The 144,179-nt window shown below is 42.8% G+C and overlaps 1 protein-coding gene across 6 annotated transcripts; it reads left to right on the top strand.

Annotated features, from left to right (window-relative positions):
• The first annotated feature begins 23,981 nt into the window (after nt 1–23,981).
• Nucleotides 23,982–138,166, top strand: LOC120913610 (kelch-like protein 13). 6 transcript variants are annotated; one of them, XM_040323685.1, is made up of 8 exons: nt 23,982–24,183; nt 24,280–24,353; nt 87,766–87,907; nt 91,647–91,779; nt 96,709–96,905; nt 104,049–104,844; nt 130,829–130,942; nt 137,079–138,166. In XM_040323685.1, exons 2-8 carry the CDS (start codon nt 24,301–24,303, stop codon nt 137,564–137,566), a joined length of 1,923 nt encoding a protein of 640 aa, XP_040179619.1. In that variant the 5' UTR covers nt 23,982–24,183; nt 24,280–24,300; the 3' UTR covers nt 137,567–138,166. The 6 variants fall into 6 exon arrangements, with proteins under 6 accessions (XP_040179619.1, XP_040179618.1, XP_040179617.1 ...); XM_040323682.1 differs by lacking the exons at nt 23,982–24,183; nt 24,280–24,353 and adding exons at nt 67,230–67,244; nt 67,505–67,880; XM_040323684.1 differs by having other exon boundaries at nt 23,982–24,353.
• Nucleotides 138,167–144,179: the final 6,013 nt, after the last annotated feature.

Genomic DNA, 144,179 nt, shown 5'->3' with positions numbered 1-144,179 from the left:
CATTTTTGGGGTTGTGGCTCACTCTCACTTCATCCTCTGCTCTATCCAGCACCCAAATCACGTCAGTGACCTCATCATCATCATCCCCTCCATCCTCATTATCACTGCAGACAACTTGGCAATACAGTGCAGCTGGGGGAACATGACTGCCAATTTGTTGTTTGCCAATGTTTTCCCCTCTCTGTAGGGCTCATGTTCCCACCTTCCTCAACCTCAGAAACAAGATCTGAATCAAGTAATGGCTGTGCATCGTCAAGGAACAAGTGACTGACGCTGTGTTCAAATAATTCAGCTCCTCCATGCCTGTAGAAGCTTCTGGAAGTTAGTGGGTGGAGGCCTGGAGGTTTTGATCTGCATACTTAAAGAAACTTGGCCAATCTCCTAGCAGAATGTCCTGGCAGGGTGGCTAGGTCAGCCTTCAAATATAGTGGAGCCATGGCAGCAGGGGAGTTGGGTGAAAGATGGAGTGCTGAGGAGGCTGTTGGGTCTCCTAGGCTTTGCCTCCAGTCTGAGCTTGGGCTGGCTTTAAAGAATCCTTTCAGCATCCGATTTGAAGGAATCTTACCTAAGAGCAGCAGGGAGCAAGGACAGAGTGAAAACGTCAGCACCCCCAGGGATTCACAAGGGGAGAGGCTGCCACATGTAGCAATCTTTCAAAGGACTCTGCTGTGCTTAAACCTTTATCCCCTGTCCTGCACTTTTTTCGTCAGCACATGATTTCATATGAAGGCACATGTAGGAGCATTTTTGTTTTAACTGATTGTAGTCACTACACTTTTGAGTTTTTGGCAGCGCCACTCACTCCTTTATACTTATGCACTTACTGTACTTCACCTAGTGGAGCTCTCTGGGAGGCAGCAGCCACATTCATACCTAAGCGCAGAATATTTTATATAATATATATTATACTCTATCTATCTATCTATACACAACAGATTGTGTGTGTGTGTGTGTGTGTATAGATAGATAGATAGATAGATAGATAGATAGATAGATAGATAGATAGATAGATAGATAGATAGATAGATAGATAGATAGATAGATATACACACTATATTGTCAAAAGTATTGGGATTATGAACTTTAATGGCATCCCAGTCTAAGTCCATAGGGTTTAATATTGAGTTGACCCACTCTTTGCAGCTATAATAGCTTCCACTCTTCTGGGAAGGCTGTCCACAAGGTTTAGAAGTGTGTTTATGGGAATGTATGACCACTCTTCCAGAAGCGCATTTGTGAGGTCATGTACTGATATTGGATGAGAAGGCCTGGCTCGCAGTCTCCGCACTAATTAACCCCAAAGGTGTTTTATCCGGTTGAGGTCAGGACTCTGTGCAGGCCAGTCAAGTTCCTCAACCCCAAACTCGCTTATCCATGTCTTTATGGACCTTGCTTTGTGTACTGGTGCACAGTCATGTTGGAGCAGGAAGGGGCCATGCCCAAACTGTTCCCACAAAGTTGGAAACATGAAATTGTCAAAAATGTCTTGATATGTTGAGAGTTCCCTTTACTGGAATTAAGAGGTCAAGCCCAACCCTTGAAAAACAACCCCACACCGTAATCACTCCTCCACCACATGATTTGGACCAGCGGACAAAGCAATGTCCATAAAGATATGGATGAGCGAGTTTAGGGTGGAGGAACTTGACTGGCCTGCACAGAGTCCTGACCTCAACCCAATAGAACACCTTTGGGATGAATTAGAGTGGAGGTTGCGAGCCAGGCCTTCTCATCCAACATCACTACCTGACCTCACAAATGTGCTTCTATAAAAATAGTCACACATTCCCATAGACACACTCCTAAACCTTGTGGAGAGCCTTCCCAGAAGAGTTTAAGCTGTTATAGCTGCAAAGGGTGAGTCAACTCAATATTGAACCTTTTGGACAAGGACTGGGATGCCATTAAAGTTAATTTACATGTAAAGGCAACTTTACTGTGTGTGTGTGTGTGTGTGTGTGTGTGTGTGTGTGTGTGTGTGTATGTATGTACAGTGGGGGTAGAAAGTTTGGGCACCCCAGGTAAAAATTTGTATTAAAGTGCATAACGAAGCCAAGGAAAGATGGAAAAATCTCCAAAAGGCATCAAATTACAGATTAGACATTCTTATAATATGTCAAAAAAAGTTATATTTTATTTTTATCATTTACACTTTCAAAATTACAGAAAACAAAAAAATGGCTCCTGCAAAAGTTTGGGCACGCTGCAGAGTTAATATCTTGTACTACCCCCTTTGGCAAGTATCACAGCTTGTAAACGCTTTTTGTAGCCAGCCATGAGTCTTTCAATTCTTGTTTGAGGTATCTTTGCCCATTCTTCCTTACAAAAGTCTTCCAGTTCTTTGAGGTTTCTGGGCTGTCTGTCACACACTGCTCTTTTAAGGTCTATCCATAGATTTTCAATTATGTTGAGGTCAGGAGATTGTGAAGGCCATGGCAAAACCTTCAGTTTACGCCTCTTGATGTAATCCCTCGTGGATTTTGAGGTGTGTTTAGGATCATTATCCATTTGTAGAAGCCATCCTCTCTTTAACTTCGGCTTTTTCACAGATGGCATTAAGTTACCATCCAAAATTTGCTGAAATTTTATTGAATCCATTTTTCCTTCAACTCGTGAAATGTTCCCTGTGCCACTGGCTGCAATACAACCCCAAAGCATGATTGATCCGCCCCCATGCTTAACAGTTGGACAGAGGTTCTTTTCATTAAATTCTGTGCCCTTTCTTCTCCAAACGTACCTTTGCTCATTCCGGCCAAAAAGTTATATTTTAACCTCATCGGTCCACAGAACTTGTTTCCAAAATGCATTAGGCTTGTCTATATGTTCATTTGCAAAGTTCAAATGCTGATTTTTGTGGTGAGGACGTAGACAAGGTTTTCTTCTTATGACTCTTCCATGAAGACCATATTTGTACAAGTATCTCTTTATAGTGGAATAGTGTACCACAACTCCAGTGTCTGCCAGATCTTTCTGGAAGGATCGTGCAGTCAAACTGGGTTTTGAATTGCTTTTCTCACAATCCTGCGAGCTGTTCTGTCTGATATTTTTCTTGGTCTTCCAGATCTTGCTTTAACTTCCACTGTTCCTGATGACTGCCATTTCTTAATTACATTCCGAACAGAGGATATTGACATCTGAAAACGCTTTGCTATCTTCTTATAGCCTTCTCCAGCTTTGTGAGCGTCAACTATTTTCAGTTTCAGTTTTCTAGACAACTGCTTAGAAGAACCCAAGGTCAGATGAGTCTGGCCATTTAAAACCTTTGAGATTGACATCACCTGGTCTTCCCAGACGATGATTGAGAACAATCCATGACACTGGCAGGTCTCAGCTTTGCAAAGGGGGCAGTGCATGCTACAAATTCTGCAGGGTGCCCAAACTTTTGCAGACGCCATTTTTTTGTTTTCTGTAATTTTGAAAGTGTAAATGATGGAAATAAAATATAACTTTTTTTGACATATTATAAGAATGTTTAATCTGTAATTTGATGCTTTTTGGAGATTTTTCCATCTTTCCTTGGCTTCGTTATGCACTTTAATACAAATTTTTACCTGGGGTGCCCAAACTTTCGATCCCCACTGTATATTTTTATATATATATATATATATATATATATATATATATATATATATATATATATATATATATATATATATATATATATATATATACACAAAAGGTTACCGATTTCCATTGTTTCAGTCAAAATACATCCTCTCTATATGCTATTATTTTTGTCTATCTCCAAAATGGAAATCTTGGTGTAAAACAAGCAGGGTATGAAGGATGACACAATAATATCCATTATGCTGGAGTCTTTTTCCGCACAGAAGCACACTGCTTGCATTCAAGCATGAGATCATAGAGATGATTGTCCAGTAACCTTTACCATGAAAGCCCTTCTGTCTCAAAGTCTTAATTACTGAATGAAATGTTATAAGTCATACTCTAGGCCATTATCATTTTGCAGCTGTTCAGCTTCACTCATCTCGGTAAGACTAACTAGGAGCAGTCATACTTAACTTTCTTGTGGCTATATGATGCCAAAGACAACGTAAGAGAACTGTAATCACATGACATTCGAAGCATTCTATATTTTAATACAACTCTGTCATCATATTTACTACATTATGTTCCAAAAGTATTTGAGGCAAAACTTGTTTTTTTTGCTGGTATCAGCACTAATTGTGTTAATTGTGTTACTTGTGTTACTGTGTTAAAATGCATAAGATGTGTCACAGTTAGAGATGGGGTGAACGACCCCCTGTTCGTTTTGCGCCAGAACTCTCGAACATTGCAATAATTCTAATCCGAATAACAAGGTCTATGGGACCGTAACTGGAAAAAGTGCCCATTTTGAGGTCTTAGATGGAAGTTATTGGGCATACCCTGGGGGACATGTATCAATAAAAAACATGTTTGTAAAAAACATATTTTTTTTTTTCAATGAGCAGTGATTACCTGATGCTTAAAGTGAAATAATAAAGATGAAAAAATCCTTTAAATTGAGTGCTTTGGGGGTCCTCTTTGTCTGCCTCTAAAGGGGTGCATCTGTACCATGTATAGAACCTGCTGCAGCAAAAATTACATTTATAAAGGCCAAAAAATGAAATTTTCTCCCCAAGCTTTCTTTATCTTTATTTCTTTATATAAACAACGGCTTGAGGAGCCAGTCTGTATGATGAGGCCACAATTTAGTGCACATTGAACAAGATTAGAGATTTTTTTTTTTTGCTAAATTATGGTGTCTGTTTTGACTTTGAATAGAAGTAATAGGTGCAGAAAAATTGGGCTTTGGGTATTGGTGGTGCCTTCACACCATAACCCTACAGAGGCACTCTTGATGAAAACAAAAATTGGCCTTGCTGTCAAAAATTTAAATGATGTGCACCTGTCAAATAGGTGCAGAAAAATGTATTGTGTCAATGGGTGTTAATTGTGCCCATGAAACCTATACCAAAAACGGAAAATTGTATACTCGCCTTTCCGTAATTTTCCTTTCCTGACGCATCTTCATGGCAGCACACACTGGGTTGTGACTCCGCCCCCACAACCTGACAGGATTGGTTAGCTATAAATTTGAAGGGGAGACACCCCGCACCATTCTCTGTATATATCATCTGAAAACGGGGTGGGCATCTGTGTGCTGCCATGAAGATGCGTCAGGGAAGGAAAATTACGGAAAGGTGAGTATACAATTTTCCATTTTCCTGACGCATTCATGGCAGCACACACTGAGAAATAACTTGCCAGTCGGGAGGGTGCAAGAAAATAATATTTATTCCTTATAGTGCTGAAGAATTGGCTCTAACAATAGATCTACCGAAGTCGGCTGTAGCCAAGTGAGCAGAGTCCACTCTGTAGTGGGAAATGAAGGTATGTCTGGAAGTCCAGGTTGCTGCTCTGCAGATGGTCTCTGGTGAAATACCACAATATGCTGCCGATGAGGTCGCCACTGCCCTGGTCTTCCGAAGGTGAGTTGTAGCTGAAAGGTAGCTGGAGATGGTGGATTTAACATCCAAGGCATGAGGCTCGCCTCTCTCGTTAGTAAAGGATGGAAGGACGATGTCCTGGTTGTAGTGAAAGGACGAGGCTACCTTCGGTATGAAACGGTCTGAAGGTCTCAGTACCACTCTGTCAGGCAAAAAAACTAAATAGGGTTCCTTAGACATAAGCGCTTGTATTTCTGACACCCTTCTTGCTGATGTAATAGCGATGAGGAAGGTCAGCTTTAGAGTCAGGTTCCACAGCGAAACCGAATCAAATGGAAAAAAAGGTGGATTGGAAAGGGCCTCGAGAACTACTGAGAGATCCCATGCAGGGAAAGTTGGTTTCCTAGGAGGTCTGATCTTCATGCAAGCTTTCATGAATTGGGTGACCAAAGGGTGAAGAGCCCATCTAGTACCTGTCTTGGCAGAAATGGCGGATACCCGGACCTTCAGGGTACTCAAGCTTAGGCCTTTGTCAATGCCCAACTGAAGGAATTATAGAATTTAAGATGGATCTGCAGAGATGGGGTCCCAACCTTTTTGTTGTGTCATCAAGATGAATCTTTCCCAGATTCTTGTGTAGGTGGTATTAGTGGTGTTCTTCCTGGCTTGCATTAGGATCAATATTACATCCTGGGAGCAACCTTGCTCCCTTAGCCTAACCCTCTTAACCTCCATGCTGTCAGGTGCAGCCTGTCTGGAGCTGGATGGAAGAACTGACTTTGATATAGGAGGTTCGCTGATACTGGTACGTGGATTGGAGGTTGGGTATTGAGTTGTAAGAGGGTCGTGAACCATGGCCTTCTTGGCCAGAACAGTATTACCAGTATTACTGTGGCTGAGGATCTCCGGAGCCGGGATAGGAACCTCACGATTAGGGGAGTTGGAGGGAAAATGTACCCCAGTTTGAAATCCCACGGCTGGACTAGGCAGTCTGTTCCCTCGACTGATGGAAAGGGTGTTCTGGACAGGAACCTTTGGCATTTGGTGTTCGCTGGCGTTGCCGCTAAGTCGATCTCTGAAACTCCCGGGTTTTCGTAAGAAGGGAGAATGCATGGTGGTTCAGAGACCACTCGTTGTTTGAAAGTGTCTCTCGGTTCAAGAAGTCGGCCAACATGTTCTGTGCTGCCGGGACATATACCGCCCTCAGATCCGACAGGTGTACTTGGGTCCATTCCATTATGGGGCGAACTTCCTCTAGAAGCGTGCGACTTCTGGTACCTCCCTGTCTCTGGATATAGGATACTGCTACTTTGTTGTCCATATGGATAAGGACACTCTTCCCCTGTAGAAGAGGTCCAAATGCTATGAGGGCTTGAAAGGCTGCCCGGAGCTCCAAAATATTCGATACTATGCCCTGAGCTTGAAAGTGCCACTGTCCTTGAGCTGCTTGGTCCAAGTAATGCGCTCCCCATACCCTCTGGCTGGCATCTGATGTTACTACTTCTGGGTTTGGGGGAGCTATCGGTCTGAATTTTCTGAGGTTGGAAGAGTGTGTCCACCACCATACCGATTGCTTTACCCAATTGGGGATGCGGATGGTTTGGAGCATTGATGCTCCATTCCATTGCCTGAGAAAGGCATTCTGCAGAACTCTTATGTGCCACTGGGACCACTACACCATGGGTATGGTCGATGACATGGACCCCAGGACGCTGAGGCAGGCTCTGGCGGGCAGACGTCTGGATGACAACAGATTCCGTATCTTCAGCACTAAGGGGTTCACTTTCTCTTGAGGAAGTTGCACCCTGTTCAGCTTGGCATTTATATCTGCCCCTAGGAACACCATGACTTGTGTAGGCTGAAGACTACTCTTTTTCCAGTTGATTAAGCAGCCACAATCCTGAAGAGTCAGGATTAAGATCTCCCGCTGATGGAGCAGAGTTTCCCGATCTTCTGCTAAGAGCAGAATGTCGTCCAAGTAATAATGGACCCGCAACCCCTTCTCCCGGAGGAGTGCAATCAGGGGTAGGAGAATTTTGGTGAACATCCTGGGTGCCAAAGAGATGCCGGGTGGTAGGCACCGGAATTGAAAATGACGTTGGTTGATTAAGAAGCAGAGAAACTTCTGGAAGGCGGGATGAATCGGGACTTGAAGGTAAGCGTCCGATAAATCTATCGATAGCATCCAGTCTCCCAGGTTCACCGCCAGCAGAAGGCCTCTATTTTGATCCTTCTGTTAAACCTTTTTAAGTCCAGGACTGGACGTAGGTCCCCCGATTTCTTTTGCACCAAAAATAAAGGGGGAATAAAACCCCCTCCACTTTTGGTGTGATGGTACTTCTATGACTGCTCCTTTTTGTTTTATTTCCGTTACATACTGAAGAAGTAACCCCCTCTTGTCTGGGGAAGATGGTATTTTGGTAGGCTGAAACACGTTCCCCGGCAATGTGCCCATAAATTTCCATTTGTGGCCGAATTTGACAGTGGAGAGTGTCCATGGATCCTTTATGTGGTCTGACCAAATCTTCTGAGCCTGGCGCCCCCCCGTAGCTGGGTGAGCGGTCAAATGTTCAAAAGGGCTTCTGCTGGTCCCCAGCAGTGATGGCTTTGGCCTTCTGTACCTTCATTAAGGAGGGTCTAGTATTTTTCCAGTCCCTCCTGAACTAGCTGGCGGTCCAAAAGGGCCTGGATAAACCACCGGGGATCGAGGTAGCCGGACACTGAGGGATTGATCACCTGTCAGTCGGTACCTGGGCGACAAGTTGAAGGAGATCCAGGCGTAACTCATCTAAGGAGGGATATCTCCAAGAATTCAATTCAGAGAGGGCCTGTGGCAGAGGTATCTGTCTGAGGCTCACAGAGGAGGGTCTGTGGCAGAAACTTTTCCTCAAGTTCAAGTTCACCAAGGAAGGTCTGTGGCAGAGACTTCATCCTACAATTGTCCAAGTGATACTCCGGCTGCCAGGTAAGTGAGAGAGACCTGTCTGGTTACACTAGACCCACTCCGGCAGGAGTGGCGCAGAGAAGTGTTACGCTTGGGAGCAGGACTGTTTCCCTATCATCACGCCTGAATCTGCTATTCTCCCTTCTTCAACTTTTTTTTCCTCACCACAAGTTTACTGTATTTACCCGGCTGGGTAATAAAGAGCACAGCAAAGAGCACCTGTCGTGGACATTCCTTTACTTCTACTATATGCAATACGCATCACTCACCCCTAGGAATTCGGAGGAGCCATGAGGTAATGTGCCGCCCAAACATCCAGCAGCTCCTCCGGGGGTAATGCTACATATATCTATAACACAAATGGTAAACCTGAGTATTTAACCCATCCATGGACCACACATACTTCCCAAAAAAGGGAATGCCTGACTGACTTTAGGCGACCAACTACATCATGGAAGAATGCATACACAACAGTCTACATCGGAGAAGGCCATTCTAAATACATTATTATACTGCTGATGTGATTTATGTAAACATGGCTGACTGAGGCTGATCAGTGATTAACAGCTCACATAGGCCCACAGATGAAGACACACCACACTAGAAATACTGGCCTTCACTAGTATGGCTTCCATAATCAGAAAAAACAAGCATGTCTAAATCCCAGCTTGTCAGACTTTAAATAAGGTCACCTTTTTTCTTTCTTTTTTGGGCACACTTCCAGGCCTACTGTGACAACGATCTCTAACCATATTGTATATTGTCATCCTAAGACAGGAAGTGTGCTTGAATATCTTCATCCTTATCTCCACCACATACGGTAGATGGGATGCTAACTGATAAGAATGCAGCACAGGAAGTCAACCTGTCACTAGATTTCAAGCAGAATTCATGTATTTTTATTTTTTGCATTTATCAGACAAATATAAAAATGGAAATGGTAGATTTTATATTTAACAGACTGAAAAGGAAGGAAAAAAAATAAGTTATTTGTTAGGGTTTGCACTTTAATCTTTATATACTAAATACCGTATTTATCGGCGTATAACGAGCACCCCAATTGTAAGAGGGAGTTTTCTGTAAAAACTTTTTTTTTTAGTGCAAATAGTAAATTCAGTTAAAATTAAACCAGCATAAGAAGTGCGTGCTTTGCACAATAAGAAATCACGTATGACATATGCAATAATAAACTGAAATAGACCAGAGCCCGGCTTTTCAAGTACAAAGTCAACCTTGGTAGTATTTTTGGACTGATCTTCAGTTGCTAGTTGTAAAGTACAAAGATCAACAGCAAATTGTACCTGTACACCAATTACCTCCCATACATAAACCGCCTGCAAAGGGACTTTGTAACTACTTGGTAGTTACAATGGAAGCTTGTCAGATCTGTAATTACCTTGTCAGAGCGCAATCTGCGTCCAAGTAGAGAGGGTTGCCGGCTAGTTGCCCAGGCCTATGGCATACCTCGGAAGGGAAGGAGGGGACGAGCACCCGCCAGAAATCACAGAGCCGTCATCTCCACTCGGCGGCTGTCACGTCATACACGCACAATCCCGCCTCCGCCATCGGCATTAGACCATCTCCTGTGACAGACAGAACACTGGTCCAATGCTGGTGGCGGAGGCGGGACCGTGCATGTGTGACGTGCAGCCGAGTGAGAGCCGAGAGGAGATGACGGCTCGGTGATTTCCGGCAGGTGTTCATCCCCCTCCTTTCCCTCTGAGGTATGCTATCAGTGTATAGCGCGCACCTGTGATTTCCCCCCTATTTTCAGGGGGAAAAAGTGCGCGGTATACGCCGATAAATACGGTACAGTTTATCTAAAAACAGGGGTGTCAAACTAAATTTCATTTCAGGCAATATCAGCATTATGGTTGCCCTCAAAGGGCCGGTTGTGTCTGAAAGATTATATAAATGTATCCAGGGCTTTGTTTCTCAAAGAATAGGTGCAGGAACTCAAGCACTCCCTTGCAGAACCATTTCCAATGATGGTGTGGCCAAATTGCACTAAAAGTGGGAGGATCTTACAGGGGCAATAAATACCAGGAGTGCGTTATATGTGGAGTTTATGTATATTTTGCAGAGTTCAGGTGTCTGCTACATACAGAGTGCAGCATTCAGGGGTGTACTATGTACAGAGTGCAGTTTCAGGGGTATACTATGTACAGAGTGCAGTTTCAGGGGTATACTAAGTACAGAGTGCAGTTTCAGGGGTATACTATGTACAGAGTGCAGTTTCAGGGGTATACTACTATGTACAGAGTGCAGTTTCAGGGGTGCATTACGTACAAAGTGCAGAGGGTGGGTGCGAGGACTACAAAAAATGGCCTAGTGGGCTAGATACATCCTGTGAGCCTTGTGTTTGACACATGTGATCTAAAATTATCTCTATGGATATAAAACATAATACATATAAGCCAACAACAGTATTTTAGACTTACTCCACATGATAATGCATATTAAATAAAAATGTAACTTTAAACATATTTTTGTTTCCACTTCACAAAAATGTAGCAGATGTCCTGCATAGCTATTGCTGTGTATATTGCAAAGCATGTTGGGAATGTGTCAGTACTCAAAATCATATTCCGGTGAAGTGATTTGTATCTGATAATGATGCATAGCACATTAGAATGATCACAACCTACTATGCTATAATTAGCTTATTTATATTGCCATTGGCAAGGGATACATATAATTAAGACCTCATTCTCCTCTACATAATATTCATTTGTCATAATTTGTCTGCATTTGCCATTTTCAAAACCATCTTTTTATAGATTTCACTTACAGTGAATAGAAGCCTATGCATATTTATATTTAAAGTCTACTAGTAATTCAATTGCCAATTAATAAATATGTATGTGCATTTATAACAATGCATAATTTGTATTAATTTAATAACTAACATAGATGTATGTATCAGATCCCTGATGATGTGATTTTTTTTATTTTTGGACGTGTAGTAATACATCAACATTAGTTTCATTCTCTAAAAAAGACTTGGCCTATATTCTGATTGGTTGCTTTTGGATGTAGCTACAATATATATGTAGCGCCCCCTTACTTTCAGTATGGGCACTACGCTAACGTTAGTGGGGAATGGGAGAGTTATTTTGCTCCCATTCACAATTTGCTCAATTCCGGGCTGCTGTCATTCCTGAACTGTCCTGTAGGTCAGTCTGCGCTCCAGGGGTGCTGATTCCACCCCCGGGTGACAGGTGGCGCTAGAGGGGTTCTGGCAGAGCCACTTTTCCCCAGCAGCCAATTTGAGGAGTTTTTCCCTCTCAGGGCATGCTGGGGGAGAGTATATCTGTGGCAGATGCCATTTTGTGTTGTTCTTTGCGGGTTCCAGGTTCCAGGTGTGGCACCCACCTTCAGGGTGTGCGCATCCAACGGACCCCGGCGATGGCCTACCAGGCCGGGGTCGCACACTACGTGGAGTTCCATGTGGCTGAGAGGGGCCCCAGTGACTTACTGGGTCCCCAGCTTTACTGAGGAGATCCCAGGCTGTGTGCCGTTTGATGGGGGTCGGCTTGAGGAGAACCCGGAGGCAGATTGTCCAACAGGGCTTGAACGAACCGGATCGGGGATCTGGTGACTGGGACATTGACAGGTACACTTCAACTGTCACCCGGTGACCCTTACTTAAAGCGGAGTTCCACCTAAAAATGGAACTTACGCTTAATCCACTCCTTCCCCCCCTTACATGCCACATTTGGCATGTAATTTTTTGGGGGGGTAGTGGGGGGGTCAGGAGGAGTGGGACTTCCTGTCCCACATCCTCCTTCCGCCGAGAGGCTGGTAAGGCGATTAGCTTAATCGCCTTATTGCAGCCCCTCCCTGTAGGCGAGCGCCTGTCCAATCGGACGGCGCCGCTCGCGCATGCGCAGTGCCGCTCGCACATGCGCAGTGGGTGCCCGGCCGTGAAGCCGAAAGCTGTCACTGCCGGGTGCCCACACTAGGAATGAAGACGCCGGCTGGCGAGGGGGGGCGAGGAGCGGAGCCCTGGCCGGCGTGTCGCTGGAACCGTGGAGCAGGTAAGTGTCTGTTTTTTAAAAGCCAGCAGCTACACTTTTTGTAGCTGCTGACTTTTAATAAACTTAAAAAAAGGCTGGAACACCCCTTTAATCTACTGGGAGGATTCGCTCAATCCGTTCGGTTCACTTAAAGTACTAGGCCTGTGGCAGAGGCCCTAGAGCCAGGCCTGTGGCAGAGGCCTGTTCCTCCCAGCAATCTAAAGTGACACTTCGGCTGCCAGGCTTGTGGCAGGAGTCTGTCCGGGGGCACTTCACCCACTCTGGCTAGAGTGGCGACGAACTGCAACTACTACTACTGTGCTGTCGAGAGCAGGATTGCTCGGTTCTTATCCAGGCCTGATACTGCAAAGTTCTCTTTTGCTTCATCAACCTTTTTGCTATACCTCATGTTGATGTTGGCCATGTTGGGCCTGGAAATAAAGCATTTGAAAACCTTTATTCATTGACTGGACATTCGCTCACTACTTCGCTTACTACTCTGCTTATCAACTACACCCCTAGACAACACTGAGAGGTAACTTAAAGCGGTGGTTCACCCTGCAGAACAACATTTTAGCATACAATTCGGCATTGTATCGCGAGCTACAGTATGCCGGTCTTCATTTTTTTATCGCCGTACTCACAGTGTAATCGTACATAGTAGATTCTGACTGCCCGCGGGGAATGGGCGTTCCTTTCAAGAGGGAGGGTGATTGATGGCCGGCTCTGGCACGTCACGCTCCCCGAAGACAGCCGGAGTAGGTCTCGGCTCTTCACGGCGCCTGCGCACAGACTATGCGCAGGCGCCGTGAAGAGCCAAGCCTATTTTGGCTATTTCCGGAGAAGCGTGACGCGCCAGAGCCGGCCGTCAATCACCTTCCGTCTGGATTGGAACGCCCATTACCCGTGGGCAGTCGGAATCTTCTATGTACGATTACACTGTGAGTACGGCGATAAAAAAATTAAGACCGGCATACTGTAGCTCACGCTACAATGCCGAATTTTAGGCTAGAAGAAAAAAAAACATTTTTTTTTTTATTTTATAGGGTGAACCCCCGCTTTAATATGCCGATCCCAACAACAACCAGTGGCTCCTGAGGGGGTAGCGCTACATATATATATTTGTTTACAAGGTTTAATATTTATTTTTTAATTTTGATGAAGACTACATATTTTATGTATTTGTTTTTGTTGTTCTCTTTATGATATTATATTCCTTTATCAAGAGCATAACTGCATGGGGCTTGGTGTGCAAAAGGGGACCCCTTCAACCTAGGCAGAGAAGTGCTTTTTATTTTTGAGTCTCCTGTCTGAACTTGTGCCACACGTTGTCCTTACACTTTTGGCCCATTCAGCAGGGATGCCACCCTTTATTCAAGCGAAACACGAACACTTTAGCCACGCACAGTAAAATGTTATTTTAAGAGGGGACGTTGTGGACTTTGGTGTAAAGGGGAACTCTAATGTAAGAGGGTTTCTACTCACCAAACCTCCCACTTACATCAGATTTCCCAGCATTTCCCCTTAAATTAGGGCACCCAAAGCCCCCTTACATCAGAGTCCACGGGACACCCCTTACACTTTACCTTAGTGAACTCACTCACTTGGAGGTGGGAGAGAGAAGGGAGGGAGGGCGGAGACTTCAGTAACAGACATTGGATGGTGAGCTCACTCACCCGACGAAGGAGGCTCAGGCATCAAAGCCTTTCATCTACAATGTATCTGTCGGTTGCTGAGCTTCAAACTTCCAGCCCACACATTCCTTTTCTGAGGCACAGAACGCCAGGGATTGGAGTGTGGGTAGGCAGACAGAGGTGTAGGGGCGTAAGGAGAAGGAGCAGATCAAGTTCTCTATCCTCTCCTGTCTGTGTATGGGGGTGGGGTCCAGGTGCACACCTATGCACTCAGCAGTTGTGGTACTTGGTTACTTAGGGAGCCACAGTCCATTCTGAATATTGTGTCAGGGTTTGAGGTGGCCTGAAACCTGGACACATGATTTAAAATCCGAACTGTCCATGTGAATCCCAGACGGTGGCACTGGCAACCCTACTATTCAGACCTGTTCATTCTTAGGTATTGTGTTAACGTGCACAGTGTTGTGCATTAAAGTGCTTTGCGTTAAGGTAGCCCATCAATTTTTTCAATGCAGCGTACCTGAGTGCATGGTAGTGTGTTATTGTGCATTGTGGTGCACTGCAATGCATAGGAAATGCTCACCTTAGTGCATTAGGTTGGGATTCAAAATTATAGATACGGCAACGCATAATGTTTATTAAAGGGGTTGTAAAGGTTAGTTTTTTATTTTCTAAATAGGTTCCTTTAAGCTAGTGCATTGCACTTACCTTTTCCTTCGATTTCCCTCCTAAATGTTTTTTTTCTTTGTTTTCTTTGTCTGAATTTTTCACTTCCTGTTCCTCCTCAGTAAGCTGTTCAGTAAGCTGTTCTGGCTGACTAACCACCACTCGGATGATGGGGGCAAGTTTACTGAGGAGAAACAGGAAATGAGAAATTCAGACAAAGGAAAAAAAACATTTAGAAGGGAAATCAAAGGAAAAGGTAAGTGAACCAACAATGCACTAGTTTAAAGGACCCAATTTAGAAAATTAAAAACAAACCTTTACAACCCCTTTAACTTGCATTTCAGTAATGCATGTTACCGCAACACGTTGTATGACAAAGCTGTATTTCGATCCTAAATGCCACCACTTCCAGGGGTGTTGGACCAAAGGTGCAAGGGAAACCGCCCGTCACCTCAATCTTTATTCAGCTATGTGATTCTGAAATTTACTGCAATTACTGGAGCTAAAAAGTCACAAGCTATATATACAGTGTCACTAGATCTAAGAAAACATTTTGGTACAAGAAGTAAAGCCATATAGTAAAGAGCTTGTGAATAGGGCTAAATATGTGTTTAGGTAAGTACCTGTGAGAAGATGGGAGAAGATTTAACCACTTAAGGACCTTGCCTGTTTTTCAGATTTGCTATTTTTTTTTTGCTCGAAAATTACTTAAAACCCCCAAACATTATATATATTTTTTTTCTAACACCCTAGAGGATAAAATGGCGGTCATTGCAATACTTTTTGTCACACCGTATTTGCGCAGCGGTCTTACAAGCGCACATTTTTTGGAAAAAATTCTCTTTTTTTATTAAACAGTAAAGTTAGCCCAATTTTTTTTATATTGTGAAAGATAATGTTACGCCTAGTAAAATGATACCCAACATGTCATGCTTCAAAATTGCGCTCTCTCGTGGAATGGCGTCAAACTTTTACCCTTAAAAATCTCCATAGGCGACGTTTAAAAAATTCTATAGGTTGCATCTTTTGAGTTACAGAGGAGGTCTAGGGCTAGAATTATTGCTCTCGCTCTAACGATCGTGGTGATATCTCACTTGTGTGGTTTAAACACCGTTTTCATATGCGGGCGCTACTCATGTATACGTTCGCTTCTGCGTGCGAGCTCATCGGGACGGGGCGCTCTAAAAAAAAAAATTTTTGTTTTCTTCTTTATTTTTATTAATTTTTACAAAAAAAAAAAATGCTCACTTTTATTCCTATTACAAGGAATGTAAACATCCCTTGTAATAGAAAAAAGCATGACAGGTCCTCTTAAATATGAGATCTGGGGTCAAAAAGACCTCAGATCTCATATTTAGACTAAAATGCAAAAAAATAAAAAATAAAAAATTTGTCATTTGAAAAAATGACGAGAAAATGTCCCTTTCAGAAGCATGGGGACGGGTGGGGGCTTTGCTATGGGGACGGGTGGGGGCCATCTTGCCCTTACTCGTATCCCAGCCGAGCAGGGAACAGGACCCAATCGCCTCCGCCGCTGCCGACGGCTCCGGTAAGCGGCGGAGGGTGCGGGAGCCCCTCTCCCGCCGCCGATAAGGATGATCTTGTGGCGAATCCGCCGTGGAGACCACCGTTATCGTTTAGAGGACCACTCACTAAAAAGATGGACATCTCGATTGTGGCAGCAGCTGCTGGCGTTACCGAGATATCCATCTTTAAAAAAATGACGTATATATACAGTGAGGGGTCCTTAAGTGGTTAAAGGACAATTTTGCGAGAAAAAAAAGTTGTCCATAACTGCCAGAGCCGATTTTGCATTTTTTGCACACATGATTAAAACATATTTCTTTTGGGAGGGGGGTTTAATGTGATTGGGTATGACGTTGTACTTAGGTGTAACCTTATATTTTTGCAACAAAAAACAACAACATATTTTTTTCATCACATAGGGGCAAAATGTCCCTTATGTGATGATTTTTAGGTGACAGGTTCTGTTTAATGAGACATCCAGGGTCTTGACCATGCATGTTTCCTCTAGGCTTCACTGAATATATTGCAATGCAGATTGTATTGCAGTGGATCTCTTCCTGGCTATGTTAGCTGGGAACACTGACAGGTTGACCCAGAAGTCCGGGTCACAGCAAAAAGTGGATCTTCTCCCTCCCCTCCACCCACCACCACCTGGGCCTGGTCCCAGATGGGCAAGCAGAGCCCGGAACACATGACGGTGGCGCACGTGGGGTGGTAGGGTTTTGCTCTGCTACTGGGGGTGTGTGGAGGCAATCGGATGGCAGGAGTCTGTTTTACACACAATCCCAGGTTGTGTGTGTGAAACCCTCCACTGTCAGGTCCATAAGATGTATGGACTTGGCAGCAACAGTGTTAATGAAAGCTCCAGATTTAAAAAAAAAAACTAAAAACAATGTCTGAAATGTAGTTAACCCTTTCTTGTCAAGTGTATGCATACGGGTGTTAATCGGTGGGCCGCATATTTGAGCAACTGTGTTTGTGCACACTGCACACTACACAGTGCTCTCCCAGCTCAGAGATCGAGTTATCACAAGCTTGGGGTCTCATACTAACGATTGGGAAGCAGGAGGACGAGTTCCCAATCACCTGACTGCTGTGATAGTCTGTGATTGGTTATTCCACTGTGTGAAAAATATACATTGTAGCTTTTTCTACTTGCTAGAGGAAAACATTTTAAAAGATATTTTTTATCCCATATTCATACTTACCTAGGTGGACCGATGCTGCATTTGTCTCCCACCGCTTCTTCACCGAGAAGCGGCGGGACAGAGCATTATTCCCAGGGATTGATGGGACTATTCCAACAAAATGGCTGGGGGTAAGTAAATGTCTTGGGGTCAATAAGTGGGTTATTAGACGTCAGACAACATCTAGTGACAAAACGCGTAAGGCGGAGCTACGCAAATTACGCCATTACGATTCATCGGTCCCGAGAGCAGTGGGTGGAACGCAAGTTGAAGCTTACGCCGTGATACCCATGCTCCGGACCTCAGAGACTGTTTTTCTGTCATTTTTTTGCATCAACTGTAGCAGTTATTAGTACCGTTGGGTTGCTTTTTATTATTTGTTGTTCGTAATATTTTTAAATAAACCCACTGTTTTATTGATTACACTATGGGAGTTTCTTTGTCCCTGACCATGTGAGGAACTTTTATTTGCCATCCGCCATTGGCTCTCTCTGCTGGGTAACCGCATGAGCTTACGAGTGAACGCTCCCCTCTGGACAGAAGGATCCCCTGCGTGGAGGTACCGGAATTAGATCTGATGTGCCTGATATCCCTGTAGGGGTTATAGGATCTGGTAAACAGGGATACTAGAGCGGATCACTGAAGTCACCATTTATTTTGGGTCAGGATTAACTAACCCTCTTGTATTGAATCATTGTGTAACTGTACTGTCTCCCTGTATTTTGTAAAACACTGAACAAACTGCTTGTACCATATGAACCCTTTATAATCATAATAACATTACTTAATGTAAAATTGGTACTTTTACCTAGACTATTTCCAGGGCTTAGAATACATAGCCTACTAGGAAATATGAGTCTACCAAATTATAATAACAAGTGTAGAGTGGATATGTATGAAATTACTAAAATCAGCATTATTCTTTTGATGTACATGATGCTTAGCCTGAACGAAATATTCACTTTCTCAGCATAATAGCCAAAAGTGATTTAAAGTCATTCTGAAGGCTAAAAGATATTTACCTTAGTGTATTCTCTGCATTAAGATAAAAAAAACTTCTATGATCAAGATCCCCCCCATCCCCTCTAAATACTTACCTGAGCCCAATCTCGATCCAGCACTGTGCCCAAAAGTAGTGTCTCTCTCCGCTCTCTCCTCACAGGACACAGAGGCAGCAGCAAGAGCCATTGTGTCACGTACCTTACCAGAGGCCGAAGTGCTGAGAGGGCTTCCCTTGCGACTAAGTGCAGAACGCCCCCTGGAGGTGACACAGGGGGAGCTATGCCCAGAGATGCAGGAGTTGCCAGCTGCGACTTGCTGAGTAGATGTTGAAGATCAGCTGTAGACCAGGATACACCGTCAGGCAGGGGTACCACAGAAGTAGTAGATGAGGTGGACTGGCAGGAAACCCAGGGGCGGAGTCAGGAGCCGAGCCGGTAGTCGTACACAGGAAGCAGGAAGTGACTGGAACAGGTCAGAAGGCAAGCCAAGGTCATACACTGGAAGCAGGAGACAGGAACAAGCCAAGGATAAGCCGAGAGACAAGCCAGGGGTCATACACGGAGAAGTCTGGTCAGGCAAGCCGGGTCGTCAACAGGAATACAAGGAGAACAGGAACAAGGATTCAGGATCACACCAAGGGCTGAAGATCATGCAGCAGTTGGTGACTGCTGCAGCAAGCTTTAAATAGGGCACTGACGCCAGGAGTCCCGCCCGCATTGCGTGCGCAGTAAAGAACAATGTATCTATGGTGTTGTTGCCCGTATGTGCGCGCATGCGCCTTGTGCTCGTAAGCGCGGGCATTGTGCTCGTATGCGCGCGCATGCGCACTGTGCTCGTAGGTCCGTGCAAGACAGGTCTGCCAGTTCTTCCACGGTTGGTTGTCTGACACATTGGCTCCTTCTGCTGTCAATTAAATTTTGTGATGAGGGACTGTGTCTTTGTTAGGAACTGGATTTCACTGGTGGCACTGTGGTTCCCAAACCTAGAGGGTGTAGCCCTTGTGTCCACCAGTCGATGTCTCCAAGCAGCCAGCAGATCCCAGTATTTAGTCTCTATCTCGTTCTGGCTGATGTAAGGGTATTTAGCTCCCCCTTTCCACAGTGTCTGAGTGTTAGCCCTGTATGCCCAAATGGTCAGACCCACCCTGCACCAGTGCCACCCAAACACACTGTAGCACAGGGCTCAAAATTTCAAGCCCTGAACTACTAGCCAGGCCTCAAGAGTTACTCGCCACCAGTTGCCCCACCTAATTCATACACTGCTCCACGCCTAATTGCGCCCCTAAACAAGCCCTCGTAGATTATCTCATGGAATGACACTGTTAAATGTTTTATGCAGAATCAAGTTACACAATTAAATATTACCAAAAACAACTTGAGACAGGGCACTGGGGACAGACCAGAGGGACAGGGCACTGGGGGCAGACCAGAGGGACAGGGCACTAGAACTGGATCCCTTCCCCATTCTCTTGCTGTCTCCTCTGCAACTCCCATCCATCCATCCTCTCTCTCCTATTCATCTCATCATCAGGAGCCTGTGTGTGCGGCTCCACGCTTGCATGTCCCCACTTCCCCCTTTTATTCAGGCTGGCAGTGAGGAGAGGAGCTGCAGCACAGCGGGAGGGAGTACAATCCAGCGCCGAGATCCACACAACTGCACAGCCGTTGACACCATAGTACAGCGCACACTGACAGCGCACAGCACACATTGAGACCAGTCTGCTCACAGTGCTCAGGCTGAACTGCTGGACACCTACATAGAGCACAAGGAGAAGAAAACTGCACAAACTGGAAGGCTGCCGCTCTCATGTCATGGCAACTTTCAGTGAGCGCTGCACTGCCTACCTGGGACACCCAGAGTGGTAATTTTCGCAATCCTCCACCTGACTCATTACTTCCTGCTCTCTGCTCTCCAGCTACATTGGTCGGGGGGAGGGGGGCAGGCTCAGAGAGGTCATACTGTTGGGTCCCATGGCTTAATGAGAATTGTAAGGAGAGCACCTGTGTACTGCTCTGCCTGTGCGCGGCTCACCAGACTACTTTTCCCGAGCATGCACCTTTCCTCTTCGACCGCCAATCTCATCGGGGCTCTAAGTGTAGGCACAGATTGAAGGGACATTTGTCATGCAGCCCTGTCATCACTCGCCCCCAGCTTAAATCCACTCGCCAAATGCTAGTAGGCGAGTGGAAATTTTGAGGGCTGCTATAGCAGGCCCTCGGATGGTCTCGGCTGGCTCCGGACCAGAACTGTGCTTGTGGAGTTCCGAGTCGAGTGTCACAGCCATATTATTTACTGGCAACCTTTTCCTGTCACTGGCATTTACTGGCCGGAGAAAAGTGTGCATTTTTTACTTGCTACTGGTAAAAAAACATAGGGTTGGCAACACTGCCCCACCATCTTAAACTCTTTTGGAGAGCCAGTAAGTACACCCATAGTGATAGGAGAACACCCATAGTGATAGGAGTGGTACCAAAGAACTCATTGCTTACTAAAAATGTGCATTGCAATAACCATAGTAGTAGCTGTTGATACCAAGAGGAAGGTTCTACAGTATTTTAAGGATATCATTGCTATCATTATCTGTTATTATCTGTAGTACTCCTATTTAAAGTAATGTTTATTAAATATTTTCATATAATAAATGTCTGGGGAAAATAAACAATCTGAAACTTCATTCAAGGGGACAATGAGCTCAATAATTTGGAGATCCCTGAGTTAGGGCCCATTTATGCTGTTGCAGTAAAGTGATTATTGTGACAGGAGTCACTTTTGGCAGGGGGCTCATGGAACCCAGAATCCCTTGGAGAGGTTGCGAAACCCTTGTTTCAGCTCTCCATGCACCTCCTGTGTCTATTATGGGCACAGGGTGACGGAGAAAATGATGGAACATTGTAAAAGTTTTGTAGACTGTTGTCATGCCATCTGCAATCCCTGATTAATCAAAGCATTTCTTAGATATGGATTTCATGGTCTTCAATGTAGGAGCCGGTCCGTCTGCTACTAGGGGCTCCTGTTATTGTGTGAAGGTGTTCTGTGTTATACTTATGATAATGTGTATTGTGTCTTCTGAGCTAGAAGACGGAAAGTCTAACCTGAGTCCCCTAGGCTGGTTAAATGACTAGTTAAAGTGGAGTTCCACCCATAAATATAACATTACATCAGTAGTTTTAAAAAAATGTCATTAGTCCTTTAAGAAAAAAACATTTTTTTTTAGATGCCTTCAAAGTGTTGTTGCTAGGCAGAATAGTTAATCTTCTCTCTTCCTGCACCTAGGTGCTTAAGCTTCCTAACCTACACTGCACAGACTCCTGGGAATGTAGTGGGTGTAACTTTCCAGGAGTCTGTGCACTCCCCAGTCTCGAAGAATCATGTGACTTGGACAGTACAGGTGCTGAAACCTGATCTGAAACCTATTACACTGCTTGTGCAGCACTGAGCATGAGCGAGATCTGCAAGGCTAAAATCCAGGAAGTCATACAGTCTGGCTTCATGATGCCCACACTTAAGATGGCCCCAGTCAATTTCTATTTTATAAAGTGTCTAAATGCTGTAAAAACCTAACAAAACGGACCTTAGTTTACAGACTAACTTTACTAGAATACATTAAGCTTGTGTATTACAGGGGTATTTATATTTAAAAAGTGAAATTGTGGCCGGAACTCCGCTTTAATTAGATCATGTTAATTTATGTTTCTGATTACAGTTTGTATTGCTAGAGTAGTATGATCAGGAGGGGGAACCTCCTTCTCAAGTGTATAAAAGCCTGTATTCTTTTGCGTTTATATAATAAAATAACACATTTCAAGGAGTGAAAACTGCATTTATTTTTTCGAGGTACTCCCCTGCTACATTTATACACTTATCCCAGAATTTAACCAATGGCTGGAAAGCTTCATCATAGAAAGATTTGTCATTATGCCTGAACCATCCTAGGACAGCCTGCTTCATTTCATCATCAGCGTTCCTACAGAAATTAATCTCTTGTGCACTTTCACGACAGGTTATGCATTGATTATACAGGATCAGGCGTTCCACGCACTGAGGGGTAGATCCACGTACCTGGGCGCATCTTCCTGCCGGGCGTAGAGTATTTAAGATACACTACGCCGCCGCAACTTATTTTTTTTTCGAATCCACAAAGAATTTGCGCTGTAAGTTACGGTGGCGTAGTGTATCTCTGGCGGCGTAAGGGCGCGGAATTCAAATGGATGTAATGGGGGCGTGTTTTATGTTAATACGTCGTGACCCGACGTAAACAACGTTTTTTTTAACTGCGCATGCGCCGTCCGTGGGGGTATCCCAGTGCGCATGCTCGAAATTAACCCGGAACAAGCCAATGCTTACGACGGTAACGTCATTCTACGCAAATCCCTATTCGCGAACGACTTACGCAAACGACGTAAACAAATCAAAATTGTACGCGGGAACGACGGCCATACTTAACATTGAGTACGCCACCATATAGCAGCTTTAACTATACGCCGGAAAAAGCCGAACGAAAACGACGTAAAAAAATGTGCCTGGCCGGACGGACGTTCGTGGATCGCCGTAAATAGCTAATTTGCATACTCAACGCGGATTTCTACGGAAACGCCACCTAGCGGCCGCCAAAAAATTGCATCTCTGATCCGACGGGGTACTAAGACGTACGCCTGTCGGATCGATCCCAGATGCTGTCATATCTTGTTTTGTGGATACAAAACAAAGAAACGACGCAGGAAATTTAAAATTACGCCAGCGTATCAATAGAACGTGCCCTATAAGTTGTGGTCAATGAAATGACATGGGTCAGGTGCAGGGGCGGACTGACCATTGAGGCACTCGGGCACTGCCCGAGGGCCCCATGCCACTAGGGGGCCCCACCAGGGTTGCCAGGCTCAGTAAAACCAGGGACAGTATGTAAAAATCTGTGTTTTTTTTTACATCTGTCCCTGATATGTCCGAAACCGACATGCTTTTGATGTGAAAATCCCGAGATTTTAGCTGCCCCGCCTCTGTACTGCCTCCTGGCGTGGTGGCCATCTGTAAGCCCGGGGGCCCCATAATCTTCTATTGCCCGGGGGCCCCATAATCTTCTATTGCCCGGGGGCCCCATAATCTTCTATTGCCCGGGGGCCCCAATCTTCTATTGCCCGGGGGCCCCGTGAGTTGTCAGTCCGCCCCTGATCGGGTGAGTGTTCTGCTGACATCTGATGACAATGGCAGAGTGATCAGTGTGCTCTACATATGTGAATTGCACTATGATTGAATTAGCAGTAGGTGGCTATACTATACACTGCATCCAGCCTGTTCTACATTACAGGACACGGGGATTCAATCATTCCTATTCTCTCGCCACTGGCTATACCCAATGAGCTAATTTTAGCTCACTTCATACTTCCTATGCAGCATCAGCAGCTTCCAAGCCTCGCTGAACACCAACCATCCAATCAGCGAGACGGCATGCCACGAGACCACGCCTACAACCCCGCACTCCTCCAATGAGCTTCTGGATAATTGGCCCTGATCAGATAGAAACCCAGCAATAAGCCCCGCCCCTTTCTCGCTGTCCCCGGACACTCAACCTGTTCGTTATTGTTGTGATTGCTGAGCGGGGTGTGTGGTGACGTCACCGAGCTAGGCCTAAGCGCTTACGGCAGGAGCGCGCGCTCGAAAGCGGGAGCGCGCCCCGTCGTCCCGCCCCGGCCGGACAGTTTGTTGTGTGGCGGAGGAAGAAGTTTTGTGAGGCGGTGTCTCGGTCGGCGTGACCGTGAGGCAGCGGCGAGGTGTCCGGTAGGAAGTTTGTGCTCGGGGTGGGGTACGGAGGAGGCGCCCGGGGTGACCGGTCTGGGCCGGAACTGGCTGCTCACTCTTCGTTTCTGTTGACAGACGTTGTGCTGGCGGCCAGACATGGACTACCCTGTGCCCAGGGGGGAGCTGCTGTGTATCGGGCTACACGACAGGTACGTGAGGGGGAAGGGGATACAGGATGCACCAGGGGGAGATCCCCCCCCACATGACATGACATGACTGATCCTAACACTGCTCCTTCCACCAGACACCATCAGTGCTGACACTTCTAGTCCTACAGCTACTACAGACAGTCCTTGTCAGTGCTGACACTTCTAGTCCTACAACTACTACAGACAGTCCTTGTCAGTGCTGACACTTCTAGTTCTACTACAGACAGTCCTTGTCAGTGCTGACACTTCTAGTCCTACAACTACAACAGACAGTCCTTGTCAGTGCTGACACTTCTAGTCCTACAACTACTACAGACAGTCCTTGTCAGTGCTGACACTTCTAGTCCTACAACTACTACACAGGTCCTTGTCAGTGCTGACACTTCTAGTCCTACAACTACAACAGACAGTCCTTGTCAGTGCTGATACTTCTAGTCCTACTACTACTACAGACAGTCCTTGTCAGTGCTGATACTTCTAGTCCTACAACTACTACAGACAGTCCTTGTCAGTGCTGACACTTCTAGTCCTACAACTACTACAGACAGTCCTTGTCAGTGCTGACACTTCTAGTCCTACTACAGACAGTCCTTGTCAGTGCTGACACTTCTAGTCCTACTACAGACAGTCCTTGTCAGTGCTGACACTTCTAGTCCTACAACTACTACAGACAGTCCTTGTCAGTGCTGACACTTCTAGTCCTACAACTACTACAGACAGTCCTTGTCAGTGCTGACACTTCTAGTCCTACAACTACTACAGACAGTCCTTGTCAGTGCTGACACTTCTAGTCCTACTACAGACAGTCCTTGTCAGTGCTGACACTTCTGTTTACAAAAGTTTATTGAAAATTTTCAATGAAGAAAATAATAGTAGTAATACATGGACAATCATACAGGTTGACAAAGATAGATGTCAGTACAAAGTTATTGAATGGTGGGTAAGAACATATGTGGGGTACATTGCATATCATAACATCAAAAAGAGATATTGGTAGAATCAGTTGTCTAGTAGGATTTGACAGACAGTCCTTGTCAGTGATGACACTTCTAGTCCTACAACTACTACAGACAGTCCTTGTCAGTGCTGACACTTCCAGTCCTACAACTACTACAGACAGTCCTTGTCAGTGCTGACACTTCTAGTCCTACAACTACTACAGACAGTCCTTGTCAGTGCTGACACTTCTAGTTCTACAACTACTACAGACAGTTCCTTGTCAGTGCTGACACTTCTAGTCCTACAACTACTACAGACAGTCCTTGTCAGTGCTGACACTTCCAGTCCTACAACTACTACAGACAGTCCTTGTCAGTGCTGACACTTCTAGTCCTACAACAGACAGTCCTTGTCAGTGCTGACACTTCTAGTCCTACAACAGACAGTCCTTGTCAGTGCTGACACTTCTAGTCCTACAACTACTACAGACAGTCCTTGTCAGTGCTGATGCCATTTGCCCAATGGACCATTAAGAGTTGGGCCAATTCCTTCAGTGCTGGTACTTGTAGTCCCATGATAGAGACCATCCTTGTAAGTCTTGGTATTTCTAGTCCCATGGTTGGTAAAGCTAGGCTTCTTTGGTCCTGACACTTGTAGTCCTAAAACTTCCACAACCAGGTTCCGTGTAGTCCCATGAGCAATAGAGCAAGTCCTCTTCAGTGCTGACACTTGTAGTCCCAGGAGCAATAGTGCCTGTCCTCTTCAGTGCTGACACTTGTAGTCCCATGAGCAATAGAGCAAGTCCTCTTCAGTGCTGACACTTGTAGTCCCATGAGCAATAGAGCCAGTCCTCTTCAGTGCTGACACTTGTAGTCCCATGAGCAATAGAGCCAGTCCTCTTCAGTGCTGACACTTGTAGTCCCATGAGCAATAGAGCCAGTCCTCTTCAGTGCTGACACTTGTAGTCCCGTGAGCAATAGAGCCAGTCCTCTTCAGTGCTGACACTTGTAGTCCCGTGAGCAATAGAGCCAGTCCTCTTCAGTGCTGACACTTGTAGTCCCACGAGCAATAGAGCCAGTCCTCTTCAGTGCTGACAATTGTAGTCCCATGAGCAATAGAGCCAGTCCTCTTCAGTGCTGACACTTGTAGTCCCATGAGCAATAGAGCCAGTCCTCTTCAGTGCTGACACTTGTAGTTAGCGGTGCAGTGAATCCTATTTTCGGCGGATATATCGGTGCATCCCCACGTGTAGTCCCAGGATTAATGGATCATGCGTTCTTCAGTGCCATTTGTTCATTGAACTGATGAGAATTGTGCCTCTTCTTTCACTTCTGGTACTTGTAGTCCAGTGATTTAATAGACCGTCTTCAGTGCCAACACTGGTAGTTTTATGATTGGCAGAGAGTCCTTAGTCTGTGCTGGCATCTTTTGTCCAATGAACTGGCGAGAGTTGGGCCTCTTCATTCACAGCTGACACTTGTAGTCCCACAACTAGTCCTCTTTAGTGCTGATGACGCGTTTAGTCTTCTGATTACTAGAGTCAGGCCTGTTCAATTATTGCTACACTTTTTGTTCTAAAAACTACTACAGCCAGTTGTGTATAGTGCTGAGACTTGTTGTCCATTCACTGTTCTAGTCGGTCATCTTCATTGCTGATATTTTTAGACCTACAATTGCCAAAGTCGGTCCTCTTCCTTCATTGCTGACACTTGGGGTGAGATTTAGTAGAACTGGAGCTCTTCTGGGTCTGGTGCAGCTGTGCATGGTAGCCAATCGGCTGCTAACCACAGCTTGTTCAATTAGTGTTCCTAAACCCACAACCGTAAAATAAGACTATATACAGTAAAGCATGCTTCTTATACTCACTGTGGAGCCTAAAGGGTTTAACCCTAGGCATTGCATAAAAAGGCTGTTTGATTCTGTCTTCTTTGATCCTCCCCTTCTTCCACTGTCACCAGTCCATCTGCTGATGTTACAGAGCTGTGGAGTTACTCTGCACATGCTGTTTGGTGTGTTTTGCTAGTGTTTTTTTTTTTATTTTTTTATTTTTTGGAGGGTGCATGTGATTAGCACAGGGCAAATCAGCACTGTCCAAACAGAGGGTCGGGGGCACGCAGCCTCATAGGACAGTCAGAGGAGAATGAAAACCTCTCCTCCTACAAGCTTTAACCAGTGCTTGGCCTGACGATGATAGAAGTCACAAGACTGCTAAATACTGCTGATGAGAAAAGGTATTTAGCAGTTTTTTTTTTCTAAAATAATTGCTTTTCTGTGCACTGAGGGAGATCAGATCTAGTGAATGCAGGGTCCTGGGTTTACTACCTTTGGCAATATAAACTGAAGCTGATTTTGTAATCTTCAGCTTTAGTAAATAACCCTCTTGATGTCCCACAGCTACAGTGGAGTATTCTATTTAGGGCTTGTTTAGTCTTGTGGTTGGGGGGGGGGGGGGAGTTCCACCCTAAAATTTAATTTTAAGGACTCCTCACCCCCTTGCATGCCACATTTTGGTGTGTAATTTTTGTTGGGAAGCGGATTGGTTACATAGGTTTGACAGGTACACAGCTCCCACTTCCGCTCCTGCCACCTAGGTGACTCGAGTGGAAGTTCTTTCCCCCTCCCTCCCTGCAATCTTCTGGGAGACGTCCCAGAAGATTGCCTGGCCATTGAGGAGGTGCAGTGCGCACCCGGCTGTGAAGCCGCAAGCTGTCAGAGCCGGGTGCCCACGCTTGTGATGCTGGGGAGAGACGAGGGAGAGAACCGAGGGTTCGGGGCAGCTGGATCCTGGGACAGGTGGGTGTCTGTTTTATTAAAAGTCAGCAGCTACACTTTTTGTAGCTGCTGACTTTTAATAAACACAAAAACTACTGGAACTCTGCTTTAGGCCGCAATGCAGCGGATGGGGGTATTCGCATATCCATCATGTTGAGCTCAGCGGGCAGCAAGCCTTCTGAACATGACCTATTGAAGAGAATGAGTTGGTGCTACAACCATATGCAGTGCACATGATAGTGGCATGTTTGTGCAGCAATTATGGGGTTAAAACATGCATTTGGGGGGCGGGGGTCACTTTGCCTCCTCACCACCTGTCGGATGGCTCTAACAAGTAGTGGAAACACTGATTGTATTTCAGAGGAGCAACGGTTCAGACGCAATTTGGTTGATCTAGATGTACTTGTGTCTTTTTTCAACCTAACTATATACCGTAACTAGGTCTAGACCTATCCTTAAAGTGTTTGTAAATGCAAAAATGTTAAATATTGCAGCATACCAGTACTTGGATGAGGTGGCTGCATTGGCTTTCGTTTCTCCTTATTGTTCACTTGGTGATCGTGTGAATAACACACTTCTCCTCCCTGTATGAATATGTTAACTTCTCCAGTGTATCTATTGAGGGAACCATGGTTGCCACACACACATCTTTATTTGTTTATCTTTTACATGGGGTGGAGGTTTGTAGTTTACAGAAAGAAGATAACATTGTTTGCGATTTAAAGTGGAGTTCGAGCCGGTTCACACAGGGGTGACCTGGGATCCATCTTGAAGTTGCCCCAAGTCGTGTAGTTGAGGAAATCAATGGAAGTGAATGGAGCCGTCTTAATACACACTACTGAAGTCGCTCCGACTTCAGAAAAGGTTCCTGTACGACTTCAATCCGACTTGTAGGCAACTTGTACCCATAGATTTCAATGGAAGTTGCCTCAGAAGTCGGATCACTGTCTTAACTGAAGCAACTTTACAGGAAGATAACGTACATTTCTCAGGCAAACCCCCCTCCCTGCCACAGAGCTGATTGTTGTTTGTTTGGCCACTGGAAAGCCTCCTGTCCTGGAGGCGACTTGAAGTTGCCTTGTAAGTTGCCTGATGATTCATACTCGAATCGTGTCCAAGTTGCCTCCCAAAGTCGTGCTGGAAGTCGTGTTGCCCCTGTGTGAACCGGCTCGATCCACCCAAAAAAGCAACTATTGCTTTTCGGATAACTAAGGGCCCATTCACACCTGAGCGTTTTGTAGCCTGAAGCTGTAAAATGCTAGAGGGGAAAAATCCATTCTCAATGGAGATGGTTTCTATCTCCACTCCAAAACGCCTGAAGCTGAACGCCTGAAGCTCAAACAAGTTCTGGACCCTTTTCCCTGTTCGTCTTTCAGGACAGGTACTGTAGAGAGAGACACAGGCTCCTCCCCTCACAGGAAACACCGCCTTCCAATTAAGAATTTAAGCCTCATCCTCCCTCAGCTCCTCAGTTTATGGTGTTTCCTCCGGAGGGGAGACACCGCTGGGGGCCAAGGGCCAGACAGCTGGGGAAGCTGAGGCCAGTTTTCCTGAGAGGGGGGACCTGTTCTCCCTGGGCTCAGGGCTATTTTTTAAACGCATGGCGTCCTGGTTGACTGGGGAAGTCACTTACCCAGGACATCGCCGTGTAGCGTCCCGCGGACATTCCTGGGGTGGATGCAGCCGCGGAGGCCTATTCACTCAACGCACAGGGGTGGCGCTGCAGGCGGGGTGCACGCTCCCTGTGAGATTTCACAGTCGGCCAGGAGCTGGGCCGGACCGGATGACGAGTGACGTCAGTTCCGGGGGGGGCGGGCACTTCCGCCGGATACGCGTCACTGGTCCCGGACGCTGCAGTGTGAAAAGGCCTGACGCTGGGCTGGTGCGGCCTCTTTCTTCTCAGCCGTAGGGTCGGCGTTTTGGCAGGCAGTCGCGACCACATTCCTCAGCGAGATGTCGGAAGCAGAGGCTTCCCGTGCACCTCCGGATGACGACAGCACCAGCCACTCTAAGGTAAGGAGAACCCTGGGGTGGTGTTCCCTTATCATGTTGTACAGCTTCACTGGTGATTTTTTTGTTTTCTTCTCCTGGTGGTCGGGGAGTTTGTTAGTGTAGTGTGTCTGGAACCCTGGTGGTGGTTGGTCCTAGAACACTCCTGGTGGTTACCTGTGTTATGCGCTGGTCTCTCTTTTAATCTAGCCTCCACTTTCTTCTGTGTTTTTCAGAAATCCACAGAAAAATCAGCCCACAGCAGGAAGAAATGCCCTTCCTGCAGATCTTCACTTAGTGAGAGTTGGAACAAAGCACTTTGCAGGAGATGTATTGAGGGGCTGGTTAAAGAAAGGGAGGCAGAGCAGGCATCTGAATTAGCAGCTTCTATGAAAGAGCTTTCTGGCACCTTTCAATCGTTTAAAGATATTTTTGCTAATTTTCAATTGCCCCAAAGCAGCCCTTCTGTAGCGCAACAGGTAATTCCACCGAATCCTGAGGTTCTTCCCTCTGGGAGTAGAGAGAAACCTGCGGATATCAGAGAGGATGCTGAGGAGGAGCAAGACAGTGCCGCTTCTAGCTCCCAAGAGGAGTCAGATAGTGAGAAGACAGAGGCAGGGTCCTCAAAGGTCTCTCGCTACAAGCTTTCCCTTGAAGAGGTGGAAGAGTTATTGGAAACTATCCACGCTACTTTAGGGATAATTGAGGAGAAAAAGACACTGTCACTCCATGACCAGATGTACAGTGGTTTGGGAGAACAAAAGAAAAGGGTTTTTCCAGTCCATGAAGTACTGGTCAATGCCATCAAAAAAGAATGGCAGGACCCAGAGAGGAAACCTTTCTTCTCAAACTCTTTGAAGAGGAGGTTTCCTTTTTCTGAAGAGGAGGCTTCAGTATGGAACAAATCCCCCAAACTAGATGCCGCCTTTTCGCAGGTATCCCGACATACGGACTTGGCGTTTGAGGACATGGGGGTCCTTTCAGACCCCATGGACAGGCGGATGGATTCGCTATTAAAAAAGTCCTGGGATGCTTCCCAGGGGAACCTTAAGCCAGCTATGGCAGCAACAGTGGTGGCCCGTAATTTAGAGCATTGGCTCTTACAAATTAAGGCACATATTGAGGCCGGAACGCCAAAAGAGACTATACTTTCCTCTTTTCCAACTTTACTGAGTGGCGTACGGTATGTAGCGGACGCCTCAGCAGAGTCAATCCGCATGTCTGCCAGATCTGCAGCTCTATCTAATTCTGCAAGAAGAGCTCTCTGGCTCAAGACATGGCAGGGGGATAGCGCCTCAAAGGTTAAATTGTGCGGGATCCCCCTTACAGGAGACTTATTATTTGGGCCAGGCTTGGAGGCTGTCTTAGATCGTACAGCCGACAAGAAGAAGGCTTTCCCCTTAAAGAAAAAATTTGGGGGACAGACAAAGAAAAAATTCTGGACCCAAAAGAAGGTGGAAGTCCCCAAACCTGAGGGAAAGAAAAAGTTTTGGGGACCAAAAGGGAAAGGCCGTGCCGGGGCACTTTTTCGTGCTCCTGAACAGCCCCAAAAACCTCAATGACGGAGTCAAGGTGGGAGGAAGGTTGGGGGCCTTTCTCCCACAATGGGAGACGATCACCAGCAACCAATTTGTGCTGGGGATCATAAGGAGAGGGTACAGACTAGAGTTCTCAAGTCCCCCCCCATCCAGACTCTTAGTCACCAATTTGCCCCAATGCAAAGAGAAATCTGTGGCTCTGATCTCCTCTCTTCAGGAGTTGGAGAATCAGGAGGTGGTAGTTCGGGTTCCATCGGAGGAGATAGGAAAGGGCTTCTACTCCCACATATTTGTGGTCCGCAAGCCTTCAGGGAAATTCAGGCTTATACTGAATTTAAAACCTCTAAACACCTCGGTCACGTACAAACGGTTTCGGATGGATTCCATCTATTCCGTGAGGACACTCCTCCTTCCGAACTGCTTCATGGCATCCATAGATTTAAAGGATGCCTACCTACATATCCCAATAGCGGAATGCCATCAGAGATTTCTCAGACTGGCCGTGAGGTCCAGAGAGGGGATATTTCACCTGCAATTCAAAGCACTCCCCTTCGGGCTCTCCTCTTCCCCCCGCATATTCACCAAAGTGATGGTGGAGGTACTAGCCTTTCTACGTCTCAAGGGCATCCTGGTGATAGCTTACCTGGACGATCTGCTATTCTTTGCAGACTCTCCGACACGGTTGTCCCAGGACCTCCAGGTTGCAAAGGGGATTCTGGAGAACCTAGGTTGGTTACTCAATCTGGAAAAATCCAGCCTGACACCCTCCCAAAGAGTCACTTTTCTGGGATATGTACTGGACTCAACCAGACAGATGACTTTTCTCCCAATAGAAAAAGTTCAGAAGGTGGACAACGTAATATCACTTCTTCAGAGCAGTTGCCAGCTTCCGATAAGGAAAGTCATGTCAGCTCTGGGGTTATTAACATCTTGTCTTCCTGCAGTACAGTGGGCGGGTCTGCATTTCCGACCTCTACAACTGTTCATACTGAACATTTGGGACCACAAACCGGAATCCTTGGATTCCCTGATATCCATACCGGTTCACATCAAGAGGTCCCTTTGGTGGTGGAGGAAGGGGGCGAACCTTTTACAGGGCCTGGATTGGATCTCCCCGATCTCCAGAACAGTGACAACAGATGCCAGTGGCTCCGGTTGGGGAGCACACCTGGACTCCCTTCTGACACAGGGTCGCTGGGCAAAAGAGGACTCGCAAAAATCTTCGAATTGGAGAGAACTAAAAGCGATAGAGTTAGCCCTCAAAGCCTTTCAGAAGGAGCTGCAGGGACAGCATGTTCGAATCAGGACAGACAACTCCTCGGCAGTAGCTTATGTCAACAAGCAGGGGGGCACCAGGAGCAAGTCCTTATGGGATCTGACAAAATCTATTCTCATATGGGCGGAGGCCAATGTCTTGTCCCTCTCAGCCATACATCTGAAGGGAGAATTAAATCAGGTCGCAGACTTCCTCAGCAGGAAGAAACTGAGGGAGGGCGATTGGGTTCTGAATCAGGAAGTTTTCAGAGCGATCACTCAAAGATGGGGTCTTCCGGAGGTGGATTTATTCGCCTCAAGAGAAAATGCCAAAACTCGGCTCTTTTTTTCCCTAAACAGATGGGATGGAGCTCTGGCGGTGGACGCTCTGGCCCAAACCTGGAAGTTCTCCAGGTGTTATGCTTTCCCCCCTCCGGTTCTAATACCAGCAGTCCTGAGGAAACTGCAGGGGGAGAACACAACACTCATTCTCATCGCACCTCATTGGCCCAGGAGACCATGGTTCTCTATCCTAAAAAATCTATCGATAGAATCTCCTTGGATTCTACCAATTCGGGAGGATCTCCTTTTGCAGGGTCCAATCTGCTGCCCGCAGGTAGAGAGATGGAACCTGGCAGCCTGGCTTCTGAGGAAGAGCTGCTGAGGGGCAAAGGGTTTTCAGAACGCTTGGTTGAAACACTCCTAAGCTGTAGAAAGAAGGAGACGCAAGCCATTTACCAAAAAGTGTGGAAACGGTTTAACATCTGGTGTGCAGAAAGCTCATTCAGTGTCAACAGCTCTGTGGCTGTTTTAGAATTTCTTCAAGCTGGAGCTGATAAAGGGTTGGCAACTAGCACGCTGAAGGGTCAGGTGTCAGCGCTAAGTGTATTTTTTGAAAAACAACTAGCATTTGACCCTTGGGTCTCTAGATTTTTTAAGGCTTTGAGTAGACGGAGACCTGTTAAAACCTCCAACTTCCCAGTTTGGGATCTCTCATTGGTTCTTCAAGCCTTTACAGTAGAACCATTTGAGCCTTTAGACAAATGTAGTTTAAAAGTGATCACTCTCAAAACAGTGTTTTTAGTAGCGATCACTACTGCCAGGAGAGTGAGCGAACTCGAGGCCCTATCTATTAGGGTCCCCTTTTTTCAAGTTTTTCCGGATCGCATCATTTTTAAGACAGATCCGGCTTTTCTACCAAAGGTAGCTTCTAAGTTTCACAGAAGTCAAGAAATAACATTGCCTTCTTTTTGTTCAAATCCTGTGAGGGAACAGGAACACAAGTTTCACAACCTAGATGTTAGGAGGTGTGTCCTACAATACTTGGGTTACACAAGTCAGTTCAGGAAAGCTGATTCACTATTTGTTTTGTTTTCTGGGTCCAAGAAAGGGTCTAGGGCTTCTAGACGCACGATAGCCAGGTGGTTAAGGGCAGCCATCGTTCTAGCCTATTCTTCTAGGGGAGTAGAGCCTCCACAGGGTATCAAGGCTCATTCCACCAGGGCAGTAGCAACTTCCCAAGCAGAGTGTGCTGGTGCTTCCCCGGAGCAGATCTGCAAGGCTGCAACATGGTCTAGTTTCTCAACGTTTGTAAAACATTACAGACTGGACCTACTTTCAACCAAAGACCAGGCTTTTGGACGCAAAGTACTGCAAGCAGTTGTCCCACCCTAGGGTAAGGTGCTCGCTTATCCTCTCTACAGTACCTGTCCTGAAAGACGAACAGGGAAAAACGGGGTTACTTACCGGTAACATCCCTTTTCCTGGAGTCTTTCAGGACAGCACTGGTACCCACCCTCTTTTGTTGTAGGGGATATTATGGAAACTCATCAGACGAGGCCGTCAGGTAAGATGTAATTTTATACTTTTATGACGTGTTCTTGTGTCTCCCCAGCTGGCCGGAGGTACTCTGGAAAAAACTGAGGAGCTGAGGGAGGATGAGGCTTAAATTCTTAATTGGAAGGCGGTGTTTCCTGTGAGGGGAGGAGCCTGTGTCTCTCTCTACAGTACCTGTCCTGAAAGACTCCAGGAAAAGGGATGTTACCGGTAAGTAACCCCGTTTTTTTGTCGCTTGAATTGGGCTGATTTGGGCGTTTTTGAACATTTGTATTCCCATAGAAACTAATGGAAACGCTCGATTCAAGCGTCTAGCGTGAAAACAAGCGCTTCTACAGGCGTTTTGTCGCTTTAATCTGTTCTGTGAAATAGAATATTCACCCAGGAAGAAGATAAAAAAAAAAAAAATCTACACACATAGCAACAAGTGATGAAAGAGATGATAATTTTTCCTATTGGCTAAAATAAAAAACGTCAAAGTTCAAAAATGTCGGCCAACGCTGTATGCAAACGTGCGACAAAACGCCGGAAAAACGCTCAAAAATGCTACGCTCAGGTGTGAATGGGGCCTAATACAGTTATTTGCTCCCATTTCTGGGCATAGATCGCTGCAGTATCTGTGGGCGATCTACGCCATGTTCTGCCCCTCTTCTGCAAGGCTTCACTTCCTGATTCCCTCACCAAAGATGGCGGTGCCTCCACCCGAGAGCCAGATCGGCTTTGGGGCTGATATCGCGGTGCGCCCTGGACAGGTAAGTGTCCTAATATTAAAAGTCGGAAGCTGCAGTATTTGTAGCTGGTGACTTAAAAAAAAAAAAACATTTTGGCGGAACCCCGCTTTGTTTCTCTCCCAGAAAGTGACAAGGTCACTGAATTTCAAGCAAAATCAACCGGTAGTATCTGTATTTGATAAAAATGTTCTTTGCTTTTAAAAATAAAAACACACAGCCAATGCATCCACGGACTGCTAATCTGCAATATAAAATATTTATAGTTTTTGTTTTACTTTAACAATGCAGCATTGAGGAATTTAGAAAAATACACTGCATTGTGCTGAGAGGTTGAATTCTGTTGTTGAACTCAATTTACATTCATGTTTCTTTACATGGGAATTGTGTCCCCCCCCCCCCCCCCCCCCCCCCCCCCCCCCCCCCCCCCCCTACAGCGACACTCATTAATTTTTCTCTTAAGTTGCGAAAGTGAGAACAGGCCATCATACTGACAGTTACGAGGGAAAGTTGTATTTCCGCAGATACTGTAGAATGTTCTGCTGAGACAGTCACTCGGCTACTGCTGTTCTCCTTCCAACCAAAACTTGTCACACTGGAAAGTCAGAAGCCTGGCTTCACTCGCACCACACATGCTAAATTGGTGTCTGTCATGTGGGGGCAACACAAGACACAGTGTACTTTTTCTTTAACCTGGTTCTAAACACTTACCTGAGCCTGTCAGCGATCCAGCGCTGTGCCCGGCTGCAGGTCTTCTCTATCCACTTCCTCGTCTCACAGGAGACTCGGGCAGGAGGAGCTATTGACACAACCAGGCAGCTGGCATTTTCAGAAGGAAACCAGCATTGGCAGCTCCATTTTCTTTCTTGTCACGCGTACTTTAACTGCCCATCAGCAGACACATACGTTTTTAAATTGATATTCAAGACTTAAAAAAATAAATAAAAAAAACCTGTAACCTCTGTGCCGAGAATGCATTCCTTGCGCGTGACTGGCGGCTCACAGAAAGTTGTCGATTGGGACTATTTTTGCTCATGTGACAGCCAATCACAGCGGTCATGTGGCTTTAAGCCCCACCCCATCTCCCAGCATAGCATACCCCTTAAAGGGCTTGCTCGGTGCAGTGGTTTTGCACAGAGCAGACCTGATGTTTCTATTCTCGGTTCCTCCACCAACGCTCCTGGCCCCTCCCCTCTTGTTGAGTGCCCCCAGAGCAAAGAGATTTGAATGGGAACACTCGAACAGGCATGCTCCCGAGCCACTGCTTTGTACGTCCACTCAGTTATGGAGCTGTGGCTTGACTATGCCACCCCTCTCCTCATTGGCACACTGGCTGTGATTGACAGCAGCAGGAGCCAATGCAGAGGGAGAGTTCCCAGAGAGCCGATGCTCTCTAGAAAAACCTTCAGCCTTTACAACTACTTTAAATCTTCTGATTATCTCCTTGTGGTCTCATCTTTACCTGTGTTTACCTGTAAACACATTGAAGTCTTAAAGGGTCACTAAAGGATTTTTTTTTTTTTTTTTTGCTAAATAGCTTCCTTTACCTTACTGCAGTCCTGGTTTCATGTCCTCATTGCTCGTTTTTGCTCTGATGTTGCTGTAAAACTGCTCTGTTCTGGACACTTCCTGGTTGTCTGGCTCCGTATGAAAAAAGTCATGGGAGAGTTTAGTTTCGTTTTCCTAGCCATGACTCTCTATGGCACTGTCCAGCACAGAGGCATGAAATAACATGCAAAGACTAAACTAGTTTCAGTTTCGTTTTTGCATCTAAGAAGCGCATTATATGATTGATTTTTATCTATTTGTAATCGTTTTTAAAAGGAATCGGTTAACTATTATGTCTCTATACCCTGTAAACAGTCATTTCAGCAAAAAAAATGTTTTCCTTTAGTGATCCTTTAAGGGCTATTTCACACGGAGCGGACCGTTTCTGGGTCCGCTCCGTGTGTCCGCCAAAGCTCAGCGGGGATCCCCGCTCATCTGTCGGCAGATAGGGCGGTCCCCGCACACAGTGCAGGGACCGCCCTGTCTCTGCTCCGCTGTCCCCTATGGGGGACCAGATGCAGATGGACCGTCTGTCCGTCTGCATCCGGTCCATTACGCCGAACGGAAGAAAAATAGGGTTTCTTCCGTTCGGAAAAGCGGATCCCGACGGACGCTAGCGGATGCTCCATCCGCTAACGGACGCGTTCCCATAGGGATTCATTACAAGTCCGTTAACGGACTTGTAATGAGCGGACGAACAGTCCGCTAGTGTGAAAGGACCCTTAGTTGTGAACACTTAATTTTCTGGCTAACACCTGGACTGAAGTTTTAGGCCGATGCAGCTCCCAGCAGGGGTCCTGTGTATCCCCGTTCACGGTCTGATTTTTAGCCTGAATTTTGGGCTGAATTCAGACCTGAAACAAACCAAAAGATGCACAGGGCTCCTGTGCAAATTTGCGCGGGAGCCACATCGGAGATATGTGAACTGGCTAGATGAAGAGCCATTCACAATAGTGTTAATCCGGCCTTAAAGCAGAGCTTCACTGAAAGGTAAAGCTTCGCTTGTCTGCATTCTCCCCCCTCCGCTGACATATTTGGCACCTTTTTTGGGGGCGCAGGTATCTGGTTTTAACAGGTACCTGCTCCCATTTCGCAGAAAACTCATTCAAATGTTCGGTCCCCCTCCTCCTTCCCTCTGCAGCTGGCCCAATCAGATCGCAGTAGGTAACTTGCTGTGTAGACGCAGCTTAATTCATGGACAGGTAAGCAGGGCTGTGGAGTCGGTAGATAAATGTTCCGACTCCGACTCCTCAGTTTTATGTATTTCCGACTCCCCGACTCCGACTCCTCTGTATTAATATGCGAATGTATTTTATACATTCCTTGAGGGAAAGAAACGCAACCTACCACAGGACTACTGGCTGGGAAGCCAACAGTCTACTGTATTGCACAGTTTAAGCAAAAGACAAACACAATGAAAACAATCAAGTGGCTGGATAGTAGCAGCAGGCATAAACATCAGGAACAGGATTTTTACCAGTTCAAAAATACAAACCACATTATTTGGTTGTTTTAGAACAAAAACAAAGCTTATCTATAATGAACCAAAAACAAAATCTGTAAAACCTAGAAATGGTTTATATTAATCTTGAAATGTAGTTATAGGCTTAGCAAATGCAAATCAATTCAATGTAGAGTTCTAAGGAAGAGAATTGCCTCTGCCAGATCCTCTTTCATAGAGGCTCTTAAGTCAGACTGAGCCTAGGTTCACACTGCTGCGAATTCAAAATCGCGGTAAAATGTGCGATTTTACCACGATTTCGCGGCTGCGATTTTGGCCGCAATTTAATGTAAATCGCAGCCCGAAATCGCAAAAAGTAGTACAGGAACTACTTTTTGAAATCGCAGATGCGGCGTCGCACTGATTAGGACAGTGCCATTGCCGACAATTAATGCCGATTTGAGATGCGATTTGACATGTCAAATCGCATCTCAAATCGTTCTAAATCGTACCCAGTGTGAACCAGGGCTTTATTATTTTTAGGGCTGAAAATAATCTTTCGACACTGACTTGGGTGGGTGGCATTGCAGTAACTATTCTGGCCACATCACTAACGATCTCTGGATAGACAAGGATGGCTTCTTCAACAGTAAGTTTTGATGAGCGATCATACTTTTCAACTTCTTTTAGTGCTTTATAAAACTCCTGTTGGAATTTTTTTATTTGGACACTTGCTGGTTCTCTAACATGCGTTCCCTGTAAAAGCAGAACACATCACTATGGAAAGTATAAGTATTGCAGCTCCTAATTGTGAGTTGCGTGCCATATAGTGAAGCACATGAAAAGCATGCTTCTTCACGGTCACTTAACGTGTTCATTTTGCGGTTACGTGAGGCACTGCATGCATTGGTCTTTATTCTTACAGTAGAGAAGTAATTAATTATAACTTTTTGTGAATTGGGACATTTAAACTTGCTTTTTTTTATTTTTTTATTCCAATCTAAATTTAGTAGGAGTCGGTGCATTGTTTGCCGACTCCGACTCCAGGTACCCAAAATTTCCCCCGACTCCGACTCCACAGCCCTGCAGGTAAGTGTCCTAATATTAAGTCAGCAACTACAGTATTTGTACTTGCTGATATTTTTTTTTTTTATATATTTTTTTCTGCAGGAGCATAAAGCACCTCTTTAATATACCTATTGCTACTAGCAGTGTGTTGAGCATTACTCCACTGTAAAGCTGGCCCATACACTAGAATGTTGTGTTTTTTTTTTCAGCCTGTTGATTCCTTCATTTAAACGTACAGTGCAAATGACTGAATCCTCCCTTGCTGTCTATGGTATTCTGTGAACGATCTCTACCGCTCTGACTGATGGCTGTCAGTATACCTGGACAATGTGTTTGGCTGACTGACTGCATGCGCTGTTTGGCTGACAGTTTTTGGGGCTGTCCATTGTTAGAATTTCCATCAATTCCTCTGAATCAGACAACAATTATTTGTATGGCCAGCTTGAGGTCTACCATGCAAGACCAGTCTTTGTTTGCCACTTGTTCTACACCTGCCTTGGGCTACATTTTTGCCTGCATTTATGGCCAACAGTAAGCAGATGCTGGCTCCCGCAGCTAATTGCAGCCACTTGCATGTAGTTGCAATGCAGCTATTATTTGTAGGTGATCGACCTTGGACAAAGACTAATGCCCTGTACACACAATCGGTTCGTCTGATGAAAACGGACCGATGGACCGTTTTCATCGGACAAACCGATCGTGTGTGGGCCCCATCAGTTTTTTCCCCATTGGTTAAAAAAATAGAACCTGTTTTAAGTTTTTCGTATGGTTAAAAAACCGATAGAAAAAAACGATCGTCTGTGGGCATATCCATCGGTCAAAAATCCATGCATGCTCAGAATCAAGTTGACGCATGCTCGGAAGCATTGAACTTCATTTTCTCTGCACGTCGTTGTGTTTTACGTCACCGCGTTGGACATGATCGATTTTTAACCAATGGTGTGTAGGCAAGACTGATGAAAGTCGGCTTCATCGGATATCTGATGAAAAAATCCATCGGTTCGTTTTTTTTTTATTAGACAAACTGATCGTTTGTACAGGGCATAAGTGATCACATGTGAGTGGCTGCAAGAGCTGACAGCCTTCGATTTTTTTGCTTTCAATGGGGGTTCCTTTTCTGAAATGCTCACTGTCCGACAGAAACGCAGGTGTGAATGTGGCTGCAATCGCACCCCTTAAATTAGGAAAGGTCAGAACAATGTTTTTGAATTAAATACTGGCCTAGGAACTGTGTTTGAGACTTGGTGAGAGGTTTTTTTTTTTAAAATAATGCATGAGCTATGGCTTTCCTGGATTTCCAGAATTGCATGTCTTTGCATACAGCTGGCAGTTATTATTTTATAGTTTCTGGGGAGAGCTTAAAGGGTCACTAAAGGAATTTTTATTTTTTTGCTGAAATGACTGTTTACAGGGTATAGAGACATAATAGTTAACTAATTCCTTTTAAAAATAGATAAAAACCAATCATATAATGTACCTACAGTTTAGTTTCGTTTTTGCTGTTGTTTCCTGGTTCTCTGATGTACAGAGCCAGAGAGCCAATAGAGGGCAGTGAAGGTTTTGCAAAACGAAACTGGATTGGTGTTGAGGGGTTTTAGACACACCTCCTTGATTAGTCACCACAGTGAGAAATCTTCCAGTACTGTGGTGATCAGGAAACAGACAACCAGGAAGTGTCCAGAACAGAGAGGAATTACAGCAAAAACGAACAATGAGGACATGAAACCAGGACTGCAGTAAGGTAAAGGAAGCTATTTAGCTAAAAAAACATTTTTTCCTTTTAGTGACCCTTTAAGTAGAGAAGTCTTAGTCATTGGTGGCATTACAACTTCCTGAGCAACTCGGAAGCCAGCTGTTGGGCATCCTGAGACTTGTGTTTTTAGAAACACGGAATAGAGACCTCTTCATCTAATGTATATCGGGCTGTTGGTTGTTGTCGGGTGTTCTTCAGGGTCATCATTTACATGAGGGATCACATACTTTTTATTAGGGTTGTCCCGATACCACTTTTTTAGGACCGAGTACAAGTACCGATACTTTTTTTCATGTAGTCGCCGATACCGAATACCGATACTTTTTTTAAATGTCATGTGACAGTTTTCAAACCACAATACAGACTAAGGATATTTTCTTTAGAATTATGAAGAACTCTAACTCAAGACATTATAATAGAATAAAAATGAGTAAAAATGAATAAAAATGTTTTATTTGCTTGTCACGCAGTAGTAAAAAACTCAAAGAATTTTCATAGAACATGTTGATAAATACAAAAAAAGTATTCTATTTAGGTATCGGGAGCATTTGCGCGAGTACGAGTACTCCCGCAAATACTCGGTATCGGTCCCGATACCGATACTAGTATCGGTATCTGGACAACCCTACTTTTTATGCTTCTTCATAATTCAGTCTATCCTCGAAGACCTTTTTGTCTGATTGCATTTCCCTAAACATGAGTGTTAACTGAGCATTCTTGTCTGGTTTGTTCTTTGGAAAGAGGAGAGGTACACACAGACACCCCCACCACTTGCTTAGTAGGGCAAAGCATGGCTTGTCCAAGAGCTGATCACTCATTCTGACTGAGAACTTGTGCCCCCCAATATCTGCAAATGCTTCATAGACATTAGATCATCTCCCAAATGGTCCCCATAGGGAAATTTCCTAGTAGAACACCATCACTGATCCTATATAGATGCTTGAATTTCTGATTGTAAACTGTACTAATGTTGGTTTTCTGTAATGTGTGTGTTTTTTTTTTTTTTTTACATGGCAGGAAAAGCAATAAAAATGCAATTGTATGTTTGCTTTATCTGCAACGAATTGTTTTGAATCAAAGTATTTAAACTACAGCCATGCGTCTATTTTAGTGCAGTCTATAAATAAAAAAAAAAGAAAAGCTTAGACCTCGTTCACATAAGGGTACTATAGTGTATGCCCGTGTGAGTACCGTGTTTGCCTGCCTCGGATTTCACAGCCTTTCCAAGCATCCCAGGCAATCCCACTCAATTGGGACGCCGCTGCTGCATGGACACAGCTACTGCTCCCAATTTGACAGCTATATAGGTTCACGGCCCCAAATGCAGGCAGCATGCCCTCAGTGTTGTGAACCCGCACAGCTGTCAGATTGGAAGGAGTAGTACCCAATGCGAAACAGCTGCCTCCCAATTGACATGAATGGGACTGCCTTGTGTGTCCCTATGTGGACAAACGTAGCCCTGAATGCTGTATTACACTCGTGTGAATGAGGCCTCACTGCTACTTTGATGCATTTTTACAGCCAAGCACATCCTTTATGGGGTGGATGTTAAAACATATAAAATTTATCTTCAATGCAGAGCAGCCACACTATAACAATTCAGATGTGTGAATGCAGCCTTAGAAATGGCTTGTGATTACTGTTCTGAAAATATTACTAAAGATTTTTTGTTATTAATAAGATACGTCTAGTTTTTGTGCCTACATGAAGTTGCAAAGTTCGTTTTTGTTTATTGAGTATTAAAGGGGTATTTCAGAGCAAACTTGTATGGCTTGTGCCAACGCTTTCCTTTGCTTGCACATGTGAAATGGCACGGTGCTTTTCATGCAGCTTTGTACCGTCTGCATTGAGTTCTATTCACTGACCAATGAGGATGTTTAAATGACACTGCCTTTGTCTTTGGTCAGTGTGCATCTAATAAAAGCATTTTGTAAGAGTGTCTGGTGCATGCTGAATTTAGAACCATAGGATATGAGTTTTAAGGCTTGAGCAGGGTATACAGTTGTGTTTTTTCTTTCTTTCTCTCTTTTTTTTTTTTTTGCTGCTCAACTAGTGGACTGAATGGGGGAAAAAAATGACTGATCCCTGCATCCAAACTATGTGGATGCAGGTTTTCCTCCGCCGCACTATTGTAACCTGACAATTCCCCCCCACCTCCCCTGTTAGAATACACAGATCAGCGTTTTAGCCATTGGCTGCAAGTGCTGATTAAATGCTCATTTCCAGCATGACTGTTCAGTAGCCAGCCGTTAGACTGGCTTCTGTTGAATAGAGGAGTACCCGTGTACCCCAAAGTAAAGCCAGTTCCTACTGAATCAGCCGAATCTTGTTACTTGTGTACCTGGCTTTATTCAATAATATACTGAACTTTGCCAGAAATGATGCAACTCATGGCAATCCTCAGAATTCAGAGAATTTTATGGTTTTAAAATGCAGTAATATACATTAAATCCTATATGCAATATCTGAGTTTTCCGTTTATTGATACAGAATAATAGATTTGTACAAATGCCAAGGACTTTGGGGCAAAATAGGCTTGTATTGTATGTCTCGAGGATAACCATATAGGAGAATGAGACTATTATAGGTATTCAGCAATTCACTTCTACAGATTGATATGGGCATAGAGTGGAATAAAGTGTCCCCCTCTCAGGAAATACATGGCTCCTATGTCATTTTTTTTTTTTTTTTTTTTTTTTAAAGAATGATGTGTTTGTAAGTATTTGGAGGACTTGGTAAATAAAGAAAAGGTGGGGGATAAAATACAATTGGCCTTTAATCTGTCTGGGAAAAAATAGTAGTGCATGTTCTGTGCATAGGTACTCTTGATCCTCCTAGCTGTACATCTACAGTGTGAGATCATCTAAGGAACTGCAGTACAGTGATCTACTTTATCCATTCTGTAAAACTGCGGAGACCTAAATATTCTCCTCCTAGTTATCAGACCCACCAGTCATCAGCAGACAGCTCTTACAAGCCCCTCTACTCTTTAAAGATGCAGGGGGCATACTGGCTCGTCTTTTGTGCTTCGTTTTCCTGGTAGAGCTGCCCAGCAATAGCTTGTGCTTCAGTAATATAGCAACTATACTGCAGCTCAATGGCACTACACAATGTGGAAGTTGGCTTGGGCAAAAGAGCATCTGCAGGATTCCTACCCATCAGGGTTATATAATTGACATTGTTTAAAAGTTAAAGTTAACCTGTGATTTGCCAAGGAAGGAGCACTTTAATACAGACCTGGGCAGAATATACTTGTTTTTGCTTCCACAGCCCTCTGTTCAGCTGCTGGGTCGCTGAAGCTGGCACTTGCCCAGTACTAAAGACTCATGTAATGGGATTGATTGATGTAGACCTGTCACATGGTATGAGGCACATGCTAGAAGTACTGAGTACTTCCTTAGGCTGCTGGTACAGAACAGCAGGAGAGTGAAGGAAAGGTAACTATATATTTGGGTGGGGTGCGTTAAAGCAAACCTGTTACTTTGCCCTAGGTTGCATGCTTGGCTTTTTGGTTGTGAGGCTGTGTGCTGTCTACAGAGCATTGTGTAAGCAGAAAGACAAGCACCTGTGAACCTTTAATTTTCGTCTAGATGTTGAACTATGGAGCCTTTTCAGTACTGGTGGGAGAATGTGGTCTTCTAATCCATATTTGCCCCTGGCACAGAAAACCCAGATGGTATTAAGTAAAGATAAAAATATATTTTTAGGTGGAGTTATGCTGAAAAATCCTGCTTTGGTTTCTCACGCAAAGCGGCATAAAACTAGCAAAGGCTGCTGAGCCATGTGATTATTCTATGATTGCTGTATGACTTCATCATCAGAAAATGTCATTACTCGTGTTCCAACTAGACCTTTGAAATATTATCGCTATTTTCACATGATACTTTGCAGACAATTTTTTTTTCCCTCTCATAATTACATTGACTTTAGGATGTTCCATATGTTTTGGAATATATGTACGGTAGGCTACTGATTTCAGCTGTTTCAGGAAACCTTCTTTTTTTTTTTTTCTGGCTGTGCTTTCAGTAAACACCTTAGAATATACAGTGTTGTGAAGTTAGAAATGGCTGTTTATAAAACAATACATGGTTGGTTATTTAGAGACTTTGTAGGTGTTGGGTGTTTTATTAAGGCTTTATTCACACCAGTGCTATTTCAGATGTGATGCGAGTCGCACATAATCGCATTGACAATGGAAATCACATTAGCAATGTAATTCAGCACTGCACACTTTTGGAAAAGGTTCCTGTACTACTTTATTTTGGTCCGATAGAATATGCATACCACATTCAAGTTGCACTACGTAATTGCACTGAATCGCATCAAATTCGCAGCAGTGTGAGCCCAATTTTTTTTGCTGTGGCAACTGTGATCTGCATTGTGCAGTTTGTAAAGTGCCTGGTATCGTTGAATTCATCAGCTTAGTCAAAAGAAAATGTTGTTGGCCACTTTTTAAAGTTAAACCAAGACCTATTGACATTGAAACAGGCAGTGAACTTAAAGGAGTTGTTTTGCTGAAAGAACTGTTTACAGGGTATAGAGACGATGGTTAACTGATTCCTTTTTAAATTGATTAAAAATAGATAAAAATCAATCATATACTGTACCTCTAGTTTCGTTTTTGCATGTTATCCTGCCTCTGCATGTACAGAGCCATAGAGCAGTGATGGTTTGGAAAATGAAACTAGAATCTCCCAGTACTGTGGTCATCAGGAAACAAACAACCAGGAAGTGTCCAGAACAGAAGAATTACAGCAACATCAGAGCAAAAACGAACAATAAGGACATGAAACCAGGACTGCAGTAAGCTAAAGGAAGCTATTTAGCTAAAAAAAAAAAAAAATTCCTTTAGTGACCCTTTAACCACTTGCCGACCGCGCACCGTCGAAATACGTCCACAAGGTGGCTCTGCTGGGCGAGAGCACGTAATATGACGTCCTCTCTCCCAGCCGCCACTAGGGGCGCGCGCGCGCCGCCGGAGGCGCGCGCCCCTCGCTCGCCCCCGACTCCCGTGCGTGTGCCTGGTGGGCGCGATCGCCGCCGGGCACACGCGATCGCTCGTTACAGAGCGGGGACCGGGAGCTGTGTGTGTAAACACACAGCTCCCGGTCCTGTCAGCAGGGGAAATGCTGATCTTCGGTTCATACACTGTATGAACCGAGGATCAGTGTTTCCCCTAGTGAGGCCACCCCCCCCCCACAGTAAGAACACACCCAGGCATACTTAACCCCTTCCCCGCCCCCTAGTGTTAACCCCTTCACTGCCAGTGGCATTTTTATAGTAATCCAATGCATTTTTATAGCACTGATCGCTATAAAAATGCCAATGGTCCCAAAAATGTGTCAAAAGTGTCCGAAGTGTCCGCCATAATGTCGCAGTACCGAAAAAAAAAATCGCTGATCGCCGCCATTACTAGTAAAAAAAATATAATAAAAATGACATAACTACCCCCTATTTTGTAAACGCTATAACTTTTGCGCAAACCAATCAATAAACGCTTATTGCGATTTTTTTTTTTTTTTTACGAAAAATATGTAGAAGAAAACGTATCGGCCTAAACTGAGGAAAAAAAATGTTTTTTTATATATTTTTGGGGGATATTTATTATAGCAAAATGTAAAAAATATTATTTTTTTTCAAAATTGTCGCTCTATTTTTGTTTATATCGCAAAAACTAAAAACCGCAGAGGTGATCAAATACCACCAAAAGAAAGCTCTATTTGTGGGAAAAAAAGGACGCCAATTTTGTTTGGGAGCCACGTCGCACGACCGCGCAATTGTCTGTTAAAGCGACAGAGTCCCGAATCGCAAAAAGTACTCTGGTCTTTGGGCAGCAATATGGTCCGGGGGGTAAGTGGTTAATGTCAATATGTAGGTATACAAAGAAGGTACCCCAAAACACTGTATAGTAGCGTGCCATGCATCATACACCACAGAGCACTACAATGGATACATTTTTGTAGGGCATTGTTGGCTTGTTCACAATGGGTGAATGGGCCTTTAAGGCAGGGCTCAACAAATCCCAGGTGCCAGGTCACAATGGCGACTCGAAATTGTCCTCACGCAGTGCTGTGTATTGGCTTAGGCCAACAAGGCCCAGGCCTAGGGCGGCACTTTGCAGGGCACCCTCCTCTCGGACGCAGAGCCACACAGCTGAATCACGGACCTCAGGTTCTGGCACTGAGCTACAGTAACTGGCCAGACAGGGGTGCGCTAGCGTGGGCATGAGGGACATCTGCCACCCGAGATCCCGCAAGTGGCAATCGACTTTCCGTTGCACTTACACACTCCTCGGATCCAATGTTCTAGTGTACACAGCCAGAAGGAGGAGCCACAGAGGAGGGACACAACTTCAGTGAGAGCCACGCTGTTGATCGGAGGTCTGTGTACTGTATAGTTTACAGTGGATGGGGACACAGTAACAGGGAAGGGGGGGGGGGTTTAACATATGGTAACCTCCGCTATCTTCTTCTAGCTCTTTACTAGCGGCGGCCTGGTCTTCTTCCCTCTTCTCTTTTTCCAATGTTGACTCGACGATCTCTCCCATTGTAATGCCATGTGCGCGGTGCGCAACTATTTATATAGGCCTCTTATGACGTCACAGTCCCATCATGCTCCGGGTGGTGATGACATAAGGGGCGGGGTCACCGGGATATCACCCAGTGCCCACGCCCCATGCCTATATAAATCATTAATGTGAACAAAGCTGCGCTAGTTTAGTAAATGGAAAAGCACTATTATACAAAAGGATACACAATACACATGTGACCCAATGACATATATCTGTGAAAAGTAAAAGTGCTCAATCAAGATGAAAGTCTTTTTTAAAAAAAATAGTGAAATAACCAAAAAAGAAATCCAAAATAGTGTGTAAATGACACACTTGAGGGAGACGACAAAAGAAGGATCCCAATCAATCACCACAAAAACGCCGTGATCCACCACCACATGAATGACCTGCTTACCAGAAGCGGGCTATACACCAGCCTGTAGGAAGTTAATGCAGAATTCAGCCGCACTCCACCAACCGGGAGAGGTGTATGGACTAGGAGTACTCCAAACACTCGAGGGGAAATGATATCCAGACGTGTCCCGAAAAATATAAAACGCTCAATAGTGTAATACAGAAACGCACACAATTTTATTGAATTAAAATTGCGCTTACAGATTAAAAGATATATACACAGCATCCAAGTAGGAAATCTGTAAGATAAAAAGCCGGCTGGCCTACAATTGCTCGTCCACTTACGAAGGGCGTCGGCGCGTCAACCTCCTGATGCACGTTTCGTCTCAGACGTCGTCACTGGGGAACGGACGACGCACTGACGCATCGCAATATATACAACACGGAACCATACCTCGATTTATATAGGCATGGGGCGTGGTCACCGTGTGATATCACCCCGTACTCATTCACATAGGGTGGGGGGCCCCCTTATTAAAGGGGGCTCCCTGATTCCGATGAGCCCCCGCCCGCAGACCCCAACAACCAACGGTCAGGGTTGTCGGGAAGAGGCCCTTGTCCTCATCAACATGGGGACATGGTGCTTTGGGGTGGGGGCACCCCCTCCATGTTGAGGGCATGCGGCCTGGTACGGTTCAGGGAGGTGGGGCGCTCGCTCGTCCCCACCCCCTTTCCTGACCGGCCAGGCTGCATGCTCGGATAAGGGTCTGGTATGGCTTTTGGGGGAACCCCCACGCTGTTTTTCCGGCGTAGGGGTTCCCCTTTAAATCCATACTAGACCCAAGGGCCTGGTATGCTCTTGGAGGCGGAACCCATGCCATTTTTTTATTTAAAATTTAGCGGGGATACAAGTCGGATCTCCGTTCAATATCGTGCCGCAGCTAAACACAACCGCATGTTAATGCAGCTAATCGCACTGTATAAATGCAGCTGATCGCTGTGTTTGGAGCCGTCCGTGTGAAAGGGTCCTTAAGCCATGAAATGGTTGATGTCATGGCTCATCACATGTGCAGCACTATGGCAACTGTAGATCAAACTTGGGCTAAGATGGCAGCTTCCTTTACTGTAAAGGATGGGAAGGTTTTGTTCTGTATTAAAGCTAACTTACAGATTTTCAGTGGCACAATCCAGGCTGCCTGTGGGTCATTCCAAAAAATAACTGCACTTTTGAAACTTGCTTAAAGGTACTTCCCCCCCCCCCCCCCCCCCCCCTAAATGTCTTTCTTTACCTTAGTGCAGTCCTCCTTCACTTACCTCATCCTTCCATTTTGCTTTTAAATGTCCTTATTTCTTCTGAGAAATCCTCACTTCTGTCTGTAACTTTACACAGTAATGGAAGGCTTTCTCGTGCTCGCCCCCTCCCTTGGATTACAGGAGAGTCAGGACGCCCACTAACACACAGCTCCTTTCTCTATCTGCAATGTAGAGAGCGTCCTGACTCTCCTGAAAGTGCACTTGGATGTGCAGTCACTGTAGATCTGAGGGGGAAATGCAAGGAAAAACACATGATTGGATAATAAAATCAGCAGAGCTTCCCCTCATTTCAGATCTTCCCCTCAGATCTACAGCAACTGAACTTTCAGTGCAATTTCAAGTGCACTTTGCACTTGTAGTGAAAAGTAAATTTGCCTTTCGTAAATAAAACCCCATTTGAGTTGCTGCAGGAAGGAAGAAGCATTTCCTCAATCTCCCCGTGATCACTCAGACTGTGAAAGTTTAACTGTGTAGCAATCATGGTGAGAGATGGCAAAACTGATCTGTATGAGATGTGTATACATGGCCCAGAACATAAAGGCAATGCAAGAGCATCAAGATTTACAGGATTGGGACATCTAAGTAGGAAATATTTCAGTTCAAGAAGTAGGTGCCTGAAGGGTAGTTCTGGCCTTTCAAACCGAAAAAAGATTCTTATTTTAATTTCATAATACAATTGTATTGCTTTTTGATCCTGACCATAGATCAGATGGTTTTCAATTTTCTGTAAGCGGGTGACAATGCTGTTCTGTAGTGGAATCGATGCAGTGTTGTCACCTTTTGGACAGATTAGTCCCAAACCAGTAGACTGGCTTTAATTTGTTTTCTATTTATTTACAATGTCCAATTAACAAAAAAAAAGAAATGGTTGGAAAAGTTCAGGTGTGTGTGTGTGTGTGTGTGTGTGTGTGTGTGTGTCTCTGTCTCTACGTATTTTCCATATACTTGTAAATTTTGTTTGCTTAGAAAAGCATCTAAGGTCCCTTTCACACTGCTGTGACGTTAAAGTTGTGTGATTTTTGCCACAATTTCAGGAAATGCCTGTGTAAACCTGAGGACCTCAACTCGCATCAAAGTCTGACCAAAATAGTACAGGGACTACTTTGAAGTCTTTGCGACCTGAAGTAACCAATGGTTATCATTGGGAATCATGGAGTATGACTTGTCATGTGACTCTGTCCAAAGTCGCATGAAATGTCACAAAAGTGTGAAAGGGGCCTAAGGCTCCATTCACACTTATGACCCCTAAAGTTGCACCGACTTTGAAGTGCAACTTTGGAAGGATTCCACTTAGGCTTTGACCAGTGATACACAATGCAACTTGTGTGCAACAGTTGTCTAACATTCAGGTACAACTTTCATGCAACTTCTGAGAGTTAACATTGAAGTCTATGGCCCTCAAGTTGCATGAAAGTCGGACCAAAGTAGTGCATGAACTACTTTGAACTTTCTACAACTTTAAGTCACACGTGTATGAGTGGGTATCATTGGAAAACACGGCCAACGACTTGTCATGCAACTTTGATGTGCAAAAAGTGTGAATGGAGCCTAATAGTTTTTAACTTTATCTACACTTCCTGCTGATACCACTAACTGTGGAAAGGAGTTCTTCATCTTTTCCGCTCTAACGGTAAAGAACCCATTATGCAGCTTAAAGCAGAACTTCACTCAAAACGGTAAGTTCTGCTTGTTTGAATCCCTCCACTACCTTTTGTTGGGGGGGTGCAGGTACCTGCTCCCTCTTCCGCTCAGATCACAGAGACGATCTGACCAGAAGGTGGGACCCCCCCTATTTCCCCACACCGCTTTCTAGTTTCCCTTAGGATGCTGATGCCTGGACCCGAAGCAGATTGAAGAATTGGCTCAGGTAAGGACATCTCTGGATCCTTTGACAGGTAAGTGTCCTTATATTTAAAAGTCAGCAGCTACAGTATTTGTAGCTGCTGACTTCAAATTTTTTTGGGGGGGAAACTGGAGCTCCTCCTTAAGATTTACCCGCCTCTCATCCAACTTCATTGCGTGGCCTGAGGTTAAATTATATTCTCTCGATGATGCAGTCACCAGCGAACGATTTGCGTTTTAGGCCTTCTGCACACGACCAGTTTTAGGCCGCTTCTAAACTGCCAGTAAAAACACTGGGCGCTTTTCAGGCGCTTTTCGAAGAGCTTTCCATTCATTTCAATGGAGAAGGAAGTTCTTCACTGCCCTGCCAGCGCACTGCCCCAGTGTGAAAGCATTCATTGATTTGAAAAGAAATATGTTTTCGTGAGCTTTTTAGGTGCAGTTTTTAGCATGAAAGCGCCTGAAAAGCTCCTCAGTGTGAAAGTGGTTTTGGGCTTAAATTCTGCTCTGGAATAAAATCTGGTGGGTTTCCCCTCCCAGGAAGCTGCTGGTGGCGTGTAATGCTGGCCGTAGAAGTATCTGTACTCTGATGCACAAATCTATAGTCTTGTACCAGTGTAAACATTCACATGGATGTATGCCGTAATTCCTTGTTCACCTTATTTCATGTAGTTTGTGTCAAGTAGACTAGTGACTTGAAATCTTTTTGTACCTTACGCTGGCTAGCTATTCACGTATAGATTTTTCACCATGAATTTTCTATAACAAAATCTTTGTACATTCGATGAATGGAAAGATGTTGTTAAATTTCATTTGCTTTTAACTTTTTGTTTTAAAATGTAATGTATTTTCTGAACCAAAAGCATATAGACTGCCTGAAAATTAGTTTGATCGCCTTTGAATTTGCCCGTCACCGTGGTTAAAAACTAACCTCAAACATTCTTGAAACAAAACAATTCAAACAAGAATCTAGACGTGTATGGCCAGCATAAGGTTTGTGTAGCATGTGATTTAAAAAAAAAAAAAAAAAAAAACGTATATATTTTTTATTTTATTTTTTTAATTTAAAAATCATTTCTTTGTTCATTTAGTGAACAATCTTATACATCTGTTTGTGGGTTTTCACTAACTAACTTGTGACATTTTTTAGCGCAATCTTATTCTTTGTATTCTTGTGTAGCATGTGAACTGTCTGTTTTCTCCCAACCACGGGTAACGAAGGATAGTCTCTTCCACACTGATCTTCCAAATTTACGTATGCCTTTTTATATATAAAAAGCAATTGATGACATTTTCAACCTGTTAATGCACTTCCATGCTTACTGGCATGAATGCTCCCCTTATACCTATGCAGGAGCGACAGTGTGCACATGTTTTTACGTGTTTGACAGCCCATTCATTTTAGTGGCTACCTTGCACAAAAAGCGCGCTAACAAAAAATCGTTTTGCACTAAAATGCTTGGTATTTTTTCATCACCATGTGTTTAGCACACGTTTTAAATGCATTGGGGGGTACCATTAATAATTAATGCCACTGTGCTGTGCGGCTGCTTTTTATTCATTTTTTTGGTGCTTTTTTTTTTTTTTTTGCAAATGACGCCACTCAAAAATGTGAACCTAGCCTGAGTCTCGATTCACATATATGCGGTGTGGGGAATGCAGCAAATCCTGTCCGTTTTACACACCGCATTGAAATAGCATGCCAGTCATGTGGTCTGCTACAAGTGTCAATGTTAAAATAACAACACCCCAAAACAGCTTGCAAAACTCAGTGTGATTTCCGGAATCTAACTGCAAATCGCATGCGGTTCCCTGCACCCACGCCTGTGTCAATTCAGGCTAATGCCCGGTACACACGATCCAAATATTGGACGAATGATCGTCCCTTTTTTTTTTTTTTTTTTTTGTATGCTAATCTCACGTCGAATCTGAGAAGTTTACTAAAGTCACGAAAATTCTCGTACGGCAGAATAAAAAATCGGAAGTGATGTCATGTGTTGTAATGCATTTGTATTGCATTTTCGAACGACAGTTGTACTGATTAAACTTAAATCGTACGGGAAAAAAATTCCATGCATGTCCGATAGAATAAAATCGGATGAACTGTCCTGATCGGCTCTCTGAAGCGCTGTACTAATGATCCGATTATCGTGCGATCGTTTCGAAAGCGGCATTTTTCGTGCCATTTTCGGATTGGCTTAAAGGTTCTTGAGATGGTAAAAGCTGCTTTCAACTTTCTTTCCAATAATTTCTGGAAATGTCAAAAATGTGTGTATTTCAGTTGCAGCAATCGTGCTGTACAGATTCAGTTGATATATTTAGTTTTTTTTTTTAAACAAGGTTTTAATTATGCCGTCGTAGACACGTGCATTGCGCTGCCCTTTATTGCGTTCCATATGCTGTAATAGCTGGCAGGAGAGGTATTCGAATAAATGTGACGGCACAAAGTGTATGTATGTCTAGAAAGACTTGTGTCTAGACTGGTACTTTATGATGACTTTGTGGCATTGGGCAATACTTTACATGCTGCAGGAACATGCACTTGACTTTTTCCTCCTGTCTCTAGTGATTTGTGAACCTTTTCGTTGACAGTACAGAACCTAACTTCATACAAAGTCCTTTCAGAGCCCTGCTTGAGGGAGCTTATTTAATACCTTTAGGCGGAGTTGCAGTAACTATATCTGATTCTTTGGCCAGGACATTCCGCTAATAATTTTCAGCTCTAGAGTTACCAAATGACGGCCTTAAATCTACAGGACACTCTTGTGTATCTTGTCCGTTTCCTTTCTCTTCCTGATTCTGACACCATTAATAAACTCTCGGCTAGCTTCCACATATCCGCTTTCATCTATCTACACAGCTGGCTTTGGCCTCTAATGCTGATTGAACTAAAGTTTCCCTTCCATGTTTTTGCTCCTCGTAAAACATTGTGGTTTCTGGAAGGAGTGACTATTTTAAATTCTGCTTTGGCCTGTTGTCTGACTTGTATATTTCAGGTTTGCCAAACGGATACCTTGTTTTTAAAGCGATAGTAAACCAAAAACGTAATATTACCAATTTTTGGATGTGGTGTCTCCATTAGCTTTCTTTTTCTAGGCTTTTTTTCACTGTTTTCAGCTGGTGAACTGGCCTGTAACACACCACCTGTGTTGGAGTGCCCAACTCTGGGTGAAGGAGCACATTTGGACAGTAGCCTTGTCAGTAAGGGAAGGGGTGGGGGGGGGGGGAGTAGATGCGCTAGAAGATTTAGATACACTAACAGATTGGAGCTGAATGCCAGCCAACATGTTATAATCAGTTACAGCAAACATTGTAAGCACCCCTACCAGTGTTGACTGGTTTGTCTCAGCCCTGTAACTGACACATCTGCCAACTTGTTCTTTTGAAAAAGACTTGCAGGCCAGATCACCAGGTGAAAATAGACTGCAAGCCTCAAAAAAAAGCTGGCTAATGCGACCATCACATCTAAACTGGTAAGCTGCATATATTAAATGTTTGATTGAATATAGCTTTAAAGGAGTTGTAAAGGCAGATTTTTTTTTTTTTTTTATATTTTCATGCATTCAATGCATGAAGATAAAAAGCCTTCTGTGTGCAGAAGCTCCCATAATACTTACCTGAGCCCCATCTTTGTCCAGCGATCTCTACAAGTCTCTCAGCTGTCCAGGATTCTCCCTTCTGATTGGCTGAGACACGGTAGCAGCGCCATTGGCTTCCGCTGCTGTCAATCAAAGTCAGTTAGCCAATCGGGAGAGAGGGGGCAGGGCCGAATGGCAGCTCCACGTCTGAATGGACACCCAGAGCTGCAGCTCAGCTTTGGTGCCCCCATAGCAAGCTACTTGCTGTGGGGGCACTTGATAGGAGGAGCCAGGAGCACCAAAGAGACCCCAGAAGTGAAGGATTTGGGCTGCTCTGTGCAAAACCACTGTAACAGAGCAGGCAAGTACAACATGTTTTGTATATTAAAAAAAAAAAAAAAAAAAACTTTACAATCACTTTCAGGCCTCATGCACACAAGATGTTTTTACATCAGCTGTTTTTGGCTTCAGAATTTTTTTCTCTACAGTCAATTAACTCCCCACCATGTTATCCTATGTGTCCATGCACACATAGGCTGTCATCAGCCGTTTTTGGCTGGGGACTTGATTTAAAAAAAAAGAAAAGAAAATGGTGGTTTCTGAGAGGACTTTTTCAGTTGCAAAAACGTGCTAACGTCAAACGGTGATAAACGCTCAAAAACATTTTAAATACAACTGACGTTTTTTTAGGAACACAAAAAAATGCCAACGCGGAAAAATGCTATTGCAAAAACGTTGAGAAACTCGCTGCAAAGCCACTGCCGTTTTGATGTTTTCTTAACGTCCAGTGTACATGAGGCCTAAGGTGTAATGATTTCATGTGTAAAAGTGAAATATGTCTGAAAGGAAAGTGGATATTATCCATAGCGATACATTTATATTCTTTTACTTTCATGCTTTGGCCTGTTACTATGAAACTTCAGGATTTTACATGATGATTGAGGCATGCACAGTGGTTAGAGAGCTACAGAGGGAGAACTGGTTTTGGAAGATTTTTCAACTGGTTTTAGCACAGGTTTGTTATTTCAGCACATTATTATTATTATTTTTTTTTTGCTTTACAACATTAACATGATCTTGCGCTTTGACTTACTAGACCTGTTTTAGTACGATGCATTTATCACTGAGCCTATGGGTAGAAATTGCATAATCAAAGGTTACCTGTAGTAAACTGCATGTCAAAATGATCAGAAGATTAAGCCTCAGTTTACACTGCCAGCGGGAATGAAATCGTGCGAGTTCAACTGAACTTGCATGATTTTATTCCCGCATTTCAGTCCCGACTTCGGGGGCGATTTTCAGAGACACCTGTGTGGGTTTCTGCACAGATGTCTATACAAATTGCACACCGAAATCACCAAAAGTAGTACAGAAACTACTTATGGGAATCAGTGCGGCACCGATTCAGGACAATGCCATTGCATGTTAAATCGCATGTCAGATTGCTGCAATGTGAACCAGGGCTTAAAGCTGAAGACAGCTGAGGTTTATAGGAAGATCTCCACTTTCACTGTGAATGGAGAGCTTGTGGTCTGGGTCCACATTAAGGAGAATTGGGAAGTGATTTGAAATCTCCTCCCTTGTAAAATGAGAAGGGGTCATTTAGTTGATATCATGGTCTTCCTGTCCTAGTGACAATTATTGCCTCATTTTTTGCAAAGATACAAGCACAGGAAGTGACGTGTTATCTGTCCAATGGGGTTACAGACAACAATGGGGCCTGACTGAAGGATTTCCTTGTCCAAAATCTATACAAACCTGAAATAAAACAAAGCTGGCCATACCTAGATCTAAGTTCAGCCAGTTCAGCACAGACCGTCCAAATTTCGTAAAATGTATGGCCACTGTGGTTGAACAGCAATGGAAAAGAGTACCGCTCCAAGCCTTGCGACCTATGCTGTGCTCCCGCCCTGTAGTATTGACAGGTGCAGACTCTGCGCTGATCCGTGGAAAAAAGAAATGTTCCTGGACTGCCCGCACTCTGATAGGCGATTTATTGAAACAAAATGAACGAAGGATAAAATCCAAAGCTGTATAACATCCAAAAATTCATGCAACACTGCAATCAATGGTAGAAAGTGGACATTGGGGACAAAAAAGCTGAAAGTAAACATAGGGGACAAAAAAAGCTGAAAGTGGACATAGGGGACAAAAAAGCTAACCACTTTCTACCATTGATTGCAGTGTTGCATGAATTTTTGGATGTTATACAGCTTTGGATTTTATCTTTTGTTCATTTTGTTTCAATAAATCGCCTATCAGAGTGCGGCAGTCCAGGAACATTTCTTTTTTCTGTGGTTGAACAGCAGTAACTTGATGAGGACAGTAAAGTGCAGAGGGAGAAGGAGGCCTCTCGGCTCACTGCCTCCATCTACAGGGCAGTACTTCAAAGTGCATTACCCAGCAAGTTAGGTGAAGGTACAATACTGCAATTCTTTCGGGTCCATGCCCACTAGAGTTTGTGCATTTATAGACATTTGCTTGTAGAATTGTTTTTCCCAAAAAATTCCCCTCGTTTTTTCACTATAATGTACACTTGAAACTGGTGAATGCTCCTAAATGCCGCATTAATGCATCTGTCCTTGTACAGATCTAAACTCTGGCATGTGTGTAAAGATCCGTACAACTGCTGCATCTTAACTTGTCGTAGATTTTTAACAAGCTGGCTGCATGGGACACCGGTCATTCCTCGGGTACATGAACACCACCCTTTTTGCTGAGCTACTGGTCAGTGTGCAAAGATTGAAAGCACATTTGTGTTTTTGGGGCGATGCACCTATCTCTGCGTTCTGATATGCTGGTGAGTCTGTGAAGCTTTTGCATTGCCATTGACTAACACAGGTTGTCTGTGTGCAGCCCCAGGCTGTTTTGGAAACCGCTCCTCACGCTGTATGGGCTGCTTATGTATATAATTCAATATCTATAGTCTGTGGACAAGTGCACTTTAAGTAGTGATCAGTTGTAAAAAATGGCTTCCTATGGTGTTGGCTATACAGGTCGCATCAGACAATACTCAAGTTGTGTGTGTGTGGTTATAACTTGATGTAGATGTTGTTTTTTTTTTTCTGTCTGTTTAGTGATCAATTGATACTCTTTAAGGATTAGCAATTTAGTAGCACAATTGAACTGCTATAATTGGCCACTGTAGCTGGAGCCCATTGGTGTCCAAACTGCAACCCATGGGCCAGATATGGCCTCCTTTATCAAAAGATGTATGGGATAAAGTTGTGGACAGGCACAAGTCAAGAGATGGATACAAAATAATGTCAAAGGCTTTATGGTATTTGGTACAACACAGACCCACCCTGGATCAGGACATTGCTTCAAATTGTATGAAAGAGCCAGGAGGAAACTGGTCAGAGGCTACCAAGAGGCCTACAGCAACTCTGACGCAGTTGCAGGAATTTGACAAGGAGTGTTCATTGTGTTCATGTGACAACAATATCACAAATTCTCAACAAATGTGGCTTGTATGGGAGTGTTACAAGAAAAAAAGCCACTCCAAGAATGGCCACATGCAGTCACAATTGAGCTTTGCCAAAATGCACCTTAAAGATTCTGAGGCCACATCAGATGAGACAAATTTTATTATGTCTGGAAATCCAATACAAATCGCCATTCAAATAACACCATTCCTATTGCATGGAGGTGGTAATATCCTGGTATGGGGATGTTTCTCTGCAGCAGGGATTGGAGCACATGTCGGGATAGAAGAAACAATGGATGGGGCAAAATACAATCAAATTTTTGAGGAAAATCTGCTGCCCTCTGCCAGAAAGTTGTCAATGGGGAAAAAGGTTTACCCTCCAACATGACAATGACCCAAATAACACCGCAAAAATGACCACATATTGGTTGAAGGAGCAAAAGGTGAATGTCCTTGCATGACTTGAGCCTCGTACACAAGATTTGATTATTGTACGACCGAGTGTCTAATTTTTGTCAAAAGGGTATGTGCAGATTTTTTTCTAGCATACTAATTATTTGCAAATTGTTCCACGAATGTAGTGACGTACTGTGAGAGAGCATAAAGAGGAAGTTAATTTCTCAAGCGCCACCCTTTGGGCCCCTTCTGCTAATTTCATATAAGTAGAAGTTTGAGCGTTGATTCACACTTTTTTTGTTACAATCTTTTTATTTGGATGGCAGATAGCATCTCTAAAATTTCATTTTTATTTTATTTTTTTCTGCACAATTAAAAAAAATTGTGTAGAATAATACTTGGCTATGTGTTTTTCTTTAAATGACAGTTTGGCAATAGGCAGTTGCATAAACCACTTGAGGACCGACTAACGCCGGCAGAATAGCATGGCTGGGCACAGGCACGTTGCCTTTAAGTGCCCAGCCGTGGGGCGCGCATGCGCGACCCAGTCCGACGCTCCGGGACCTGCGGACCCGATCACCGCCGGTGTCCCGCGATCGGGGTCACAGGAGCTGAAGAACGGGGAGAGGTGAGTGTAAACAAACCCCGTTCTTCTCTACGGCTTATCACTGATCTTCTGTTCCCTGTTATGTGTCTTGATGTGAAGGAACGACTGGGCTTTTTATATATAGTAAACTAGTAACCAAGTTATACTGTGTTTTGGTTTTGTTGTTTGTTTTTCACTTTGAAAGTTAAAAAAAAATTATATATAGTTTTAACCCCTTCTTTACTGGGCACTTAAACCCCCTTCCTGCCCAGACCAATTTTCATCTTTCGGCGCTGACGCAATTTGATTGACACTGTTAGGCGGCACAGACGGCTGTTCTCCTTGAATGAGATCGATGTCCCTCTGACAACCGCCGGTGAACGCTGTCGGCTGGAGGAGAAAAAAGGCGATTACTGTCTGTTTACATCACATGTCATTGGCTGACAGCTGATCACGTGGTAAAGGGTCGGGATTGACCCCTTACTCTGATCTGTGATCAGCCGACTCTCATTGACTCGCTAATCGGAGTGCGCCCTGCAGGGGGTGCGCAGGACACTCAAGAATGGGAGGACATCCATGGACGCCCTCCCGGCAAATTAGGGCGCTGTAACTGTCTTTCGGCTATAGCATGGATCTGAAGTAGTTAATACATAAAAATTGGCAGAATCATTAAATGTATACTGATGATTCACTAGTGTGCTGTAGACCATGTATAGATGTGGTTCTGAGTTGGAGTGACAATTAGGGATGCACCGAAATTTTGTCCGAATATGGCCTTTTCTGCATTTTGCTGTAACATAATTATTGCAGAAAATGGGGTGCCGCCCATTACGGGGGTGTCCTTCTGGCATGGTGCGCCACAGTCCTCTTCTCTCTTCGCCGTGTGGGAGGGGAGGAGGAGATCTCTGTGTGTCATGGAGTTTAACTACACAGGTCTCAGTAACAATGACCCGCCTCCTGTGACAGATCACTGATCCAATGGTGGGACATTAAATTGGTGTGACGTGATCACAGGAGGTGGGACATTGTTACTGCAGCCTGTGTAGTTAAGCTCTGTGACACACAGTGATTGCCGCGAGGAGGGAGGGCACTGGCAGGCTGCATCTGTCATGCACTGGTGAGGCTGCATTAATCTCTTCTACCATGTCCCCAGTCTCTGACCACCTCCTGTACCATGTCCCCAGTCTCTGACCACCTCCTGTACCATGTCTGCTAGAGGTGCACCGCATGGAAATTTTGCTAATACGATTAGCAATGTGTTAAATAAAACAGTCATTTTATTTCAGTATTGGACATTTTTTATATAGTTTTCGGCCTAGTGTAATTTTCATTTTCGGTATCTGTTTCGACAATCTCTGGCAATTCTCAAAAGGTGTCTAAACAATTTTTGCATTTTGAAAAAAGTATACATTTTTTTTTCTTTTGGTCTGCAGTTTCATTCATAAGGTGTTAAAGGCCTTGTGTATATTTATTATCAGTGTTTTTTTTTTTTTTTTTTTTTACTATATTGAACTTGGGGTGCCATAGAAATTTTTAAAACAAAGTTTAAAAGCCAGTTGCGAGTACAGGTTCCAATAGAGAAATACAATGTGTACATAAAATTTAAAAGATTTATAAACCTGTTTTTATATAGAATTGTTCATTTTTGTTAGAGAAAGAACTGCAGCAAAATGTATGTGTTCATTATGATTGTTTTTTTCGTAATAGTTATCGGTTTCTGTGATGTTGGTGCTTGTCCTTTTTGAAGCCAGGCGCACCGTGCATTCATTTGTAATGAGCTGTGCTTGTTTTGTTTGAGTCCGCAATTTCAGGTTATCTCCTCTAGATGGTGCTGAAGCAATTATGTGCTATTCCAATTAGTTGCTGGTTTTAGGTTTTTGTTTCAGGTCTTCTGTTTGTGTGTCTGCATTATAACATTTACTGGTGTTAACCATTATGAATTAGATTTTATGAAATGGTCGTTTGTATGTGTATATACACACTGTGTGCATTAGTGGTGCACTGAAATTAAACTTTCGGTACAGACTTCAGGATGCACTTTGCTGAAACTGAAATTGATTGTAAAAGAGTTTGTGTTGGAGTATATACCCTCACTGGCCACTTTATTATGTACACCTGTTCAATTGCTTGGAAACACAAATTGCTAATCGGCCAATCACATGGCAACAAATTTAATGCATTCGGGCATCTAGATGGGGTGAAGACGACTTTCTGAATTTCAAACCAAGTTTTACAATGGAGACGAAAGAGTTGCGCTAAGTGACTTCAAGCGTGGCGTGGTTGTTGGTGCCAGACGGGCTGGTCTGAGTATTTAAAAAAAAAAACTGCTGATCTACTGGGATTTTCACGCATCAACCATCTCTAGGGTTTACAGAGGATGGTCCAGAAAAGAGAAAATATCCAGCGAGCAGTAGAGCAATTGCGTGGATGAAAATGCCTTGTTGATGTCAGAGGGGAATGGGAAGAGCTAATAGAAAGAAAGGTAACCACTCCATAACCACTCGTTGCAACCATGGTATGCAGAATACCATCTCTGAATGCACAACCAAGCGAAATTCCCCCCCTCCCGCCGCCATCTGGTGCTTCTCCAGGCTCTCCCGTGCCATCGGGGGCCCGGAGAGCGAATCGGCCGGCACTGGCTGGGGAAGCATAGAGATGACTGGTGACCAGATGGTCACCAGTCATCTCTATGACAGTCGGAAGCCCGGGCACAACGTTATGACGTCACGCCCGGTACCCGGAAGTAAACAAAGCCGCAATCGCGGTTGTCGGTGTGAGATCAGTGAATGTTTTTTCACCGATTTAATGCTTGTAAGCCTGGAGGAGAGATGTGGGGTCTTATTGGCCCAGCAATAACACAAAAAAACCTTCTGCGCTCCTGGTGTTTCGCCAAAACCGGGTACAGCAGTATAGTCTAACGGCAAAGTCTGAAGTCTTGCAGCCCTCAACAGAACAAAGGGTGTTCATATGGCTAAAACAAAAAGAAAGGAGGGCGCACCGACCTTGTGCATTAACACTTAAAATTTTATTAAAAACAGAATAAAAAGCAATGGTCCTACTCACAAGGAAATTTAAGTAAGTGCTTTTCAGACAGCTGGACTGGACCTCACGGCACCTGCCAGTAGAACCTCAGACATCTGGATGGCTGACGCGTTTCTGGGGTGTACCCCTTCTTCAAAGCCTAAGGGGTCAGTGGTAACTCTCTCCTGTGTGTCCTCCTTAATATAGGTATGTGTGTGCACAGATGCAAAGACGGCCCCCAACACTGGTGACCACTGATTGGTAGGCCCCACCCCCCTCACAAAGCCCCACCTATCCCTAATGTCACCCCAGGTCCAGTCCAGCTGTCTGAAAAGCGCTTACTTAAATTTCCTTGAGTAGGCGGACTCCAGCGGAGTCGGTCCCATGTGAAAGGGGCTAAAAGGCGATTGTACAGTCAGATTGTAAAGTGTGATAAGCCTTGTATAGCAATATTTACCAATCCCTATACTACCAGAGAGGCTTTTGCAGTAGTTGTTGGTAAATGATCTAATCTAACTAGTGTGTGGCTTACGTTAAAAGGTTTGTAAAAGATTTTTTTTTTTTTATCTTGATAGCTTCCTTTACCTTAATGCAGTGCTGTTTTCATGTCCTCATTGTTTTTGCTCTCAAGTTGCTGTAATTCTTCTCTGATCTCCACACTTCCTGGTTGTCTGTTTCCTGATAACCACAGTACTGGGAGCTTTCTCTGTGTGGTCACTAACTTCAAGGAGGTGTGATTACTGTGTGTCTAAAACCCCACAGCACCAATCAGTTTTGTTTTCCAACCTGCCCTGTATGGCTCTGTACATCACAGAAGCATGAAACAACATGCAAAAACGAAACTAGAAACTGCAGGTACGTTTATATGATTGATTTTTATCCATTTTTAATCATTTTTAAAAGGAATCGGTTAACTATTATGTCTCTATACCCTGTAAACAGTCATTTCAGCAAAAACATTTTTTTCCTTTAAGTTTGTTTCTGTGCAATAATATTTGGCGGATTGTAGGTGTATAAATGATTTTACTCAATAGACTTGGAATGCAGAAAACCTGACCTTCAATTAATACATAGTAACCATTGGTTCCCATCCTAGATGCCAAGCTCTCCGCTATGAGTAAACACTTAAGTTAGTGTGAAACGCGTCAGCTGTCCTAGGTTCCGTTGCTGTGACTTGCAGTGCCTGTTTCCATTTTTTTACATTAAAGTTACGTTAGATTGGAGTGCGCCTGATCATCTTTTGTTCTTAATTGCCATGTGCATTGCTAGCACCCTCAGTTCCTGAGAAGATTGCACCCAACAAGACCTGCCTGGAGCGGCAATCGGTCTCTTTAAAGCTCTCACTAATGTTCCGTATTTGCAACCAACCAGATACTTGCGTTTGTAAACACATGCATATTCAATTATGAGTTATAGTGACTCTGGGGTGTGTTGTGTGGGTTTTTTTTTTTCTTTTGTTGCTCAAGATGACATTTTAGAAGATGTTTGTTCTTTTCTGCAGACATACTTGGCAGTAGGGAAAATACTGCCAAAAATGACATGCATACTGTTATGTTGTAAACGTATTACTAATTAACAAACCAGATGCCAGGCTTTGCGTTTCTGCTGCTGAAACATATTGTTGAACCTTTCAGAGTACACAACTGTGATGCACTTTAGCAATGATCTGAGTGCTTACTATACTGGGAATATGAGCAAAGCCTGTATTTGGAACGCGTAGCTTGTGGATCATGCATATAAACAAAATCTAGACAGAATCCAGGTAGTTTATCGTGTGTAAACTATTACAGCTGGTGTCTTTTTGGAACCCCTTTCTTAAAGCGGAGGTTCACCCTCAAACTGAACTTTATAGCTAACCTATCTCCAACCTTAAATCAGTGTAGCGTTGTCATTTGTTGTTATATGTGTACCCTTACCTGTATTCTTGATGACTTCCGGGTCGTCTTCCCTGCGGGGAGTGGGCGTGTCGCTCCTTTTCCCCGACGACTCTCGGCGTAATGTGATCCGTGCGCAAGGTCTCCTGGGAGTGACGGGGCGTGTATTCTAAATGACGTCACCTGTTGTCATGGTACTGACTGTAATCAGGAAGCGTTGACGGCGATGCTCACGCTGCTCACCGTCAACACGGCGCATGCGTGAGATCCTGCGGTGCATGATGGGGGCATTGCGTGAAGAAATCCAGAAGTGTTTGCTTGTGGGATTCAAAATGCCCACAAGCAAGATGGAAAAGCACTGGAGGTTTTTTTATAAGTTATTTTTTTTAACGAAAACGGAGGTGACGGGTGTAGGAGCGGCTAGCAGGGTGAGTAGTACCTAGCTAGCTCTGTTACCAGGCTTTGGACATTTAAACAAAAAAAAGCAAAACCCGCGGAACCTCCGCTTTAATGCCAGTAAAAGTGCATTGTCCCTGGAATCTTGCAGTTGTTTTTTACATTGAAGCAATTCACTAATGAATTTCAAAGTTGGTGGTTGCCAACTTAATTTATTTATACTTAATTTATTACCAAATCCTATATTTTGAGTATATAAACAAACCCTTCTAGGGTGGAATTTCTCCCTAGTTACGATGAGGATAGGGGGTTGTTTCACATCATTCTAGACTGCAGAGAAATCCTGTCCAATAGACTTGTAGGTGTAGGGAAGTATCGGCAGTGCTCAGGAAGCAGAGCCTGCTAATGTTGTTTTCAAATGTAGCTGCCATTGTGTACATATATAACAGAAGAAGAGTTAATACAATAACCAACAGATTACATAAACTTTTTCACTTTTCATTTGTATCTAAGAAAATACTGTAGTTTTAAAAGGTCACTAAAGGCAAACTTTTTTTTTTTTTTTTCTTTAAATAACAAACATGTTATACTTACCTCCACTGTGCAGCTCGTTTTGCACAGAGTGTCCCCTAACCCTGTCTTCTGGGGTCCCTCGGCGGCTGTCTCGGCTCCTCCTCGCAAAAGCTTTCCACCTTCATGCGAGCGAGCTTGCATGGTGGAAAGCTTTTGCGAGCGCGCTCCCGTGATACCACCGACTGTATCACTTGGCCCCGGCGCGCCGCGCCATCCGCTGTGATTGACAGCAGCGCCAGCCAATGGCTTCGCTGCTATCAATCCGTCCAGCCTAGCCAATCAACGGCCAGGCTGGGAACCGAAGAGGATCACGTGGACGCATCTGGGACTTTCGAGGGGTCAGGTAAGTAAAACGGGGGTTCGGGGGGGGGGGGGGTGCCGGTACCGTCGGATGTTTTTTCACCTTTGCATGGATGCATTAAGGTGAAAAAACATTTACCTTTACAACCCCTTTAAGTCTTTAAAGCAGAACTAACCCCCCCCCCCCCTTTTTGCTTTTTCAGCTAAGGAAGCTGTCATCTTTGCCTCCGTTTGATATGTAGTTACCATGGTGCTGCACATGTGATCAGTTATGACACCAGCCATTTAATGGCCTCACAGTGGTTGAGAGCACAAGCTACTGTGATCGTTCTAATTCTTGGCATGCTTTGAATTTACCTTTACTTTACTGGGTTTGTTTGCTTGAGTTTTGTGCCCCAAGGCTGGGTTTGCACTGATGGTGACTGGTATCAAATTCCATGTGATTCTGTGCCCATTTTGTAACTTTTAAATTGCACTGCATTTTTTTTTCTTCTGCACTGAAATCTGATCGCATAGGTGTTCATACCTATGCGATCTGATTCAAGCAAACGCACTGCGTTCTGTGACCTGCTTTTGTTCACATGAACACCATGCGATGCTGGAAACGCAGTGATTCCTGTGCCTTTCCCACTTTGCTTCCGTGTAAACTGAGCAAGTGGCCCTCTTGTGTCTGAGGTGTGTAAAAGGAAAGTGTGTTGCATGCGGAGACCTACCAGAAAAATGGCTGCTTTAAGTAAGATAGTTCTGATTAATATTATGACATACCTCTTGGGCTTTTCTAAAAGGAAAGCTAGCTTTTTTTTTTTTTTTTTTTTTTTTTTTTTTTTGTAGAATGATATAAATATTCAAGTGAATATTGCTGCCAATCGGATGTTTCCAAGGAAATATGTAATCCTTGGGCTTCTTCAGATTGTTTACTTGTCATAACTTATTACACCATTTTGTATTATTATTGAATTATTGTGTTGCTCATGTAAACCGTAATGATTTCTGGTTTAAAGGGCTTGAGGACTGAGCATTAACTGATTAAAATATAATTGTATGTATAAATGGCTTAAATGTATTCCTGACAAACCCCCACTGGCATGGTGTTGCATTGTACCAGTGCAAGGTGGCTATTGTGAGTCTGGTGCTCTTCTATTTGCTGATTAGCTATTGCACACCGTCCCTTTGTAATGAAGCGCCTGAATTGCTGTTTATCTGCTGCTCTCAGTCTGAAATCTTCTTGTCAGTCAGCAGCCTCTGGAGGTCAGCAAACAGAGCATAGAGCTGCAGAGTGGCCCCAGATGGACACCTGCATGCCTGGCTTCCCTGTCAGTACTTTAGGCAATTTGTGATCTGTTCAGGGGGAGGGGTGAGCATTGAATTAGATTGTTGATAACGTCCCTACAAGGACTGCTATTAAGAGCACGCTTCTCTGCTGCAGAAGACACAGATATCCTTGAATCCACAGCATGTTAGCCGTACGAGATTTTCCTTTTCCAGAATGTGGCAAAAGACTAGGGAAATGAGAGCCATCAGCACAGCCAGACGTTCTGCAGAAATGTGCAGCACTTCATCTTTGAAATTTTGCATCCCAGTGAAGGATTAAAAGGACCGATTTTTTTAATTTTTATTTTTTTTCTCTCCCCCCTTCATAATGGCACTCTTGCATTGTTTGACCAGAGCTTGCTCCCGAGGAAGACAGGCTGCTGAATTTAGCCACTGATCACTCACAAGCCCTGGCCTAAGGCTATGCTGAGATTTATATCCCATTTGTATTGTTGCAGCTCAAAGGAAGAATGTTCAGAGGATGACAAGTGTATTCTGAGTAGGTATGTTTTATTTTATGCAAATCCACTTCTCCCTCCCTCTGTACTGGATAGAAATCAAGCTTTTAGTACGTTAGGTTCCTGATTAAAGTGCTGCAGTGTCCTTAGCAGAATTCCATTAGAATCAAGAGTTTATATGCATCTGATATCATTTTTACATGCTCAATATCTAGCTGCATTGGACTGCTTTGTGCAGTGCAGTTTTTACTTTTTTTTTTTTTTTTTTTTTCTTCTTCCTCCCCTCTCCCTACAATCCACTGCAGTCAACGCATCCCTAACGAGGTGGCACTATTGTTGAGGTAGAACGATAGACTCATCATATCGCTTTAGGGGACAGGAGGATTTAAAAAGCGATGCCTGGCAACCCTATTTTACAGATTGGAAGCATCGGTTTGAGGGCATTGGCAATCATTTGCTTGTGTGCAGAGCAGCAGCAGAAGCAGCATCCACTGCGATGTCAGTAGTGTGTGGGATGGAAGTCCTAGTCGGTAGTCTGTTATGGAAACGCTGTTTACTGTTATTGTAGTACCGTGGTGACAACATGCCATTGAAATGGAAAACCAGCTCTCCTGCTATCTGGAAATTCCCCGTTCCTGTGCTTAAAACATCCAGGTCATCGCTACTATCTCCAGCATACATGTAAGTGAGAGACATGAGGCAACCTCAGGTGGGCTTTCATTCAAAGGAATACCCTCTGCTAAGATGGACCACTAGCATTTTGCTTGAGAAACTTGTAACAATTGATGATAAAACTTTGCATATCAAACCTTTTTATTTAATCAGATTTGAGCAAATTTATTATGATTTTAAAAAAATAAATAAAAAAAATCAAACCTATTATTTGCTGACTTTATCGGGTATTCTACTTTGAAAAAAGGTCCACCCTCAATATTAGTGGTCTTTGTAAGTTTCCCTAATCAAAAACCTTTGGTGTTTCAGTATGTGTAAGGTCAACTATTATCCTCCAATATATATACATATGCTGGTTTTTTGGCAAGACTTACCTCCTAGTGTTTGACCAATGATGTGCCCCATCTTGTATACCATGCCAATAAACCTTCATAAATCATGGTTTCTCATGATTTATAACATGTGACCAGGTTGGTTGCTCCTATTCCCCTTTCTTCAAAATGTGTGCAATGCAAAGCATGTTTATGTATGTATTTGATACATTTTAATATTGTATTTCTGGTTCTTGTCTGCACCCAATGTATCTACTGAACAGCTGTATGTCTTGTTCAATTTTTGAACTGTTTTTCAAAATAATTTTTCAGCCTTTTTAGTTTTATAACATTTTAAGTGTCTACGAGAGAGCGTCAAACTTTTATCTTGGTACAATACTCATTGAACTCATACATTGAAAGATGTCGTTTATTATAAAATGGGATTGGTTTTATTGGGCTTTGGGGCTCTTTCACAATCTCTGCATATCTTTCGCCCTTCAACATGGACTTGACTTAGTATTTTTTATTTTTTTTTAAAGCGGGCCCTCATATGTTATAGCTCGCCTTTTTTCACTTTAAAATACCAAGCTGCCATTTGATTAGGTGCAAGTCTAATTTAGTTCATTCCCGTGTCCATCAGTTTTTGGAAGACCTGTATCATTTGGTTTATAATATTCCATAAGACACTTCTTCTATCTTTACATCATCAAGTACAATTGTCAAGGGCTCTGAAATTGTTATGGCAACAGAAGATTCTGAATGCAGGTGCTGCCTTATCTGTGTTTAAATAGGGGTTAACATGGATGCTGCAGACAAAGGGTTCCTTGTATACTACAGCACTGAAAAGGTCTCTGTCACCTTGATACTGGCTATTGTGCATCAAATATAATGTCTATAAGCAAATCTCAAGAATTGCTTATTAAATGCATTGTTTAACCCTTTTTTTTTTCCTGGTTTAAATGATACAATTCTGGATTTAAAAATCATGCCTATAAATTGAAGTTTATCTTGCACAATGGGCACAACCTAGATAATAACTTGTGAGTGGTTTAGTTACAGCTTTGTATGTGAACTAATGGTGGATTATGTGAATGAATGTTTTTCAGACACTTCTCAAGTTTGTGATTTATCTGTGATTGATCTGTGGACAGTGACAGCAATTAGGAAATGGAACAATGCATTTTGTTACAAATACTGAAACCCTTGGAATAGGGTTGAACAATCCCCAGGAGGCACATAATCAGTCATCCTAATAATTGGTGTTGGCATATACCTTGTTTTGATCTTGTTCTCTTGTCAGTTGAAGAAGCTTTTCCCTAGGTCCTTGCCAGTAACTGCTGTCTTCTGTATTGGACTGACTGCCTCCTGAATTCTGCAACCTTTTGTCCACCCTTATGCTAAAGCTGCCAGAACACAAATAGAATTTTGTTCGAAAACTTTTTTGTTTTAGGAATGTTCACTTGATTGTCTAATGATTGAGGACAACAATCATGAGAAAAATCGAAGGATGGGAAATTTTTCTTGTTTCTCAGTCAAAATCATACCTGTTATAGTGTGTGTGTGTGTGTGTGTGTGTGTGTGTGTGCGCGCGCGCGTGTGCGTTAGGAAAAGTTGCATCTGGAATTGGCACTGAACTAAAGTACAGTAGTCATTTAGTAGTATCTACTTATTTTTTTTGGGATTTGCGATTAGTTATTAAAAATAAGTAATTGAGTGACAATGCTGTTGGAATGGTTTCCATGTGATTACTTGGCTGTTTAATTGCCCTTTAATTCTTTATATGTAATTATTCCCTGTTTCATGTACAAATGTCCTAAAAATCTATTTGTTTAAATGGGGGAAAAAATGCCAATCTGGACCAATTGTGTTATATTAAAAGCTGTGTTTTTAGGACTCTATATAAGAAGTGATGATGCTTATTAGCCTAGTATTTGTCAATGAGTGCAATAATTTTACAGCATTGGAATATTAGACTTGAGTTTTATTGTCAAGAACCATAGTTTAACACCTGTCTGTACTTTGTAATTGCAACTGGTTTAGAACAACAATCCAGTATTTGATCTCTAATTTGTTATTACATTTTTCCTTTTAGTCTGTCTCTATTCGTCATTGGTAATACTCGCATAAGGATGCAAGTGTTTTTGGTGTGCAGATTGCCCATGACCTAATTTTTTATTTTATTTTTTATCATGAGAAGCAGCCTAAGGCACATTGTTTTTCCCTTGGCCTTGTTATGACCCATTTTTGCCTTCTCTCAATTTGTTCTCTGTTCTTGCTGAGGAACACACACTTTTCTTATTATAACAAGTTATTCTATAGATGTAGAGAATATTACACTAAATATAAAAATCTTTTTTTTGGGCTTAGAAAACTCTGTAATCTGCAACTTGCACTGCTGGGTTTTTGTAACATGCAGGTTTAATTGCAAATATTATAGTGTACAGTTGTCTATGGGGGGAGGGGGGGTCACCATATTGGATGCTAGGCTAAACAAAAAAAATAAAAAATAAAAATATATATATATGTATATATACTTTTTTTTTTTTTTTTTTTTTTTTTCGCTGTTGAAATTTAGTCTATTTTTTTGTGGTCATATGGCTGGGCTGGGACTTGTCGGTTTACACGTTCTTTACAGGAAGTAGTGCTTGAGTCACTGTGTGGCCTGTTCACAAACTCCGTTGAGATGGTCAAATCAGTACATATGATGCAGCCGGGTGACTCATTTTGAACTAAATATGAAGACCGTGTTTCTTGCCTTGAGGCTTCAATACCCAAAGTATTGGATATGTACAACTAGGCTCAACAAGGAGTTCTGGATGGAGGCATACATTTTTGTTTTGAAGTGTAAAGCGGTTTTCTTCAAAAAGTGGCAAAGCTAGTTACATGCCCTCAATCTGTTCAAGTGGGACAGTGGTCTTTAAATGATAACCCCCTGCTGATCAACTGAGTAATGCTAAGCATCTGTAAGATTACCAGCACTCAAAAATGCTTTGCTTTCTCCAGCAACCTGACCGTAAAGGGGTTTTAAACCCCTGTGTGTGTGTGTGTGTGTGTGTGTGTGTGTGTGTGTGTGTGTGTGTGTGTGTGTGTGTGTGTATTATTTAAAAAATAAAAATAAAAAAATCATACTTTCTTCCACTGTGCATTTAGTTTTACAGTGTGGCCCTGATCCTCCTCTTCTGGGGTCCCCCATGGCGTTCGCCGCTCCTCCTTGCATCGGTGAACACCCTAGGAGAAGCACTCCCAAGTCCAGCATTTGCATGCATAGACACAGAATGCCAGACCTGGTCATCTTCTGGGCTCTTCTTCCTTCCGAGCCGCGGACTCCCGTGCATATGCATGGGAGACGCGATTTAACGACACAGGCTAGGGAAGAAATGGCACTTGGTTTCGTTTCTTCCCCGCGCATGCGCAGTTGGATTTTTTGGCGGACTACAAGTGAAATATCTCCTAAACGGCACACGTTTAGGAGATAGTTCCACTACCTATAGGTAAGCCTTATTCTAGGTTTACCTATAGGTAGAAGTCCAAAAAGTGGGTTTGCACTCATTTTAAGGCCACTTTCACACTGAGGCGCTTTACAGGTGTTTTTGCACAAAAAATAGCACCTGTAAACTGCCTCTTCTGCAACCCCAGTGTGAAAGCCCGACTGCTTTCATATTGGGGTGGTGCTCTTGCAGGACAGGAAAAGTCATGCAAGCAGCATCTTTGGGGCGGTACGTGAGCGGTGTATACACTGCTCCTTAACACCCCTGCCCATTGAAATGAATGGGTGCCCCTAAAAGCAGTGATAAGCGGGCACTTTCAACCCCTTTATAACCCCCTTCTGGGGGGTTAAAAGCAGGGATGTGGAGTCGGTAGATAAATGTTTCGACTCCTAAATGTTCCGACAATCTAAATTTAGTAGGAGTCGGAGTTGGGGTCGGTGCATTGTTTGCAGACTCCGATTCCGACTCCAGGTACCCAAAATTTCCTCTGACTCCACAGCCCTGGTTAAAAGCGTCCCGCTAGCGGTGCCAAAGTGCAGATAAAGCTAGCAACGCTTTACCGCTAACGCACCTGCCGATTCAGTGTGAAAGTGGCCCAAATGACCGGAGCTGTGCTTCAATGTCTACCTGGCGAACTTGGTATTGTAAGGCTAAGGAATAATTAACCTTGTAAAAGTTATTTATTGGCTTTACTCGCTGGCTAAGGCTTGTGCAGACTGAAAGTGTCTGCTGTGTTTAGTAGGAAATGTTTAAAACTTACTAGTTGCTATGTATCTATAAAATTATCTTTGGAATTGTGGATTAACTGCTCTGGCAACAAGCACATTTTAAAAGGTTTTTCTCTATTAACATATGGAATACTTCAAACTCCTCTTCAGACCAATCAGAGAATGTAAAAAAAAAAAAAATCTATTTCACTGCCTATTATATAATGGCTTTTTGGCTATCGGTGAAATTAATCAGCTGGGGTACGTATGGAAATTCTGGGCTGTTGGGTGATTAGTCAGGTTGGTATCTGTATCATTGATTATACTGTACAGTATGTGGCTACAACATGGCTATTCAAAGAACCCCAATATCTTTGTTCTAATTGTGACTTGGATTTTGAGGTTTTTAGTCAAGAGACCCAAACCCAGAGAGGAGGCACAATAATTGCAACCATTCTTATATGCGTTGGTGCCATGTTACTAGGGATCGACCGATTATCGGTGCGGCCGATATTGACTTTTTAGAAGTATCGGTCAAAAAACTTAATCGTACCGATTATTGCTTCAAGGGGTTTCACTGGGTAATATTTATTATTATTATTATTATTGTGTTTTATTTATTTTTTCAGTGCCGATACCATACCAATATTTCGACCACCTCTCCTGACGATGTTATATTTTAAAATTTTGACTTGATAAACAAGCAATGTCTTGATACAAAAAGTAACGTTTTCTCTTCCATGCTGCGCTTCAAGCCTCGCTTTCAGAACGCACTTAGAGGCGCCCCTCTTCTCGTTTATACTCTGTAGCTTCTGCTGGATTTTGCTTCTAATTCCCTTGTGGATGACTTGTGAATAAATGGTTTTTAGAACGTATAAGTTGAATAAGTTGAATAAGTTGAGTGTGTGTGTGTGTGTGTGTGTGTGTGTGTGTGTGTGTGTGTGTGTGTGTGTGTGTATATATGTATATAATATATATATTTTTTTATTATACAATTTTATCTCGCGGTCGATTCCTACATCTTACCATAAAGTCTTGTGCAGGATTATTCCCAAGGTGAAAGATGGCTTCTGTGTCATACTTGCCTCCACTGTGCAGTTCATTTTGCACAGAGTTGCCCCGATCCACGTCTTCTGGGGTCCATCGGTGGCTGTCTCTGGTCCCCGCAATTACTCACCACAGTCATGCGAGAGCTCGCATGGTGATCAGTAATTGCGGGCGCGCTCCTGTGATACAGCGAGCGGCCATAGCCGCTCATTGTATCACTCGGCCCTCAGAAACCTGCACAGATGTCTGTAATCGCTGCTGATATCGGGACTTGCAGCCGGAGTGAGATCATGCGAGTTCAGCTGATTTTGCACAGCTTTACTCCCGCAGCCCAGTGTGAACTAAGTTTGATTTCTGCATTATTAGTTATATTCCTGATATTCACATCCTTTCTACTGTCTAACAACATACCAGCTTGGACTCTGCAGGGGTCATAAGTATCACTCATTAGAGATCCAGGAAAAGTTACAGTTAAAAGCAGTTTTAATACTCTAATGAGCAGATGGGAGTGGTACAAGTATAAAGCTTTTTAGCTATTGAGAAATGTGTGAAGAATTAAGGCAAGATCAACTGTAATGGGGCAATGATGAAACTTTTTAAACCGGAATCGGACACATAATTTGTTAGTCTTTGAGAGGGCATTGAATTAAAACCGTAGTTAACATTTTCATAAAGGGAGGGAAGACAGTAAAGCTACACTTAATTCAGTGAAGTGTCTGTATTGCCTGCAGTAGCGGGTACCTCCCGACCTAAATGGAAACCTATTCCAGGGTCTGGATGGTGGTTTATAATGACCATTTTAAGATATTGGGGTGCTGTACTAACATACCATCATGGGCACCATCTGCATTCAGTTTGTACGTTTTTCGGATACTGTTTCCTTCCACAATTAAATAACTCTTGGAGGATTACTTTCACCCTCTTTGGTCTTAAAGAAGAACTCCAGCTTTTTCGCATTGTATATGTAAATGAATCACAACCCTGCTGTCAGTTTGTGTAATTTCCTTTAGCTGTATACAGCAGGTTTCTGTGTCTGTGATGTCACTCCTCCTCCTGGCTGCGTTTCAGATTTCTCAGACTAACCGTTTCCTTTTTCCAGTCCGGATACTGCAAATTCCATGATCCTTTGAGCCTATGTAGCTTCAAAGTAGGCTATGGGAGTCGCTTTAACCAGTTTTAGGGTTTGCTGTGAGTGTGTCCTAGGGTTACTGTGGGTGTTTCTGGGCCTTCATTTGGGTGGTGAAAGGTGTAAATCTGTCATACCTCCCCCGTTGTCATTCCTTGCCTTGCAGCATGCTAAAGAATAATGGTTTACTGCAAGATTACAGAAGGTGGCCTATGGGAAGACATTATGAAAATGTTTCCTTCATATGTAAATGATTCTCTTCAGAGAGGAAGGCTCTGGGGGGTGGCACTCTCTTTGTTCACACTGGTCAGTGTATTTAACTGGGCAGAATTGAAGTCTATTTGTGATCCATGCCAACTTGCCCAGCAGCAGCACAGCTAGCTTTCAGCACAGGCTGTATGAAGGGGTTTCCTTCTTGAATAATGCTGCTTTGTGAGGCGGGACTTGGGAGGTTTGGACTTTTCTTGTAGGTGTGACTTGGTGGGATTCATTGCTAATTAGGTTGTATTCAATCCCACCTACCATCAGAACGGTGAAGGAAATTACATAATTTGCGGAGTCTGAAAGACTACAAAGGGGAGTGTTAGACACTAGCTGCTGCAGGAAGGGGCCATAGAAGGAACAGAGTCTATCAGCAGGCTATACAGTGTCGCATGATACGAAACGTAATTTTTTGGGGTTGAGGGAGATTGTATACTCTTGCTCCATGCTTGTATGTTTGGGTTTTTGTTGAGATACTGGAATATATTAGAAGCGCACTGAACGCACTGTGTAGTATTGGGGGAGTCCCCTATGTAGTTGTGGTATCGCTTCACTTTCTATAACCCTAGAAAAGATTTGAAAAAATAAAATAAAAATAAGATTGGCTACATCAAAAGCTACCTACCTAATACTTTCAGAATTTCAGGAAGAGCACTGTAATGACTAAGGAGCAAACCAAGCAGGTTGTTGTAGTTATTTAAAGAAGCTAATTGAGGATGAAACTTTCAGTGTAGAAAATTTGGACTTGCCAGGTAGGATATATTTTGATACACAAGTGTACCTGAAGTTTTGACCTAAAGCCTGCTGTAGACGTAAAGTTTTACCAATCCCCCAAAAAAAAGGCCTTTGCTGCCCAATCCTGTTGCAGCTCTGGGACTTCATCTTATACCAGTGCTGGCGGACCTTGGAACCCCAGATGTTTTGGAACCACATTTCCCATGATGTTCAGGCAGTGTAGTTTAGCATCATGGGAAATGTAGTTAAACATCTGGGGTGTCAAGGTTCGCCAGCACTGGTATAAGATGAAGTCCGAGAGCTGCAACAAAGCAGGACCAGCAGCCCTACATTTTATGGGAAGATGCCAAAGGAGAGAGCCGTTTGCTGGGGGAGCAGGGAATAAGTTGAGCAAACTGAACAGTTAACCCTTGCTGTGGGGAGGGACACCCCCTCCAAGAGTCAAGATGTTAACATCCTTCAGCGTTCAGATTTGGCATAGGTTTTCATAATCTTCCTGATACTCTGCTCAGGTCTGTGCAACCCTCAGTGCCGGTTCACACAGGGGCAACACGACTCTGGGCGCAACTTTGAAAGGGACAGGCGACTTGGCCAGTGGCCAATCAAACAATAATCGGCTCTGTGGGAGGGGTTTGCCTGAGAAAACTAGTTTCTCTTCCTGTAAAGTTGCTTCAGTTAAGACAGGGGATCTGATTTGGAGGCGACTTCCATTGAAATCAATGGGTACAAGTCACCTAGAAGTCGCCTTGAAGTAGTACAAGAACCTTTTCTGAAGTCGGAGCGACTTCAGTAGTGTACATTAAGACTGCTCTCATTCACTTCCATGTAATTTGTCGTGTCGCGTGACTTGGGGTGACACAAGTCGCCCTCCCAGGTCGCGTTAGTGTGAACCGGCTCTCAGGATAAGTTCATTCAAAGATGCACATGGACACATTACCTAATGTATGAGGAGTAATCTTTGAACTTAATAATTAAAAATAAAAAATTGGTTGTTTTTTTGACCTTGAAGCACTTGACATGAGATTGCTTAGTAAGCTCTCATCTTTCCTGTCCCATTGCATTACCTTTTTAATGTTTAAGTACATTTTTTAAATTTAGTTTTGTGTGATTTAAATTGTATGCAGTTGATCTTCTGCTTCTAAACAAATTTGCTTTTCTATTTAGACAATATCATCACTTAGTCACATGACACGCAGTCATTGACAGTTGCCCCATATTCCAAATTTGTTGCAACACCATTTCATGTTTGGCAGTATGGGCCCTTTCACACTAGCGGACCGTATGTCCGCATTTTCATCTGTCCGTTTGCGGATGAAAACGGGACATACATGGGTCCCTATGTGATTACAGGGGGCAGCGGATGAACATCCGCTGACACCTGTAATTTGTCCGCCTCCGCAAAGATCCGCATTTGCAGACGGAAGAAATCCTATTTTTCTTCCGTCTGCCTGATCGGATCGGATGAACACGGACATACGGTCCGTGTTCGTCCGATCCCCCATAGGGTAGAGCAGAGGAAACACAGGGCGGTCCCTGCACAGTGTGCGGGCACCGCCCTGTCGGCTGCCAGCTCAGCGGGGATTTTACGGAGGATCCCCGCTGAGCAAAGCGGACACACGGAGCGGATCATTACGGATCCGCTCCGTGTGAAAGGGCCCTAAGTATGTAAGTATCATACCAATGTGTTTGTATAGGTCTAGAAAACAATGAGAAGCCACACCTAGATCCCGACACAGGAAGATATATCGATTTCTCCTATGACCTCCGGAGGCGGCAACAGAACTAGTAGGGAGGTGGGAGACGGTGACATCAATACCTGTGCCACGATATACAGAATACCCATCGATTTTCATAATAAGTTTTTTGTTTTTTACCCCAGAAATAAAGGGTGAAAGTATGTGGAAAATTTTCATACCTCCCCAAGAATGCTCTGGCAAACCCTTGCATCGGCAAGTTTATTGGACAGAAATCTGTAGTGCTCCTGGTATAGACTGAAATTATTCTTTTTTTTTTTTTGATCCATCTGCACACTACAATTTCCCTGGTGTGTTGTTTTTTTTAAAGACCTTTGCATATAATGCGTTCCTTTGACATCTGTTTGTGCTATATCTTCCTAATTTTTATGTTTTTTTAAAAAAAAGCGCATTCTTTTACAAAGTCTTATGCTGCGTACACACAACCATTTTTCAAGTCATGGAAAAAAAAGAAAATTTTTCTTGACGTGATTCCTCTCAAGCCTGCCTTGCATACACACGGTCGTGATAAAAAAAATGCTCGAGCGAAGTGCGGTGACGTAAAACACGTACAACGGCACTATAAAGGGGAAGTTCCATTCGAATGGTGCCACCCTTTGGGCTGATTATGCAGATTTCTTGTCTCATAACTTCTGAGCATGTGCGTTTTTTCCCCTTCGACGTTAAAGCCTACACAGAACTGTTTTTCATGACAAGAAAAACGGCGACAAGAAAAAATAGAGCAGGTTCTAAATTTTTAATGCCCATTTTTGTCATTGAGGCAAAATGCTCTGGAGTCTACACACGACCGTTAACGACTAATTAAAAAAATTGCATTTTTCTCGTCATGAAAATGGTTGTGTGTACGTGGCATTAGAGGGCACAAGTCCATATTGCAAATCTTGTAAATTTAGCCCTTTTGGTTGAGTTAATTTCTTAATTGTGCATTGCTACAATTTTGTTCTTTGTATTACTGCTTTTTATCGCCTTTGCGCACTTTTTTTTTGTATGTTGCCTAATTTGAGATAGTGATGGGGGTCTCTAAGTTTAAAAATATGTTGTATGTTTAGTGGAGCATTTTTTTTGGACAGGTGAGCAGGTGCCTCGTCAGTCAAGAGATGTGTTTTCTGTATTGACGGTAGAACTGCAGGATTAATTGTTAAGGAATCCAGATCACGATTCTACCCCCCTCACAATCTTCAAACGAAAACCTTTTTTTTGACAATGTTGCTTACAAGTTATAAAAAAAAAATTGATAGAAAATGACTTAAAATCCCCAAACAAACATTATATGAATATATATATATATATATATATATATATATATATATATATATATATATATATATATATATATATATATATATATATATATATATATATTATACATTTTTATTTTTTTGCATACACCCTAGAGAATAAAAAGGTGGTTGTCACACTGTATTTGTGCAGTGGTCTTTCAAAGCAATTGGGGGGGGGGGGGGGGACAACTAAAGTAATATTCGCCCACTTTTTTGAGATAATGTGAAAGATGTTACACCATGTTGATCTTCTAAGCAAAACGTGATTGACATTTTAGCCTGAATCGTGCAGCTCTAATTGACGGAGTAATAAATGGCCAGACGTTCACTGGGATTAAAATCAATTGCTCGCTCTTCACTGCCTTCTCATTGGGCAGTGGTACTAGACAGGGATACCCCTTGTCAACTTTTTTTTTTTATAGCCACAAGTTTTAAGAAATCCAAAATATAAAGGGCATAAGCGTAAGGCCAAAAGAAACCTAAATAGCCACATTTGAGGAGGATGTTCTGTTTATTAGCTAACCTAAAATATGTCTTCCCTCCCTCCTGCAGAAATGTACCGGCCTTTTGGCCCATACACACAATCAGAAAATCATATGACAAATACCACTTTCGAAACAATCGTGCAATAATCTGATCGCTGGTACTCAGCTTTCGAGCGCCGATCACGACTGGTCATCTGATTATTATCTGATGGGACAAGCATGAACATTTTTTTTCTCGTACGATACCAGATTGTACAATTTCTTTTTTTTTTTTTTTTTAATCAGTACAGTTGTCCGAAAATACGTTACAAATGCACTCCAACACATTGCATCACTTCCAAATTTGTATTCTGTTGTGAGTATTTTTGCCACTTTGAGACTATCATGCAAAAAAATAAATAATTTGTCCGATAATCTCATTGTGTGTACCAGGCATTAGTCACCTATTGAGTTGTAAAGTAAAAAAAATACATAATTTGAGACCCTGGGCTTTGGGATGAAAGAAGACAAACCAATTTCCATTTATATGGAAGGAAAGCTTATCTATCGGCGGATTGTTTTAGCTTGTGATCCTTCTGATCTCTACACCTATAATTTCCAACCTGCTTAAGAGGTTTTCTTATGCTTTGGAAAGATGGCACCTTCCTAGCTTTTCATGCTAAGGTTGTACTAGAATAGGTAAAATATTTTTACTACTTTGGCTATATATATATATATATTATTGCCAATCTCCTACCTACAATTATATATATATATATATATATATATATATATATATATATATATATATATATATATATATATATATATATATATATATATATATATATATATATATATATATATATATATATATATATATATATATATATATATATATATATATATATATATATATAATTTTTTTAGGTCTTTAAGACCTATAGTAAGGGCTAATATCTGGTTGAATTGGAAACCATGATTGTTAACAATGACGGATTGTCAAAAGGACTCTTGGGGGCTAGGTTTGCTGGATTTTCGGAAAATAGTGCTAGTAATACTGTCCATCTAGAACATTGAATTGGCACTTTGGGAAGAAATGGATTACAAACTGATGACATCCTATCATTTTATAAGAAGTCTTCCAAAACCTCTGCATTCTTTTGAGGCTCTTTATCCTTTAGAAAGATTTTTGTTGATGCTAAGCTTGGGCCCAACCCACTCATAGCTGTATTAACCCTTTACTCACTGTTGATTACACAGGGAATTTGTTGTGCATAGTTGAATGGGGTGGAGATTTGGATCCAAATATTTCTTTAGATGTAATAAATAAAATATTGAAATTGGTGCTTTTTTTAAATTATTATTATTATTATTATTATTAAATCCCTCTGGTGCAAATTGTTGACCAGGTCTGTGTGCTTACATAAATGGGATAATCAGGAGTGCTTATTATGCTGGAAATGTAATAAAGTATTGGGGACATTGTCCAGTATATAGTGGTGCTGCCTCTGATTCAGATATACTGGAGACGAATATTGGAACTGGTGAACCAGATATGTCTCCATCCCCTTTGCCTCATGGGTGGTCTTGTTCCACAAAACTTTCACACCAGACGCAGTTCTGTTCAGTTTTGTGTCTTTTTTTTTATTTTTTTTTTGCACAAAATGCATGCACAGTGTTTTCCATGTATTCCAATGGCTCTAGTTCACACCATGCAGTCCGTTTCCGGTCAGTTTCTGCACCGGAAACTGACTGCATTGTGTGAACTAGAGCCATTGGAATACATGGGAAAACACTGCATGCATTTTTAGTGCAGAAAAATGCACACGAAACTGAACGGAACTGCGTCTGGTGTGAACTGGCCCTAAAAGATAAAAAATAAATAAAAATAAGCTACCCCACTGTTGAATGCAGACAGAAGTCAATTTCCCGAACACGGGACAACTCCAAATACTCTCTCCCCCCCACCCCCTCTTAGAGGCTTAATAGTCGGTAAGGGTTTCCAAAGTCTGCTTGATGGAAAAAATCTATTAAAGGGTAACTCCATTTTCATAGGGGTGGGGGAGAATGCAATTGCTACACAAGTCATATTGTACTTGAATGTTCTTAATTGTCTTTTCAATCTTCAGTGCTGTAATTTTCTGTAAAATGCAAAGAAATATGGCAACCTGGAGGGGTTTTATACACAGATAGTGTATGGAATGCCCCCCAGTAATGTAATTTCCTGCTTGTGAGATTGGTGTTCTATTTTTGCGAGACGTTTGCACTAAGATACAAGTCAGATTTCGGGCATCCTCTGCAACAAACATGTAATTTTTGGCGAGCTACTCCCAAACGTTAATCATGTCTAAAGGGATGCAGACCCCGCCACTTTCCTCCATTAGAGCCCTGCACGTGCAGCAGCTGATTGATTATAAAGTCTCTCCCAAACAGCCCAGACAATATCGAGTGAATCACTCCGCTTATTTGGCTAGATCTTAACCTCTGACCTTACATTGCTAAGATACAAGAATAGTTGCATCGCAAAGGCATTACGATTTTGATTTTGTAGAGCTGGCTTAAATCTTTTTATTGAGTGGAAAATAAGCCAATCTATTTCTATACTTCTCAAGGTTCAGGGCGAATCCAAGCGATCCCCTGCAGATTTTGTAAGTTTGCTCACTTACAAGGAAATGAAGAGTTTATCATTTTTATCATAGGCCTATTTTAAATGATAGAGAAAAAATATCAACCAAAAATCCAGGAATAACACATGACTCAAATGTTATAAATTGAGTTGCAGTTTAGTGAGTAAAAAGTATTGGATCCCCAAGCAAACATGACTTGGTACTGTACTTTGTGGAGAAACTCTTGTTGGCAAGCACAGAGTTAAGACGTTTCTTGTAGTTGGTGACTAGGTTGCACACCTCTCAGGAGGGATTTTGGTCCACTCTTTATAAATCTTCTCTAAATCCTTAAGGTTTCTTGGCTGTCACTTGGCAACTCAAAGTTTCAGCTCCCTCTATAAATTTCCTATAGGAATACGTTCTGGAGACTGGATTGGCCACTCAATGACCTTAATGTGCTACTTAAGCCACTCTTTTGTTGCCTTGGGGGTATGTTTTGGGTCATTGTCATGCTGAAAGACCCATCTTCAGTGTTTTGGATGAGGGAAGAAGGGTCTCATCCAAGATTTTGCAATACATGACCCGTCCATTGGCCCCTTTAATGTGGCAAAGTCAGCCTGTACTTTTACAGCATAATGTTACCACGGGGAGCTTGACTGTAGGAATGGTGTTCTTGGGGTCATAATCCACATTTTTGGGATGAATTAGAAGCAGAGACTGTGAGCCAGGCCTTCTCATCCACATCAGCGCCGGACCTCACAAATGTGCTTCTGGAAGAATTGTCAAACATTCCCATAGACGCACCCCTAAACCTTGTGGACGGCCTTCCCAGAAGAGTTGAAGCTGCTATAGCTGCAAAGGGGGGGGGGGGGGGCAACTCAATATTGAACCCTACGCACTAAGACTGGGATGCCATAAGTTCATGTGCGTGTAAAGACAGGTGTCCCAATACTTTTGACAATCTTGTGTATGTCATGATGTTTGCAGCCAATACACATCTCTTATCTTTCACATCTGAAGTTGCAAAGGAAATAGCGGCTTCCTGAGTACTTTTCGTTCTTGGGTGAAAGTTTCCTGTGACACTTGTCAGATACTGCTACCTGACATTTACTGTCAATTCGTCTTCATCTCCATCACTTCATACTCGTAAGACACTTCTATACTTGGCGGATCGTATTTGGCGAAGTCTTTTCTATGTCTTCTAATGCAAGGTATACAAGACAAAAGAACGCTTGAAGTACATGGACATTTCACTTGCTGCATTTAGTCATGTTAGGAATACTTTTGAAAGATGCGTTTTTAGAAGCAAAAAACCTTCTGAGCAGAGCACTTAGGATTTGTAGATGCTTTCTGCTGTTATTGTGGTTGGTACGTTTCTAATTTTGTGCTACATTTTAGACCCCTTTCACACTGAAGTGTTTTTACAGCGTTTTAGTGTTAAAAATAGCGCTATTAAAACACTCATAAAACTCTCTCCATGCATCTCAATGGACCCTTTCACACGGAGTCCTGCAAGCAGCATCTTTTGGAGCAGCTTTTGGGCGCTGAAAAAAGCGCTCGAAAAACGCCCCTCTCCATTTGAAATGAATTGAAATCGCTGTAAAAGCCTTGCCCTTTCACACTGAGGCACTGCAAAACCCCCCGTAAAACGTTAGGGTTTTAGCAGTGCTTTACCAGCGTTTTTCGGGCGCTGGCAGTGTGAAAGGGCTCTGAAAGCACTCTGTCTTTCACATTGGGATTGCAGATGAGGCTTTCAGGCGCTTTACATGCTTTTTTTAAATGCCAAAGCGCCTGAAAAACACCCCAGTGTGAGAGGGGCCTTAGGGAAAATGTTTTTTGTCTTTTCTGAACTGAAACATTCTTGAAGCAAACAAACAAAATCGTGATCATTTTTTTTCTTTTCTTTTGTTCTTTATGCATTTTTGCATGGTTTATGGGTTGCTAAAAATGCTCCATAGCACTTTGTATTGCATGAAATTCCTGGCTTGCAGAGAGCAGCAATGTTGCCCCATGTGAAATCGGCTCTGTATATTATCCTATTGCTATGAACTCCGGGTCACCATTATTGGCGAGGTGCATTGTACATTTCTTTTCCCTTTCTGGTCTCTTGGCTAGCTACTTCCACGATGGCAGCTGTGGCAGTGTTTAAAGGTTTTGGTTGTTCAGAATTGTGTGTACACTTGGAAATTTTTTATTTTCTTGTTTGATACGTTTTTTTTTATTGAAGTTCACAATGCATAAGTACAAGCATAAACATACACTTGTACGTGTGAAATTTGTTTGCATGGCGTAGCTTAAAGGGAATATTGGAAAGGGCCAAAAAAGGAAGCCAATGTGTAGACTGGGTTGAGAGCCAATAATAGGTTGACTGAAAAATCTTCAATAAATTCCACAATATCTAGTCTAGGGGTGATGCATGGACAGGTTTTTTTTTTTTTTAAGCCATGAGTATCTTTTTGAATATCGATGGCAGTATAGTTCGCACAAAGTTGGACTCAATCTATAATTCAAATTGTTTTATTTTGCTTTTTTTGTACTGGTCATCAGTCCTTCATGTGAACTTTTTGTATCTTACCATTTTTCTTTATTTTTAACATTCTTCTTGTGTTTTTTTAGAATTAATACATACCCCAGACTGTAAGAAAATGTGGGGATACAAGGATGTAAAATTTGGCAGATGATTGACATTTTGTATAGACAAACGTTACTTTGTTTCATTTCATTCTGGTTTTTGTGTGATTTAGTTTAAAAAAACGCAAAAGAACTTTGCATGGCGGCTAACAAAAATAGTACATTACCTGTTTTTTAGATGAACCTTCTTTTCAAAAGATATTTAACAGGAAAAAAAGGTTTTGTTTTGTCCAATAAGTATTTTGTTTGCTTTTTTCCCTCCAGTACTCTTCGGCTGCATTCACACCTTGGCGTATTTACGCCCGACGCTCGTGCCGCTGGAGGGGTGAGTTAACATTGATGTCTATGGAGATGGTTCACATCTCCACGCCGAACGCCGTACGCCTGAAGCTCAAAACAAGTCCCGGGCCCTTTTTTTCAGGCGGCTTTCGGCGTTCGGCATAGACAACAATGTTAATGAATGTTTTGTAAAAAAAAAAAAAAAAAAAGGTTAACGACTCATTTGCCGCGGTACAATACGCCGCAATTTGTCGCGGCAAAATACGCCGCGTTATAGTGTGAATGCAGCCTTCATTGTGCATTAAGAAATGTTAGTATTTTAACAACAATAAATACAATTCCAACAATAAATACAATTCCAACAATAAATACAATTCCAAAGTATTTTTGGCCTTTGTCATTCTATTTGATAAGTGACAACCGGGAGCATATTTTGATGAAACGCAAGATCCACTTTTCTGTCATTGTAATAGAATCCTAACCCTATAGATTGAGGTTTTATGGAAGTCGGATCAGTGAAAGACTTCTAGTGGCAAATTGTTTTATTTTATTTTTCTTCTTCTCATTGGGAAGATGAGACACAACCCTAATTTCATATAATAACGTGTAGTTTCAAGCTGTACTGATGATCCTACTAAGCAGGGCTGCTGTTAAGAATTATGGGTATTATATTATGCCGGTAGGGTAAGGCGGCAATACAACACTACCTCACTGCCTGTGAAATACTATCTGAAAAGTGATATAAAGTCAGATCCACTCTTCAGTTCATTCTGCTAGTGTGACTAAGCCCTAAGGGCTAGTTTACACTAGCATTGCTTTCTGAAGAGCTATCTGCATTCTGGATTGCCCTTGCGAGAGCTCTTAACAGGTAGTGAGGAGACACTGTATTACCTTTTTTTAACTCCATACAACCTGCTATATTGCATGCAGTTGCAGGGCATCTCCATTCAGTTGAATGGGCCTTGTTCAACAGGCTGCCTGCTTAGCGTGACGGAGGGGATAATGTTACTCTGTAGTGCAAAGAGTGCAAAGCTATACAGCATACGTTTAAACCTAAACAGCTTTACTGTGATCTCATGATGATGGATATTGATCTTCATAAGCATCTTACTGTGCTTGTCATCCTTATAATGGTGATCACAGTAAGTATGTTTAGGTGTAAAATGCTGTATGGCCATTTGTTTGAATACTACGGACTGACTGTATCTTGTACCCTTTTTCAGAAGTGCTGAACCTGAATACCCACTGTCCAGGTTCAGTGTGCGCTGTACACCTCATTATTTCGGGTATTGCCCGAAATAAAATAATAATGAAAGAAAAAAGTTCCCTCTGCCTGGATCAAAATGGAGCATAAAGCTGGCCAGACCTCGTACAGGAAGACCGATTCTACTGTCTTATTGTTGGCCTTGAGCAGAAGCTTGCATTTTTATTCTCTAATCTACTTTACGAAAGATATTCGTACTACGAATGTTGAAAACCAGGTTGTTGATAAAACCCTATATTAGTATATGGGGACCATTGTATGGCTCCATGCACACAGAAGCTGATAAACTGCAGTTTATTGGCTTTTTGGCGTTTTTTTAAAAAGCCCATAAACTGAACTCTGTTAGCCTATGTGCCCATGCACACATGGGCATTTTTTAGTGTTAATGAGCTTTGGAGTTTATTTATTTTTTCTGAATGCCTGAAATTTGCATTCATAGTGCAGTTTTTCGGCGGGAAAAACACGCTGCAAAACGGCGAAAAACGCTGGCATCTGCGTTTTTTTGCTCCATTGAGAAAAAAAAATAGCTAAAAAAACGCTACACTGAAAAAAGCTAATAAACGCTATTGCAAAAACGCTAAAAAAGTTGAAAGGCTCCCTGCAAAGCTACAGGCGTTTTTTTAAGCTTTTTTTTATTTTCAGCTTCTGTGCGCATGGAGCCTAAGAGCCGGTTCACACTGGGGCGACCTGGGATCCGACTTCCAGACGCCCCAAGTCGTCCCAAGTCGTGCGGTCGAGAAAATGAATAAAAGTGAATGGGAGCCGTCTTAATGTACACTACTGAAGTCGCTCCGACTTAAGAAAAGTTTCCTGTACTACTTCAATCCGACTTGTAGGCGACATGTATCCATTGATTTCAATGGAAGTCGCCTCCAAGTCGGATCCCCGTTCACAGTGAGGCAACTTTGCAGGATGTACCCCATACTCATTCACATAGGGTGGGGGCCGGGATCTGGGGGCCCCCTTATTAAAGGGGGCTCCCAGATTCTGATAAGCCCTCAGACCGACAACCAACGGCCAGGTATGTCGGGAAGAGGCCCTTGTCCCAATCAACATGGGGACAAGGTGCTTTGGGGTGGGGGGGCCACAGGGTGCCCCCCTGCCCCAAAGCACCCCCCATGTTGAGGGCATACCGCCTGGTACAGTTCAGGAGGGGGGGCGCTCGCCCATCCCCACCCCCCTTCCTGACCGACCTGTCTGCGTGCTCGGATAACGGTATGGATTTGGGGCGAACCCCCATGCTGTTTTTTTGGCGTAGGGGGTTCCCCTTGAAATCCATACCAGACCCAAGGGCCTGGTATGCTCCTAGAGGAGAACCCATACCGTTTTTTTATTTTAAATTTGGCATTGAGTTCCCCCTACTGGAAGCGTCTTCAAGTTGTGTTGTATGTCACGTTGTGATTCATATTCAAGTCGTGTTCAAGTTGCCTCCCAAAGTCATGCTGCCCCACTGGCTGTGAACTGGCTCTAAGGGTTTTTTTTTGTTTTTCATTCCTACTGCTGAATGATAAATGTACATGAATATCCTATGTGTGACGCCTCCTGTCTTTGCCTCAGTAGGTAGAACAGTTGTCTGGCTGTAATTTGCCTAGTAATTGTTTTCGTGTATTGGATTGGCATAACATCTACAGCACTTTAGCAATCTGTGTTGCATACCTTGCAGTCTTTGTACAGAGAGGATGTCTTGGTGTATTGTGCTTTGGGATACATTGTTGCCCCCGCATATCCTCCCTCCCCCCCCCCCCCCTCAGTGCTAACCTTTTTGGGTTTTAAAAAAATGTTAACAAGTGATAATTTACACTGATGAATTACACACTTGTGGTTTTTGTTTTTTATTGCATGTAGCAATCTGTGTTTTTTGTTTTTTTGTTTTTTTTCCATGCGCATTTTTTTTCCGATGTGTAAAATGTAGTTGCATTTCCCCTTATATTTCAGATCTTTGGTAGAAGAGGAAGACCCTCATTTGAAAGTCTCTCTTGGGAACAACGATATGGGTGTGTCTGCTCACCTTCAGTCTTCAAAGGCAGGCACCACTCGCTTCTTCACCAGCAATACTCATAGCTCAGTGGTGTTACAGGTAGGTGATCTTCCGAAGTATTATATGGAAACCTATTAACAAAAATGCCACCTGCACCTCCTAATATTTTTTAAATGTCTGAAATAAAACCGTAATGTAAATTGGCAATACCATTTTTACTTTTTTTTTTTTCTTAGTGCAGTTTTCAAGATTTTTTTTTTACGTTAAAAATTTAAATTTCTTAAATGTGACTGTGTTGCATATGCCAGAGCTATTAAAATTTAAATATGGGGTGAAACGTGTAACACAATCTCATGGTTGCATGAGCATGCAAGTAGCAGCCATGAGTTTGTATGTGTTCTGTTTAGCCCACTCCTGACTGTCATGTAAAAGTGATCACCTTTACAGTGAGGGAGGTGTGTTCCCCCTATTGTAATGGCAATACAGTTAAAGGGGGGAAAGTAATAATTTTACAGTTTACTCTATAATGCGCTGTAAAGGCATTTTACAGTGTCACTTATTGATAATTTTAAAATACCCTAATTATTTTCCATTTTTATGGGCTTATGCCGTTTTTTTGGTAGCTATTTATTCTACACGATCTCCTTTCTTTAGGTACAAAAATGTCAAAGTGTGTGTGTGGTGTTTTTTTTTTTTTTTTTTTTTTTTAGGGCCAGTTCACACCAAATGCAGTTCCGTACAGTTCTGTGTGCTTTTTTCTGCAATAAAAAGGCATGCACAGTGTTTTCCATGTATTCCAATAGCTCTAGTTCACACCATGCAGTTCGTTTCTGGTCAGTTTCCAGTGCAGACTGCATAGTGTGAACTAGAGCCATTGGAATGCATTGAAAAACACTGGGGTAGATACACGTACGGGCGCGCAATGTTACGGCGGCGCAGCATATCGTATTTACGCTACGCCGCCGTAACTTACAGGAGCAAGTGCTGTATTCACAAAGCACTTGCTCCGTAAGTCGCGGCAGGGTAGCGTAAAAGGGGCCGGCGTAAGCGCGCGTAATTCAAATGTGGAAGGGGGGCGTGTTTTATTTAAATTAAGGATGACCTGACGTGATTGACGTTTTGTACGGACGCCGCATGCGCCGTCCGTGTACATATATCCCAGTGTGCATTGCTTCCAAGTACGGCGTAACGACGTATTGGTTTCGATGTGAACGTAAATTACATCCTGCCCTATTCGCGAACGACTTGCGCAAACGACATTAAAAATTCAAATTTCGAAGCGGGAACGACGTCCATACTTAACATTGGCTGCGACACCTAATAGCAGGAGCAACGTAACGCCGAACAAGCCTTAACGCAAACGACTTAAAAAACTAACGCCGGGCGCACGTACGTTTGTGAATCGGCGTAAGTAGGTCATTTGCATACTCTACGCTGACAACTAGGGGAGCGCCACCTAGCGGCCAGCGTGAGAATGCACCCTAAGATACGACGGCGTAAGAGACTTATGCCAGTCGTATCTTAGGCTAATGTCGGCGTATCTAGCTTTCTGAATACAGAAACTAGATACGCCGGCGTAGCTTTGTATTTACGCGGCGTATCTATGGCGTAAATCGTTCGTGAATCTACCCCACTGTGCATGCATTTGGTGCAGAGAAAAGTGCATTTGGTGTGAACTGGCCCTTAGTGTATTTTTTATCCTGACAGCATAGATTTGATAAACTGTTGTGCAAACAATACAGAGGATAGAAAAAAAAAATCAAAATTTTTTTTTTTTTTTTTTTAGTCTACAGGACTTCTGCTTCCAGAACATATATAATGTTCTGGTGGCAAGTCATTTTATAGCTGAAAATGCAAATTTTAATGTGTGCAAGAAAATGAAAACAATCTTCAGGTGCTTTTGACTGTCTGGCTTTTAGAATACAGCAGAAGGCTCTACTCTACATTCGAGAAAACAATTGGGTTAAAAATAGTATTCCAAATGTAATTCCTGGGTTAAAGAGGTTGTAAACCTCCCTGTGCAAGTTGTACCCATAGGTAAGCATAAAAAGTGTAACAGGCTATTTTTGTGGCTAGTTTAAATGTATTAATTTACCTCTCTGTAGCAAGGACCAAGCATTATTTAGTTGAATGTAAATTCTAATGCTACCCAGCACCTTGCTCTGCTTGGGGTGGGATAAGCACAGCCTTCAGTCTAGACCTATCATGCTTACTTGGAATCCAGGCTCACAGATATTTGAAAATGCCTTGTGGATTTTTTTGGGTTAAGCCACATGCCTTGATTCTGTCTGTCTGTCTGTCTGTCCATTATAACCTGTATTTCTTAAACAATTTCTCAGGTTTTGCCCCATTCAGACTTGCAAATAAGGCGGTTAGCCATTGATCCGGTGGGGTTGCCAGAGATTGGCTGTGATGGAAGCACTATATTAAAAGCAGTGGCACGTTGACCGTTTCTTCAGCTGTTTGCGGCTTCTTGCATGCAATTGCTTATCGAGCGATTACCTGTGAATAATTGTTCCTGGATGCATACCATTCGCAGGTAATTGCTGCTGAGTGATTACATGGGGAGTAGTTGTGAATAGCTACTGAAGTGGTCAGCCTCCAATTTGCTTTTTTCATATTTGTAAATTGTACATTTTAGAAATTTTGTGAATGATTTGCATTACTGTTTCCATAAGTTAGAACAGGTGTTAAATTGTGTAACATGCTTCACGGTTATACGGTCAAATTCTCCTCTAGTGGACTAGAACACTATAAACAAGATGGCAAAAACACTCAAATGTTTTACCTCATATAAGATGCCAGGGATTACAGCAGTTGTTGCTGAAGTAATAAGCAAGTAGAACTTGCTTTCGTTTTGAAACCATTGAATTGTTGGCGTCATATGGCATATCGCTGAATGTGTAACCCCTGAGGTATAGAAAGAAGTATGCGTTTACAATAAACAAACATAGATGATCACCTAGATGGCTGCAGCATATATCCAGTGCTGCAGCTGTCCAGTGCTGCAGCTGTCCAGTGCTGCAGCTGTCCAGTGCTGCAGCTGTCCTCTGCTGCAGCTGTCCTCTGCTGCAGCTGTCCTCTGCTGCAGCTGTCCTCTGCTGCAGCTGTCCTCTGCTGCAGCTGTCCTCTGCTGCAGCTGTCCTCTGCTGCAGCTGTCCTCTGCTGCAGCTGTCCTCTGCTGCAGCTGTCCTCTGCTGACTGCACACTGAGAGGTGCATATTCAAAGACCGCTGGTGGCTGTCAGTCGCTGGAGCGCTAAGCTTTGGAGGGTGTGGGAGTGGCTGTCTCAAGCTTACAGCGCTGTGTTGTAGGAGGCTGAGCCAGCCGCCGGTCAGACATCTTGGGTGGTTACCAACATTGTCGGGGGTCCCTGCAGAGGTTGGATCGGCTCTGATGCGGTTGGCTGAATCTGGGGCACAAGAATGAGGAACTAAGTGCACTCCTGTGATCCCCATAAGTATGGCCAAAAAACTTTGGCCGACTTTGTCACATAGTGCCCTCAGTGGATACTAAGGGGCAGGGCAGTTGGGCGAGAAGGAAGATTAGTTAATATTGATTTTTCTTATTACATTTTTCCTATTAACAAATAGAATGGATAAGAGGAAGAAAAGCTCCAGATATCCACAGGCTTACTTAGATTGGACTTGTGACTAATGCATGAGTTTTGTGTCTAATTCTTCTTTTGAGTCAGCATTTTGAATGTTTGCTCTCCAGGGTTATAATAATGTTGGTTATTTTAGTTTGTTGGCAAAGACCATATGTGCTTTTGTTCTGTCATGCAGATGACAATTTTGCTCCAGGATCTATTTATCTTTTTCCATTGTGTGTGTTTCAGGGTTTTGACCAGTTACGAATAGAAGGATTGCTCTGTGACGTTACACTTGTGCCAGGTGATGGCGAAGAAATTTTTCCAGTTCATCGAGCCATGATGGCTTCCTCAAGCGATTACTTCAAAGCCATGTTTACAGGTAATTTATCTTGCTGTATCCATCAACAATGCTCTTCACCAAGTTGTTGTATGTGTTAAATATTAGACGGCTGACCAAGTTCTCCCTGGGACACACTCTTGATATGACAAAGCAGATGCATGTTCTAGTGGACGCAAGCGAGCTAAAGGTATAAGAGTGTGTTGATTTTTAAAACCAAAAATAAAATAAATATTTTGTGAGAAATATCATTTCTTCACTATTTTGGGTTTAAATAATTTTGCCAGTTAAGTGAGCCATATGGGTAGTAGAACTTTGTGTTGCAGCAGCTAGTAGCACCTTTTTCATTTTGACAAAAAAAAAATCCTTTTTGTCTTTTAAAACAATGTTAGTTGGCATCTTGGCGCTGCTATTCCAACTTTATAGCAAATTTGCATCTTCAACAGAAATGTGACTTCAGCATTTTACATGGCTGGTGTTTGATAATATGAATATGACATCAGTAGGCTTCCAATTTTAGCCAAGCTAAATTTAAAACAAACTTTTGTAGCATGATCATGCTAGGGCTGTCTCTGGGCGTGCTTGTCTATACCTAGAGTCTTAACAGACTATGAGCTTGTGTCAATGGCATCAGTTTGAGATACTTCAGATTATTCAGAATTCCTTGACATTTGCACTTGCAGTTGACCTTTTTCTAACCTCCATTTTACCTGCTTCAAACAGGTTTTGCATTCTCATAGACTTAAATATCAATGCAAAACCGTTTGAACAAAACAAAAGCTTGTCGACAGGCATTCAGAGTTCAGTTTTACCCTTCAGCATCAATCCTGAAGTGTATAACTATGATTGTTTTGCTGAGTGCAGTATGTTCCCAAGGTATTGAAACATGTCTTATTCAGATGCTTTACGTTTGGGAATTCTGCGCTCATGATTTAAAAAACCCTAATGACGGCAAGCCAGATTCCGCTCCTGTTTGATCTGCACTTAAGACCGACAAGTAGGACTTGAACACCGTAAAAGCCTGTGATTAATGCAAATGTAAATAGAACCCTGTTTTTGCCACTGGAGATTTTAAATTTGATTGGTTGCCCAAGCAGCATTCATCTTGGGAGTTGCAAATTGAGGTCCAGAGCTTTTACTGTAGTCATTTACTTTGTTGGACACTAGCATTTTTTTATAAGCTCAATAACGCTAGAAAAAAAAGCTGGATGGAAAACGCTGATAGCGTTTTTGTTTTTTTGCCAGCTTGTAGTAGCGTTTTTAGGAACGTTTGGTATTTTTTTTTTTTAGCGGCTTTATAGTACGTGAAGAAAAAAAGCTGTTAGCGTTTTTGGCTTTTATTTTTTTTTTTTGGGTGTTTCTGAGGAAACCCTCCCAAAAACTACAATTTTTTTTTTTTTTTTTCTGCTCCTAGCTGCTGAAGCTTGAAAAAACGTTTCTATTATAAAATGGTGTGCAGGAACACATAGGATAAAACTTTTTGCTTCCAGGAGCAGAAAAATATGCTCATAATGGCTTCTAAGAGCTTAAAAAAAAAAAAACTAGTGTGCATGGAGCATAAGGCCTGCCATAGATGATACGAGTCAGTGTTAATTAGGGCTGCAACTAACGATTATTATTATTTTTCATAATCGATTAGTTGGCCGATTTATTGTTTCGATTAATCGAATAATGGCCTTAAAAAAAAAAATTGCATTTTTATTTTATTTTTGGGCCAATTTGTTTGGCAGATTACAAAACACAAATTGCCGCAAAAAAACACATTACATGCTTTTCTACAGCTTCTCCATTGAAGTATATTGAACCAAAAAAAAAAAAAAATAGCAGTTTTGCGTTTAAAAAGTCCTTGCCCTTTCCAAATACACAGCAGCTGAAAAAAAAATCATGGATGTGAACGTGTCCCATAGGAAAACATGTAAATGAACTGTAGTGATTCTGCAAAAAGCACCAAAAAACAGAGGTGTGACCCAGGCCTGAGATGTTTAGTAACATAATGGGGTTAAAAAAACAAAAATAAGTACAAAAAGAACTGTGGGACAGTGAAAGTAATATTTACAGTAGCGATTTTGCTTTTTTGTACTATAAAGGGCTAATTTTAGTTTTTTTTAACCCCATTATGTTACTGGCCGATTAATAGATTATGAAAATTGTAATCGATTTATTTCACAATCGATTAATCGATTAGTTGTTTCGGCCCTAGTGTTAATGGAGGAATCCCTCCTGTGGAGCTGTTGTGTTCTCCCGGCGGGGGGGAAGTCATGCTTTTCTGGAGAACGGAATGATTATTGCTAGTGGCTATAGCCGCTAGCAATAATTGCGTGCCGAAAATCTGACATGCTGGTTGTACCAATGGATCGACTTGGATACACTCTGCCTGCCCATACATGGATCAAATCTGCTAAACCAGACAAGATTCTAATCGTCTATGGCCGGATTAAAGGAGAAGTCCCTTTTTTTTTTTTTTTTTTTTTTTTTTAGTTTTTTTTTTTTAGTTTTGTCAGATTCATAGTAGATGGATGCAGCATCCATCGGTCCCCCGAAGCCTCTGCACTGAGAACTGAGCGATTGAACACCGCCAATCGCTCGGTTTTCAGAGCTCCATGAGCAGAGGTCTGTAGACTGTCAGTCACAGCTCTCTGCTTTTCCCCCCTCCTTGCTCACTGGAGCGCTGGGCTGTGGAGGGGTGGGGGGCGGCCGGCTCAGTCGCTCAATCTCTCAGCGGCTCATGCCAGTCCAGGCACCTGGTGGATCCAGACTTTATTGTGTCAAAAGTATATACAATGGTGCATATATCACCGCGCTACCTTACTAAACATATAAATGGCAGCCAACACCACAGAATCGGATCAATTCTGCAAATAAAATAACAAAAAAACTAAAATTGTAGCGCTAAAAATATGTGTGAATAGATATAACGATGTAAATGGTTGTATAAAAATAACACCAAGTGATCAAAGTTCATAAATGGTGATAAAGTACATGAATGAAATTCATGAGTGAAGGATAAGTCTCAATAATGATTCCGAATCCAGAAAGTCCAAACAAACATGACTAATGTGGAAAATAGATTGAGAATTGATAGCAGATCCACCACCAAAGTGAAGATGGGAGGCTTACCGGAAAGCGTAGACCCAAATACTCATATACTTAATGAGTCATATAGGCTTATAAGGCGACGGTATCCAGACTCCCAACCGTTAAGGTAGTAGACAAAGGATAACATTCTATAGGGATCCTCTCCATATACAGTAGATGGTAGACTGTAAACGATGATTCCAGGAATAGCCAATGAAGACCGTGGGCACTTACAGGAAGTCCGGAGGCTCAGAGTGTAACAGGTAGGAAAGGAAAAACAAATGCGTACATAGCGTAATAACGTTTAAAATTCTTTACTTGACATCAAGAGATAAAACATTGCACTCACATTTCAGTAGTCATGGCAAGCATGTAACGATATAGCAGTAGAGTCAGCATAAATCCCGACGCGTTTCGATCAATCAATCGATCGTCATCTTCTCCAGCAGAGTGTGGAGAAGGAACAATGGGGTTCCTCCTCCCTTCTCCACACTGTCTGCAGAGCAGCGCCGTGTTTGTGAAACTCTAAGGAGAGAGAGAAGGGAGCTGTCATTGGCACGGTCTGATGTCGGGGTGGGCGGGATTCAGCTGTCCAACACCAGCAAATGGGATGAGATCATTGGCTGGATAACTGCTGGGGCCCGCCCACCCTGGGTCCCGCCCACATCCAACATCACAATGAATCTGAGCCTCTCTCTCTGCAGCACCATGTGAAACTGTATGGAGAGAGAGAGAGAGAGAGAGAGAGTTTCACACAGCTACATGGGCTTCCTCCTCCCTTCTCCACACTGTCTGCAGAGCAGCGCCGTCTGTGTGAAACACTAAGGAGCGAGAGAGAGAAGGAAGCTGTCATTGGCACGGTATGATGTCAGGGTGGGCAGGACCCGCGGTGGGCGGGACTCGGCTGTCCAACACCAACCAATGGGATGAGATCATTGGCTGGATAGCTGCTGGGGCCCGCCCACCTCGGGTCCCGCCCACCTCCAACATCACCATGAATCTGAGCTTCTCTCTCTCTCTGCAGCACCATGTGAAACTGTATGGAGAGAGAGTGTCACACAGCCCCGATTTCTAAATATCGGCATCGGCCAGAGAAAAACCCATATCGGTCGACCTCTAATCTATACTAGACCGAAGGGACTGGCATCCTCCTGTGGTGGAACCTCACGCAAAAAAATGTTTTTATTTTTCGCGGGGGTTCTCCTTCAAGATTCTCCGCACATGAGTCGCCCCGCAAGTCGGATCATCTGGATCCGATTTCTGGTGCGACCTCTATTCAAATCAATGGGCTCCCATAGGGAACCATTGATTTTGAATAGAGCGAGAAAAACGCGGCTGAAAACTAGCGCAGCAAAACGTGCATTGAATTCAATGCAAAACGTGGGAAAATTCGCGTTTTTAAAAACGCTGCTTTTTTCCTGGCGTCTCTACTAGCTTTACAGCCCGTTTTTTAAAACATCAGTGGGCATGAGGCCTTACAGTGATAAATGTCGCACTGTGTTTTTCCCAGTGCAAAATCCACAGCATATATATCTTTAAATTCCAGGTTTGAGAAATGGGTCCAGTGTGGGGTGGAAATGTATCGGAGGATAACTGATGGGGAATATGTTACATTTAGTCAAAATGATACAATTTTTCAGCACAGCTTGATTTAATCATGTACAGTGTCTAAAAAAATAATGCCTATTGCACCTGCAATCTGTGAATGTAATCCTTGCACAAAAAAATGGCACATAGCTGTTTTTAATCCCTAAATAATTAACACTAGAATTTTGTTTAACAGCATATGCATATTCAAGTGTCGGCTGTGTACAAAAGGCATCTAAAGTGGTGCAATTTTTTTAAAACTTGTGTATCTTAAGGATAATTAAAATAGAGACTGATTTCTTGGTCTAGGTGGAATGAAGGAACAAGACTTAATGTGCATTAAATTACACGGCGTGAACAAAATTGGATTAAAGAAAATTATTGATTTCATTTACACTGCAAAACTTTCCCTGAATATGGATAATCTTCAAGATACACTGGAGGCTGCAAGCTTTTTACAAATACTGCCTGTGCTGGACTTCTGCAAAGTGTTTCTTATATCTGGGGTAAGAGCCCTTTTGTTTTTTATATATTCAGATCAGTGTTGTATACACACTTATGTGGAACGGTGGGCTTAATTTATTGGTCAGAAAGTATGTTCTTTACAAATTCTCTCACTCTTGCATGTTTTTATATATATATATATATATATATATATATATATATATATATATATATATATATATATATATATATATATATATATATATATATATATATATATATATATATATATATATATATATATATATATATATATATATATATATATATATAGTGTGTGTGTGTGTGTTTTCAGCTCCTCCAGAGTCAGACATGGCAATCATTTGTTGTTTAAGGGGCTCAGTTTAGCTCTCTAAAGCAAATTGACTCAAATAATTTGTGCTTGGCTAACAAGGACACTGTAGGAGTGTGTGTGTGTGTGTGTATGGAGAGAGAGTATATACACCTAGTGTCCTCTAGGTAGATCCCAAAAACACACCACCATGCTTTCCATGCTTGCTAAGAGCACAGTAAGTAATACACAGCAACTTCAGGCATCCCTGCACCGTGTAGTAGAAATGGAGAAATTAATGTGCAGGTCCAAGGAGCTTCATATATACAACACATGAGAAACTGAGGAAGTGTTGCTACTTGTTTTTATAGCAAGCTATTGCTGCTAACGTGGGGATTCTTATTCTACATGTTCTACATGTATTGCAATGCAATGCAAAAAAAAACCATGTATACCTTGCTTAAAGCGGAGTTGCACTCAAAAATGGAACTTCTGTTTTTCCGAATCCCCCCCCCCCCTTTGGTGTCACATTTGGCACCTTTCGAGGGGGAACAGATACTTGTCTAATCCGGGTATTTGCTCCCACTTCCGGGCATAGATCGCCACAGGCTTCCTTGAGTACTGAAATGTTTGTGATTGCATCTCATCTAAACATGCAGGAAAGCTTGCGGCTGTCCCAAAGGTGCAAAACTCTAAAAACTTCAATACAATTGATATTCAGTTTGGCAACAGAGTAGTACGTAATTAAGCTTGCATATTAATTTAACCCATTTTCCCTTGTTAATTATCTTTACAATTTTTAATGTTGATTTCTTTCATCTGTTTGTAAGTCAGGTGTGGATTTATTTTTTTCTCTGTAGTATTACTGTATGGTACACTGAAGCCTGTGTTCAAATTATTTAATGAGTGCAATGTTTGACATAGAAAGTGAAGGTTTAAATGTACTTGCATGGGCAACTGTGGACATTGCTCACATTACCCCTGAATTGGATGCTGCTTAAAAGAAGCTGCACTGATCCTTTTCATAGATTTAAAATGCACTTGTCGCTGGCACAGCCTGCTGTGTGCAGTAGTGCTATGTAATGCAGTTTAAACCAGTTGAACAGCACTAGGTACAACTCCCTAGCATCACCTTTTAGCCATCCGTGCATGTCTTACAGGAGAAATGTCTTGAAATTGACCTGTGCTGCGAGTCTGATCAGAGACGCTAATCCTAGGGTAAATCAATGAGCTGTCTTCAAGTTTGCTTGTGGTGGCAATAAATGTACCTACCCTTGAGTACTTTTATTATACCTGTGTTGTAAAAACCTATTTTGCACCCCCCCAAATAACACAAACAATGGTTGGTGCTTGAGAAACACATTAACACAATAGGGCTCTGTCAGTTGAGTTTGATCAATTTTGATGAAATGCGTCGGATGGCGGTCAAGAAGCGATTGGATGCAAGACAGAGAATCGGGAAAATGCGCTGAGAAGTAGGGCAGCTGGCTTGGGCACTGTGAACAGTAGGAGTTCAGAGTCAGCCTGTGTAATAACTTGCATGTTATGCTATCTGTTTCATGTGATTGCTTGTGACTATTCCTACTTTTAAAAAAAAAAATAAACACTGGACTTTAGCTATATCATACAAAGTATGCCATTCCCTTGTAAACAAAGTATGCCACTTCCTTTCTCTGTGATCTTATGATACAAATGCTATGGAGAAAGCAGAGGATTTGTATATCCTAACTGAAATACTGCAGCTAAGAGCTCTATTAGCCGATCTTTGTTAAAAAAGAGGCAGTTTAAGCTAGTGAGTGTCTGTCGATCACAATTGCAGAGCGACACAGGATTTTGAGATTACGCAAAGATATTGTGGTGTTGCATTGCATTATTTTTCCTAGTGCAAGTTTTGTTTCTTAGTGACTCTTGTCCAGGAAAGGTGGTTACTTCCCCCTGTAGTTTTGCTGTTAGACAAATGGGTTTTATTTAAGAGTTGTATTTAGGGGAGTTCATATTTTCTTTTAAAATGCAATACATACCTGTTGAGGAAAATGCAAACAAGTATAATCAAATGACATATATTTTTTTTAATTTAAGGACTTTGTTTTTAAAGCTGGATAAAATCCAAGTAATAAGACCAGCTCCAGAAGTTTGCATTTATTCAAAGTGTTTTATTAGGGAAAACCTGGTTCAGGATGTGCTAGTTGTCACAGCAGAGGCTCACATTTTAGGATTGAGGCCTGCTGGTGCTGCTAGTTTCAGAGCAGATGTGTTAAATAACTTTCTAGAGATGGAACCAATTTCTATAGTCATTCTTTGGGAACATCTGCGACTGGTAACGTCTATACTATCTGATTCATTTTCAAACAAACCAGTGTTTTGCCCTTGCAGGACAATGCAGTAGGTTCACTTTATTGACAGACCCAACTGCAGCACGTGCTTGCCTATTTTCAGCCCACACCTGTCTTGTCACATGACCCTAGGTCAGTGGCAGCTGCAGGGGAGAGGAAAGAGTGTTTTTGACGATGGCTGGTAATGCCTGGGATCTGTAATGTCTTCCATTTTTCCTAGCCAATGTTGGCTCTCCCACCTGCAGAAGCTGCTGGCTGACACAAGGGAGCTGGATCACGTGGCCGGAATAGGATGAAAATGGTTGTGTATACCAGGGCTCGACAAATCCCGGGCGCCAGGTCGCCATGGCGACTAGAAATAGGGTCCTGGCGACTTGAATTGGAAGGGGACAAAAAAAAAAAAAAAATGTTTTTTTTTTTTTTTGTTTGTTTTTTGAGCTGGGGCCATCTGGTGGTGAGCCGTTGGTATTACAAGTTATTACCACCAGATGTGAGCTGGCGCCATCTGGTGGTGGCCGTTGGTATTACAAGTTAAGCATTACAAGTTAAACAGCAATTCTAATGTTGTTTTTCACTATTTTCACTGCCATCTTCTTCCCTCTAATTAGAACCCCCAAACATTATATATATTTTTTTATCCTAACACCCTAGAGAATAAAATGGCGATCGTTGCAATACTTTCTGTCACGCCGTATTTGCGCAGCGGTCTTACAAGCGCACTTTTTTTTTTGAAAAAATTACACTTTTTTTCATTAAAAAATAAGACACCAGTAAAGTTATCCCCATTTTTTTTTATATTATGAAAGATAATGTTACGCCGAGTAAATTCATACCCAACATGTCACGCTTCAAAATTGCGTCCGCTCGTGGAATGCCGACAAACTTTTACCCTTTAAAATCTTCATAGGCGACGTTTAAAAAAAATCTACAGGTTGCATGTTTTGAGTTACAGAGGAGGTCTAGGGCTAGAATTATTGCTCTCGCTCTACCAATCGCGGCGATACCTCACGTGTGGTTTGAACACCGTTTACATATGCGGAGGCTGCTCACGTATGTGTTCGCTTCTGCGCGCAAGCTCGTCGGGACGGGGGCGCGTTTTCTGGCTCCTAACTTTTTTACCTGGCTCCTAGATTCCAAGCAAATTTGTCAACCCCTGGTGTATACATCTTTTACTCAGGTTGGACCTCATACACACTGGGAATTCACCCAGCTCTTCTGAATGCCTTTTTCTCCTGGCAGGAGAAAAGCAGCATTAAAGACCTGGCTAATGTAGTGTTTTGAAAATGCTTTGGCTGTTCGTTCATTTTATTGACCGGAATATAATTGTATGTATTGTTTCGTTCTCTAAATGCCTCTAAATGTAAATGGACACAAAGGCTAAAGGCCCGTACACAACCTTTTTTTTTTTTTTCTTGCTTTTCGGACGTCAATTGTGTTACGACTACCAATCATCCGCAAATCTTACTATTAGTACGGTGCTTTCGACAGCCGATTTGACCTTTTTAGTCAGGCAAAAGTTGAATGTGCAGACTATAACATTTTTGGCAGATGTGAACTCAACGTCTGATTTTTCATTTATTTTAGTATGGTTTTCGTACGAAATAAAATCGTAAGAGCAAGACTACGCATGCACAGAAACTAAAGAATACATACAGAACTATCCAATATGTTGCGTCACTTCTGACGTTGTATTCTGTCAAATGAAAATTCTCCTATTGTTAATAACCTCTTCACTTTTAACATGAGACTAGCATGCCACAAAAATCAGATGTTCTGTCGTCCGAAAATCAAAGCGTGTGTACAAGGGGCATTTAGGAGCAGGAAAAGCTTCAAATGTCCATTTTTAACACCCAGTGTGCGTGAGGCCTTAGTTGGATTTTGTATTAGTAGGGAGGGATATTTTTAAAGAAAGTTTGGGGTTAGGCATGGATTCTACTTTAGTGGAACCTCTAAAATGTGCCCGTTGCATAAGGCTGAAGTTTAGGTATGCATTTTTTGCATAGCTAAATTTGTCCAGCTTGGACCAGTGTTGGGTATGCATGTGTTCCTGGCCAATCACTGTGGAAGCTGGAAATCATGTTGTAGGCATCACTACTACAGTGATCGCTGCTAGCTTCCGGATTCAATGCAGAGCACCTGTCCTGCTGCTTAGTTGAACAAAAGAGGTTGTTGGCTTGATACTGGCTCCATTCAAAGAACACCTTGTATTTTTGCAATAAATGCAAAGGTTTCTCTCGATGAGGTTGCTGCCCTGCCTCTCCTCCTTATCCAATCAGCAAACTCTGCATTAGTTGAGAAAGTGTTCTCTGAATTGCACCCGTGCTGAGTGAACGACCACCTGTATTTACTAAGCAGCAGGGCAGCTTCTCTGCGTGGGATACACAAGCTAGCCGATATCACTGTAACTAGGCAAAAAATGTGTACCCAAACATCACTTTAACTTCTCTTCTGGATCCTAACCTTAACCCTAAAATCCAGCTAAATACTTTTTTTTTTCTGAGCTTTAGCCCTGGTTCACATTGATGCGATTTGACATAAATTGGCGGCATTTGCCGGCAGCCTCCGAATCTGTGTGTTGCCACACCGATTCCCAAAAGTAGTTTCAGTTCTACTTTTGGCAATTTCGGGGTGCGATTTTTAAATTTACATCTGTGGAACCTGCACAGATGTCTCTGAAACTGCCCCCGAAGTCGGGACTGACATACGGGACATACGGGATGGAAATTGCGTGAGTTCAGCTGAACTGGCACGATTTAATTCCCGCAGTCGGTGTGAACCTGGGCTTGGATGGAGAAGGTAAAGCTGAGAGGTTTTATTGCTTTTTCTGCCAACACCCATCAGAAATATGGTGGAAATCTCTTCCAGTAGGAACCAGACCGCAATAAAACACTTCCCTAACCCTAACTGCTGAACCTAAAATTCTCCTACTTTAACCACTAAATGCAATTATTACACTAATGAACAAATCAAGTCAACCTGCGCTGAGCACTGTACACAAACATGTTTATGAATGCCTTTTGTTGAGTGAAGTGGTTTCTGTAGTTGTTCATAGTATGTCTGTTACATAGGTTGATGTCTGAATTGATTCAGTTCATTGACTGCTGCTTGTAAATGTGCATTTTATTGCACAATGCTTGATTTGTCGATTTTATGTTCTCAATGTACATGGGACATTGACCTGGAAAAGATTGGTTTGGTAAGAGCAAAGCTGTATATCAGTTTCTGCTAGTAGTAAAATACATGGAAAATAATTGAATGTTATAGTGTTAAGCTCAATGTATTTTCCTAGTTTCGAATACCTATTTTTTTTAGGTCTTCTAGTATCATAGAAGTATAATTGTATAGTATACAGCAATACAAAGGAATCAAAAGCATTCAGAGGAATAGTACATTCAGCCAGGAATAATGTTAGTCTCATAGATAAAATGAATTGCAGCCGTTTTTGGAAGAATTGTATTTTAGATGTACAATGGATGTGCCAGGAAGAAGAGCTCTAGACTTGCAAGCATGGGAAAGTGAGTAGCGCCCAAGAGTGAAGTCTTCAATTCAACTATGGCTCTATTAAACCATGAATAGGTGTTTTCATTATTATTTTGATTGTGTAAAATTATGTCTGCTTGAGGCAAAAATCTGTTAATAGTTTTATAATTGGGTATGTAGATGGTGAAGCATCAGTAAGCTGCTGCTTTTTGTTTTGCAGTGTATAATGGTTACTGCTTTATCACTGACCAGTCTCAGTCAGCTGTGTGTAGCTGATATGTCAGCAGGCAGGTTAAATCAGGGGTGTCCAAACTTTTTTCAAAGAGGGCCACATTTGATGAAGTGAACATGCGTGAGGGCTGACCATTTTGCCTGACATTTTTTGAACCATTAAAATTAAATGCAAACTAATACACTGCCCAAAAAGAATTCTCTTGCCTTTGTGGCTATGTGTGCTGAAGAGTTTAAGGATGAGCTTGGGTGTGTTATTTTGATACCTTTGAAACCGGACCGCGGGCCGCAATTTGCCCATGGGTCAGACTTTGGACATGCCTGGGTTAAATGGACGGCCTCCCTCTAGTGGTTATTTTGAAAATGCAGTACAGTAGGAAAAATATACAAGTGGAATTTATGTACTGTATAGATGTCTGTAACAGGGGGAAAAACAACTCTGCAATAATAGCTCAAAATATGTGTTCACAATAAATATGCTGTAATTTTTCTCTACTTTGTCTACTACTGACCAAAACCATTCTTGGCAATATGACAAGATTAAAACTAATTCAAGGCAAGAATTAATTTAACTTTAGTCAAACTGCTAATATGCAGGAAATGCTGCATCTTTGTCAGAGTGCTCTTAACTGTCCATTCATTAACCCATCCCAACCTGACGCTGTATGCTTCTCAAAAGACTTCTGGGACACCACAATGCATATCTGGAAATTATTATTTAATGTGCGTTTATTTTTCTTATCTGGAAGTCCATTTCTGTAAGGGACTAAAGGGACAATCTTATCATTGTGATGTCTTCTCACTTGTAAAATGTACTTTCTTTGTTTTAGGTCACTCTGGAGAACTGTGTAGAGGTTGGACGAATTGCAAACACCTACAATCTCACTGAAGTCGATAAATATGTCAATAACTTTATTTTGAAAAATTTCCCACCCTTATTAACTACTGGGGAGTTTGTGAAGCTCCCATTTGAACGACTTGCCTTTGTGCTTTCTAGTAATAGCCTTAAGCAATGTAGCGAGCTTGAACTTTTCAAAGCGGCATGCCGTTGGCTGCGTTACGAAGATTCACGTATGGAATATGCTGCAAAACTTATGAAGAACATTCGATTTCCCCTCATGACGCCACAAGACCTTATAAATCATATCCAAACAGTTGACTTTATGAGAACTGACAACACTTGTGTTAATTTGCTTTTGGAAGCTAGCAATTACCAAATGATGCCGTACATGCAGCCAGTCATGCAATCTGAAAGAACTGCCATTCGCTCAGATAACGCCCACTTGGTGACATTGGGAGGAGTTTTAAGGCAGCAGCTGGTGGTTAGCAAAGAGCTGCGGATGTACGATGAGAAGGGACATGAATGGAAATCCTTAGCTCCCATGGATGCTCCCCGGTACCAGCATGGAATAGCAGTCATTGGCAATTTTCTTTATGTGGTCGGTGGCCAAAGTAATTATGACACAAAAGGAAAAACCGCTGTGGATACTGTGTTTCGATTTGACCCGCGCTACAACAAGTGGATGCAAGTGGCTTCTTTGAATGAAAAACGTACCTTTTTCCACCTAAGTGCCCTGAAAGGTCATCTGTATGCAGTTGGCGGCCGCAATGCAGCTGGTGAACTTGGTGAGACTGGAATATATTTTTTTCTCTTTGTGTTAACATATATAGTGTGACTTGATGTAAACAGGCTGTTGTTGACTTCCAGTTCTTTATTGAAAAGTAATTGCAAAGTTGGCTTGCTTTAAAGAGGTTACATTTTTCCAGTGTCACAGGAAACTTAAAAGTAAATTCCACTATATAGTGTGTGTGTGTGTGTGTGTGTGTGTGTGTCCCTCTACACACCCCTGTTAAAATGTTAGGTTTCTGTGATGTAAAAAGAGATAAAGAACTTTTTCCACTTTTTTTTTTTTAATGTGACCTATAAACTGTACAACTCGGTTGAATACTTAAACTGAAATCTTTTAGGTGGAGGGAAGTAAAAAAAACAAAAAACTAAAATAATATGGTTGCATAAGTGTGCACACCCTTAAACTGAATGAATACTTTGTTGAAGCACCTTTTTTGATTTTATTAGAACACTACAAATCTGTCAGATTGCGAGGGCATCTTCTGTGCACAGTCCTCTTCAGATCACCCCACAGATATTAAATAAGATTCCGGTCTGGGCTCTGGCTGGGCCTTTCCAAAACTTTAATCTTCTGATGAAGCCATTCCTCTCTTGATTTGGATGTATGCTTTGGGTTGTTATGCTGTAAGATGAAGTTCCTCTTCCTCTTCATGTTCAGATTTCTAGCAGAAGTCTGAAGGTTTTGTGCCACTATTGACTGTGGCACAAAACACAATTCCCTCTACCTTGACTAAGGCCCCTGTTCCAGCTAAAGAAAAACGGCCCCAAAGCATTATGCTGCCATCGCCATGCTTCACTGTGGGTATGGTGTTTTTTTGGTGATGTGCAGTGTTTTTGTGCCAAACGTATCTCTTGGAAATATGGCCAAAAAGTTGAACCTTGGTTTCATCAGACCATAGCACTTTTTCCCACATGCTTTGGGGAGACTTCAGATGTGTTTTTGCAAAATTTTGCCGGGCTTGCATGTTTTTCTTTGTTCAATTGCCACTTTATCCCCAAGCCCAGACATATGAAGAATACAGCAGATTGTTGTCACATGTACCAGACAGCCAGTCCTTAGCAGATATTCCTAAAGCTCCTTAAATGTTGCTCTAGGCCTCTTGGCAGCCTTCCTGACCAGTTTTCTTCTCGTCATTTCATCAATTTTGGAGGGACATCCAGTTCTTGGTAATGTCACTGTTGTGCCATTTTATTTCTCCACTTGATGACTGTCTTCACTGTTTTTCATGGTATATCTAATGCCTTGGAAATTCTTCTTTACCCTTCTGAGTGAGTAAGGACATGAATTATGTTTGGGTACAGAGTCGCATGACCGCGCAATTGTCAGTTAAAGTGACGCAGTGCCGTATTACAAAAAATGCCCGTGTCATTGAACAGCCAAATCTTCCGGGGTTGCAGTGGTTAATTACTAAAATGATCATCATTTCAGTCTGCAAAAATGTCAAATGATGCTTCCTTCCTGTATGGTGACCTTCAAACTTTTCATACACCTTGGTGCACAGAATACCACCAAGAAGTCCAATTTCTTTCCTGTGTAATTGGCTCTCTGGGAAGGCTGTCCTTCCAGTTTGGAAATCCTTTAGAGAAGGAATTTTATGAAACTAACAACAGTATTTTCAGAAGACAGAGGTATGAATCTGCAATAAAGTTTGTTAAATTTCTTGCAGTGTAAGTAGTTTTAACTACATGGGGATTTTTTTTTCTCCACATAACCTGGAGTTATGCATTAAAATTACCCTTACTTAAACCTAATCGCTAGCATAAAGCCATGTTAACAATTTTGCCGAGATAGATACATAAAAAAGCTCAAGGCTCAGTGATGTCCGAGCTTTCCGAATCGCTGCCGGAATCGCGCGATTTGACAGGTGTCCCGCGTTTTTGATTGTACGATTTTACAGCAATTTGTCCGGCAACAATCGTAGCAACATCACACCTCTATCAGGTGCCATTGAAAGTGACAGGGATCGCACAGGCATGCCGCAATTTTCGAAATAGTGTCAAAATCGCGTCAATTCCGCCCGTGATTCAGGAACGCACAGATGTGAACGAAGCTCAAGTGAAGGCCCAGGCACCTGGTCGGTGAGATCTCTAATGCCGGGGAGAAGTTCGGTAAAGCATAGTTTTTATTAACATTTTGCATGTAGGTTTACGTTAAAAGGGCCAGGCAAATCCAAAAGCCAAGTATCATATAATAAGGAAAGGTAATCTAGCTTTTGGGCTGATATTTCCTTGCACCATCAAAGAAATTCTGGATAAAAAAAAAAACCTGGATACTCACCTTGGTGGTTGCAGCATCGATCCAGTGCTGCCTCTGTTCCCTCTGCGTCTAAGACCGAGATAAGTGATTAAAGGCTGTTGATTTCTCATTTCCCGGTCTTGAGTGAGTTCTCTGCTCACTCAAGACCATTGTCCGTCAACATAACAATGGATTACAGCGCTCAGGGTGTCTGCACAAACAATCAATTATAAGGAAAGGTTCTATATAATTAGTGATAAAAATAGGATAAGAACCACAACGGCTGCGTGTATGGTCTAATAGTCCATAAATTAATAGTCCAATTAGGATTCAGTCCAAGCAGAGTGCCCTTAGGCTAGTGCTGGTGGCTATATACAGCCAGTGTAGATGGTTTACAGGTGCTCAGGGCAGCTCTCCAGAGCTCAAAATATGCAAGAAAAGAAAAAAGAAGAAAAGCACCTCTGAGTATTCTGTTTTTAATATTCAAGTTTGAAATGTATCCAGCACTTACAGCATAATAATAATGGTGAAGTCCGGGAAGCTGGCAGTCGAGCCAGTATCGAGAGATATGTGCATCTGAACCAGACTTCTGCAGCTGCTCGGAGCCGGGGGGAGCCGACTGTATCCGTGGTAATGAAAGGCTGCTGGGCTGGAATCTCATGTGCTGGCGTGTGACGTCAGCTGGACGGGAGCCGAAGGGGACCACGACGTGTTTCAGAGCATGCGCAAGTCGGGGAACAGACATGTGCACGCTCTTTTCTCAAGTGCTACACTTGAGAAAAGAGCGCGCATGTCTGTCTCCCGACTTGCGCATGCTCTGAAACGCGTCATGGTCCCCTTGGGCTGACGTCACACGCCAGCACATGAGATTCCAGCCCAGCAGCCTTTCATCACCCCGGATACAGTCGGCTCCCCCCGACTCCGAGCGGCTGCAGAAGTCTGGTTCACACATCTCTCGATCCTGGCTCCACTGACTGCCAGCAAAGGTCTACACCAGCTTCCTGGACTTCACCATTATTATTATGATGTAAGTGCTGGATACATTTCAATCTTAAATATTAAAAACAGAATACTCAGGTGCTTTTCTTCTTGTTTCTTTTATTGTCCGTCAACGGCTCTCTGCTCTGCCTCCCCAGCAGGGAATCGTGGCTGTTGAAGGGAGCTGAAGCAGCTGGTGCAGGCTCTCAGCAGCATGCTCAGAAGTTGTGGCAGCTGCGGTCAGACATCTGGGTGCATCCCAGACTCCCCCAATTCCCTAAGCTCTATTTTAAGAGCTTAGGGAATTGTTTGATGTTCAGGCATTGATTAGGCAACCTATGCTCAACAGGTTTGATAAGCCATGTTTTAGAGGGTGCACAAGTATGACATTCCCTCTGGGTGAAAAAGCCTGAAGCTCAGTTGAACATTGAAGGTCTACCTGTTAAAGCTGCCCCAATAGTTAAAGGAGATTTCCTGGCCAAAGTCTCAGACCAAACAAATACAAAACCTTTAGCTCATAAAAAAAAAAAAATTGCGAGCAGGAATGATTTTAATTTTTGCACAGTAAGACCTACTATCCGGTTGCTTTACTAAAGCTGGAGAGTGCAAACTCTGGTGCAGCTCTGCATATTATCGGTTTCCAGGTTTTATTGTGAAAGCTTTATTTAAAAGCTGATTGGCTACCATGTACAGCTGCACCAGAGTTCGTACTCTCCAGTTTTAGCAAATCAACTCGATTGTAGGTCTTTACCTACATCATTCCTGCTCGCCTTTTCTGCAAAAGAAGCTATTCATCTTCCTGTTCGCAAACCTTTTTAGAATGTACACAGAGCTGCTCATGTGCCATACGGTGTACGATTTTATTAGGGTTGCACCGATACAATTTTTATTTATTTTTTTACCTGTGAGTGCCAATACTTTCGGTCAAATGCTCGCCGATACCGAGCACTGATGGAAGCCTTTTGCGGTACGATTTGAGCCCATAAATGAATGGGCTTTAATCGCACTGCCAATCATCAAATGTGATTTGAACAGGAATGCGGAGCGATTCTTATCTGGATTGGATGCAGTTTCCCCAATCGCTCCTGTGTGATCCTAACATAGAAAGATAGGGAATCGCCAACTATAGTGCAGCAGTGGGCATACAGACAGTTTATAAAAAAAAATCATTAAAAGTCACATGTTAAAAGTAGATATGTCAAGCCCAAAACCACAGCTGCTTGCGGTGTCCCCAGGGCTGGAAGAAATACCTTGTGGGTATAGGGTGGAAGTGATGTCAGCTTGGGGGAACATCGCCTACACATCTCCAGCCCTGTGATTACCGCAAGTGGCCGTGGTTTTGGATTTGACATGCAAGATATAATATGTACTTTTAACATATATGAGTTATGACAAATAAGAATTTTTAATAAACTGTCCATTGCTGCACTTCCTAGATGGCGCTTCCCTGTCTTTCCGTACTGGGATCGCACAGAAGCCATGGGGGAAACCGCGTGCGAAAAAAATTTGCAGTGTGATTTGAGCCCATTTATTTTGTATGTGCTCAAATCGCACTGCAAAAGTATTGGTATCGGATAGGGTTGTCCAGATACCGATACCAGTATCGGTATCGGTACCGATACCGAGTATTTGCGGGAGTACTCGTACTCGCGCAAATACCCCCGATACCTAAATAGAATACTTTCCCCCCCCTTTCCCCCCCGCCGCTGCCGCCGCATCGAGGGACATGGCTAGAGGGACATTGCTGCATATGTGAGGGACATGGCTAGAGGGACATTGCTGCATATGTGAGGGACATGGCTGCATATGTGAGGGACATGGCTAGAGGGACATGGCTGCATATGTGAGGGACATGGCTAGAGGGACATTGCTGCATATGTGAGGGACATGGCTGCATATGTGAGGGACATGGCTAGAGGGACATGGCTGCATATGTGAGGGACATGGCTAGAGGGACATGGCTGCATATGTGAGGGACATGGCTGCATATGGGGGGGACATGGCTGCATTTGGGGACACATTTAAAAAAAGTATCGGTATTCGGTATCGGCGACTACTTGAAAAAAAGTATCGGTACTTGTACTCGGTCCTAAAAAAGTGGTATCGGGACAACCCTAGTATCGGATATCGCAATACAGTGCAAGTACTCTGTATCAATAAACGTATCCTTGAAACTAATTAAGCATGACGCAGGAGGTACTTGATCCAGAACTGGCAAATCAATATCACTAGTGAGGTGGTATTTATTGGCAGCTTTAGTTTAGCTTTAAAGTCTTACTCTAAGACAATCAAAATAGATTTAAAGTGACTTTGCTCTTTTACTTTTTAGTTTGTCTTTCCAATAATTCTTGCAATGGTTTTTGTAGTTCATTTTAGTTTTAGCGCATGTAAACATCAAAAGGTCTAAAAAATAAGTAATGCATTTCTACATATAGTTATACTAATTTGCTGCACTATAAAGTCTCCAGCTTGTCGCACCTTTTTGTGTATTATCAGGGCAGCACTTGGTTCTTAGCTGTCGGTATGTGTGAATGTTCTGAATGATGAAGTTAAAATTGGGCTATGATTAACCGACAAGCAGCTATTAGGTAGCTGATTCAACATGTGTCATAAACTGACATTGTTATCGTGATTGTTGGAGAATTGTTGGCTACAGTGTAATAAACACCTATTTTAACTCTTGTTAAATGCAATCAGTCAGTCTACTTTTTGACAAATGGTCTCTCCCAGTCAGTCATGAGGAACAAAATGCTCAGATTCATGGATCAACGATGCTTACTGCCATTCCACTCTAGAGAGACGGCCTTAGTTATTGTTGTTTTGCAAGTTATTACGGGGAGCTTAGCTATGAAATCTGTTAAATTTAGGCTCTAGAAACAAAAATAAACTAAATTGGAAAAGGGTACTAAATAGCCTTTTTTTATTCTGGATCTCTCTTTACTGGGAGAAGCTTACCTCTTTTCTTATAGGGTTTTTTTTTCTCTGTTAACTTTGTCGTGTTCCCTGGCTGCATCATAGATGTGGCTCCTTCTGCAGCTTTTGGATTGGTTGAATTCTCTGTTATGTTTTCAGGACCATACCTTGAAGCCTTGGATAGAAAAAATATGGCCAACCTGTTATGTTGCTGGTTGCACTGTATGCTGCTGTAGGCCCCTCTTTAGTATGTAGTGCAACATGTAGAGTAAGCTTCGGGGTGCCATGGTCTGCCACCATGGAAGGGCTTAGCCAGGATGGGGTCTGACCCGTTCTAATCCTGCCTGCATGAAGTTTTTAGTGGCTGGTACGGGATGGGAGCCCTTTAAACATTTATGCCCAGGGTGCTATTAGCCTTTCCAAAGTATTTTGGGGTGTGGGGTTGGGCTGCTGACCAGCTCTCTAGTATCTGCGGCTTAAAGCCAGGAGCACTGGTTTAATTTTAAGTTTTTTGGTGCCATTTCATTTTGATCTGTCCTGGCACGCATCGGTATTGGCTCTGTGTCTATGTGAACTTTCCCTACAGCAACCTAGTATGCCTGTGCATCCTTTTGAATTGTCAGTCCCCTCATTTTCAAGTGGGTTACTGCATTCCCTGTCTTCTTCATTTTAGGCACACCACCTGACTGAAAACTGCTTCTGGGCCTCTGCATATGCACAGCTGTCTCACTGTGGTACTTGGGTTCACAGCAGCCTGCAGTGCTTGATGCAAAAGTGCTTTCCCTCCCTCTACATAGTATTTAAGGTCGCTAGTTCCAGTACTGGGATGCTGATCACTAAGGAAAAGGGTCAGATGGCCTTGCTATCTCTGGCTCCTTATAGCTTCAATGAGGGTGGTAGTTTATCCACATAGGGCCCTTTTGTCCAGACGGTTGCCTCCAGGCTGACTCTCTACCTTTGGCCATTCTGCTGGCCTGTCAGTCAGTCTCTAGTTTTTTTTTGTCCTAGAGAGGAATTTTCTGTCAGGATCCATTGGAAGAATCTTAGGCCTTTTTAGAGTCCGTCTGTGATCACAGCTGTCTACATTTAGTCTCTCCTCCTGATTTGATCTTTGATTTCGAGCCGAACATGTTTGAGGGATTGATCAGAAAGACATTACTGTAGCGGTGATTTCATTCAGTTAAAGTGGAGTTCCAGGCTTTTTCAATGTTTGTTAAAATTCAGCAGCTACAAAAAGTGTAGCTGCTGGCTTTTAATAAACGGACACTCGCCTGCTCCACGGTAAAGCGACGTCTTCATTCTTAATGCGGGCACCCGGCCGTGACAGCTTTCGGCTTCATGGCCGGGCACTCACTGCGCATGCGTACTGTGATTGGTCAGGCGATCGCCTGGGACCTGTCACATGTCCCAGGCGATCGCCTACAGGGAGGGGCCGCTGTAGGCGATATGACTTATCGCCTAGGCGGTCCCTGGGCGGAAGGTGGAAGTGGGACAGGAAGTCCCACTCCTCCTGAAATCCCCCCCCCCCCAAAAAAAAAATATGACATGCCAAATGTGGCATGTAAGGGGGCAAGGAGTGGATTAGGCAGAAGTTCCACTTTTGGGTGGAACTCCGCTTTAAGGATACCATTGCTAACTTTGATGCAGTAAGCACCTTCTTATGGCGTTGGAGAAGCCAGAGTCTACTCATCCCAAGGTCTTCTGTATGGGGTCTTTTTAATTTGCAAAACCAGTTAACTTTCCCATTCCACTTGCTGGTGAAATTAATCGATTACAATTTTCATAATCGATGAATCGGCCAGTAACATAATGGGGTTAGAAAAACTCAAATTGGCCCTTTATAGTACAATAAAGCAAATCTCTACTGTAAATATTACTTTCACTGTCCCACAGTAAAAAATAGGAACCCCTTAGGCCCCGTACAGACGAGCAAACATGTACGATGAAACCGGTCCGCCGGACCGTTTTCAGCGTACATGTCTGCCCAGAGATTTCTGTATGATGGCTGTACTCACCATCATACATAAATCCGCGCGTACTCGATACGCGGCGACAAAGCCGTCGCCGCGACGATCGCGGCCCTGGCAGTTCAATGCTTCCACGCATGCGTCAGTCATTCGACGCATGCGAGGGATGGCGGCCGCTCGGACATGTACGGTAGGTCTGTACAGACGACCGAACATGTCCGACGGACAGGATTCCAGCGGGCTGTTTCTAAACATCCTAATTCACATCCATGATTTTTTTTTTCAGCTGCTGCGTATTTGGAAAGGCAAGGACTTTTTAACGCAAAACTGTGCTATTTTGTTCAATATACTTCAATGGAGAAGCTGCAGAAAACCATGTAATGTGTTTTTGCAGCAATTTGTGTTTTGTAATCTGCCCAACAACAAATTGGCCCAAAAAAAATTAAAAATGCTATTCATTTTTTTTTTTTTAAGACTATTATCCGATTAATCAAAACAATTATCGGCCAACTAATCGATTATGAAAATAATAGTTAGTTGCAGCCCTACTCTCCAGTATCTTCCCGACTGTAGAAGTTGAACTAACAGGTAGTTACTTGGTAAAGACTTTGATCCCTTTTTAAATATCAGCACCACATTGGCCTTAAGCCAAACCAGTGTTACCATTCCAATCATTAACAAGTCCCTAAAAATTTGAAAAAGTGGTTTCAAGTGACAGAGCTTAATTCTTTTAGGATATAAGGGTGGATGCCATATGGTCCAGGTGCTTTATCCACCTTTTATTCTGTTCAAATATTTCTGGACCATATCACTTTTGAGCTGTTGTGGATCATTTGGGGTTGTGTCAATACCACCCCCATTATGGACTTGAGCACTCCTAAAAGCAGTATTCAACTCAAAGCAAACATTTCTTATTCTGCAGCTTGCCAGTTCTTGGATGTGATGACTGAATTATTTTCAGGCTTGCTTTCTTCTCTTCTGGTGATCCAGCAAGTCTGTTTTCCAAAGAACAAGTTGGGATGCTTTGTAAAATCTACATACAATCCGAATGCAATAATTTGCAAATCTCTCATTAAACCCATATGTTATTCACAATAGAAAATATAAATAATTTCACATGTTCAAACTGCGAAAATGTACCTTTTTAAGAAAAAACGATTTTTTTGTTTAAATTGATGCCACCAACACGTCTTTAAAATTTGGGACAAGGCAACAAAAAGCTGGCTGAGTAAGTGGCACTAGAGAGGAGCTGAAAGGTAAAGTGACGAGCGCAATGAATATGACTAAGTAATCAAAGTGTTAATCAGTGAACATTGATAATAAACTAAAATTGAAACAAAGTGCTAAAAAACATTAAAAACATCAATAATGAATAAAAACGTTCAGCCAGCAAGTGGCCAGTGAAAAAAAAAAAAAAAAAAAAAGTATGCACAAAAATAGCTGCAAAAGTCAGCAGGCAAACATAAATATGAAGCCTAAATCAGTCCTGGAATAATAGGCTAACAATACAGCCTTTATACGTGCATAAAAGTGTAGGAAGTTCCATAAAGACAAAAATAAATATAAACTTCTCCAATAGTGATAAACAAATGTTTAAAATCTTCTCATGTGGATCTTCAAATAATGTGGGCTCACAATGCGCTTACCTTCCCAAGGTAGTAATCAAGCCTTGATTAAATGGATATCCACAAGGGGTGTTGTTGAATCTGCAACTAGCTGTGGATGTCCAGGGCGTCCTGTATAATCCAATGTTTGTAGGCTCCAGATTTCTATTTGGCAGCGGTGGTGCTCAGCATGGGGAAATAAAAAAGGTAGCTTCCCATAGTGTAGTAAACCAAGGCTAATTTATTGGTAAAAACGCTAACAAGTGCATTTTAAAAGATCAAAGAAAACGAAACTAAGAAACAGCTGATGACAGCTTACTGATGTATTGCTTCAAAAATCAGTCCGTCCCTTACATGTTACACCACGTCACGTGGCTTCATCAGAGGACCTCTGATGAAGCCACGTGACGTTTTTTTTTATGACTTCCAACGTCTTTCAAATACACTTTATATCTTGGGGATTTCTTTATTGCGCTGTTGCTTGTATTTTGTCAACTCTCCATGTACCGTATCTTCTTTTTTTTTTTTTTTTTTTTTATACACACTTGCACAAATCGCAAGGGCATCCAGAGTGTTAGTTTTTTTTTATTATTTGAGAATGCCAAATTGGGTCCAATAGTGACCAAGCCCAGTTGACTGAGCCTTTGGAAGAGAGATTGCCACTGTTTATGTCTATATACATTTTGTGTAATAATGAAATCGATGCATTAAAATTGTATGTATATTGTGAGTAGCTTGGCTCTGAGGAAGAGGGTGTCCCCCAGAGACGCGTCGGCTTGTACCACTTGATTTGATTGATTCCACTTGATTTGATATGGCAGATGTGTCCGTACTGCTCAACATTGTGTGGCTTTATGGCTCATTGGTGGTTGCTATTTTGTGTGTAACCACTTTTTACTGATTTTATTATTCAATAAATGTTTTTGGTAATGCACTAGGTGCGTGCGCCGTCCATTTTCTTTTTGTAGTGTCTATCGCAGGGTTTGACAAATTTGCTTGGAATCTAGGAGCCAGCTAAAAAAGTTAGGAGCCAGAAAATGCGCCCCATCCCGACGAGCTTGCGCACAGAAGCGAACACATACGTGAGTAGCGCCCGCATATGTAAACTGTGTTCAAACCACACGTGAGGTATCGCCGCGATCGTTAGAGCGAAAGGCAATAATACTAGCTCTAGACCTCCTCTATTCACAATATAAAAAAAAATTGGGATAACTTTACTGTTGTCTTATTTTTTTAATAAAAAAAAGTGTATTTTTTCTCCAAAAAAGTGCGCTTGTAAGAACGCTGCGCAAATACGGTGTGACAAAGTATTGCAATGATCGCCATTTTATTCTCTACGGTGTAGGAATAAAAAATATATATATTGTTTGGGGGTTCTAATTAGAGGGAAGGAGATGGCAGTGAAAATAGTGAAAAATGACACACATTATAATTGCTCCATTGCCAATGTAATGTAATGCCAACGGCCACCACCAGATTGCGCCCGCTCACAGAACCTTTCGAAGAGCTTGGGACTTCACAAGGCTGCAAAGCCGCGGCCACCGCGATCGCGCGGCGAGGGAGGTAGGGGCGCACGGAGACACAGCCGATAATTGAGGCCGCGGCCTTGTAGGCCGCAAAGCCGTGGCCTCAATTACTGGCGGGCGCCAGGTCACAATTTCTTGTCGCCAATGCGACCTGGCGCCCGGATATTGTCGACCCCTGGTCTATCGGATTACCCCCTCTGAGGAGGACAGCATCCGCAGAGGCGGCTCTAGGCTTTGTGAGGCCTTGGGCAAATCTTAGACATGAGGCCCTACTCACGTCCAAAATGGGAAAAATAATTAAAGCGATAGAATTTAGTTGTATGTAAAATTAATATTAAGAGTCTTAAATCCTATATATATATATATATATATACACACACACACACACACACACACATATATATATATATATATATATATATATATATATATATATATATATATATATATATATATATATATATATATATATATATATATATATATATATATACACATACACACATATATATATATATATATATATATATATATATATATATATATATATATATATATATATATATATATATATATATATATATATACACACACACACATATACACACATACACACACACATATATATATATATATACACACCCGCGGCCTCAAGGTCTTACAATCACACTTTTTGGGGGGAAAAATCACTTTTTTTTATTAAAAAATAAGACAACAGTAAAGTTATCCCAATTTTTTTTTTTTTATAATGTGAAAGATAATGTTACGCCGAGTAAATTGATACCCAACATGTCACACTTCAAAATTGCGTCCGCTCGTGGAATGCCGACAAACTTTTACAATTTAAAATCGTCCTTTTTTCCCCACAAATAGAGCTTTCTTTTGGTGATATTTGATCACCTCTGCGGTTTTTATTTTTTGTGCTATAAACAAAAATAGAGCGACAATTTTGGAAAAAATTCAATATTTTTTACTTTTTGCTGTAATAAATATCCCCCAAAAACATATATATAAACATTTTTTTTTCCTCAGTTTAGGCCGATACGTATTCTTCTACCTATTTTTGGTAAAAAAAAATCGCAATAAGTGTTTATCGATTGGTTTGCGCAAAATTTATAGCGTTTACAAAATAGGGTATAGTTTTATTGCATTTTTATAAAAAAAAATTTTTTTACTACTATTGGCGGCGATCAGCGATTTTTTTTTTCGTGACTGCGACATTATGGCGGACACTTCGGACAATTTTGACACATTTTTGGGACCATTGTCATTTTCACAGCAAAAAATGCATTTAAATTGCATTGTTTATTGTGAAAATGGCAGTTGCAGTTTGGGAGTTAACCACTGGGGGTGCTGTAGGAGTTAGGGTTCACCTAGTGTGTGTTTACAACTGTAGGGGGTGTGGCTGTAGGACTGACGTCATCGATCGAGTCTCCCTATAAAAGGGATCACTCGATCGATGCAGCCGCCATAGTGAATCACTGGGAAGCCGTGTTTACATACGGCTCTCCCCGTTCTTCAGCTCCGGGGAGCGATCGCGACGGAGCGGCTATAAACGAATAGCCGCGCCGTCGTCCCGGATGGCTCCCCGAGGTAAGCCGCACGCAGCGGACGGGGTTCCGATCGGACCCCCCACCCGCTAGAAGGCAAGGACGTATATATACGCCCATCTGCCTGTCCGTGCCATTTTGCGGACGTAAATAGTCGTGCGGCGGGCGTTAAGTGGTTAAGAACGGCTGTAGGGACCCCAACTGTGGGACATTTCCTCCACTGCCACACACACGTTGGGCAGATTAGGCAGGCCGCGAGGCAACTGCCTAATCTGCCTAATTAGAGAGCCGCCTCTGAGCATCCGTCTAGTCCTGAAATACCCTTGTCCATGTTGCCCTTTACCACAGAAGACCTCTTGGAGCTGGAAGTTATTTGATGGCTATAATTTTATTGTATAATGTTATATATATGGCTATAATTTTATTGTATAAAGGCCGGTTGCCAGTACCAATCGCTACTCTGCTACAGCTCTTATTTTTGTCATAACATTTAAAAATCCGATTTTTTATTTTTTTGCCCATCCCAGTGGCTTTTTCAATTGGCTGAAGTACTTCTATAAACTCTGACCCCCAAAACTGGAGCATTTTACATGGGTGCATTTTTATTGTAGACTCTGACTTTTTTTCACATTTTTCTCCTAAGAGCTTTTTGTTTTGTCCATCAAAACCTATATTTCATTTATTGCCGCGTACACACCATCACTTTATGTGATGAAAAAAAGACATTTTTAAAAAACATCAATTTAAATGACCGTGTGTGGGGGAAAACAGTGTTTTATGTCTTGTGAATAACGACAAAGATTGACCGTGTGTAGCAAAAAACGACATTTAAAACAACGTTTTTAAACCCGTGCATGCCCAGAAGCTAGTTATGAAGCGAGCTTCAATGGAAAAAAGTGGTGAACGTAACCTCGCTTTGCTAGAGCATTGTGAAAAAACGATGGTGTGTAGGCAACGTCGTTTTTGAAAATTTAAGTTTCAAAAACGTCGTTTTTTACTTCACAGAAAATGTTGTTTTTTTCCATCACATAAAGTGATGGTGTGTACGCAGCATAAGACTTAGGGTTAGTAGTTGAGGTTATAAGGTTGTCTAATGTCTATGAATGGATCATATATTTTTTTCATCTGTAATATTGGCTAGAGGTCGACCGATATGGGTTTTTCTCTGGCCGATGCGGATATTTAGAAATTGCGGCGGACGATGGCCGATATATGATGCCGAATTTTTTTTTTTTTTGGGCCGATATGTTGGGCCGATTTAAAAAAAAAAAAAAAAAAAAATTCCCCTTCATCTCATAAAATCTAACAGTTGGACCCCTTTCACACTGGGGTGTTTTGCAGGCGCTTTTAGGCTAAAAATAGCACCTGTAAAGTGCCTGCAAAACAGCTCCCCTGCAGTCTGTGTGAACGCCCAAGTGCTTTCACACTGAGGCGGTGCGCTGGCAGGACGTTAAACCGTTATTGGGCACAAAATCGATAATCGTTGGGACGTTTTTGAGCCGAAAAAATGAAGGACAAGTTTGGAAATTTTCTGCCAAATGAACAATAAATCGGAAGGTTAATGTGTTTCCCATCCAAACTTTCTGCACTAGGTATATGTAAAAAAATTAACCAATTTTTTTTTTATTCATGTCCACTGATCGATTTATCGGTCATTACATGATGGCAATATCGTTTGCGCTAAAGACTGAACGTTCGTTTTTCGAAAGTTTGTTCGGACTATTTTTCGTAGAGTGTATGGCCAGCATTAGTGATTTTCTAGCAGAAAATACAGGATTTTTAATTGTAAGCAACAGTGTCAGAAAAGATTTAGTCTTTAACCACTTCAAAACCGCATGCTGTCATATGACGTCCAAAAAGGGGATCTACGGTATTATCCCGGGTGGACGTCATATGCCGACCTGTACTTTGTGCGGGGATATCTGAATGATGCCTGCACCTAGAGGCATCATTCAGATATCATTTTGTTCCGGAGGCGATCCTGCGCACCATAATAATGATCATAGCGGCGGTTCCACCGCTTGATCGTTCTTATAGGTGGTGGGAGGGGACATCCCACCCTCCCGCCGCCATCCAGTGCTTCTCCTGGCTCTCCCGTGCCATCGGGGGCCTGGAGAGATGATCGCCGTCCGCCAGATGGGAGGCATAGAGATGACTGGTGATCGTCTGAGGCCCGGGCGCGATGTGATGACATCACGCCCGGGTACCCGTAAATAAACAAACCGCAATTACGGCTAGTAAGAATGAGATCTGTGAATTTTCTTTAACGATCTCATTCTTTCCAGCCTGGAGGAGAGATGTCACACACTATTCCTATTACAAGGGATGTTTACATTCCTTGTAATAGGAATAAAAGTGATCGAAAAAAAAATAATGTAAAAACCAGTGTATAAAAAATAAATAAGTAAAAAATAAAATAAGTAAAAAATAAATAAAACGCCCTTGTTCCCGGTAGCTCGTGCTCATAAGCGAAAGTACACGTAAGTCCCGCCCACATATGTAAACGTTGTTCAAATCACACATGTGAGGTGTCGCTGCGTGCGTTAGAGCGTGTGCAACAATTCTAGCACTAGACCTCCTCTGTAACTCTAACTCTAAACATGTAACCTGTAAACATTTTAAAGCGTCACCTATGGAGATTTTTAAGTAACGAAGTTTGGCGCCATTCCATGAGTGTGCACAAATTTAAAGCATGACATGTTGGGTATCTATTTACTCGGCGTAACATCATATTTCATATTTTACAAACAAATTGGGCTAACTTTACTGTTTTATTTTTTAATTCATGAAACCATTTTTTTTTTTTTTTTAAAGGTGCTTGAAAAATGATTGCGCAAACCAGGGCTGTGGAGTCGGTAGATAAATGTTCCGACTCCGACTTTTATGTACTTCCGACTCCTCTGTATTAATATGCAAATGTATTTTATACATTCCTTGAGGGAAAGAAACGCAACCTACCACAGGACTTTAAGCAAAAGACAAACACAATGAAAACAAAGTTGTATTAATTTTTTTTTATTAATCAATCAAGTGGCTGGATAGTAGCAGCAGGCATAAACATCAGGAACAGGATCTTTACCAGTTCAAAAATACAAACCACATTATTTGGTTGTTTTAGAACAAAAACAAAGCTTATCTATAATGAACCAAAAACAAAATCTGTAAAACCTAGAAATGGTTTATATTAATCTTGAAATGTAGTTTATAGGCTTAGCAAATGCAAATCAATTCAATGTAGAGTTCTAAGGAAGAGAATTGCCTCTGCCAGATCCTCTTTCATAGAGGCTCTTAAGTCAGACTTTAAGATTATTTTCAGCCCTAAAAATAATAGAGAGGTAGTTGGGCTGCTGCTTTCTCCTTTGTGTGCTTATCTGCTGCTGAAGATAGGGCAGTGGGAGGATCAAGGAAGGGGCATTTATTCTAAAACATGATTTTCCTAGGAGAATCCCATAGTCATGTTTAAAGTTTAAGCTAACAATCGGAGTTTACAAGTTTTTATAGCCTTAGCTAAATTACAGCAGTTTTTCCAATGGTTTACAGCTTCAGTCTTGAACTATTGGCCCTCCATTCCCTTCACTTATACAAGTGTCTCACTCTCTAGTCCTGCAAAAAACATATTTACTTAATCCCTTATCAGTGAGAGGCTAGGTTACCCATGGGCGCTGCGTTCCCTGTAAAAGCAGAACACAACACTATGGAAAGTATAAGTATTGCAGCTCCTAATTGTGCGTTGCGTGCCATATAGTGAAGCACATGAAAAGCATGCTTCTTCACGGTCACTTAACGTGTTCGTTTTGCGGTTACGTGAGGCACTGCATGCATTGGTCTTTATTCTTACAGTAGAGAAGTCATTAATTATAACTTTTTGTGAATTGGGACATTTAAACTTGATTTTTTTATTTTTTTATTCCAATCTAAATTTAGTAGGAGTCGGTGCATTGTTTGCTGACTCCGACTCCAGGTACCCAAAATCTCCCCCGACTCTGACTCCTCGACTCTGACTCCACAGCCCTGGCGAAAACACCGTTCCTAGGGTGTCTGCTAAAAAAATATATATAATGTTTGGGGGTTTTGAGTAATTTTCTAGCAAAAGAATGATTTGTACATGTAGGAGAGAAGTGCCAGAATAGTCCCGGTATGGAGGTGGGTTTTAAAGCCCGGTATTGAAGTGGTTAAATGGTTAAACTGAGAACTTCTACACACGGAGTTCAGTTCATTGATAAGTAGCAACATTGTATTATTTTCTCAAACTTGGCAGGCTGCCCAGAGACAAGTCGCTCCACGGGAAATATCGGGCAACTTGTAAATGACTTCTGTATCATAGAAGTCAATGCAAGTCACGCTGAAGTAAATCGGCCTTTGCCGATGCCGATTAAAAAGTGCCAAAAATTTACCGATATATCGGTCGACCTCTAATATTGGCAATACAAATTATTGTTTGGCAATTTCTGGCCAATATTCATGGTTGGGACCTACTGATCAGTTGTGTCCAATTAAAGCCCAAGGCACTCTTGACATTCAACATGGGCTTTATACAGAGGGAATAAAAAACTGATGTTATCCCCTTTCCAGGCAGTGTTAGTACAGTGATAGTGTATTGTATTATCACTGATCGCTGTATATGACACAGTGGTAACATCAGTGGCAGGCAGTAGTCCCCCACTCACCCCCCCCCCCCCCAGGGTCTGTCGCATTTGTGCGTTTACCTGCACTTGCATGTGGCTGCATTAAAACGTTCTTGCCATTTCTGATGTGCTTCCTGTTTTGCTTTCCTTGTTGCCGCTGCTATCTGCAGGTGAAATGGTACACTGCAATAAATCGGTCCTGGACACAGTAACATTTATTTTTTCTAACTGCACCAAACCCCACATAACGAAACCATTGCTAAATGCAGTGTGTGAATGGGGCCATAGGAAAGCTTTGTCTGAGTTTTGCTGCGGTAGATTACTTGATCTATCCACAGCTAAAAGCTGAATTCTATCTGCCCGTGTGAAAGGGGCCTTACTTGACAATTTACTTCTGCAGCAGTTGTATGATGCAACCTTATGTTCAAAGCAAATATGCCATTGTTTATTTCTCTTTGGCACATCTTCTGTAATGAACATTTTTATTTCGCACGTTTCCTCTGTCGCTCACTGAATGCTATATTTGTACATTAAGCGCTAAATCATGTATAGACTCTTGCCAGCGCTCAGAACATGTTAATGAGGTAGATCCTGTATAGAGCAAGGTTCATTTCTGTACTGGGCAGTCATCAGTAACTAATGCATTCTTTTTATTCCCTTCTACAAAGTCTCTGAACTGTGGTGAAGATCTGTCTGCAACTCGGTGCTGGAGCCCCAAGTCTCTAGATATAGTTTAAGATGTTATATGGCAAAATGCTATACCACTTCCCACATACATATTTTTACAGTGTTGTAATTTTCAGAAAAAAATATTGTATGTGTATTCATGATATAAAGAAATTGTCACTGTTGGTCCATGATACTGCAATTGCCGAAAGATGTTATAGATGCCCATGTAACATATCTTAAAGGGTAACTAAAGGCGTGGGGAGGGATTGACTCTATCTGTTTTTTTTTGTTTTTTTTTCGGTCTGTTTCACCTTCTCGATTTGCCCTGTTTACCGTTATCATGAAAAGTGAGACTATAAAGAGAAATCCCAAATTTCTTTATCGTACATCACGGGACACAGAGCGGCATATTCATTACTATATGGGTTATATGGAGTACCTTCAGGTGATGGACACTGGCAATCTCAAACAGGAAGTGCCCCTCCCTATATAACCCCCTCCCATAGGAGGAGTACCTCAGTTTTTTTTGCCAGTGTCTTAGGTGTTGGTCATGGAATAGCTTTGCCTCCACATCCTTGGGATCAAGGCAGGCTAACCGGATCTGTCCAAGGTGCCTCAGAGCCAAAGTGCACAGTACCCGGGCCCCTAACTAGGGGGTTTTGCCCATAATGCTTCTCTTTCAGAGAGCTGGATCCTGGGCCCAGGACTTGGAATCTTTTGGGGTGCCTAAAGTCCCTGTTTGCCAGGATGCTATATGGGTCCAGGACAGTGGGTTCCTTCAAAGGACCCCAGGGCCTGAAGGTCTAGAGGCCACCCACGGAGATGGGGGAAGATTGGACCACTTGCTGTGCAAGGTCCTGCGGCATGGAGCAGGTAAGAAGGGGGGGCCTGCGGGACTTGGTTCGTCAGCAGGCTCTCCAGGGGGATCTTTTGGGGGAGTTTGCCTGAGTATGCTCCTGCATTGGCAGTCTGGGGCCACTATGTCTATGTAAGACAGGATGGTCTGTGTTGTTACTCCCCATATGTGTGATCTCCCTGGTCTATGTGTTGCAGGTTCTATCTGGCTGGGCGCTAGGTGGGGTATTAGTGTGTGCCTACTCTTTACCCTGAACTAGGGAGGTGTCTGGGCCTACCTGGAAGTTCTTACCTGGCCGGGTGCCGTGCGGATGTTTCCTCTGTGTCCTGTCCATTTCTCCAGCGTCCCTGCAGCATGCTGCCTCCACCATGGCCCCCCCGTGACACGGGCACGCGCGCGGGCGCGTGCACAGCGATATATTAAAAAAAAAAACGAAATTCGCGCCGTTTTTCAGAGGGGGGGGGGGGGGCGGGACGTTGGATCTCATAGGAGGAAGGGGCGGCCCTTCCTCTATGCTGTATTAGCTCAGTTTGTTTCTGAGCTCAGGAGAGGAGGACACAGAGCGGCAGCAGTGCAAGCCTGATGCACAGTGGCACCCGGTGGCGCAAGGGAGTATTGCAGTTCTGACAAACAGAACTAGCTTTTCAATCTAGCCTAAACAATTCCTTACAGCAGGTGGATTCTTGCAATTTCTCTTGTGGGGAGACAATGTGATTCCATAGAAAAGGGGGAGAAGGGACTCAGGATCCAAAAATCCCAAAAAATTAAAAAAAAAAAAAAAAAATATATATGCATAATTGAAAAAAAAAAAAAAAAAAAAAAGACACGAAAAAGGGGGAACACATACTGGTCTCCCCATTGGGTTTTTTGGGCATTAGTTAACTACTGTCCCCTTAAAACCGCATAGTTTTTTCTCCTACCTACATCAGTTGGTTGTTGTAAGTAGGGGTACCTCGGTATTGTACCATGGCTTCCAAAGCATCAGGATCAGGGGAAATGGCAAGAGGTGCCAGAGGACAAAAGGGTTCCCCCTCAGATTCTGAAGGTTCGAGTCAGGATATGCCTGTACTCTCCCCACAAATTATTCCAGTAGTGGGTGCCTTGGTTGAGCCATTAGGGGCGTCTGGTGCTGAGGCTAGATCAGATCCACCCAACCCTGTGTTTGTCACAGAGGAAATGCTAGCCCTTTCCTTAGGGATACTAGAGAAGAGATTGGCAACTATGATAGTCAATTCCATGTCGGGCAAGAAGCGGACTAGGTCTCCGTCACCTGGGGGTGTACCCCCAGATGCTGAGGTTCTCTCCCTTGGAGAATTAGAAGCTCAGGAAAATCATTCAGAACAGGACCATGAGGGTTCAGGGAATGAGGAGTCTACTTATGAGGAACCAGTCTCGGCCTCCCAGGCAGAAAGTTTGTGGATTCAGTCATTGACAGACATAGTCCGCCTGGCATTTAAGTTGCCCTTACCAGAGCCTCAGGCTTCGGCGGTATCATCCTTAGGTTCATTGAAAGCGCCTTTGAGCAACGCTGTTTTTCCGGTCCATCCTCTTTTAGAGGAACTGATCTTTCAGGATTGGATACGACCAGATAGAATCTTTTTACCACCTAAAAGATTTTCCATCATCTACCCTATGGAAGAAAAATTTTCCAAGAAGTGGGCTCTCCCAGCTGTGGATGCCGCCATCTCTTGTGTAAATAAATCTTTAACTTGCCCGGTGGAAAACATACAGATGTTTAAAGAACCAGTGGATAAGCGTTTTGAGACCCTTTTAAAGGCATCCTTTGCTACGGCAGGTGCAGTGATACAGCCAGCAGTGGCTGCTATTGGGGTTTGTCAGGCGTTAACAGACCAGACAAAACAGATGCTTAAAGACATTCCTGCCCAGCAGGCAGAAGAATTATCGGATATTCCTAGAGCTCTGTGCTTTGCGGTGGATGCTATAAAGGACTCCATTCAGCAGGCGTCTCGTTTGTCACTATTTTTAGTACACATGAGAAGGCTCTTATGGTTAAAGAACTGGGCGGCTGAGCCCCCATGCAAAAAACTTCTGGCAGGTTTTCCCTTCCATGGAGGTCGACTCTTCGGAGAGGATCTAGATAAATATATTCAGACTATATCGAGTGGCAAAAGTACCCTTTTACCAGTCAAAAAGAAGTTTCGGGGACCTTCGTTCAAAAGGCAGCTCTCCCCTATTCCGGGGCCCTCCAATTCCAGGCAGTATCGACGGCCTCCTGCGAGATCAAACTTTAGCAATAAGTCGCAGGGACAGGCAAGAAGCGGTGGTATCGTAAGCCAGCAAAGCCAGCCCCTAAATCTGCCTTATGAAGGGGCGCCCCCACCCACAAAGGTGGGGGGAAGGCTTCGTCTTTTTGCGGAGGTTTGGGAAGCCGATATCCCCGACAGATGGGTCCGGTCTTCCGTGGCCACAGGCTACAGATTAGAGTTTCTAGAGTTTCCTCCACCTCATTATCAGGAGTCAAGGGTACCGAACGATCCAACAAAAAAGGCCTCTTTACTGGCGGCGTTGGATCATTGCTTTGCCAGGGCGTGATAGTAGAGGTACCAGCCTAAGAGCAAGGGCTAGGGTTCTACTCCAATCTGTTTACCGTTCCAAAGCCCAACGACGATGTCAGGCCAATTTTGGACCTAAAGGGTTTAAACGTTTACCTAAGGGTTCGTTCTTTCCGGATGGAATCTGTTCGGTCTGCAGCCGCCGCACTCCAGAAGGACGACTTTCTGGCGTCCATAGACATAAAGGATGCTTACCTTCATGTGCCAATTTTTCAGCCACATCAAAGATTTCTCCGCTTCACGGTGGCCCAGCGTCATTTCCAATTTGTGGCGCTCCCTTTCGGGCTGGCTACGGCCCCCCGGGTATTCACGAAGATCCTAGCTCCGATCCTAGCCAGTCTAAGGATCCAAGGGGTGACGGTCCTAGCCTACCTGGACGACCTCCTAGTCATAGATCACTTGTCTCCTTGCCTGGAACGAGCAGTGGCCCTCACGGTCCAGTACCTCGAAAGGTTCGGTTGGATCCTAAATCGAGAAAAATCAGCATTCCAACCCACAAGACGGTTGTAATACCTTGGCATGACATTAGACACAGAGCAGCAAAGAGTGTTCCTGCCTCTGGTAAAGGTGGAGGCCATCAAAGACTTGATACATCTGGTTCTAAGCAAAAGAGAACCAACTATTCGCCTATGTATGCGACTACTAGGCAAGCTAGTGGCCACGTTCGAGGCGGTACCTTACGCTCAAAGCCACACTCGCATCCTACAGGCAGCCATTCTGTCAGCATGGAGCAAGAGGCCACAGGCCTTGGAATTTCCTTTGCCACTCTCATCAAGAGTTCGGCAAAGTCTGTGCTGGTTTTTAAATCCTCAGAATCTACTAATGGGAAAATCTTTCAGCCCCGTGGCCTGGAAGATGGTGACCACAGATGCCAGCTTGAGGGGCTGGGGAGCGATCTTGGATGGTTGCACTCGCCAAGGTACTTGGGCACAGGCGGAGAGGCAGTTGCCCATCAATATCTTGGAGCTCAGAGCTGCTCGGCTAGCCCTCGAGGCTTGGACAGCCAAATTGCAGGGGTTCCCGGTGAGGATACAATCGGACAATGCCACAGCTGTGGCATATATAAACCACCAAGGGGGGACCAAGAGTCAGGCAGCTCACAGAGAGGTGAGCTTGATTTTCCTGTGGGCAGAAGCTCATGTGCCCTGCATATCGTCAATATTCATTCCCGGGGTGGACAACCTGCAGGCGGACTTCTTGAGTCGTCAGACTCTGTCGCCAGGGGAATGGTCTCTGCATCCGCAAATTTTTCAGGTAATCTGCCAGATGTGGGGGATGCCGGACGTGGATGTCATGGCATCGAGATTCAACAAGAAGCTAGACAGGTTCATGTCCCGGACTCGGGACCCTATGGCCTGCGGAGCCGATGCGTTGGTTTGCCCTTGGCATCAGTTCAAACTCCTATATGCCTTTCCCCCGCTACAGTTGCTACCCCGCCTGTTACGCAGGATCAGGGTGGAGCACAAACCAGTCATCCTGGTAGCTCCAGCATGGCCCAGGAGGGCATGGTACTCACTAATCCTAAAGATGGCAGTTGGAGACCCTTGGACGCTTCCTCTACGGCCAGACCTACTCTCGCAAGGCCCGATCCTCCACCCTGCATTACGGCGTCTAAATTTGACGGCCTGGCGGCTGAATCCCTGATTCTCGGGGGTAGAGGGCTGTCTAGGCAGGTAATCTCCACCCTGATCAGGGCTAGAAAGCCGGTCTCCAGGGTGATTTATTACAGGGTCTGGAAGGCCTACGTAGGCTGGTGTGAGTCCAAGAAATGGCTTTCCCGCAAGTATACCATTGATCGAGTGTTAAGTTTTCTCCAGCTAGGAGTGGATAAAGGCCTGGCATTAAGCACAATCAAAGGACAGATTTCAGCTTTGTCAGTGTGGTTTCAGAGGCCGTTGGCCACCCACTCGCTGGTTAAGACCTTCATACAGGGGGTCTTGCGTATTAATCCTCCGGTTAAGTCACCACTTTGTCCGTGGGATTTAAATCTTGTTCTGTCAACTCTGCAGAAACAACCTTTTGAGCCGTTGGCTGAGATTCCTTTGGTTTTACTGACAAGGAAGTTGGTATTTCTGGTTGCAATAGTTTCCGCCATAAGAGTGTCAGAATTGGCAGCCTTATCTTGTAAGGAGCCATATCTTATTCTGCATAAGGACAGGGTGGTTCTCCGTCCTCATCTACCAAAGGTTATATCCAGTTTTCACCTGAACCAGGATTTGGTACTACCATCCTTCTTTCCGAAGCCTACTTCCAGAAAGGAAGGGTTGCTGCATACCTTGGATATTGCCAGGGCCATGAAGGCCTATCTTAAAGCTACAGAGAAGATTCGGAAAACAGATGTGTTGTTCATTCTACCGGATGGGCCCAAGAAAGGGCAGACAGCTGCAAAATCCACCATCTCGAGATGGATTAAACAGTTAATTACTCAGGCTTACGGCTTGAAGAGGTTGCCTCCTCCTTTGTCAGTAAAGGCTCATTCTACCAGGGCCATGGGCGCCTCCTGGGCAGCACACCATCAGATCTCTATGGCTCAAGTATGCAAAGCGGCAACCTGGTCTTCAGTCCACACGTTTACTAAATTTTACCAGGTGGACGCAAGAAGGAATACTGATACAGCCTTTGGGCAGGCAGTGCTGCAGGCTGCAATTTAAGACCCTCAGAATCGGGGGCACCCTTGAGTTAAAATTTTAATTTAAGTTTAATTTTTCTCGACTAAGTTGGATTTATTATTATTATTTGAGTATACCTCTAAATTAAATCCTTTGTCTTGGGAAGATGTCTCCCTCCCCTCATTAAAAGCATTGCTTTGGGACATCCCACATAGTAATGAATATGCCGCTCTGTGTCCCGTGATGTACGATAAAGAAAAAGGGATTTTTAATACAGCTTACCTGTAAAATCCTTTTCTTGGAGTACATCACGGGACACAGAGCTCCCACCCCTCTTTTGGGGAACATTTTGGGAGGCATACTGCTTGCTACAAAACTGAGGTACTCCTCCTATGGGAGGGGGTTATATAGGGAGGGGCACTTCCTGTTTGAGATTGCCAGTGTCCATCACCTGAAGGTACTCCATATAACCCACATAGTAATGAATATGCCGCTCTGTGTCCCGTGATGTACTCCAAGAAAAGGATTTTACAGGTAAGCTGTATTAAAAATCCCTTTTTTTGGTTGTAGTTCGGTAATACGTGATTTTTTTTTATTTTTTTTTTATGGTACCCCGCCCAAATTTTGTTTAAAAAATGAATCTCTAAAACTAGTAGAAATTGGTAAAAGTAATCGTCACTCATAAGGTTCATTCTATATTTGGTGATAATCACCAGACTGCTTTTTGGTTTTTAAATCGACAGAATATTCCAAGTAATAAAAAAAATGTTTTTAAAAAATGGTATGGACGAACGCAATGGGACCCTTGAACAATTTTTAGAGGAAATTTCTGTGGCTCTCGGGGAGACTTCAACATCTGCCAGCAAGCAGGCAGTTTGGCCCACTCTTCTTGAGTAAATTGCTTTGGTCTTTGAGGCCAAGATTACACTAGTGCAGTGTGTGTTTTTTTTTTTTTGTGCAATATTTTAGCGCAGCTGCAGTGTGACAGTCCCTGCGCCCCCATGTGAATAAGTATGGGGGTAAAACAAATGAAGATATCCCCCTAATGGAACTTCATCATGAATTGCGATGAACGCTAGTCTGCTTTTAAGAAAAAAAATAAAAACTGTCGAACATGACCACCCGCCTCCCTTGAGACTTGCTGAATGGCAGCGCCGCTTCCATCAGGACCAAGGTAAGAAAAGGGGCGTCATGACGCGCTCCTTTAATCGATTCAGCCCTGGGAGAATTTACCCCCTTCCTGACCAGGTTTTTTTTTTTGCGATACGGCACTGCGTCGCTTTAACTGACAATTTACACGGTCATGCGACACTGCCCAAACAAAATTAATGTCTTTTTTTTTTTTTTCACAAATGGAGCTTTCGCTATAATATTGTAAAAAAAAAAAAGTGGATTTGTTGCTGAGATTTTTCTTTCCTCCTGTTGATGCTTGCTTTCCCTCACTGTCCAGTTAGGTACTCTGACTGGACTAGGCAGATAGAAGGTTGGTTGGTTTTACACTGAGATTGGAGAAATACAACTATTAGTAGCAAAGTGAAACCAGAGAAAGAGGGGTACACAGAGAAAGCCAAAGTGTAACCCCTTTTGGTTTCTGGAAATCAATGGGCAGCACCGCTAAAGCACCTGCTGCGGTGCTTTACGTGCACTTTTAACTCTTCAGTCGCTAGCAGGGGTTAAATGTCCCGCTAGTGGCCGAAAGGCATCTCTAAAACTAGCGGTTCATTACCGCCGACGCCCCCGCGCCTCAGTGTGAAGTGCCCTGTTACATTATTAAAAATGGCAGACCGTGTTACTTTAAAGTGTAAAAGTTGATGTGATCTGCGTTGTGTTTTTGTTCCTTCTAATAACGGTGTGTTTTTATTTTGTTCATTCAGCCACTGTGGAGTGTTACAACCCCAGAACAAATGAATGGAACTATGTTGCGAAAATGAACGAGCCTCACTATGGCCACGCTGGGACTGTATTCGGTGGACTCATGTACATTTCAGGTAGCTATATGCAAAAAAAAATTTGTAATATGCTGTGTTGCTTTTGGATTCTTGTGCTTTTGCAAGCTTTACCAGACTTCCCACCTGTACTGGCAGTATTGTAAAGCCTTTTTTTTTTTTGCATTTTTTTTTTTTCTTTTTATAAAACGTACCAACCTTTTTATACTTGCCTGCTCTGTGAAGTGATTTTTTCACAGATGAGCCCGGATCCTCCTCTTCTCGGGTCCCTCTTCAGCTCTCCTGGCCCCTTACTTCTGCTGAGTGCCCCCACAGCAAGCAGCTTGCTATGGGGGCACCTGAGCCGAGCTGCAGCTCCGTATATCCATTCAGACATGGACCCATGGTTTGACCCTGCCCCCTCTTCTGATTGAATAACTGACATAGACAGCTGCGGGAGGCAATGGCACCGCTGCTGTGTCTCAGGCAATCAGGAGAGAGAGTCCCGAGCACATCGCTGAATCGAGAGGGGCCTCCGGTAAGTATTAGGGGCGCTGAAGGGGCCTGCTGCACTCAAAAGGCGCTGTATCTTAATGCATAGAATGCATTAAGATTAAAAACCACCTGCCTTTACACCACTTTAACAACATTTTTTTTCAAAGAGGCACAGACAACTGCAGAGATCTCTCACTGTAAGTCAAGATGTAAGAACTTTGGTGATTTAGATTGCTGTTTAGAGTGGACCTTATTAACCACTTTCCTATCACTGTATTGTCATATGACAGCCGCAGGAACCCTTCGTCCCTCTGGGAGGCCTTCATATGACGTCCTGGTATTCCCTGCATTGTGGAGAGTGCGCATGCTTGCCGCATCACTGGGGACCTGATGCTCAGGCCTGCGATTGCTTGTCACAGTGCAGTGATGTGGATCTGTGTGTGTTCATGTCCTGTCAGATGAGAGGAGACCGATCCGCGTGTTCCCATTACAGAGGAACACCCATCGGTCACCTCCCCTTGTGATTCCCCTCCCCCTACAGTTAGAAACACTCCCTAGGGAACATTTTTAACCCCTTCATCGCCCCTTAGTGTTAACCCCTTCCCTGCCAGTCACGTTTATTCAGTAATCAATGCATTTTTATAGCACTGATCGCTGTATAAATGTGAATGGTCCCAAAATAGTGTCAAGTGTCCGATATGTCAGTCACGTTAAAAATCGCTGCCAGTAAAAAAAAAAAAAAAAATGCCATAATTCTATACCCTATTTTGTAGACGCTATAACTTTTGCACAATGCAATCAATATAAGCTTATTGCGATTTTTATTTTCCAAAAATATGTAGAATACATATCGGCCTAAACTGAGGGAAAAAAAATAGTTAAAAAAATTAATTGGGATATTTATTAGAGCAAAAAGTAATAAATATTGTGTGGTTTCGTTTCAAAATTGTTTGGGTGCAACGTCGCATGACCACACAATTCTCATTCAAAGTGTGACAACGCTGAAGGCTAAAAATTGGCATGGGCAGGAAGGGGGTGAAAATGCCTGACATGGAAGTGGTGAAAATCTACATTCCCTCCATGCATAGGAAGTGGCTGATGGCGCAGAATATGAATGTATGTGTAGGACTTGCTTCTATATTTAAGTATTGTCTTGCTTCTCCAGTGTAATTGGGAGATGCTTCTTCTTTCTGCTGCCAGTATAACTGAGATCAAAAATATAAATGTCTGTTTTAAAATAAAACTGGAAAAATGATTATGAATTTCAGAGACTTCTGATAACGGTAATAGAATGTGCTAAATAATACAATCGGGGCATAAGGATATTTTATCTTTTAAATATGTATTATTGCTCACTGGATTTAGATAGGATTCTTTTATTCATGCAAAATCACTAGGTAAAGCCTTCAGCGTTGTAATAAACTAGATTAAATCCATAGATGTTCCATACCCATTTTGCCTGAAACAGTCTAACTTTTCCAGATGCTCTCCTAAATACATTGAACAAAGCTTGTGTAAGTGGTCTTTATTTGTGTCACACGGAGAGGCTCATCACAGGAAGAATATTCATTTCTTGATGAAGTCGTCAATACGCTGCAGCTGTACTGCTCCCTTCATAGTGGCCTAATCGCAAGATGATTGATGCCCCTCCTGTGAGCAGCATTCCCTTCCTGCATGTACATGAGCAGGATTTCTTTTCTACGTTTAGTGTGTGCCACATTCTCATGGTAATTGTTACTTGCCTGGAAAACACACATGCTGAATGACTTCCTTTTATGGGATGATAGTCACTTTTTTTTATTTTTGTAGAATTTCCCTGCTTTGCTTGGATGTGTAGTTTTATTAAAGGGGGTGCTGAAAGCTGAAGTCGCCATACAGAAGCTTAAAGCGGAGTTCCACTCAATAGTGGAACTTCCGCTTATTTGCTTCCCCCCCCCAGGTGCCACAATTGGCAACTTTTGGGGGCAGGGGAGACAGGATACCTGTTTGACAGATATCCTTTCCCACTTTCGGGAGTCCCGGCCGCAGCCCATAATGTCACCGCGGGACTCCCTCCTCCTCCCCCGGCCGCCAGGCCAGTAGGAGAGAGGAGCAGGGCTTCGCGCATGCGCAGTAGGGTTCCCGGCATGAAGCCGAAAGGCTACACTGCCAGGTTTCCTTACCCGCAATGGTGGTGGCAGCACCCGAAACCTGATGGAAACATTAGCTGTGGGTGCCCACATCACTGGACTCCTGGACACGCAAGTGTGCTATTATTAAAAGCCAGAAGCTACAGTATGTGTAGCTGCTAGCGTTTAATTTTTATTTTTTATTGTATACGGGCGTAACACCACTTTAATGTTAAAGCAAGGTACTGATTTGACTCAACATATTAAACATCTGAATATCACAAAGGCCTCATGCACACTGCTTAAAGCGGTGGTTCACCCTAATTTTACACTTTCTGTCAATGCAACTGCTAGGCATTGATGGTAAACAAACCATTTTTTTTTTTTTTAATCGCTCCTTACCCCCTCTTCAGCAGCCGTTCCTGGGCTGTCAATCAGAATCCCCCGCGGGGAATGGGCGTGTAAGTCCATTCTCCCCCGTCCTAACAATCCATCTCCTGACACTCCCCAGGAGACGCGCTCTGCTCTAATCGCGCGACAACGGGGCGTTGGCTTGTTACGCCGGCCGTTGTTATGGCAACCGTGTAGTGTTGACGGCGACGCTCGCCGTCAACACTGCACATGCGCGGGATCAAGCGGTGAATGCTGGGAGGCCAGCATTCACCATGTCGGCTTCAAAGTGCCCACAGGTAAGATGGAAACGTCCATCGTCTGAAAATATAAAATATCCTTTCCACAATTACACCGATTACGCAGGCTAAAGGAGTGGGACACCCGGGCAGTGCATTAGTACAGGTAAACCCTGACGATTGATGAAAAAAAAAGAAAAGGATATCCCGCGGAACCCCTGCTTTAAAGAAAAATGTAATCTTTCCACACACTTTACATAGTTGGCTTGGGCCAAGCTGGCCCAAGCTATGTCCCTCACTAACGTGAGGCTGCTGGATGCGCTGAATAAACTGTATGTAGCTGCTGCTGCACTGTGTTTCAGGTGGGATCTGAGACTGTCTCATGCCAAAAAGTGCCCTGTAGGCAACTGGTTAATCTGCTATTTGAATGAAAAAATTGTTACCAACGTATGTCCAGCCCTAGAAGGGAAGATGGACTTAAAGCTTTCATAAAGCAAGTCTATTTGTTTAGAGATTTCCCTGTAGTAATTCATTAAAATGCATCCAAACCCAATCATTGAATTTTGCCTTTAAAGTGATTGTAAGGCTCCGTTCACATTTAGGCATTGCTATTTTACTGGCGGTTTTCGGGCGTTTTTGCAGCGTTGAAGTGCAAAAGGTCACCAATGTAAAACAAAACAATTAAAACGTCTGTAATCTGCCAAAAAAAGCTCATACTTTTAGGCGACCGAACACTCAGATGTGAACAGGTGCCACTGAAATGAATGGGATTTGTCTTGTTGGGCGTTTTTAGAGATGAGGCTTAGAGCAGAAAAGCGCCTAGATGTGAACAGAGCCCAAGGGGTGTGTGTGTGTGTGTGTGTGTTTGTTTGTTTGTTTTTTTTCCTTCTTTTTCTAAAATAATAAGCATGTCTATACGTACCTGCTTTGTACTATAATTTTGCACAGAGCAGCCCCAGACCTTTTCTCAGATCACCCACTTGCGATCCTGGCTCTTCCTGCCTTCCGAGTGTTCCCATAGTACAAGCTACTGTTATGGGAGCACTCGTGCAGGGCTCGATCCTGAGCTGCAGTCTGTGCTTCTGTTAACATACAGTGTGGCTAAGCCCCATCCCAACTCTCTGCTCACAGAATTTAATATACAGCAGCAGGAGCCAATGGTTCTGGTTGCTGCTACCATTCCTGCTGTGAGAAGAGCATCCCTGCTGCAGATGAGCACAGCGCTGGATTTAAAATTTAGTTTAGGTAAGTATTTAAGGGGGTGCTGGAGGGAGCCGGACACTGAAAGCTTTAATTGCAGAGGATGCATTAAAGAGCAACGCCACTTTTGTTAAGCAAAAAAAACATTCCCCTCTGGGTGATCCATGTACATTGCAGGGATTTTAATAAACTGGTGCAGAGTCCTACCTTTTGTTCTGAAGAAATCATTGTATGTTTCCATGCGTAGAGTAAATCGGTATGGAAGTGGTTTCAGGATTATCTATCGGCTGCGGCACCTGCAGGGCTCTAATTGAAAAAATGGCAGGGTCTGCATCCCTTTAGACGTGATTTGCAATTGGGAGGATCTCACCAAAAATTTTATTTTTGTTGCAGGGGGTGCCTGAAATCTGATTTTTATCTTGGTGTAGACTTTTGGAAAATCAGTAAACCAATCGCACAAGCAGGAAATTATGTTTCTGGGGGGCGTTCTGTACACGTGTACAGAATGCCTCCGGGTAGCCATTTTACAGAGTTGGTGCTGCAGAAAAGTAAAGTTGATTTTTAATAACCTTTAATTACAGTATGACTTAAGCCACACTTGTATACGCTATTTTTTATTTATTTTTAATTGGCAATTATTTTCCCCAGGAAAGTGCAATTGCCCTCCAAGTGTAAGGTATAAAATAAAACCTTTTTATCGTTCCAACTAAAATAACTAGTTAAAGTGGTTGTTAAGCCACTCTCACCTGTATACACCATCAGCACTGCCTCCTATTGTAGTTTCCTCCTCTGTGTGATTTATAAAAAATGCTGCAAATACCTAATTTCACTGCCGAGATTGCAAACACATGATTGCCCAGCTTTCGTCTTTCCTCCTTTTGAGAGATGCAGCGGGGCTGAGATTCCTCTGCTGATGTCAGTCTGGAGGGGAGGAAGAGAGCTGGCCGGTCATGTGATCGCAATCTCGGCTCCTAAATTAAGTATTTACAGCATTTATATTTATAAATCATTCACAGAGGAGGACACTGCAATAGGAGGCAGTGCTGATGGTGTATACAGGTTAGGGAGAGGAGAGGCTGCTGACAGAGGCACATAAACTGACCACAGTGTCTGGTCTCAGCAGCCATGATACACCGTGGTCAGTTTACAGAGGGGTGGCGAGAAACTGGCAGGATCAGTCAGGTTTTTTTAGGTGTTGCAAGTGGCCAAATGAAACAGGACGAGCACTGTGTCGTATAAAATGCTTTAAAGAAGCAGGCTCCATTTTTTTTTTTGTGTTTTTGTTTTTTAGGAGGGTTTCAAAAAATGCTTTAATGTAAGTTTTACTCATTTTAAGTATGTTGGTGTCTAAACCCTCTCTGTGTGAATATGTGGAGTTTGTAAGCAGCAGCCATTTGGCACTTCTTGCTGCTCTAATTGTAGTTTAAAGCGACCCTGTCAGTCGCCATCAAAAATCTAAATGGTTGTTCTGGTTGTTCTCTGCAGTAAGAGGGGGGGCGCATGCAGCATGATCAAGCTCTTTCCTCATTTCCCTCCTCCCTGTGAGAGTGGGCTGCATCATTCATTCAGAGTTCTGTGAATGAACTACATCTATCATTGGCCTCCGAGGGTGCTGGTGAGCGGGTCCTTGTATTTTAATTATTTCTGCCATTCAGTAACTGCTCAATATGAGATGCAGGGAGATATCTGTACTTGCTGACTTGACTGGTAGTGTCTGTAATGCATATATTGCATAAGTTATAACTTCTATTTTGCTTTTCATTTCAGGTGGTATTACCCATGACACTTTCCAGAAGGAACTGATGTGTTTTGACCCAGATACGGACAAATGGACTCAGAAAGCTCCAATGACCACGGTCCGAGGCTTGCACTGCATGTGCACTGTAGGCGACAGACTTTATGTCATTGGTGGCAATCATTTCAGAGGGACTAGTGACTACGATGATGTCCTTAGCTGTGAGTACTATTCTCCATCTTTGGACCTGTGGACTCCAATTGCGGCAATGTTACGGGGACAAAGTGACGTTGGTGTAGCCGTTTTTGAGAACAAAATTTACGTTGTTGGAGGATATTCTTGGAACAATAGGTGTATGGTTGAAATTGTCCAGAAGTACGACCCTGAAAAAGATGAATGGCACAAAGTATTTGATCTACCGGAATCCCTTGGGGGTATCCGGGCTTGTACTCTAACAGTTTTTCCACCAGAGGACAACAGTGGTTCACCATCTCGGGAATCCCCACTCTCAGCACCTTGAAAAACGATATTGTAATACCTTTGCACTGCAGCAAAATGGATATTTTTTAGTTCCATTTCCTTGCGATCAAAAGACCTCGGCCAACGGGAATTGGCAGATCCTCTTCTGTAATGAATTTTGTACTTTTCATTTGGCTTAGGTTATTTATCAGAAACTGTTTATTTAATATTGCTAGATGTTCAGCAGAATAAAATTCACTTGACTCAGTTAGGTACGATGGGGTTCCTTGGTTTGTGAAATTAAGAGGTTGGTTATAGCAAACCTCTGGTTGCCCCTTTATGCAGTCTTTCCAGTTTGAAAATGGAATGGATATGTAACAATACAAGTACAGGTGACATATGACCCTTGACATATATATTTATTTAAGCACTTTCTCAAGTGTCCTTTAAAAGAGCCAGTAGCAACACTGAAACGTATCCATGAACAACAGTCAACTGTTTCTCTGTCCAACATTTGCAAATGGATTATATTTTGGCAGCTGGCTTTGCTTTCGTTTTTAGAATTTTCATGTTGATGGTTGAGCTCATTGTAGTTTATTTTTATTAGTTATATACTTGTAATATAATGTAATTTATTAAAGTTTACCAGTCGGTTTCCATTTTTCAGTTTTTTTTTCTTTTTTTTTACTTTTCACCTGTTAAATCTGAAAATATCCCAATCCTAGCATGGCTATGCTCACTCACTCCATCCATTGTATGTATGAAAGGAGCCATTGTCACCCAGGGCAGGATTCCATGGGCAGTGGGGGGAATTGGTAGTTTACAGAAGATGGCTAATTACAATTGCATTTCTGGCAAGATCAACAGCTGTTTTCTGAAGTTGCTTAAAATGTTCTTGGCCTATAAAAAGAAAACGCATGCAGCCTGAGCCACCACATCTAAGGACTGGTAACTGCAATAACTGTTCTTTGATTTTAAAAGTGACTTCCAAATTTTAAGTAAAAATGTAATAGTTTGTGAAATCAGATGCTGCAACGGTACCATAAAATGCATCTGTATAGAAATCGCTGTGTTTTTTCTTTTCTTACTATAGAACTTTACAGTGGAACCTCGGATTGCAAGTAATGCGTTTCGCAATACGTGCACTGTATTTTTTTTAAATCCTGACTTGGTTTGCGAAAGTGTTTCTCAAAACGAGCAGGATTCAAGCCAAAGCAGTGTGCAATACCGCGTTTGGCCTGAGGTGGTGGGGCACCGGAGCCATTCGGAACCGTTCAGAAATGCTTGGAAAATCTCGGAAATTCTCCGCTCACGGGCCTTTCTGAGGTTTTCTGAGTTCAGCTGAGGTGTCCTCGGGCCTTTCCGAGTTATTCCGAGGCTCTTCGGCGCTCCCCCACCTCTGGACAAATGCGGTATTGCAAGCCATTGAAGTCAATGCGGAACAAATTATTTTAATTTCCATTGACTTCAATGGGGAAACTATCTTTGATATGCGAGTACTTTGGATTACGAGCATTCTCCTGGAACGGTTATGCTCGTAATCCAAGGTTTCACTGTACTTGGTTATAAGCAATGCAGAGAGCTGGATAGTGGCTTTACATTAGTAAGGGATTATAGGAAGTCAAGACCCCTGTTATTACAAGGAGTCCAATGGAAATGGAGGATTTCCATTTTTAATGGCATCCCTTTCAGTGTAGAAGCTGCTATACTAATTTCACCTCTTTATTGGATGCAAAGCCAGCTGTAAGGCATGTAATTACATCCAGTCTGACCGGGTAATGTAAAGAACCTATTTGGCACATTGAACAATTGACTGTAAGTTTAAGATAAAAATTTTGCTCATTGTGATCTAGGTTTGGGAAAAATTGTGATGGATGCAAAAAAAGCTGCGCTAGAACAAGTGACTATATAGAGATCCCTCTCCTATATACAATTAGTAAAAAACAAATTGTGAAAAAAATATAAAATAAATAAGGATTAGAGCTTAAAAATAACCCGGTGATATGTAAATACTAATTTTATATATTTTTCACATATTTTTTTTTTTTTACTAATTTTATATATATATATATAGGAGAGGGATCTCTATATAGTCACTTGTTCAAGCGCAGCTTTTTTTGCATCCATTTCTGTTTTTAGTGTACTATTGAAAAATTTTGATGGCATTCGCATTTTTGTGGGAGATTATTCATAGAATTGTATTGAAGTGTGCAAAAATGCTCTTCAGTATCTTTGAAAACTTTTGCGAGGCCAGGTGTCAATACAGGTGGTGTGTCTGTGTGTATCTGTGTGTATCTGTGTGTATCTGTGTGTATCTGTGTATATATGTGTGTGTGTGTGTATGTGTGTGTGTGTGTATATATATATATATATATATATATATATATATATATATATATATATATATATATATATATATATATATATATATACACATACATACATACACACGCACACACACGTACGTGTGTGTGTATGTGTATATATATATATCTACACACACCCCTACACACACCTACATATACATACATACACACACACCTACATATACATACATACATACACACACACCACCTGTATTGACACCTGGCCTCGCAAAATGATTAGTATTTTAAGAGCAAACCCAGCCATGCAGTTAAAGAGAAAGTAAACTCTCCCACTCTGCTTCTTTTCATTTAGTCCTTTATATTAAGTAATTATCAAACTATAGCCACTGTAATCCAGCCCGTATTACTTTAAAAAAGAAATTCCAGGGTAAGGCAGTGCCATCTTAAGTATTTTCTGAGTCCACAGTAGTGTATTTCCGCCCTTACATTGAGCACTTCCTGTACTGTTAACCAAGCCTCCTTCTCAATCCAACATTTCTGTGGCAACCCTGCTCATAGCTGACTTGTGTAATTTCATAGTATTCACTTGTGCCGATTTACCATATTTTTTACTTAAACATATGCCTCAAAAATTGGGGGTTGTCTTATACGCTGGATGCAGAGTCAGTCAGACTGCGGGCGTCCATTGTTCAAAAGCCGCGCCTCCTCCTCGTGCTGTTCCGCAATAGGCGGAACACTCAGTTTCCCAGCAGAGCCTGTGTTCCGCCTATCACGGACGTCGTCTCGCGAGGACGAGACGACATCCGTGATAGGTGGAACACTGAACACAGGCTCTGCTGGGAAACTGTGTTTTCCGCCCATCACGGAACAAGACGAGGAGGAGGCACAGTTTTTTAACAATGGATGCCCGCAGTCTGACTCTGCCAGGGATAAGATATGGAGATTGTCGAAGTGAGGCATGCAATGGCACAGGGAGGGGTTGAATGGGGCTATCTAGTGTTTGCCTATGTCAGTCTTATCAGCTTCAGCTGATTAGACTGCATTAATGCAGTCCGATGCCCAGGTTTACACTCGATGTGATGTCACATGGAGTGTAGGAGGAAGCTCTGAGTGATTATGCATTCTCGTGGGATTTCAGTGTGCAGTAGAAAGTCCTGATAATAGACAGACAAGCAAGCAGAGTGTGCCGTAAATCAGGGGAGATCTGGGCATGCTTCAGTGACGTCATTCTAAAGAACAAAAAGGATTACAACAATACTAAGCAAGTAAGGAGATGTCTACAAGCAGTGTTCATTAGGGTTTTTTATGCTGACATGGGATAAAGAGGGGGAGAGTTTACAATCACTTTAAATACACATTTTAACAAGCATACAACCTTAATTACTAGCCTAAAGATTTGTAAAATACACATTCATATGGCACATCCATTGCTCCTGTGCTGTAGAACTGTATTGATATGTGGTGTGATGAGATAAAGACAGATACAGAATATAATTACTTTTAAATGTGCTAAACCATATTTTTAGAGACTTCAGGCATTTTACTCAAATTTTACTTCTAATGTGCAATGACCCAAGTACTATAGATCCCAATAAATGGCACCACTTTCTTGATCCAGCATGGCAGCACCCCTGCTCTCTTTTCCTTGTTTTACAGGAGGTTCTGAGAGCAGTGGGAGCCATAGGCTGCTGCGGTCAATTAAATCCTGTAAGGAGGGAGCAGAGGGTGTGGTGGAGCCACACTGCTTGTCCATGGACACGCACAGCCTGGCTTGCGAGCGCATATGCACATGGCGAGACTCCAGAAAAGTGTAAGACCACTCTGTGCAATGCCATTATACAGAACAGGTAAGTATATGATCATTTATTTTAATTTGGGGAAAAAAATTGCCTTTTACTATCATCATTTTAGGCCCACTTTGTGCTTTATGGTTGTTTTAAAAATAAGCCAATTTGAAGACTAAAATGTATGTGGATGTCTCAGGCTAGCCAAACATGTTAGGATTTCTCTCAGTCAGCCCTTATACCATTGATTCCTGTCGGACTAGATGTTCTTTTACAAATGTTGAGTCTGTCGGATAAGCGTTCATAGTTTAATTCTTTGATGCTACTGGCACTTTTAGCTTTCCTATTCAAAAAAAAATTGAATGCCGAATGTCATACAGGTGTGTCTGATTTCTTTCCCCCATGAAATAAAACTGTTTCTGAAACATCTAAATTATTGCAGAGCCTGAATATCTCCTGTATGTCAGGATTTAAAATGTACATTTTCTGTTAATACAGTTATCGAGGAGAAGAATAAAATGAAAATCCCTACTCCCAAGTTGTTTGTCCCTGTGCACTGAATTTAATACAGGCTTAACATGTTAAAGGAAGGACTGGCTATGTACATACTCTGCCGCATTACCTATTCAGGGCAAAAGTAACCGCGTCTACATATAAGCCAGCCCCTCCCTTCCCCCAGGTATGTTTACTTGCTCAGCCCCTCCCTTGCCGCCTTAGTGAGGAGTTGCTGGGAAATGGAGTAACACAAGACTTGCCCTTTGTGACAGTGCTCAGGCCTGAGCGTCCAATCACCAGGCTAAAACACTGTCACGTGTGGGAGTGCCATGACCTCATCCTCCTGTCTGAGCTCCAACTTCAGTAGCCTAGACAGGCAAGGATACTACAGCGGAGAAGCAGCAAGGGATGTGACTGGTAAGCATACGTTTTGTGGGGTTGGGTTATGTGCAGACGCTGTCAGTTTGCCCTGAGTATCAATGTCTTTCATATGCTTTTTTTTGCCTAAAGCCAATCTGCAAAATTATACAACTTTATAAATAGTATGCATTATTTTATTTCCTTTCTGCATCTACAGGTTTTTGAGGCTTACGCTGTACTCCACTAATAATGTTCAAAGTCTTTTTTTGCAATGTGGGAACTGTAAAATCAATGTATTGTCTATTTGAACATTCCATAATTAACTGCGCGCATGTGTAGACTGTCTACCATCGCATCAAACAAAGCTTGAGCGTTTGCAGTAGGGCTCAGTGAATGCTTCAGAAGCCTGTTAAGACTAAAGCAAACAAATTAAGTAATGAATACTGTTTACAATGTTTATCATTTCACTGCCATTGGAATACATGGTAAAGGGCCAGTCTGGCCAAAAGCAATATTTCAGCTAGGTGTGGATTTGGGTAGGCTGAATCACCCAATGGCCTCTCTAGGAGACACCATTATTGTGGTCTCCATCCCCCTGGAGTCCCTGGCTCTGTCTCATACCTCATCCTTGAGCCTCACTTCTTGTACTGTATTCCTTCTAGTGTAATAAATTTAATTGAAGATCCAATAGTAATGGAAACGGCAAACAAGCAGAGTTAAGAACTTGAGTAGTAAGATTTTACTATATATCGGAGCTAAAAGATGCTAATGGTGTATTCAGTCCACTCCCATTACTGAAAGCCAGTCTTAATTTTGAGTCTACTGACCTTTTTAATTGGAACCTGTTGTAATTATAGAAAGTGACATGGTGTAGCCTGCCTTTACTGTGGGAGAAAAACTTTTTTTGGGCAAATGTAGCAATCTTTGAGGGTTGGGCTTCTATTAAAGCTGAACCTCCCCGGGATGAGACCAAACATATCCCTGCAGTGGGATGCCCCTGTACTGCCATGGCTACTTGCACTCTTAAGGGGACAGGGATATGGTGTATTACTTGGCTTATTGCTTACTCCACTAGGCTTCCTCAAGCCATCCAGCCAGTCCTCTGCAGTCATCTCTCAGTAGTTTCAGGATGTGGTTACATGCTTGCCTGCTCACATACAATACAGGAACAATTGCACTGCACATGATGCTGCCCAGAGCTTAAGAATAGCGCTGGAGTCTGCCAGAGCCATGGGGAAAGGTGTGTAATACAGCGAATCCATGCACCCCCTAGAATAAACAAGCTTTTAACCCCTGCAGTGCAAAGGGGCCCCACAGCAAGGTTGGAGTTTCTCATTCCCGGAGTTCAGCTTTAAGTCAAGGCTGTGAAGTTGTATACCCTCACAAACTACTGTGGGTTAAAAAAAGAATCGCTCACCTTTTAAAATAATCACATTTTGTTGCTTTGCGGCCTGTAATGAAAACGGACACAGTTTTTGTTTTAGCCAACAGTATTTACTCAGTGCCACTTATAACCTCTAAGTGAAAGCTAGAACACTACATGTCAGAAAACAATTTCATTCAAAAACAATCAGAGTTGGAAAAATTATCGCCCCCTTGTGTCAGCATTTTGTTGAACCATATTTTGCTTTAATTATAGCCTTTAATCTGTTGGGATATGTCTTTAGTAACTTTCCACATCTAGACTTTGAAATACTTGCCCACTCGT

Source organism: Rana temporaria, chromosome 9 (genome assembly GCF_905171775.1).
Source record: "Rana temporaria chromosome 9, aRanTem1.1, whole genome shotgun sequence".
Taxonomy (NCBI): Eukaryota; Metazoa; Chordata; class Amphibia; order Anura; family Ranidae; genus Rana; species Rana temporaria.
The sequence above is the reverse complement of the archived record's forward strand: the minus strand, read 5'-3'. Positions and strand labels throughout refer to the sequence as shown.

Excerpts from the sequence above, each read along its gene's own strand:
- LOC120913610 (XM_040323682.1), top strand. The coding sequence starts at position 67,783 with ATGCCATTGAAATGGAAAACCAGCTCTCCTGCTATCTGGAAATTCCCC. Across the intron at positions 96,906-104,048 it reads AAGTGTTTCTTATATCTGGG|GTCACTCTGGAGAACTGTGT; the intron begins GTAAGAGCCCTT and ends TCTTTGTTTTAG. Across the intron at positions 104,845-130,828 it reads CAATGCAGCTGGTGAACTTG|CCACTGTGGAGTGTTACAAC; the intron begins GTGAGACTGGAA and ends TTGTTCATTCAG.